The sequence below is a fragment of the Vipera ursinii genome (genome assembly GCF_947247035.1).
Source record: "Vipera ursinii genome assembly, chromosome: 8".
Taxonomy (NCBI): Eukaryota; Metazoa; Chordata; class Lepidosauria; order Squamata; family Viperidae; genus Vipera; species Vipera ursinii.
The window spans coordinates 1,978,536-2,094,659 of NC_139519.1; the positions used below are offsets into that span (position 1 = coordinate 1,978,536).

Sequence of the window (116,124 nt, forward strand, 5' to 3'; positions counted from 1 at the left end):
TCTGTTTTTATTTTCCTTGATGATGCTGTTAAATACTTAAAGAAAAGCAGGCTTTCATGATCACAGCCTCTGGTGAACCTATTGCAGTACAGGGACTATCTCTGGTTCAGAAAGCCTCTCCTTCAACCTCCTTATGCAACTCATTCACACTCACACATGGTGCGTGGGGCCAAGCACAGCCAAAAAAGGAAGACACGACTGGACGGTCACGGCTGCCCAAGTCAGCTGAAAGAAAAGGTCTCCACTGAATCATCTTTCATGTTTCCATCAACCCTGTTTCTTCAAACTGAAGTGAGGAGTTTCGGTCCATTTTTACAGCTTTCAAATGATTGTCCTTTCAGTTTCATGAGCAGATCAATTAAAGCAGTGTTCAGATTAAAATATGTTAACAACCAGTTTTCTGTGTGGATGCCACTTCTGGAAGTCCATTCTGGGCCTGGGCAACAAAAAATTAGCTAACGAACTGGCTGAATCCCACCACTGAATTGGCACGGTTTCCATAGCAGCCTCAATTTCTGACCTAATTTGCTTAAACATAGTTACCCAGGACTTCTAGGTCTGCAAGAAAACAAGGTTCTCCCACCCACCCCCTTACAGCAAGGGGTCCCCATCTTCTTCTGGGGTGGGAGCACCCTTACGGTTTGGGTTAAGGTAAGATGAAAGGCAAGACTCTTTGTAAATACAGTTTGTTGTTTACTTACTACTCCTGACCATTAAATTCTATAACAAAGATGGCCAAAGCAATACAAAGCAACCTAACTTTAACCATTAAAAAAATCATCAAACAAATACATCTTCTGATACCCAATATTTCCTTTGTAGAATTCTCAACTAATAGTTAACTTCTGTTTTAATATAGCAGTAACTCAATAATAACAACTCAAGAAGCTTGGGAAAATATGATCATAAAAGCCCAGTCCAGCACTTAAAAAGAAAAACAAGAAATCCTAGAAGAAACCAGTATGATTGCACAAATATCTCTCTGATAAACTGAAAGATAAAAAGGGCAAGTATAAAAAATGGAAAGAGGCGGAATACCAGCATATAGCCTGCAAAGATGATCAGGAAAACTAAGGCTCAGAATGAGCTAAGACTAGCAACAAATTTCAAAAATATTTGTTAAAAAGTTTCTTTCAACATTAAAAAATAAGAAAAAAGTCAAGGAAACGATCAATCTGCTAATGGAAGATGGCAAGAAGGTGACGGACAGGGAGAAATGTGTTGAAATTTCAAATGTGTTGAAATTAGCTCTCTTAAAGTCTATTTTGATTTTGTTCTATTCGTTGTCTTCATTATATTGAATTCCAATATGACACGGTCACTCTCCCACAAAGTTTCTGTAACTTCAACTCCTTTTATCACTTCTCTGCTAGTAAGAATTAGGGCCAGTATATCTGACCCTCTAGTTCCCTCCTTTAACTTTTGGATCACAAAGCTGTCAACTAGGCTCACCTTGATCTCCCTCTAGCTGCAAAGTTTGTCTTACAGTTGATATCAGGGTAGTTTTATTTATTTTATAACAGAATAATGGAGTTGGATAGAACCTTGAGGTTTTCTAGTCCAACCCCCTGCACAAGTAGGAAACCCCGTGCCATTCTGGACAATTGACTGCCTAGTCTCCTCTTAAAGGCCTCCAGCCACGGAGCATCCACAGCTTCTGGAGAAAAACTGTTCCACCAGTTAATTGCTCCCACTGTCAGGAAGTTCCTCCTTAGTTCCAGGCTGCTTCTCTCCTTGATTAGGTCCCGTTGCTTCTTGTCCAGCCTTCTGGTGCTTTGGCTGAATCCCTCTTCGTGGCAGCCCCTCAAATATTGGGAGACGTCTAGCACGTTCCCCGGTCTTTCTCTTCGTCGGACTACGCAGCCCGCGGAGCGGAACGTTCGGAGGGCACGAGGGCGCTTCGCGGGGCTAACCCGGGGGAGTTGGGGTGCCCGCGCCTGGGAGGTTGGCCACCCAAGGCGGCCAAGAGAGCGGGGGGACACGCGGCCGATGCCGCCGCTCTCCCGGCCGTTCGGTCCCCGCGTGGACCGCAGAGAACACCAGAAGGGCGGCGGCTCTGGCGGGCGCGAAAGGAAAGCGGCAATCCGCGCCCGCTTTGCGGCAGGCGCGACCTCCCGGCCGCTCGCGCGCTCCCGCCTCCGCCCCCCGCCGCCCCCCCTCCCCGAAACGCGGCCGCCGCGCAGACCTCGCCGGCTGCGGGGGAAGCTTCTCTGCAGGCCGGCGGCTGCCCACCGGTCCCCTCAGCCGCCGCCGCGCCGCTGCAGGTGGGGCGCGGCGGGCGTGCTGCGGGGGGCGGCGCCTGGTCGGGGGCGGCGCGGGGAGGGCCGAGGCGCGCGTCCACTGGGGCCCTGAACCGCCCCCGCCCTCCCAGCCAGGGGCCGCCCGTTTCGGAGCCCGCGGCCAATGACAGGCGGCGGCGGGGGCTCGGGCACAGGTTGCCGGGGACGACGGGGAGGCGGCGGCGGCGGCTCGGGCGCGTAGGTGACGGGCGCGGCGGCGGCGGCGAAGAGATGCTGGCCGCGGAGGGGATGGCGCCCCCAGGACGGAGCGTTCCGCCCGCCCGAGCCCCGCGGCTCCTGTGAAGGTAGGACTCGGAGGCGAGGGAGGCGGCGAGGGGCAGATCCCCTCCGGACGGACGGCGGGTTCCGGCGCTCGCCCAGGGCCGCTTGCCGAGAGCTCCCGGGTGCGGGGCGGGGGCCGGGCGAACGGGCCCGCGAGGGAGGCGCCCGGGGCGCGGGAAAGCCGTCCGCCTCCCGCGGGAGGAAACGGGCCTCGGAGCCGGCCTTCGCCGGGGGGAGGCGGCGTGAGGAGTTTATGCGGGGCTGCGGCCGGGGGAGCCGGGCTCGGGGCTGGCGAAAAGGGGCTGCGCTGGTCCTTGGCCAGCCCGACGCAGAACCGCCGGGCGAGCCCGCTGCCCGGCCCTCCCCTCCCTCGGCGCGCCCAGTCCTGCTTCGTCACGGCGCGCCTCGTCGCCCCTCGGCCCGCCCGCCCAGCCAGCCCAGCCGCGGAGCCGCGGGGGGCGGGCAGAGGGAGCGGCTCGGCCGGGCGCGCGTTTTGCCCGCTGCTCGGCGCGCCCCGTTCCCGCCTGGTCCTGCCGCGCTCGGCCGCCGCCGACTCCAGCGCCGCCGGTAAGTCGGGCCCCGCGCGGGTTGCGAAGGGGCGGGAGAAGGGCCGCGACACCTGCCGGCCTCGCTCGCCTCGCTTCTCGCGGCCAGGCCTTCCCGCGGGACAACCGACGGCCGACTGGCTGGTCTGCGGAGCCGCGCTCGGTGGGCTTCGGCGGAGCGCCTTCCCCGACGGAGTCCCTGCGGCGGCTCTCCGTTGTTCGGGCCGGGATGGCGGCGCCGGCCGGAGACTTCGCGCGACCTTTCCCCGCGTTCGCGCTGCGCTCTTCGGCCTTTCCCAGCCGGGCGAGGGCAGGGTGCCGGAGCAGGCGGCCCTGCAGGCCGAGAGGGCTGCTCTGGCCGACCTCGGAGACTCCCGTGGGCAGACCCGCCCTCGCTCGGCTGAAATGCCCTCGGCTGAGCCGTAACTGCCGCGAAGCAGCAGCGGGCCCGGCCCGGCCGCGCCTGCCCAGCGCTTCGGCGCGCTTAAAGCCGAGGGTAAGGTGGTGGGGGGAGCGCGCATGCGCCTGCCTTTGCGGCCGCGGGCAGCCGCCTGACCGGCTGCGTCGATCCGGTTCCCTGCTCTGCTCCGGCCACCCTCTCCGTTCTCCCCGCTGCTCCGCCGGCCTGTCACTGCCGGGCGCCGACTGCTCGCCACCGGGTCGGGAGGCAAGGCGCGCCGGCCCCTTCCGCGGTGAGCGCTACAACTGCCCAGGAGCGCGGCGCTGCTTTGGCTCGGCCGCCCCCAAACCCTCCCCCCCCCACACACACACGCAGAGGGGTGGAGGAAAGGCAGCCTCCGAGGGGGGCACGTTGCCGGGCTGCCCCAACGGCGCTGGTTCTGGGTCGTCCCCGCCCGCTTGGCTGCTGCCGTCTTTGGGCGGCTGGCCAGGTCCCCGTTGGCGCTGCTGCAGGGCTGGCTTTCTGCACTTGAAAAGCCTCCGCTGGCGTCTCTCTGGTTGTGCCAGTAAGGGAGGATGCTGGGCTGGCGCCCGATCAATTCCTGGGGCTGCATCCAACATTTTGACTTTTCTGTTTGATTGGTGGCAAGGGAAGCCCAAGGAGCTTTAGTGAAAATCTGTAACCGGAAAAATAAATCCACAATAGGTTATCCAAAGTATAGCCTGAAACTGGAAATATATTGTGGACTGTAGATGTAGACATTTCATGCAAAGCATTTAACAAAATATGGCACCACATGGGCTCAGCAAGTGAACTGTGAGCTGCTGGACATGAAGATGTTCAGCAAAATGCTGGTCAGTGGGTTCTCCACAAACTCGACCGGCACCTCTACATTAATATTAATGATTGATGGAGCGGGGGAAGGGATGCATATTAGATTTTGAGAGGAAACAAAATTGGATAATTTGAAGACAGCTAGACAGAAATAAACTGAAAACCATCTTGATAGGAGGGAAGTAATGAAATTGTGTTCAGTTAAATGAAAATACAGTACAGGATGGGGGGTACCTGGCTTGGTAACAGCTCCTTAAGTAGTTGGTTGACACTGATGTAGCTCTCTTAAAGAAATGTCAAACCTCCTTTCTCTTGTCCTAAAGTGAAAGATGCAGAATAGCACATTTATGTTACAGAATGATAGGCTGCAATGAAATGTCAGGAAAAAAGTGCATCCAAGAAAAAGAAAAGCCACTTTTCAGCAAAATCTACAAGACTAAGTGGTACAGAACCTTTGGAAATTGGGATTTTTGTAGTGATGTTTCTACCAAAATGACTTATTGCCACTGCACCCTTAGCGGCTTATCTGGAAACAGGTACAGGTTGTGTTGAGCCCTGGAGTCAAGCACAGAACCCCAAAATGGCCTCCTTCCCTACAGCCTCTTGGCTGGATCAAGAAAGAAAGATTCTTGCTGAAGGAGGACAGTTCCTATCACCTTTGCCATTGATCAGCTCTGGAGGTTCATGGGAATTGTTCCACCGAGGAGGAGGGAAGATTTGGGAGACAACATCATTGATCAATGCTAAATGATTAGAGTATGCAAGCTTGGGAGATGGCTAATATGCTTATGATTCTGGGTAATGATACAATAAAGAAGCCAGGATTGCAGGCCTAAAGAAATAATAGCTGATGTTCTTGTTTGCAAGAAGCTGGAGCAGACGGCCGCTTATCCCTACCAAGCAAAACCCACCCAATTCTCCTAGTAGTCAGGATGGAATTGCTGCCATTAAAAACTCCTTTAAGTAGGGAGGGGAAAAGTCTCTCTTCCCAAACCCCAATTGGGGGGAGATTTTCCACACTCCCTGAGCAAGTAACTGCCACAACAGGCTAGATGATTTAGCAAAAAATAAAACTAAGAAGGACCCAACCTGGGATTGACATGAAGATGCAAGGACGCTTCTTTTGGCACAGAGACATCACTGTTATGAATGCAGCATTTTCTTGGAGCCAGACAGAATCTTCTGATTTGGACAGGTATTTCAGGTAAGGCCTGCAGGCTGGTCTTCTCACGTTTGAACTCTTGCATCATAAGGCTTATGCCATGTTTCCATATACCCAACTGATGAAGCTGTCGAGGTGGCCAGACAGAAATACTATACTTTTTGTAATGCATTTTATTTTTATGCTTCATTCCATATTTAGCATCTAAACTCTAAAATAGTTTAGAATTACTGGTAATAAATTATTAGATACATGCTTACCCAGAGAAAATGTGTTTATACTCTAGCAGAGAAAATGTCTACCACAGGTCAAGAGTTTGGAGTTTTCACTTATCAGGATAGCTTCAGACAACTCAAGTGGACACGGAAGCTCCAAGACCCACAAAGATCACTTGGGGGTCAGGTAAGGAGAGGATTCACATGAAATTGCAGCATGTGGGGCTGCCTCAAAGCCCCCATGTGCTTCTGGGACCTCCCATCAGATACTTCTGCAGGAAGATACTCCTCACCATGGTCATCAACCCTCTTCAGATTATACACAGGCTCAATCCAATGGGGACTTGTTTACAGAATACCACCAAAGAAAAGAAAGTGTTTCAGTGGACTTCAGGGATGCAGGTGCCCCATGAAGCTTTGTCTGCTCCACTTCTCTGCCTTCTAATCCTGGTGCTCAGAGGGCTTAACGTGGGCCACTCACGCCTCTACTTTTCTTCCCCTTTGGCAGTTGCTGAATCATCGGCTGCACAGCCCAGCAGCAACAGCTCCCTGAAGTCACAGAGCCCAAGGCTCTCCCAGAGCAACGAGATTCAGCAACAGAAAGTGAATCCTTCACTGGTGACAGGGGAGCCGGCAAATAAGACACGAACAACCAACAGTTGTTTGTGGCCAACTAAATTTACATAACACTTGGGGAGAGGCATTCCAGGACTATGTGCAGTTGTATCATCTGCAGATTTAGTGGGTCACTAAAGCTTAGATCGCTGGAAATAGCTTTCTGGTTTCTACTCTGAGGCCTGGAATGGCCTCTTCCGGACATTATCCCTAGGTTTAAAATTGTGCAAAATAATGCCGTTGCAAGGAATGCAGCTCAAATCCTTGAGGTACAACAAGCAAGAAGAGGCTGGGGAGAGCATCCTGGGATGAAAATGTCTGGCATGTGCAGCCGAGTGGGGGGACGGCTGGCCAGAGTGTCATTCGTGGACTGTTCAGGCCTGACTTGCCCTCTGCCTGGAGAAGCCCTCCTTCCCACCTGCGGCAGCTCCTCCTCGTCTGCCTGCAGGGCAGCTTCCGGGGTGCAACTGCAGAGGCTCTCATTGACTCAAGTGGACTTGACTGAAGAAGAGGAGAGGAGGCAGCAGCTGCTCGCCCAGCAAGAAATCCATGCTGCGGACTTAAGCTGAAATCAATGCACAGATACAGCCTTTTAAAACAGAATGTATTTAAGCTACAATCTTTTAACAGAGATGACTGTTCCGAATTGCTTACACTGATTAAGCAAAGTCATTCTTCTATTCATACTACACACTGAGGAAGAACTACATCTTTTCGGCTGGAGTCTTTTCCTGCCTGGAAGCCCTCAGTTTTAAAGCTGCCTTTGGAAGAACTCTCTGGTTGGGACTTGGCCCCTTGCTGGAGGCCTGGTGGGTGGCTGGATCCCCCCCTATGGGAAGAGAAGTCTCCCCGTTTCCTCCCCCTGGATGGTGAGGCAGATGCTCCAGAACCTCCCTCCTTTGATGCAATCAGAAATTCATGCTCCCCTTATTTATACATGGATTGTTTCTGTATTTATAACTGAAGTGAAAACAGGCTGTCCACAACATAGTTGTTTTCTGACAACAACAGCTGGACAGGTATAGATGATGGTTTAAATCTTTAATAAGTCAATGGTGATGGACATTTAAGCTGTTTCAAGTCTTTGGTCATCCCAAATGGAGTGGGGGACAATCTCCTCACAGGAAAGACTGGAGGTTCGCAGTCCAAGAAAATCTTTTACAGTTGCTCGATCGGTTTGTCGGTTGTTGGAATTCCTTGTTTCTTTGTACTGTCCCTTGTGAACATTTCCCTGAAGGGGATGCTTCCACTGGGGCAAAAGAGGAGGAGGAAGAGAAGGGAAGGAGAAAGGGGGGCTTGGCTTATGGACAGAAGCCTACTCTCACTTTTCCCTGCAGCTTTGGGATGATAACCGCTACACTGGGGGCTCTCTTGGAAAGCTGTGGGCGCAGGCAGGCTTTGTAATCACCATCCTGGCATAGAAAAACCATTATGTTTAGAATAAAAATGGGGGCAGGACAGCTGCTCAGCATGTTTTAAAGATAACGTGGGAACGCTGAGTGGCAGGAAGGGAGGGAGGGGGCCAGGAAGGGAATGAGCCTGCGCAGCCCCAGCTGCATTTGGCCCGCTGCCGAACGCCCTCGCTCTTCTGCCGGCTTCGTTCCCCCCGCCCGCCCGCCCAGGTTTCTCCTGTCTGGGCAGCGGGAGGCATTCGGCCGACGCGTGAACTGCCACGGCCCGCGACAGGCAGCTTCGCCCGGCGGCTCGCCGGAGGTGGCCCCGCTTCTTCCGCGCCCAGCGGGCGGGCGGGCGGGCTCCGGAGCCGTGCTACTCGCCCGCCGGGGCTCCTGGGAGGCGGGCCAGGCGGAGGAGCGCGGCCCCGGCGAGACCGGCCCCTGAAGGCAGCGGCCCCCCTTATCTGCGCGCCCCACGCAGGCCGGATCGGAGGAGCTGCTGCCGGCGGCTGATACGGGCGGGGCCCCTGCTGGGCGGCCCCGATAAGTGCGCCGGAGAAGGACTCGCTTCGCCCAGAGGCAGCGCCCCCCCCGGAGCTTTCCCGAGGAGGCGCTCCGAAGCGGGCCTGGCTCGTCTGCCTCCCAGCCGGCCGGGAGCCTCGTCCGAGCAGCCTCCGTTCGGGGGAAGGGGGTCTCCCGAGGCTGTGCCGGCCGCGTCTGCTCGGGGTCTCCGCTCGGGGCGGGGCGGGGGCTCCGGCCAAGCGTCTTGGGGGGCGCCGCCTTGCGCGGCTTCGCTCCCGGGCAGAGGGAAGCGGAGGGGGGGCCGGGCCGGGCCGCGGCTCCGGGCTAGTGACGGGAAGCTGCTCCTGGTTATGTCAGGGCGGCGTTCGCAGCGGCAACGAGCCGCGGTTCGGGTTTGGGCCGTCTTCTCCCAGCTGACCTTCCAGAACAGCCCCGTGGGAAGAGCTCGGGAGGAGCCCCTGCGCCGAGTGGCAGCGTTTTCCTGTGGTGGTTCCAGCAATATGGGAGCTGCCCTTTGAGGCCTTCCTGACAGAATCCAGAGCTGAATTGTTCCAAGTCTCATCTTGCAGAATACGGAATTACAGTTGGAGGGAGCTTGGAGGTCTTCTAGTCCAACCCCCTGCTAGACCATTCCAGACAAATGGCTGTCTGTATCTTCTTGAATCACCCACAACATCTGAAGGCAACCCATTCCAATGATTAATTGTTCTCACTGTCAGGAAATTTCTCCTTAGTTCTAATCTAGGCTACTTCTTTCCTTGATTAGTTTCCATCCATTGCTTTTTGTTCTGCCTTCAAGAGAATAACAACCCCATCTTGTCTGTGGCAGCCCCTCATATTTGAATGTTGATATCATGTCACTTCTAGTCCTAGACTAGACCTATTTCTGCAACCCTTCTTCATATGCGTTGTCCTCCAGTCCCCAATCGTCTCCGACGCTGTTCTCTGCACTCTTTCCAGAGTCTCAACATCTTTTTTGTATCACGATCAGAACTGGATGCAGTATTCCAAATGTCATCTTATCAAAGCAGTATATAGCAGTATTAGTACTTCATGTGATCTTGATGCTGTCCTAGGATTGCATTGGCTTTTGGCAGCTGCAGCACACTTAAGTGATTGTCACTAGGACTCTGATTCCTCTCAAGTTGCTGCTGTTGCATCTTTTTAGTGTTGGCAGATTTCCATTTGATGGGGGGAGTATAGTGACATTGGTGGTTATTTGTCTTTAGCTTGCACGTTTTGATTTTTTTTTACAAGCCACCATGACTCTGCAGGAAGTTGGCAGCATAGAAATTTAATAAATAACCTGGCACCACATTTACAAAGCCACAGAAATAAGAGCTAGGCATAAACCTTAAAAGATCACCCTGATTTTAAGGTTCTTAGTTGATATGTTCAAAAGGCGGCTTGATCTGCTCTGGTACTCCTGGGGCTTTGGCTAAGCCTTGTGCTAAGGTGAGTAGTGCAACAAGAAAATGCCCCCCTCCTCATTGTACTCGTGGGTACAGTATGTGCTCTGCCTCCAAGGGCATGTTCAAGCTGGAGAAGGCCGCGGGGGAATTAGGTGTCTAAGCAGAGAATGTACATGGTATCCAAGTATCTAAGCACACAGTTTGGGCTCCAGCATCCCCTACCTCCTCCGAGCACAAGACATTTGATGCGAAAGCAAACCCTGTTTGTTTTGGGTTGCAAATGCAGGGTGAATAGTGAGAGACGAGGCCCACCTCCCTGGCAGAAGGCCAAGCCCCCCTCTCCTCCAGCCATTGGCACATCAATGCCGGTGCTCACAGGGCGCTCTGAGAGGGACCAGGTCAACTTGCACAGGCTGCCTTGGAGCCCTGGGCAGCTGCTCGGAAGGCTGTTGGACTTCAGCATTGCCCACACCTCCCTTTGGCTGCATCTCCAGACACCGAAGTTCAAGGTTAAGGGCCTTCCTGTGTGAACGGGAGCACCAACACAGGAAGGATGGAAACTCACCATGATTTGATTAGATCTTTTTCCAGCTTTGGGTACAGTCTTACTCCAGATGCCAAAATTAGTGCCCCAGTGGCCTGCCATTTTGAAGCAAAAGCAATCCTCTTGGTGTGATGCAACCCCCCAAAAAACCCCTCCTGCAGCAATGGGGGGGGGGGTCTGCCCCACCTAATTAATCCCACAAGCTAGTTTATTTGGATCATTGCCATGCCCTTCTACCAAAGGGCAAACACATTTCTAGCTTTAAAGTATTGTATTTATATAATTAAGCATATTTTTAAAGCTACTTGTCTCCAGATGACCCTGGGTGGCTATTAAAAATAAGAGGATCAAAGAAAACAAGCCTGTCCGCTAAAGATTAACTTGGTTAACTCAGTCTCCTCAAGGAGGCTGGTGCAGAGAGCAACCCTTTGAGTGGCGCTGACCAGGCACACTGACCAGTTCACACTGACCCAGCAAAGGGAGTTTTGTAGCTGCAACACCTGCTGGTCCAGAAGAGGGAACATCTAAATGACCGCCTGTTGCCCCTGGGAAGGAACTAGCTGGTGTTGCCACTTGAGACCTCTGCAGAGCCCCCATATGAGGCAGTGGCTGCTGGCCAAACCCTCTGGGGAACAAAGGGTGGTCCTCCTCACAGGCCAGCAGCCCACCCGGCTGTGCTATGGAAAGGCAAGCTCAGCTGCCAGATGCCCGGTCAGGCAATGCCGCCTTACCTGGTGCTCTTCATATTCCCTACTGCCTGTGGACCAGGCTTTGGGGGAGGAGCAGTGCCCCCCTCTGTTCGGTGTGGGCTTCAGCTGCACCCCAAAGACAGACCCATGGCACCCCAACTGCAGCAGGGTGAGAGGGGCAAAGTCCCTCTTCGTCCTTCTTCTGCCTTTGCTCCTACAAGGGCTCAGCAACAGGCTGGTTGTGGGATCCGGCTTGGGGAAGCCTTTTCACCCGGATCAGCCAGGCTTTGGAGCAAGGCTCCCTTCCTCTCCCCAGGCAACGCTCCTGGCTTCCTTGTTCAGCCTCAGCAAGTACAGAGATGGACCCGATCCCTGATGCACGGGCTGCGATCCAGAAAACGTACAGGGTTGTTCAGCACCCAAACACTTTTCTTGATTCTACTACTTTGATGCTAATTTCTTATAATTCTTGAAGGATTACAGGTGGTCGCTTGCTGTCAGAGGTCAAAAATTCTGAATTTACATCTAGGGCGAAATAGGGAAGATGGGAGCAAAGCTTGAGGGCTACTTTAAAGAACTCTGCAGGCTCCATCTGCTCATAGAAAAGGACTGTTGGGGGGGCACCCTTTAGCTTTCTCCTTCCGGAGTCCGCGCCCCGCTTGCTCTGTTCCAAAGAATCCCGAAGGGATAAGCGACTCCACCTAACAGCGCTGCCAGCTTTATTATTTTTCGCAAGTGGCGCCGCCTTAAGTCAACAACCCGGCATCAGACAGGCGGCACCCGGGGAGGAGGATCGGCGCTTCTCCCTCGGCGTTTCGCTTCGGTGGAAGCAGCAAGATTAGGGCGGGGGGGGGGGCGGAGAGAAAGCAAGAGCTGATCGAGGAAGGCGAGGCCGGGAGCCCTGCTCCGTGCGCGGGGGGGGGGGGGTTCCCAGAGGGAGAGATCCATTGCTCGGGAGCGCTTTGTGGCAACGGCCCCGACGCCTCCCCCTCGGGGCTGCCGCAGCGCCGTCCCTTTGCAGGAGCCGCAGCTGCTCCGTTGCCAGGATTGCCTCCGGAGCCCTCCCCGGCCTGCGCCGCGTCCCGCAAAGGTCACTTAACCCTTTGCAGCAGGAGCCAAGCAGCCCAGCCAATCGGCGGGGGGGGGACCACAGGCCCCATCAGCCGTGTGCCGGGGGGGGCTGCCGAGCTCCCGGTGGGGTCTGGGGGAAGAGCAGCAGCCGCTGGGCCAGGCTGAGGAGAAGGCGCTCAGAGCTGGGGTTTCCTGCTCGTGTGCTGAGTTGTCAGCACAGCCTGGGAAACATTTGTCCCTTCCCCGTTTCTCTCCCCCTTTCCCTCCAGGAAGGGAATCTCTGCCCTCCAACACAGACAAGTTCTCCAGCCGCAGAAGCCATGGAGGGCAGGCCGAGAGAGAGGCTGAAGGGCTGCGGAGACCCTGGGAACCGGCTGATGTACAAGGTCTCCCTGCTTCTCCCCGGAGTGGTTCTCTTTCATTGTTAAAACTGGGAACCCCCCCCCCCGCCCCCTTGCCCACCTCCCCAGCCTCCCATCAGCTCATCCCCCCAGGCGCAAGGCTCCGGGAGGGTTGCGGGGTCTCCCAGCTGGGCCTGGCTGAGGAGTTGCCCTCCGGAGGGTCGGTGGGAAGTGGGGCCCTGAGCAGGCCCCGTGCGCCTCTAGGGATGCCTTTTCCTTTAGTGTGCATGCACAATGCCTTCTGAGTTCTGGATCGTGCTGTATGTGAGAATATTTCACTGGCTGAGGAGAGATTTCCTGTTGTCTTCCTTGGTCACGCTCTGGAGAATTACCAGTGATTGACTGGGGGTGGGGGCAGATCCTGCTGGCCCTTTCAAGTGCGCTGGGGAAAACTAACTTCTATCTTATTTTCTTAGTTCCGCATTTTGACCTGGCTCTCCAAGGAAGGGTTCAAACACAGAGAGCTTGTAGCTTGAAACCCCAGGCAAGTTGAGTGGGGGCTGGGGGGGCATTCTGGTTCTGAGTGGATAGAAAAGATTCTTTATTGGCCAAGTGTGGTTGGATACACAAGAAATTTGTCTGATGTGCATAAGCTCTCAGTGTAGATACAAGTAATAAATAAATAAATAAATAAATAAATAAATAAATAAATAAATAAATAAATCATAAACAACAAAAATACATTCATCATAAATCAGACATGTCAAACACAAGGCCCGGGGGCCGGATCCAGCCCGCAAAGTGGTTTCATGTGGCCCGCAAAGCCATCCTGGAAACAGTGAAGGAACGGCCCCCACTGCCTTGGCCCTGGCCCAGAGACCCTCCTTCTGCCAGAGACCCTCAGATCTGTCCCACTCCTGCCCAGGCCCCCCCATTGGCACCCTTGATGCCAACGATGTAGAGCTGGCCACACCCACCCAGTAGGCCATACGCACTCTAGCCACGCCCACCCAGTAGGCCACACCCACCCAGCCCCTTGAGGGCAACTGCAATGCTGATCTGGCCCTCAATGAAATTGAGTTTGACACCCCTGTCATAAATCATAAGATGCAACACAGTGATAGTTATAGAATACTGAATAAGCAATCAGCATAAATCATACTATGATACTAAATAAAACAATATAAATCATAAGATACAAGCAACAAACATAGTCATAAGAAGATAAGGAGATAGGTAACAAGAAAGATGGGTAGAATAATAGTAATACAGACTTACTAGGTAGTTCAACCATGTTTTGGGGAATTAGTTTTTTAGCAGAGTGATGGTTCGGGAGGAGGGGGGGAACTGTCCTTGTGTCTGGTGGTTTTGGCGTGCAATGCCCTATAGCGGCGTCCTGAGGGGACGAATTGAAGCAGTCCATGTCCAGGATGTGAGGGGTCTGCAGATATTTTCACAGCCCTCTTTCTGACTCCTGCAGCATGCAGGTCCTCGATGGAAGGCAGGGCGGTAGCAATTGTTTTTTCTGCAGTTCTAACTATCCGTTGAAGTCTGTGTCTGTCTTGCTTGGTCGCTGTGCCAAACCAGACAGTTATAGAGGAGCAAATGACAGGCCCAGTAATTCCTCTGTCCAACTGTCTCAGCAGCTCCTTGGGATGAATGAAGTGCAGAGCCATATTAACAGCATCATCTGCCAATCTATTTGCTCAGTAGGCAAATTGCAAGGGGGTGTAACAGCAGATCCGTGATGGTTTTCAGGTGGGCCAGCGCTAACCTTTCAAGGGTTTTCATAACTACAGATGTCAGAGCAACCGGTGGGCAGTCATTCAGTTCTTTGATGGAGGGTTTCTTTGGCACTGGGATGATAAGTAGAGCACTTGAAGCAACAAGCAGCATAGCCCATCTCTAGTGATTTATTAAAGATGCGGGTGGAGACGGGGGAGGGCAATTGGTGTCAGCACAAGCTTTCAATCAAGAAGGGGTTACCTTGTCTGGGCCTGGTACTTTTCCAGGCTTTTGTCTGTGAAATAGACCTTGCACATCATTTTCTGTGATCACCAGAGGTGGGGGGAGGGGAGGGGGAGGGGGTCAGTTGCAGGAGGTTTGGCTGTTGTATCTGAGGTGGGGGAGGTGGGGGAGAGAGGTGACAGTGGTTTCCTCTCAAACCTACAGTAAAATACATTCAGGTTATCTGCCAGTTGTTGATTCCCTTCGGCACGGAGAGGAGGTTTGCTGTAACCAGTGATATTTTTGAGAGTTTTCCACATATTTTCTGGTTCATTTGTTGAGAGCCGATTCCTTAGCTTTTCAGAGCAGCTTCTTTTTTCCTGCTCCGCTCCCCCTTGTTAATACACTCCTGGCCCGATTGTACCGCATTCTGTCTCCTTTCCTGTAGGCTTCCTCTTTGGCACGAGGTAGCTGCTTGAGTTTAGCTGTGAACCAAGGCTTGTTGTTACTGTATATTTGCAGGTTTCTGGTTGGCACACATCGGTCTTCACAAAAGCTAACATATGATGTTACGGCATCTGTGAGCTCATCCAAGTCTGCAGAGGTCTCTTCGAAAACATTCCAACCTGTGCAATCACGGCAAGCCTGGAGCTTTAGCTTTGCCTCCTCAGTCCAAGACTTCACTCATTTAATTGTTGGTTTTGTGGTTTTAACCCTTCGTCTATAAACTGGTACATGGTACGATGATCAGAGTGTCCCACAGCTGCTTGTGGCAAAGAGCAGTAAGCATTTTTTAGTGTTGTGTAGCAGTGGTCTAAAGTATTCTTGCCTCTAGTGAGACAGTTGATGTGCTGGAAGTATCTTGCTAGCTCTTGGTTTAGGTTAGCACAGTTGAAATCTCCTAACACAATGAGGAGTGAATCTGGGTATTTTTCTCCAGCCCACGTAATCTGGTCAGCTAGAGTTCGTAATGCATTGTTTATGCAAGCTTTTGGCGAAACATACACTGCAAATAGGAGGAATGAGGAGAATTCTTGTGGAGAATAAAATGGTTTGCAGTTGATAATTAATGACTCTAAGTCCACATCACAGAATTTCTTTAGTGTAATTACATTTTTGCACCATCGGCTGTTGATATAAAAGCAGGGACCCCCTCCTTTTTACCAGATGTTAAATAAGGGCTCCTTGTGAAGATGCTGCATTGTGAAGATGTTCCATTGCACAAGTGGGAAAAGGCTCCCCCCTCCCCCCGGATTACAGCCGCAGCCTGGCCCAGGTGGAGGGCCCTTTCCGGGGCTGCAATCTGCCAACACACACACACACACACACCCCTCTCCTCTGAGCATCCCTCTGTTAAACTCACTGTCTCCTTTTTTCCCCTTCAGAATTCGCCGAGTGAGCTGAGGCTGCCAACGTGGAGGCTGAATGGAAAAGTTGAAGAAGGTGACTTCTCGGGGGTGGGGGGATTGTTTGTTCAGCAGTTTGGAAAACGTGTCCAGTATTTCTTTCTGAAGGTCCTTGGTGCTCTCTGAGTTTGGTGGGTTTTTTGCAAACATTTCATTATCAAACTAGGCAACATCATTAGTCCTAGTAGGGGGCACTCATGAGCAAACCCCACTCCCTTCTAGGTAGCACTGATGTTACTTTATTTGAGTAATAAAACGTCTGAAAGGAAACAACCCAGCTCAGAGAACCACCAGGGAGCCTGAGCTACAAACATTCTCCTTTATGGCTACTCCTTTCTGCCCAGAGTTATTTGTAGCAATGCAGCCAAGGGGTCCACAGGAAGCAGAGGAGGCACTAGCACCACCAGTAAGTGGCTGTTGCAAGATTTCCATCTTCCTCACAGCTCAGACAGAAACGAAAAGGGACGTGATAGCAGTCTTTCAGTACTTCAGAATATAGAGCTGGAAGGGACCTTGGAGGTCTTCTAGTCCAGCCCCCAGCTTGAGCAGGAGAACCTATACCATTTCAGACAAGTGACTGACTAGTCTCTTCTTAAAAACCTCCAGTGATGGAGCACCCACGATTTCTGAAGGCAAGCTTGTTCCAGTGGTTAATTGTCCTCGCTGTCAGGAAGTTTCTCCTTAATTCCAGGTTGCTTCTCTCTTTGATCAGTTTCCAACCATTGTATCTTGTCCTGCCTTCAGGTGCTTTGCAGAATAGTTTGACCCCCTCCTCTTTGTGGCAGCCCCTGAGATATTGGAACACTGCTATCATGTCACCCGTTTCTTCTTTTCTTTAGACTAGCCAGACCCAAGTCCCGCAGCCGTTCTCCAGGCCTTTGGTCATTTTAGTTGCTCTCCTTTCTCTCTCTCACAAAGAGGGGATTGGGTTATTCTCTAAGGCACATGAAGGCAAGACATGAAGCTTGTTAACAAGAGAGCCAGCGAGAGAAGTAAAGAGAAATGTTCCAACAGTAAGAGCAATCCATGAGTCGGACAGTTTACCTCTGGAAGTTGAGGGTGCTCCATTGCCGAAAGTTTCCAAGAACAGAGTGAACAGCCATTTGGCTGGAATGGAATAAGGTCTCCTGCCTTGAGCAGGGAGTTGGACTAGAAGACCTCTGAGGTCCCTTCTATGGCCTGTGTTCTTCTTTCGTCTTTTTCTGTGTCTGCCTCCCCATCATAGCCCACATGGGCTACAAAATGCTGTCAGATGCAGAGCTCTGCTTTAATAAAGTATGCTCAAAACATATTTTATTGTAAGCTTGCCAAGAGATATTTCTCGTGAGATGGGCGATTATATAAATTTAATAGCTAAATAAACAAACCACAGACCTGAAACACACAGACCTTCATCTAAGCAGATACTCACCAATCCCCATTTAGATTTGTTCTTGGAGCGCTCTGATCATCCCCCAGGTTCATTCAGGATGCCCAATACCCCCTGCCCCACCGCTTGCTTTCCTGATCTCTGGAAGGTCCTGTCTCTGGATCAGCCATCCTGGGTCTGGCTCAGCAGGTCACTGGAGTGCGGCACAGTACACCCGTTCGGGCACCAAACTCCTCGGCAGCCATCTCTGGCCTGAGGTAGCAGGACCAACTGGGCCCTCCCTCCTTTTCTGCTTCTTTGGGGAGATAACGCAAATGGGGGCACGAAGAGAGAGAGAGAGAGAGAGACTCACCATCCTAGATATGTTCAGGTGGCGTCCTCCCCTTGCCTGCTGCAAGCCTGAAAGGGACAGTAGCAAAACCTGAACAGGAGCAACAGCTCCATCCAGCAGGGTTAAATGGGCACAATTGAGGCAGGAGGAAGATTCCCAGTTGGAGCAATGCGATTGGCAGTGAAAGGTGCATAAGTGCTCCCCAGGTGTCTGAGATGGGCAGCACCACTGGGGAAATGAGATTTCCGGTCTGACCAGCGCCAGGGCACTGGGCCATTTGAACGGCCAGCCATTTGGCTTCCATCAGCTTCCTCAGAAAATAGGTTCACCACAATCGTCTTTTTTCTCCTTGGCCCACCCCAAAATGTGTCCCTTTTCTAGAGGAACCTTTGAGTTTATTTATTTATTTATTTGGATTTATATACCGCCCCTCTCCGAAGGGACTCGGGGCGGTGTACAAGGTAATTAAAACACTATAAACAACACATAATGTATAAAAAATAAAATGAGATTAAATCAGATAGCCCTAAACAATAAACACATGCTAAAATTTAAAATTTTTAAAATTTAAGATCTAAAATCCCAGTCCCTCAGTCCAGGCAGGCAAGTTCAAATAGCCAAGTCTTCAGGTTGCGGCGAAACGAGCGAAGGTCGGGAGCCATCCGGAGCTCAACCGGAAGCTGATTCCAGAGGGCAGGTGCGCCCACAGAGAATGCTCTCCCCCTGGGGGCTGCCAGTCGACATTCCCTGACCGATGGCACCCTGAGGAGGCCCTCTTTGTGGGAGCGCATGGGACGATGGGAAGTTAACACCGGTAAAAGGTGCTCCCATGCCATTTAGGGCCTTATAGGTCATCACCAGCACCTTGAATCTCACCCGGAAGACAACTGGAAGCCAATGCAGCTCGCGGAGCAGAAGAGACCCCCATCACAACTCGTGTGGCCGCATTCTGCACCAGCTGAAGCCTCCGAGTGGTCCTCAAGGGCAGCCCCATGTAGAGAGCGTTGCAGTAGTCCAAACGGGAGGTCACGAGCGCATGAGTGACTGTGCGTAGGGCATCTCGGTCCAGATAGGGTTGCAACTGGCGCACCAGGCGAACCTGGGCAAAAGCCCCCCTGGTCACAGCTCCTATATGATCTTCAAAATTGAGCTGTGAATCGAGGACACCCAAGTTGCGAGCCCTATCAACGGGGGGGGGGTAACACCTCACCCCCTATAGATAAAGATGGAGTTCAGGAGGCTGCACCCCCAGATTGCACTGCAAACATGTCGGCAAAGAAATCCAGGTGTTTGATTGGGGGGTGGGGGAGGAAATAAAGGATGGGGCGAATATGTGCATCCTGTAAGCAGCTCTCCCCCCCTCACAAAAGAGTACAGGGCACTTTGACCTCCCACCAAGGGGGCTGATTGCCCTCAGGCCTGCTCCTGAAGGAGGCCAAAGGCAGCGAGAGGCCTGCTTGAGCCTTCCTGATTAGCCGCCTCCTTTTTCCTTGCAGCATCTGACTTCCCCAAGGAGCATCGTTGTCTCGGCTCGGGGCTCAGCGGTCCCCGGATCTCCCTCCAGCATCGTGGTGAGAGCCTGCAGATGCCTTGAGTCCACTTCTCCTGCTTTGAGCAAACTATGGCCAGCTTAAAAACAGAACTAGGAGAGCAGAGGGCGAAGGAAGGGGCTCTGTGGAGGGAGCAGAGAAAATGGCTTTTTCTTACCAAAGTTTGAGGGAAGAAAGCTGCTCTTGGAGGGAGGGATGAGCCAGGAAGGGCCCGTGCCCCAGATACAGCGGCTCTGAGGGAGGGGCAAAAGAGCATGGGGGAGCCAGAGGGGATACTGGGACCTTCGGATAAAGGAAGCCGGGGGGGGGGGGAGTTGAAGCACAGGAGTCCAATGAGGCTCGGGTGCTTCAGCATCTCACAGACTCATCTGGCCCTCAAGGCATATTCCAGTCCTTCTGAAAGCTTTTGCTTCTCAAGGAGGAAATTTGGTGTCTTTGTGAGGAGTTGGGATCCCAGGACTGGCTTTGTGCCCATGGTAGGTCTCGAACTCGTTTCCCTGCTTTCCTTAGCCACTTGATCAAACCGGGACTCCCAACGTTGGGGAGGTGCTATACAGTCTTGGCTCTGGCTTGTGCTCCCTAAGTCCCAACAGAATGGGGGCAGCTTCCCGGGGTGTGTGTGTCCCAATCTAGGCACCTTGCTTTTCTCTCTTTCTGCCATCTTCATAAGATGGCCGCTCCCCCCGGCCACTTCTCTTCCCAGGCCAAAATGGATGACGAAGTCCTTGCCTACAAGGACTTGGCAGCCATCCCCCGGGACAAGGCAATCCTGGACATCGAGCGTCCTGACCTGATGATCTATGAGCCCCACTTCACCTACTCCCTCCTCGACCACGTGGACCGGCCAAGGAGCCGAGAGGTGAGGCCTGCAGTCGGTGGGGCTGGCCTTGGAAAGGGAAGCCTCCTTCCAGCCAGGTCAGAGGCAGGGATGTTTTTTGGGCTGAGGTCCTCGTCCACCACGTGGCCGTCCATCCTCTTGGGAGAGTGGAGAACGGCCAGGCTGTTGCGCTGCTCCCAAACGAGTTTCCTATAGTGATCGCAGCAGCAGTTTGGCAATGTTAGGACAACCATGAGGGGCATTAGCAGAGTAACTTTAGGTCGAGTAACGTCCGCCTTTCCCGGCTGTTCTTCTTGCAGCCTTCGCTCTCGCCCACATCTCTCTCTCCTCCCCCATCGCCAGAAGTAAGTGCTCCTCCGATGGGCGGTTGGACGGGCAGGGGGTTGCTGGCACTTGGGGGGTGGGTGGGCTCAGACTGGGTCTGCTTATATTGTGGATTTGCTGTCCTTGGCAAGGAAGCTTTGAAGGATGGAGTCGCTCTCGGGAGGAGGGGATACAAAGCCCAGCAGCCAGCAGGGCCTTCTCCTTGGTGTCCCTCTGTTGATTCGCTCTCTGCTTTCAGGTCAGCCATGACTGGGCAGAGGCCAAATCCCCAGGAAGTGTTGACAAGGCCTCTGGGCGCCGGGCAGGCAGCAGAAACCGCTCTGGAGTCCAGCACTTCCATCATCCTGGTATGGCCTTTCTCGGGGCCAGTGAGGCCCTCCTGCTCCAATGCCAGGGCTTCTGCAGCGCAACTTTCTGATGCTGGTCCAGGAGCTCAGGAGCATTTCCCTACCTGGAGCTGCAGAGAGGCTCAGCAAGCCATTTCCCTGGCATTTAGGGCCACTTCTGAAGGGGTCACCCATTTGCCTCTTCGAGCCCCCCGCGTCCAAGACCAGCCTTTTGGTTTTCCTCCTCTGGGTGTTTGCAAGTGGTCTATCATGCACCATAAGCTGCTGGTTTTATTCCAGCCTCTGGGTCACCAGGGTGCATCCCCCCCAAAAAAGTGGAGTTACTCTGCAAATACACCAGCGACGGAGGGAGAGAGTACAGGGTGGACCTGGGCACCTTCTTTGCATGGAGAGCTCACCCATTTCTGTTCCTTCCCCAGAGACCAACACAACAGAGATGAACATCTACAAGAAGCCACCCATCTACAAGCAGAGGGGTAGGAGCTGCTCCGGGGAGGGGCGGAGGGGGCGGAGGGGTGGTATGTTATCTGGGACTCAGGACTCTTGACTTCTTCCAGAGGCTGGGCTGGCACCAACTCCCGAGAGCAAACGGCTGATTGAGGGCCTGATTATCGAATCCTCCAAATTCCCGGCTGCTCAGCCACCAGATCCCAGCCAGCCAGCCAAGATTGAGACCGACTACTGGCCCTGCCCGCCCTCCCTGGCCGTCATGGGTAGGTACTCTTCACCAGGCAGCCCTCGCTGTAGATCTGCTGCTCTGAGCAGCAACCAAACCGCTCAGGAGGCTCCAGGGGATGTTCTCCTCCTCTGTCTTCCCTCGGGGTCCTTTCGCTTTAGAGAAGAAAGACAATTATCGGTGTTGATCCACAGAAAAAATGGAAAAGCCACAGTTGGTTTTATCAGGCTGAATCAGAAGGCTCCCCAAGAAGAAGCCGGGCGATCGGAAAGGCAGTGGAGACGTGGATGCCACCTGGAATGAGCCCGGCTTCTCTTCTCTCAGGGAGCCCCTGCCCCCTGCACAGGGACCACTCTGCCTCTCCTTAACAGAACAGAAGGGACCTTGGAGGTCTTCTAGTCCAACCCCCTGCTCAAGTAGGAGACTCTATATCTTCCTCAAAGCCGAGTCTGATGGATTCCCCAGATTCTGAAGGGGCTCTGAAGCCCTCCAGGGTTGCTTAATGAAGCACAAAGGTCCCAGTTCCAGACCGAGTTCCCTCTTAAAGGATCTGCTCCTTCTAGTATTGCAAGACAAAAACCTTTGGTTTCCAGGCCTTCTGTGGGTGCACACGCACGCACGCACGCACACACACACACAAAACACACAACTGCAGTTAATAAATCCTGGTTGCACCCTCCCAGAGACTGAGTGGCGGAGGCAAAAGGCATCCAGGAGAGGTGAGGATGTGGATGAGGACTCAGAAGAGATGAAAAGTCTCCACGAGCTGCAGGAACAGGAGCTGAGCAAGGTAGGGGGAAGCACCTGGCGAGGGGGGGAGGGTCACTGGGGGGGTCCTTTCAGCACTCTTTCTTCTCACCACCTTAGGTGGCCTCCAATCTGGGCAAACTCATTCTGAAGGAGGAGATGGAGAAATCTCTCCCGATCCGGAGGAAGACCCGCTCGCTTCCAGACCGAACTCCTTTCCATGCCTGTGAGTGATGCCCCCCCGTCAGTGCTGAGGGGGGCTGTTTGCGTAGAGTCCTAGAATGCAAGCCTTGGAAGGGACCTTGGAGATGATCTAATCCACCCCCTGATAGAGCAGGAATCTGCACCAACAGATGAGTGGGCTCTAAAAGGTCTATTTACATAGCTGCATCCAAGAAGAATGCACTGGCCCATACTAGGGGGACATTCATCCTGATGGCCAACCAAATCTGCTTTCTTGTGATTAAAACCCAGTGTTTCTTGTCCTGTCTTTGAGCTCCCACCCCATATGGTGGCTTTGGGGTGCTTGAGTGTCATCATCATCCGCCCTCGACCTGGCTGCTCTCCTCTAGAAATGTCTGTCAAGCTCTCCCTCAGTGTCCATGCAGGATGACCGGCGCAGTGCAGGGGACTCCTGATCTTGGGGTGGTCCTTCCGTTAACATGGTCTAGCACGGCCTTTCGCTTCTTGTGCAGCTGCATGACTCTCTTGCACCGACAGCCTGAGTGTGGCGGTTGTCTCTTCACTAAACTGGAGATGGCCAAGGGGCCGTTGTTCTGGAGGGCGAGGCTGCCCTTTGGCACGAACACTGATGGATCACCATTAAGGGCACCCCCATTTTAGAGGGCAGTTGTGGCTGGTGCTGCCATGAATTGGCATTTCCGCCCTGAGAGCCCGTGGACCCTGCTGCATATCTGCCCTTTGCCAGGAGAGAAGGAAGCGGCCTTCAGGACAGAGTGATGGAAAAAGTCTACACTAGAACTGTGATTCATTCAGTTCCCAAAAAGAGGCTAGAAAGACTGGGCAGTTTGGGTTTGTAAAACCTTTAATCCCAATCCTGGCTGTTCATAATTTAGAAATTAACCACAGAAGAGTTTGGGCACTTCCTGTCCTTGTGCTGCTCCTTAAGAGCAGGAATAAATGAAGTGGTGGGTTCTGAAGTTTTGAAGCTAATGGGCTCCCATCTGCTGCTTGGCTCCCCACCCCACCCATTGGCCAGATCTGCTTGTCACAGCAAAAGGTGGTCCTGCTCCACACACACACCCCCGACCAATCCATCCTCTGGAGTATTGTCCCACATTGACCAGCTTCTTCTCTTCCAGCTTTGCATGGAGGGAGCTCAAAATCAGCCACACTTCCTGCCTCTGGGAGAAATACGCTTGCCAGGGTAAGGGGAGACCCTCTGGAGCAAGGTGGGGCCCGGGGCACTCGGAAGGCAAACAAGCAAGGAAGGGAAAGGGGCAGGCAGGTTGCGGAAGACTTCCTTGCATGGGTGTAGCTGGATTTCCACTTTCAAATAGGTTCTTGCTCTTGATTGTTCGAAGATGGAAATGAAATGAAAAAGGGAAGGGAGGATGGGGGAGGATGGAAGGAAGGCCTCAGCATTCAGAGAACAGAGCATGTTCTGGGTCCCCCCCCTTCAAATTGCCCTGCCCTCCCTCTCGTCAGCCATCCCTCCTGCCCCAATTCCTCCAGCTAGGTTTGCATTGAGCAAGCCCGGGGGGTGCCTGTCCTGCCATGCCTGCCTCACCCGGACATCTGGGTTGTGTGCTTCAAGGCCCAGCCCTGCCTGGACAGCAGCATTTTCACAGCTGCTCAAGCCTTGCCTTGTTCTAGTCAACCTTGCCCCGTGGATGACGCTGCTCTGCTACTCTCTTTCCCTAGCTGCAGTCGACCGAGTTTGGAACTGGCAGCAGTGAGAAAGGCAGTCCAGGTGAGAGAAACTCCTGTCCCTTGCAGGCTTGGAGCAGAGGCAGACCCCCCACCCGCTTTGGGCCCTTGAGTCTTTCTGCTCCTCTCCAATCATGGCCCGGCCACCTTCTCCCTTCTGTCTTGCAGGTCTGCAGGTGAGCAGGCACCCTGACGGGGGAGGAGAGCAGCACTGAGGCCGCCCACGCTGACGCCTGCCCAACACCCTCAGGCTCGGCAGGGGCAGGCCTGAGGAGGGGGCAGGGGCCGCCCACCCTGGTCCCATGGGATGGATGGGAAGCCCTGCCTTCAGCTGAGGGCCGCTTGTGCCTCTTCCCCTGCAGAATGGCCAGAGAAGCCGCATGGACAGAGGCAGCTCCCTCCCCAGCATGCTGGAGCAACAGGTGAGAGCCCACCGGAGGGGGGGACAGGGTGGCCACAAAGCAAGGCCTTCCTCCGCAGGCCAGGCCTGATGACCGGTTGGCTGTTTGTTTCTCCCTCGTCAAAGATTTATCCCTATGAGATGCTGATGGTGACCAACCGAGGGCGAGTCAAACTGCCCCCAGGAGTGGACCGAACGCGACTTGAGGTATGGTGCCTACCCTCCTGCCCCTCCGGCACAGGCAGGCAAGGACAGACCTGGCTTAGCAGCCGTGGGCTGGGCCCAGCGGAGCCCTTCAAAGCAGCGTCCTCTTTCTCTCCCCTCAGCGGCACCTGTCGCCCGAGGACTTCCAGCGGGTCTTTGAAATGCCCCCGGAGGACTTCTGCCGACTGGCCCTGTGGAAGCGGAATGAGCTGAAGAAGAAAGCCTGCCTCTTCTGAGTCCCTCGCAGCCTCCCTGCCCAGCGTGAGCTCCGCGTGTGTCGTGCATCGCAGAGGCTTTAGGGCACCTCTTGAGCAGGCGCCAAGGAACACTCCCCCCCTCCCAGCCACGAGGAAGCCGGCGGGCCCGTCGGGCAGGGGAAAAGGAGATGAGCCAGAACCTGGAATAGTTGGGTGGGAAAGTGGGGCACCTCTGCGGCGCCTCCTCAACTGCCATCCAGCAGGAGGGACGTCGTCACTGCCTTGGTTGTCCCCGTGGCCAAATGGCAAGCTTTGTGGAGCAGGCACCCCAAAACAGAGGCACCTCAAAAGGGCCAGTCTCCCCCCCCCCAGCTGCCTTCATTCTCCTCCCCAGGCAGTTGGGACCTTGCCCCAGCTTGCCCTCCTCTTGTGAGTCGATGGACTGTTGGGCCTTCTTAGTGCACAGACTCAGGCTGGGCTTCCAGGTGGGGCTCTGGGCAGCGGTGTAGCTGCCCATGCAGGTCTCTCCCCTGGCTGCAGCTGGCTTCCCACTGTCCTGACCCTGGAGAGTGGAGGATTGCTCCCCCAGAAACGGGGAGGTGCGTGAGGCCCCACGGCACTCATTCTGCATCCCCTTCCCCCAAAACACACCTCTTAAGATTGCCCTGCAACTTCACTGTATCTGGGACAGTTTAAGTCCTTCAGAGGACGGGTCTGATGATGAACCTTCTCACACAGCAGAGGCAAGAGTATGCAGAGACCCTGTTCCCTCCATCGCCCACCAAGCAGGCATCCGATTGTGTAGAGGTGGACACAGGCATAATGGCTGCTGCTGGGCCACGAGAGCTGGGTGGCAGGAGGGCCTGTTGGAGCGCCACCCTGACAGCTGCTGGCTGGAGGGGGGGCAGTGATGGGGATCAGGAGGCACCTCCTCATTCCAGTTACGCTGACGGGCACAAGAGCAACGGAAGAGTCCTGCCCAGTCCTTTTGCAAATAGGAACTCTGAGCTATGCAGATCCAATGGGGGGGGGGAGCTCTCCAACCATCGTGGCAAACAATCTCCCAGGGATGTCATGCTCAGCAGAAGGGAGGTGGGTGCCCGATTGGCTCGAGGAACCTGGCACTCTAGGACAAGCCGTGAAGAAAGCGGCAGCTTCTTTTGCATTCCAACACCCCAAAGTGGCACATCCTGATGTGGGACGAGTGCCCCACCTGAAATGCAGCTGCCTGAGAACAAAGCTGTGCCAGATTGGTGAGAACTGCCTTCCGAGGCTCTGCCGCGAGAGCCTGGAACTCAGCTCACCCACTTTCCTGCAGTTTCAGCCCACCATGCCATTCCCTTCCGTCATTCCACTCTGTGCAAACGTAGAGCGCTACTTATGTGGTTGTTGTTAAATGTGGGCCTCTTACTGTAGTTCAGTCCCACCAACCTACTTTTGCTGATGTCAGAATCTGTGACAATTTCCCCCTTTTTAATTAAATGTGAAGCAGCTTTATTCAAAAAGCTTTGTTTTGGGCTGGTGTTTCCTTGGAAGTGGGGTGGGTAGGTGGCTCAATTCACCTAGGTGGTAGAATTCTAAAGCAGGGGTTCCTAATCCCCGGACCGTGGCCCACCTCCAGGCCTTGAGCTATTCAGAACCAGGTTGCAGAAGTGGCGGGCGAGCGTGCACATCCCCACTTGTGCAAACAGCAGGCGAGCATGTGCGCATGCTTGCCCGCCACTTGTGTGGAACCATTCCCTCTCACCCTCCACCAGTCCTCAAAGCCGAAAAGGTTGGGGAACTCTTACATTCAAGCTAATCGGGGTGTTTCTGAGACTTTATTTACTGCAAATGGCTGTGGAGGCCTGTCCCAAAGACAGCACCTCTGCTCTGGAGCTCCGTGTGGAGCAGAAGTGGCCTTCTGCTAACCGAGCAGAGCCGAGACTTCTGCTGTTTCCCGGAGAGGAATGTGCTGCCTTGGACAAGCAGGCATATCACTTTGGGAAAGAAAAGTTGTGTCTGCAGGGCCTTCTGATGGAAATAAAGCATGGGGGCTAAGACAAGAGATACGGACAAAAACTATGTTGAGGGACTTCATGTTTTCAGCCAGGGACATAGGAAGCTCCAGGTTGGACTAGATGCCGTTTTATTCAGCAAGCTTGCCACAGTGTCCCTTCTTTGCCTTAGTGGGATTCTGCTCAGAAGAATATTGATTGAACGTGGACAACTTCCTTTTTGTTGGCTCGTTCTTCCAGCTGAAGACCTGCCACCTTTGCTAAAGATGTCACCTATTTACAGCTGGCGGCTTAACAGGTGCTTCATCATCCTTCTGTGGCCAACTTCATTCTTCCAAAGAAATGGGCTATTTTAGCCAGATCCACTTGTCTCCCACATCAGCATTGTAACCCGGTGCAAACATGCGTCCAGGAAGCTACAAGGAAAGGAAAGGAAACATTTGCTTCTGCTACGATTCTCTGAGCAGGTCCATCCCATATCCTTGATCCAATGATCTTTCTCCTCAGGAAGTCCTGGGAACTGACACTTGGCAGGAAAGTATCCGCATTCTTCCAAGTGGATGTTTCCAGGGCTTTGAGAAGAAGAACTGGTCCAGCATCAGTTGATTTAAAATTTCAAATAATTGTTAAATAAAATAATCAGAATAATTTATTAATAAAATGTATTTCCTCTCTATCAGTCTAAGATCAAGTAGCAAAACAAATCAGTGACCTTCAAACAGGAGTACTTGACTGGCAGAAGGTTGTGGTCCGCCAAAGCGGCCGATGGCCAGTCTCTTCACAGGCAGCCAAAGATCTTCTTGACTGAGGCCTTAGTCAATGGCCACACAGATTTTCTCCAGAGAACGTCCTCTTACCTCCCTGTAACTGTGGTAGATTGCGTCAGCATCAAGGCCTCCCACTGTGACTTCAGGAATGTAGTCGGGAACCGCCAGAGGACTCAATATTTTTGCTTTGTCATTAACGCTGAAAGGAAAAGAAAGCTCGTTACGGTGACTGACCCAAAGAAATCAAGAAGCAGCTAGGAGAAACAGACATACTATGAAGCTAGCCAAGTATGAATTGTGGACTTCCTCATTCTTATCACAGCTCAGCAAAGTATCTTGAGGTCAGACTTTGGGTTGGCGGATAGAGAAAGCAGTCTCTTCCTCTAACTCAGGGGTCGGCAACCTTGGCTCTTTTATGACTCGCGGACTTCAACTCCCAGAATTCCTGAGCCAGCTATGCTGGCTCAGGAATTCTGGGAGTTGAAGTCCGCGAGTCATAAAAGAGCCAAGGTTGCCGACCCCTGCTCTAACTAAAGGGATGGAGCGCATCTCCATGACTTCTCCACCATCCCACAGAAAGGAAGCAACAACCCACCTGGGCAGTCACTCTCAGCCTGGAAGATTTTGCAGTTTTATAACTTGCACAAAGGCAGAAAGAAATAATAAAACGAGTTAAATGAGGCAATTATCTCTGATGATAAAATGAAGCCTGCACTGGGTAGAAGCAGACCAATTCCTGAGGACTAGGTGCTGGGGACAAATGATGGCTGGCTTTGCTGGATATAACTTGAAAAAGCATAAGAGAAACCGTTGCTGCTGTGAGCCAGCATGGAGATTCTTAACAGAAAGCACGGGAGGACCCGGCCTGCCCCTTTCCTGCACAGAGGCCTCCTGGCGTCTCCATCGGTGCTGTAGGATTTGCACGGGAAAGGAAGTTTCTCACTTCCCTGCTGGGAAAGAAATGGCAGAGTGGATCTGCCCCCCCCATCCAGAGCCCCAAAGGAGACAAGCACTGCAGGGCCACCGAATCACCCAGCGCTTTCCACAAAGGGGGGCAGGCAGGCTTCCTCTATTCCGATTGTACCTCTTCAAGCTTTACAGTAAATCCCGACACATTTTTTTCTATCACATATCACATAGCTTCTAGCATTTATAAACCGATCCACATATGTACTGTCAACCCTGGAAATTGTTTTAATCATTCTGACAGCCATAATTTCCAAATTTTGTGCTGAGGTTAGAGAGGTGTAGATACTGTATGTAAAATGAAATATGTAAATAGTTTTCGAAGCCCAGAGTAAGATGCTCATGGAAATCCTTGAGCCTCTTCTAGGATTTGCCTCCTACCTCAGCTTCACCTTTGGTACAAAATCCCTCTGGAGTCAAAGCTCTGGATTACACCAGTCAGACTAAACACCACAAATGCTTCTTGGGAAGAAGGCCACTTTCCTACGGGCTGCTTCCTGTCTTAAATTCCAAAAATCAGCATGTCTCTCAATCGTGAGTGCTGAACTTACCAACACCTCAGGTAATGCAAGGTAAGATCATCTTGTACAAGCCAAGGTCCTTTATCAAATTTCAGCATTTCAATGTCTTCAATAATCTGTAAATTAAAAGATGGGAATCAATTCCTATAACCCTACAAACTGAAATCTTTTAATTGGTGAGGGAAGAGTTGACCCCAATTCCTTCATGGTACAAAGTTCCCACCTGTCCAACTTTCTCAACATAAAAAGTGGAAAAATTCTGCTTCTGTCTTTTGCAAGTTTAATCTGATCTCAAAGAAAATATATATATACTCTACTGTTGCTTCTCACATTGTTAAATGGTTGCACCACTTTTTACCTTCACAACATTCCATCTTTTATTTGTTTAAATGCTAGTTCCTTCAACTTTTTTTTTAAAAAAATCCCTGCTTTCGCTTAGCATAACTGTACTTCTTTCGGCCTGTTTTAGTCTGATTTCTTTGTGACTTAAAACCAGCAAATGATGTCTAGTATATTACTAAAAAGCCTTCTACACAAGTATTGGCCCCTACCACTTACTCTCTCCATGCTGTCAAGTTCACTGGCTGTATATTGTAAGATCTCCGAGGTCTCACTAGAAAGAAAAGAGTAGCAATAAGCCGTTTGATTTAGAAAATACAAGAACACTAAATCTAAAATGAGTGAGAGATCATTATTGCTCCTGGAACTATGCGTCTCTGGATGGAAGAAGACATGGAATATTTGGCAGAGAACAATTACAATGTTATTTTTATTTATTCAAATTTTATCCTGTGTTTATTACCTTATTCAAGACAGTGAACATAACTTTTTTTTTATTTTTTATTATCCCATTTATATCCTGCCCTTCTCCGAAGACTCAGGGCGGCTTACAATCTAAGAAGCACAAACCAATGTGCTTAGCAATAGCCTTCATTCGATGTATATGCCTGCTTATTAGGGCTTTTGCCCCCCCCCCCCAAGCGGCATTATTACAAAGTCAGCTTATTGCCCCCAACAATCTGGGTCCTCATTTTACCTACCTTGGAAGGATGGAAGGCTGAGTCAACCTTGAGCCTGGTGGGATGCGAACCTGCACTAATTGCAGGCAGTTGGTGTTACTTAAGAGGCATTAGCCCACTGCTCCACCAAGGCTCCTACTCCTTCCTGCTCCTATTTTCCCCATAACAACAACCCTGTGAGGTGGGTTGAGACAGAGAGAGAGAGAAAGGAGGAGAGTGACATGGTGGACTTGCCATCCTTGGGCATGGAGTTGAGAGCAATTTGAGAGTTCATGCCTGCCTGACCCAGGGTTACTGTGGCTCTGACAGCTAGACCTGACTTTTGTCTTGGGACAGTGGCAACATCATCTGGAATTGCGAGTAGGAAGAGAGCTTTTAGTCTACAACAGATGACTAAAACACTTTCTCCGCTCTTAACGCTTTTTTAACGTGAGACTTATTGATCATATTTTTATCATCTGAGCCCATGAAAACGAGTCTCTGGCCAAGTTCCATCATGAGTTGAACAATTTCCATTGTACCATCAACCTCAGCTTTGATCTATCTACAGGGCAAGTCTAGTTCCTTAATTTCCCTGTAAAACTGCATAAAGGATACGTTAACATGTTATACAAGACACCTATAGAGCACCTCTCCCCCATCAGGCCTGCAGAGAGGGCATGCTGCAGGTCCCATTTGCCAGGGACAGGTATCCCAGGTGTTTGGCAGGTATCCCAGGTGTTGGACTTTCTCTGCCACGGTACCTGCCTTATGGAGCATACCACCACCCCCGACATTAGGTTAGCTCCATCCCCCCTTGAGGTTCCGAATGTTATGCTGTGGCAGCATCTCTTCCTCCAATCTCCCAGGTCATTCGCACATACCGTTACCCCAGATCAGTTCCCAGGGAGGATCTGCTCAAAGACAGGCCACAAAAGCAGCCCACCCCCGAGGGGTCACCTTTAGCACAAGCTGTTCAAATGCAATGACTAATCAAACAAGTGGTAAGGAAGTAGGGGGACTAAGAAACCACACAGGTTGTGTAGAAAGTAAACACAGAGACAGTCATAAAGGACTCAAATGTCTATATAACAATGCACAGAATATGAGGAATAAATAGGTGTATTAGACATTCAAATAAATGAGGGCAGATACGATATTGTTGCCATTAAGGAAACTTGGTGGGATGAAACCCATTAATGGAAGATGCAGCTAGAGGGATTTACATTATTTAAAAGTAACAGACGGAATAAAAGAGGAGGTGGAGTTGCACTATATACAAGAAATAACTACATCTCTACAGAAATAGAGCACAGCAATGATGAAAACTGTCTTGAATGCATTTGGGTCAATATAAAAGGGGGGGGAATGACATTGCCACAGGTGTATACTATAGGCCACCGAACCAAACAGAGGAAATAGATGCCTTTTTGCTAGTCATTTAACTAATGTATGTAGGAAGCACATCACAATAGTAATGGGGGACTTTAACTAGCCTGACATCAACTGGGAGACAAACGCTGCACCAAGTGGAAGATCAAACAGGTTCCTGACAAACCTAGCAGACAACCTTGTCTCCCAAAAAGCAGAGAAGGGAACTAGGGGATCAGCCACATTGGACCTAATTCTCCCTAAAAGGGATGAAATGATAGAAGGGGTTGAAGTTACAGGAAATTTGGGGGATGGGGGGAGTGATCATCCAATATTGGAATTCAACATGATGGAAGCATAAGCAATAGAACAAAGTCAAACTAGAGTCTTGGACTTTTAAGAGAGCTAATTTCAATAAACTTAGGGAGTGCTTTGGAAGGATTCAAGGGGAAAACAACTCAGGAAGCTTGGGAAATTTTGAAAAGTGATATTATAAAAGCCCAGTCTAGCACAATACCAATGAAGGAGAAAAATAACAGTTCTCAAAAGAAACCAGCATGGCGACATAAAGAACTCTCTGATAATTTGAAAGACAAAAAGGACAAGTATAAAAAGTGGAAAGAGGGGCACATAACTAAGGCAGAATATCAGCAAATAGTCCAAGCCTGCAAAGATGGAGTGAGGAAAGCTAAGGCTCGAACTAAGGCTTACGACAAAAGAAGCTTCTTTCAACATGTAAAAAACAAGAAAAAAGTCAAGGAAATGATAGGCCCATTAGTGGAAGAAAGTGGCAAGCAGGTGAAAAGCAATAGGGAGAAAGCAGAACTACTTAACTCGCTTTTTGCATCCGTCTTTACACAAAGGGAAAAAACAGTCCAAGCTATCAAAAACAGTACCATAAAAAACAGATTAGGAACACAAGTTAACACAGGCAAGAAAATGGTAAAGTGAGCACCTGTCCAACCAAGATGAGTTCAGATAACCAGGACCAGATGGATTACACCCCCAAGATTCTGAAGGAACTCGCAGACGTGATCTCAGAACCACTGAACTATATCTTTCAAAGATCCTGGAGCACTGGAGAACTAGCAAAGGACTGGAAAAGAGTTAATGTAGTTCCCATCTTCAAAAAAGGGGAAAAAATAGATCCAGAAAACTACAGACCTATCAGCCTAACCTCAATACCTGGGAAGATTCTGGAAAAGACAAGCAATGGATCTGTGATTAACTAGAGGCAACAAAGTCATAACCGAAAGCCAACATGCGTTTGTCAAAAACAGATCAAATAAATCTTATTGACAAAGTGACAAAATTAGTGGACCAGAGGAATGCTGTGGAATGTTTCAGTAAGGCATTTGATCAAGCAGACTTATCATCCTACTTGATAAGATAGAACAATGTGGGTTAGACAGAATTACCAGCAGATGGATTTGTAACTGGACTCAACGTGTAGTCCTAGGCTACATTAACAGAGGGATAAAATCAAGATCACGTGAAGTGTTAATACCACTTTATAATGCCTTGGTAAGGCCACACTTGGAATACTGCATCCAGTTTTGGTCACCACGATGTAAAAAAGACGTTGAGACTCTAGAAAGAGTGCAGAGAAGAGCAACAAAGATGATCAGGGGACTGGAGGCTAAAATATATTAAGAATGACTACTGGAATTGGGTGTGTCTAGTTTAATGAAAAGAAGGTAGGGGTGACACAAGAGCAGTGTTCCAATATTTCAAGGGTGGCCCAAAGAAGAGGGGGTCAAGCTATTCTCCAAAGCACCTATCAGACAGATAAAAAGAATATTCTAGAATTTGGAATCTTGGATTTGGCTGAGTAGGTGCCATGGAGGTATTATCTGGGATCAGTTTGAACCTGTTGGTCCTGATGAAATGAATCAAATACATATTGAAAAAAATTTTCAATTTATTTTTGGCATTAGTTGCCGTTCTGGGCCTTAGCTTTTCTGATTCCCTCCTTGCAGATTCAGGCTATTTGCTGGTATTCTGTTTAGTTATGTGCTCCTCTTTCCATTTTTTATATTTGACCTTTTTGTCCCTCAATTTGACTGAGACCTCTTTGGTCAACCATGCTGATCTCATTTGATGTCTTTTGTTTATCTTTCTTTGTGGCATTTAGATTCAATGAACTTAAGTGATCAAGATCAGGTAAACTGCTATTTCCAATAATCTGCTTGTCAATGGTTAATTTAGAATTTGGAGAACGGATATCAAAGAACCCCAAAGGAGATGCCAGGACTGAGTCAAGAAACAGCTTCCTCAAAACTTCCACGCCTCTTAACAAGTAGCAACTCACTTTGAGGAAATGTATCAATCTAGTGTCCCTGAATATACTCAAAGTGCCGCCAAGGGGCCTTTATTCAAGAAGCCCCAGACAGTCTGAGAGGCGAGAAAAGGAAAGTCAGGGAGTTTGACTCAGGACAGGCCTATCGGTCCTTCACCCCCCACTCCCCTGCCCGATGACCATGTACTCTGGGGCAATATAATTCACCAGAAGGAAATTTATGTTTGTCTACACAGAGTGAAGAGGAAAAGAACGAAAAAGGGGACACAAGCGTACAAGGTGGAATTCACACTGACAGGAATGTGACAGGGCAGCTATTTGCATCCCAGAGAAAAGGCAGAAGAGAAGGCCGAACTGGAAAGCAGAGTTAATATGTCATCACTTGGGAGTCATTGCATTGCCACAAGAGACCCAAGTCCAGCCCTCATGAATTCCACTGACCTTTATCTAGCACCAATTTAGCTTTAACCATTAGTTGACTAGATTCTTGTGTACAGGCAGCGATAATAAACGCTGTGCTTTGAACTCAGTGAATGCTTCTAGTTATTTGTGCCTGACAGAAAAGATGCTCAGGAAGAGATACCCTCTTTATCTCTTTTACTTTGAGAGGTGAAAAAGAAACTATTCAAGAATGGGACAGTTGCTTCCCAAACATTTTCCTAAGGAAACTGTTGAGGGTCAAAAGAAACTTTATGTATTATTTTGGGTGCCTCTGGGTTGAAAGAATTTGCTTGCCCAGGGGACACCCAATTGCCAAAGTAATGCAATCTTCAGGGAGGCTCCTTTCATGTCCTCCTCCTCCTCCCTCCTCATAACTCTGGACCACACACTTACCTTTAAGAACCACTGTTTTAATACCAAACAGAAAATATTTGCTAGGAACAACATTCTGAGAAAGATAGCAGGCATTAGATGGGGTACCCAACCACACCCATCAAGAACTCCTGCATTAGCTCTATGCTACCGTTAGAGAATACGCCAGCTCTGTTTGGTACATGCAAAATAGGTGGACATGGCCCTAAACAAAGCAGTGAGACCAACCCTCATACAAAAGGTGCACTATCTAGCTGTTTCCTCCTTCAAAGTTCTGCTGGGAAAGCGCTGCAAAGAAAATGTGGGTTAAAGTGACCTCTGCAGAAACACACCTATTATACGGCCAACAACCTGCAAGGTTAAGACTGAAATCAAGGAAGAGCTTCTTCAAAACTTCCACTCCTTCTAACAAGTAGTTGCCACAAAACGCCCTGGAATTATGGAAGGTGAGTCAGAAGCCATTAGGCAACTGGCCACAACCACACGACCGCCTTCCGCCAAAGACAACAACAACCTTGGCCTGTATGGAAACTGCTAAATAGACTGTGTGGGGTAGGAAGATCAAAGGACAATCTAAGAAAATGGGGCTTCTCTACAGAAGATGCTCTGTGTGAATGTGCAGAAGAACAATCCGTCTCACACATTTTACGGTGCACACAATGTCCTTCAAATGTACGGAGGAAGACCTCATGCAAGCAAGAGAAAGTGTTGCCGATGTGGCCTGAGACTGGGCGAATGTCATCTATCTTTAATTCTATTTATTTTATATACTTTTTATATGTGCTCTACCTCTATGATCTATTTTATACTTATTTTATTTTACCTGTTCAGTGTTGAATGTTATATGTCTATAATTTGAAGGTGCTCTGGCACAAATAAAGAAAGAAATCCTAAAGGGTTAATGAAGAGATAGAAGGATCCAACAAAGTTCAGATCGCCACTGTTTGGCCCTGGGGAGACTGGAGCACAGATAACAAAGAGATCAGTCTACCACCTGCTTGAAGACCAAATGTAATAATCAGACCTCAGCATGAATTTATCTAAAACAAATCTTGCCAGAATCACTTGGTAGTCTTTTGTCAGAATGCTATACATCCCCCCCCCACAAACACACTTCATTAGAAGTAACTGAGTGGTACACAACAAATATAAAGCAATACAAGTAAAACAACAGTCATTATTATAATCTGATTAAAAAACTCAGTGTATTCCACAGAATTCTGACCATTTAAAACAAGCATGTCCCACATTCCACTTACCTCATCTGTGGCAGGAAAGATTTCTTATAGACATCTTCAATGCTTTGAAGATATGCTGTTGATACGTTTTTTTCGTAGGGCTAAAAACAAAATGCAATTCATGAGAATTCTGTTACCTGATTTGATCAGATTATATTTGTACGACTTTACACTTTAGCCCTTGAATTTAAAATATTTATGGAAAAACCAAGCATCTTTGAGCAAACCTCTTTCCTCCCCACCCCTTCCCTCCATGTACCCACCTCCTCAATCCTGGTGGATTCTAGGAGGTTCATCACCAGCTGACCACTCCCTTCAGGTGAGATCAGCTGGATCTGAAAGGGATCTATTTACTACATGGAGGGAGCTTCTTCCTCAGAGAAAGTAGGAATCAATCCACTCAGAGCTGCTGGATTAAAAAAAAGGAGCAATAGATATTGGAAGACTTAGCCTATATTTAAAGTTAATTTGTCCCTGCCAAATAGCTTCAACTTCAGCTTTAAGCAACAGAGAAACAGCCAAAGCCCCAATACAACAAATTGTTCTGGTCACAAATTGAGACACAAATGCAACTTTACCTCGCCTATCTTGTCAATCCTTTTCTTAACTTCTGAGACAGGAACATCAATATAAAGGACCAGGTGAGGAGGCAAAACCTCACAAATACTAAGATGCTTCATCCTATAGTAGTGTTTCACACCTACAAAAAAAGCAGCATACATATGCAAATGATTTATTCACCTAACCATGCAATGTCTTTCAAGGAAAGCAAGCAGAAGCATTAGGCTTCCTTACTTAGAATAAGAGGTCTTCTAAGTCCAACTCCCTACTCGAGCAGGAGATCCTATACCATGGATGTCAAACTCGATCACCTCACGTGACATATCGTGATATATCATGACAGTTTTTGCCTTTGCGGTGCCGGGGGTGTGTGGCCTGCACGTGACACGTTCGGCCCACAGGCTGCTAGGTTGACACCTGTGTCCTATACCATTCCAGATAAATAGTTGCCCAATCTCTTCTTAAAAACCTTCAGTGATGGAGCAGCCACAACTTCTGGAAGCAATCAGTTCTACTGATTAATTGTTCTCACGGTCAGGACATGTCTCCTTACATCCAGGCTGGATCTCCTGTTACTTCTTGTCTGGCCCCCATGTTTCCCTCATTCTTCCTTCCATGTAGAAGTAATACCATTGAGGACTACATGTTGAGTGCAGTTGGTCAGCCAACTGCGGATCCATCTGGTGGTGATGCTGTCTATCCCACATTGTTCTATCTTACCAACAAATGCTTTGTCAAATGCCTAGTGAAGTCTAAGTAAGTTATGTCCACAGCATTATCCTTATCCACTAATTTAATCACTGTCAAAAAAGCAATAAGCTTTGACTTCTGGTTTTGACATTGCAATAAGATGGACGCAGGGAAGCAGGGCTCTGCCTCCCACGCCCAATTTCTTCCTGCTGGGCCCCCAAAAAGGGCCTGAAGTTGCCCTGGAGAGGTGACAAAGCAAGAGGGGACCCTTCTAGATTGTGGGGAGATGGCAGCCGACCCGCTTGTTTATTTATTTATTTTATTTTAATCCCATTTATATCCCGCCCTTCTCCGAAGACTCAGGGCGGCTTACACTCTAAGCACAAATCAATGTGCTTAGCAAGCCCTCAAAACCGACAGGAGAAAGACTGGCCAAACCTATGCAGCCAGTCAGAAGCTGCTGACCTTGAGAGAAAAAAACGGCATCTAACAAGCATAAGGAACATATTTGAATCTGGGTGAGATTATTTTCCTTCCTCTATGATTTAAAAACTTGTTCTTGGGAAAAAGGAAACTCCCAAAACTAAAGTGAGGGGGGAGGTTTCCTTTTTTTACCCCTTCTCCCAGAATAAAAGTGGTGGTTTAAGCTTTCTTGGGGGAAAATAGAGAAGACTATAAAATTAACTTGGACACAGCACAGAGAAAAAAGTTTGGGGAGTTATATTTTACAAATTTTTTTACCTTCCTTGGTATCGGAGTAAGCTTTAAGAAAAAAAATCCTGGCTGTAAAGTTACAAAACAAACACCTAATGACATCTAGTGGTGAAAAAAAGAACTACACTAAATTCTGTTTATATTTTGTCTCTGGAGTGAGGGAACCTGGCCTGAAGCCCAGACACAGATAACAGACTAAATCCTTTGATGTCTCTGAACCTCGTAGCTTTGTAGATTGCATCTAGGAAAAGAGAAAAACCTCTTGGGCTGTCTTTTCTGCAGGATGGATTACAACTAAAACTGCAAACTATTTTGAACCCATCTGGCTTCTTTGGATTACAAATACTGCTTGACCTGTAATTTTACAAACCATTCAGAGACAGAGTGAATGGTAAGGAACTATCAACAGTAAGACATTTTGGATTATAACCTTGGTAGATTGGCAACTCTGGATTTTGGGACAATTGGTTAGAGTTGGTGTCGGAAGATAGATGTGGATTATAAACTTTTTTCCCTCTCTCCCCATTTTTTTCCCTTTTCTTTTTTTTTTCTTGTTGCCTGGGGAGCCTATTGGATTATAGATTTTTAATCTCAGAACTATTTAAGGACAGTGGAAGCTCAACTGCGTTTTAACGCCCGGTTGGAGCAGGGCGCAGTTTTTTGGGGGTTTTTTTGGGAACGGTGGTCCCCCCTTTCCACAGCAGAAGCAGCGAGGTGACAACAGCGGCCTGGAGTTCGGCTGTGGACGTGGTCTCGGAACTATAGCTGCTCATCGTTAATTTTATGCCGATTATTTAATTCCCTGTAAACCGCCCTGAGTCCTCAGGGAAAGGGCGGTATATAAATATAATAAAATAAATAAATAAATAAATATTTGGATATGGTTTATGCCCCTGCTCCTTTGACTTCCCTACTGATAGTCCGAAATGGACCTGGGACCTGACCACGGTGAGAGGGCGGTTCTGGATTGGTCATCAACCACCCCACTGGTGTGAAAGACCAGTTGGGGTAGGTTTATCCCAGTAGCCTGTACTCTGCCCACCCGAGGTTGGATGCCCAGCTGTAGTGAGAGGGCGGTTGGGCTTTCTTTGCCTGGTTCCGGCTCAGGTGAGAGCGGAGCCGCATTGGTGGACCTGAGGTACTTTCCGGACTCAATATCAATGTCATCTTGATATTATTTTAATACCATCTGAGTACCCATTTGTTAACAACTGCCCTCCATGTAGGAGCTTTGCCCTCCAGGTTTCTGTGTGTTACATCGGCCACAGGCTCAGGGCAGGGGCGGCGGTAGTTATACGGGAGACCGTATGTCCGCGGGAGACCACTATTGTACAGATAGGCGGGAGTGAATCCCTCCTCCTGAGGTGTGGCCCTGGGGCTCAGTTGGGCTTGTTGCTAATATACCTGGCGCCCAGCTGTGTAGCAACGGCCCTGCCCGAGCTTCTCGACGCCCTCTCAGGGTTGACGGTTGAGTTTCCCAGACTTATAATTCTGGGCGACTTTAACCTGCCTTCTCTGGGAGGGTCGTCTGAGTTGGCCCGGGAGTTCATGGCCTCCATGACAGCCATGGACCTGACCCAAGTAATTCAGGGTCCAACTCAAGGGGGAAAACACACTCTCGACCTAGTTTTCTTATCTGGGCAGTGGATTGATGATCTGGGAGGGGGCTCGCCAACTATTGCCCCCCTGTCATGGTCCGATCATCACCTCCTGCGGTTGGTCTTCCGCTATGCCACCCCCTGCTGCTGGGCTGCGGAACCGACCAGGTGGTTCCGCCCCAGGCGCCTAATGGATCCAGAATGGTTCCAGACGGCGCTTGGGTCTATACCTATCCCCCTCGCTTACAGCCCGGCTGACGCCTTGGTGGATGCCTGGGAAAGGGCTGCCACCGAGGTGCTCGACCATGCTGTACCCTTGCGACCCCTGACCCGGCGCAGATCCCGGTGGGCTCCATGGTTTTCTGTGGAGCTCCAGGAGATGAAGCGTCGGAGATGAGGTCTAGAGAGCTGTTGGAGATCCAGCCAGTCTGAGTCTGACCGATTGCGGTTAGGAACCTTTACGAGGTCTTATCTCGCGGCGATGAGGACAGCAAAGTCTAATTACTTCGCTGCCCTCATCGCGTCCGCAGATAATCGCCTGGCCGCCCTGTTTAGGGTGACTCGCTCCCTCCTTAATCAGGAGGTGAGGAAGGAGCCCTTGCAGGGGCGGGCTGAGGAGTTTAGCTATCACCTGACGGACAAAATCGCTCAGATTCAAGCCGGTTTGGATTCTGACTGGGCAGAGACTGACGGGGAGGAATCGAGCGGTCTAGAGAATGTTACCTGGAGTGAATTTGATCCTGTGACCCCAGATGAGGTGGACAGGATCATGAGGAGACTGAGTTCCACCACGTGTTTATTGGACCCGTGCCCCTCCTGGCTGGTATATGCAGCCCGGGAGGAGACACGAGGCTGGTTCCAGGCAGTAATAATTGCTTCCTTGAAGGAGGTGGTGGTGAGGCCCCTCCTCAAGAAACCTGCCCTGGACCCGGCTATTTTGAACAACTATCGTCCGGTCTCCAACCTTCGCTTTCTTGCGAAGGTGGTTGAGAGCGTGGTGGCACTTCAGCTCCCTCTGTTCCTGGAGGAAACTGATTATCTGGACCCGTACCAATCGGGCTTCAGGACCGGGTACAGCACGGAGACGGCATTGGTTGCGCTGGTGAATGATCTCTGCCGGGCTCGGGACAGGGGTTGTTCCTCTGTCCTAGTCCTATTAGACCTCTCAGCGGCTTTTGATACCATTGACCATGGTATCCTACTGCGGCGTCTCAGGGGGTTGGGAGTGGGGGGCACTGTTTTACAGTGGTTCTCCTCCTACCTCCTGGGCCGCTCGCAGTCAGTGTTGACGGGAGGGCAGAGGTCCGCCCCGAGGCCTCTCATCTGTGGAGTTCCTCAGGGGTCAGTCCTCTCTCCCCTCTTGTTCAACATCTATATGAAGCCGCTGGGCGAGCTCATTCATGGTTTCAGGGTGGGGTATCATCAGTATGCTGATACCCAGCTTTTTCTTTCCACCCTGAACCAACCCAGTGATGCCCTCGACGTGATGTCCCGTTGCCTGGAGGCGGTTCGGGTTTGGATGGGGAGAAACAGGCTTCGTCTCAATCCTGCCAAGACTGAGTGGCTGTGCATACCGGCATCTCAGACTAACCAATCTTTTCCATCGTTAACTATGGGGGGTGAGGTGTTACCCCGTTGATAGGGCCCGCAACTTGGGTGTCCTCCTGGATTCACAGCTCAGTTTGGAAGATCATATAGGAGCCGGGGCCAGGGGGGCTTTTGCCCAGGTTCGCCTGGTGTGCCAGTTATCTGGACCGAGATGCTCTACGTACAGTCACCCATGCACTCGTTACCTCCCATATAGATTACTGCAATGCTCTCTACATGGGGATGCCCTTGAAGACCACCTGGAGGCTCCAGCTGGTGCAGAATGCAGCCGCACGAGTTGTGATGGGAGTCTCCCGATACTCCCATGTAACACCTTTTCTCTGCGAGCTGCATTGGCTTCCAGTTGCCCTCCGGATGAGATTCAAGGTGCTGGTGATGACCTATAAAGTCCTAAATGGCATGGGCCCGGATTATCTGAGGGAGCACCTGCTGCCAGCGTCAATTTCCCATCGTCCTGTGCACTCCCACAGGGAGGGCCTCCTCAGGGTACCGCCGGTCAAGGATTGCCGACGGGTGATCCCCAGGGGGAAGGCGTTCTCTGTGGGCGCGCCTTCCCTATCAAATCAACTGCCAACGGAACTCCGGACTGCCCCCGACTTTCGTTCATTTCGCTGGGACCTAAAAACCTGGCTCTTTGAGCTATCTGGTCTGGACTGAGGGGTTTTAATGTTTTTAAATTGTGATTTTAATTTTTTGGGGCTAAACTTAATTTAATTTTATTTTAATTTTATATTGTATTGTTTTTAAATTTTGCCTTGTAAACCGCCCTGAGTCCTTCAGGAGTAGGGCGGTATATAAACCGAATTAATAATAATAATAATTAATAACTGTTGGTGATTTCCCTTGGAGAAGGCCCTGTGGACTATTAACTTTGAATAGTAGGACCTCGCGGATTATAAATTCTGACTGAGCGATAACCTTGGATTTTGGACAACTGCTCCGGAAGTGAGTCTCACAAACAGAAGTGAATTACAATTTTTTTTCTTTGTGCTCCTTTTCTTTCAGGGAGTGTAGTAGATTACAGAGACTACAGACAAGAACTATAAGTTATTGAAGACAAATTTAAATGATATATTATGGTATTGAATAGAAGATTAATGGTTTTGTTTAAGGTGGGCATTTGGGAAAAGTATTAGAGCTGATAAAAGATTTGGGGGGTGGAAACAAAAACGATTGTTTAGAATTTAGCTAAAACAGGCAAGAAAATGCCTTCAGCCCCGTTCTCCACCTTTGCAAGCCCTGTGTATCAGAGATCAATTGAATCAATGCTTCAACAAGAAAAATCTAACAATTTTCAGAAGGAAATGCAAGTGGCATTACAAGCAATCTAAGAGGCAATCTCCTCTCACAAAGAAGATACAAGGAAAAATAATGAGGAGACAAAAGATAACTTTGATAAAATGAATCAAAAATTAATAACACAAATTCTCAACTAGAAACCCTCCAGCAGATAGTTACAAAGAAGAACAAAGAATTCAGAAAATAGAAGACAAGTCAGTACAGATTGATCAGAAGATGGAAGAAATAAAAGATGAAAATCAGAGGCTGATGAAGGCAAATAGGGAATTGGTAGATTCAATGGCAGTTTTTGAAATGGAAAAGGGAACTTTTCTGCTCCAACCTCCGAACCACAGCCTTGGTGCATGTGAGAAAAATTCTCTTGAAGATAATCCAGCCACGTTTGAATCCACCCACCCACAGGGAAGTCTTGTACAAGCAGGATTTCAGAAAGGAAGAAGAGCGTGCGATGATATTGCCATTCTCGGTTGGATGATGGAAAAAGCAAAGGAATACCAAAAAGACCTCTACGTGTGCTTCACTGACTACACAAAAGCCTTTGACTGTGTTGACCATGACAAGCTCTGGAGCTGCCTCAAAGAACTGGGAATATTCGCACGCCGCATCCAGCTCATTCACTCACTGTACTCTGATCAGGCAGCCACTGTAAGAACAGCATGGGGACACAAAATGGCTCAGAACTGGAAAAGGCGCTCGGCAAGGCTGCATCCTGTCACTTATACTATTCAACGTGTACACAGAAATAGTTATGAGAAATGCCCATTTGGAGGAATCTGCCATTGGGGTTAAAAAATCGGTGGTGGGAATATCAACAACCTCTTATATGCAGATGACACAACATTACTCGCAGAAATCAAGGAAGATCTGGAGCGGTTACTCCTGAGAATCAAAACATGAAAGTGAAAAATTTGGACTGCACCGTAACATCAAGAAAAGAAAGATAATGACCACTGCAGAGAACACCCAGGTCAGAGTGCAAAATGGCAGTGAGGCCATCGAAACAGCAAAGCAATTCATCTTTAAAAATCGACTCAGGTGGTGACTGCAGCCCTGAGATCAGAAGGCATATAACACTTGGAAGAACTGCAAAGTCTGGCATGAATAACATCTAGAAGAATAAAGGCAGCAGCCTCACAACCAAATGCAGATTGGTTAAGGCCATATTTTTTCCAATTGCTACTAATGGCTGTCAAATATGGACTCTGAAAAAGGCAGATAGGAGAAGAGTGGACTCCTTTGAGCTGTTACGCATCCCATGGACTGCAGAAATCACAAAGACCGAACCTCACCAAAAATATCACCTGAAGCCAAAATTGCCAGAGAGAAACCGTCATACTTTGGTCATGTCATGAGAGCTGACTCACTCAAAAAGCCAATCGTTCTGGGCGTGATCAGTGGAAAAAGGAGAAGGGGCTGCCTTAGTATCTGCTGGCTGGACGCTATAAAGGATGACACCGGGATGACCATGGTGGATCTGAAGGACGCAGTGCGAGACACGAGAGGCATGGAGAGTGCTGATCCATAGAATGGCTGAGGGTCGGACATGACTGGCTGGTGACGATGATGATGCTTAGATATATGACATACTATCTTTTCTAAGGCCCACCATCTTTTCTTTCTAGTCTTGTATCTAGTCTTGTTGTATTTTTTGTTGTTTGTTCTGCAGGGAGCTTTGTTATTTGTATTGTTTCAATGTGAACTTCCAAGAGTCATTATGATTGCAGCAGCATACGAGTATGATTCATAAGTAAGGCAACACTTATGAAATAGAAATGATGGTTTTTCTAACTAAAGAATCCTGTTTTAAATATTTTGTTATTTCTACATATTCTTTCTTTTTTAATCCCATTTATATCCCGCCCTTCTCCGAAGACTCAGGGCGGCTTACAATCTAAAGCACAAATCAATGTGCTTAGCAATAGCCTTCATTCTATGTATATGCCTGCTTATTAGGGCTTTCGCCCCCCCGCCCACGCGGCATTATTACAAAGTCAGCTTATTGCCCCCAACAATCTGGGTCCTCATTTTACCTACCTCGGAAGGATGGAAGGCTGAGTCAACCTTGAGCCTGGTGGGACTCAAACCTGCACTAATTGCAGGCAGCTGGTGTTACTTAAGGAGGTATTAGCCCACCGCTCCACCAAGGCTCATATTCATCAGGTTTAGGTCAGCTTTGCACTAAAGTTACAACAAGAATGCAAACTCACAATTTTTTCTTGCACTGAGGATCCAGTTGCATCACCCCAACCTAACATCCATGACAAAAAGCTACTACACAATTTTGTCACTGACCATAAAATAAATCTCAGTGGAAATTTCAGTGGGAATAGAAATACAGCTCTGAGAATGGGATGGGGAATTTGAATGTAGAATTGTAAAAATTTGGGGGAATAGAAGGTTAAGAAGACCACCAGCAATCATCACTTCTTAATCAAAGAGAGCATTACTTACACCTTGGGTGAATGTAGTCTTGCTTTGACATGGCCTCCAAGAAAACGAAGTCACTGTAGGGGGAGCGTTCCAGCACGACTCCTTGTCCTGAAATGAAGGGAGCATCACAGCCATAAAACTTACTAGAGGGCATTTCAGCCTGGACCAGTTTCGTGTTTTAAACATTTTGCACTCCCTAGTTTGCTGAGGTGGCTCATTTACCTCTCTGTACATTTCTTTCATTTCCCAGTTTCTTTTTAGGAAAATCCGCTTTTAGAAAAGCAGGTTTCCTAAGCTGTCGATCTCAACAAGTAACTCTGACTGGTGAACAATATAAAAATAAAATAACAAAAATTAAAACACAATAATAATTAATCATCAGTATAACCAGGAAACCAGCGCCTGAGACCTAGGCTCAGAATCAGATCTTTGGGGCTCTGAGAAAGGCCAGCAGGAGGGGTTAACCTAATCTCCAAATAAGCAGTTTCATCCAGAGTTCACTGAAGCTGCAGTCTGGCCATTTCTCTACACCTGCCCTGAAAGGGGAAGGATGAAAATTGTCCAGGCAAGAGGCCTACCACTTCCTCCTTAAGAGGAATAAACCATCGCCCAAACTGAATCATAAGTCCCTTCTCGGGCAGCCTGAGCCAGCCAGGAGAACCATGGAGCTACTACAGAGGGGGCCAAGCTGAGGTAGCCCCCAAAGCATTAAACTCTCCACAAATAACTATGCAAGATCTAGCTCTGGCAGCCTCCACTGAACCTGCTTCAAGGCTGGAGTCCCAATGCAGAGCAAATCCAAGTGGGTTTCATCTGTCAGGTGCCCAGCATATTCCTCACAACAACCACACAGCTGAACTCCAGAACTACTACTTCTTCCTAAGATGGTCTGGGTTACCCGAATGAAGGTGTAAGATGGTAATCTATGGATGAAGAAAGAGTGCAGAGATGCATATATTTTGCCTCTCTTAGTATCAAGACGCAGGTTCTAAAAGCAGCTTTAGCCTGCATTGGTCCACTCCTTGTTGTCTGCCAGCAGAGCTCTAGGCATCTGTTCACCTGCTTCATCTCCCTCTGCTCTTCTGTAAACTAGCCTCCATGGCTGCAGAGAGGCTGCTCAGGTGCAATCCAGTTCAAAGTCATAAGTAGCCACCAGAGTTTCGTCAGACCGTGCAGCATGTCCACAGGTATGACCATGCCCAGACCAACTGCAAGCTCCCTCTGAAACTCACTGAGTCCTGAGGTGGACCAACCTAACCAGTCTAGCCTCCCTACAGCAGGGGTTGATTCCAGAGAACCACAAGCTTGCTAAGGAATAGTCTGACCATGATAGGGGAGAAATACTATCCATGATCAGCATCTGGATGATCTGGGACAGTCTCATGACTGTCCTGGTGGCCATGAACTCCAGAGCTATGACCCCATTCCCAGAGAGGGCAGGTTCAAATCCCCTGGGACCATAAGCTTGGAGAACTCCATCACCAATCTGGCCACCCACTGAGGAGCTCAGGCAGTGACATTGCTGCACAGCAATCCCAATTGTTATTTGTTTCACTTGTTTACATTAATAAAATGTTGCTAATCACCTGTACTCAAGAGATGGTTGAGAGCATCTGCATACTGCAGAAAGCGGGAACAGTACATCCAAGCTTGAAGCCGATAAGAGTTTCCATTTGGATGCTTAGGTTCATTGTAAAATGTCTCCAGACAGCAATTGCCATTATATTTTAAATCCAGTTTTTTTCCATCTCCCGTGAGACTGTCTAACAAATGGATATCGGCTTCTGGGAAATATCGCAAACCTGCAAATGACATTAAAAAGGCCAAATATTTTCTGATGCAGAAAATTACATTCTTCCCAGATTCTGGTGAAATTTTCTTTTTTCAAGACAGTCCTCTTCTTGTACAGAGGAAGAAAAACCTCTTCTGAAAAAAAGTAGATAGTCCTCGACTTACAACAGTTCATTTAGTGATCGTTCAAACTTACATCACTGGAAAAAGTGACTTATGACTGATTTTCACACTTATGTCCATTGCACACCCACCACCACCAGGGTCACATGATCAAAATTCAGATGCTGGGCAACTGGTTCATATTTACAATGGTCACAGAGTCCTGGGGTCATGTGATCACCTTCTGCAACTTTTTGACCAGCAAGTCAATGGGGAAACTACATTCACTTAACAACAGTGTTATTAATTTAACAACAGCAGTGATTCACTTGACAACTTGTTAAGAAAGGTCATAAAATTGAGCAAAATTCACTTAACAATCACTTAGCAAAAGATTTTTTTTGGCTCAATTGTGGTCGTAAGTTAAGCGCTACCTGTACTCATCGTGATGCATTTATGCATCAGCTAAACAGAAGTAGAATTTATGTCCTTGCATTTACACACACAAACTCAACAAAATGACAATGTGCACAAGCAATAATTATTCCATTTTGAAAGCAATAGCCAGGTGTATGTGTATATGTTTGTGTGTGTGTGCGCGTATATGTGTATATACACACACACGTACAATTTTCTTTCTTCTCAATTCTAAATATAACAGGCTTGCATGAGCTACTTGGGAGCCTTAGGCAACTGCTCTCTCTTATTCACCAAAGAATTGCCTCAAAGTGAGATTTGCAGCTGACCCGAAGCTAACACAGTAACAAGAAATTAAAACAGGTATCATTTTGTTGGCAGCATTCTTATTTGTATCTCTTATAATAGCGCCACATTCTTGATATTCAGTGACTATACTGCACAATTTAGCAATATACAACGGCCCATTACATACCCAATATTTCTGCCACTTGTTGGGCAAGTTTTGCTGTGCCAGCATGCAGATTACCATCCACTGTGAAGACTTTGCTGTATTCAGTGAACTTTGCACTAGCTTTATCTCCCAATATATATGCTGTCCAGCCATACTGAAGGTTCCTGTGGGAACTGACATGAAGCTTTCCCTGGTGAGAGAATATCAGTCAAACACACATCTAAGTTCTATAGAGTTATTTACAATATTCCCCAGACATTTTGGAGACAGGGAAATTATCTATCAAGCAGAGGTTTACATATAATGGTTTAATCAAAAACATAAACAGAAGGAGCATAACAATCCATAAAAGGTGAGAGTGATTTGACACCCTGAATGATAAAAAGATAGTCACCAGACTTCTGTCTTCAAATACAAAATAGTCTACAATAGTGGTGAATATCTGTAGCTCGGGTGTAGGACAAGGGTGAAGATTCATCCTCCGAGCTTGTGGGTTGGTTTCCGAATGTTGCAGAAACTCCACTGAAGATGTTACCTAGCCTGGTAACGAAACGCTGGGAAAACCATCCATAAGCTCGGAGAACGAAACTTCACCCTCACAAAACAGTTTCACATTATAAGCATTTAAAATAAATGGCCTGATCAATTTAAAATGCCATCACACTGGGAGGAATAAAGATCAGTAGCTGCCAACATAATTCTCACTAATACTCTGAAATGACACAGCATTTCAAACTAATTACCAAGTTTTTAAATAGAATTTAGAAATCTGTTTCTAAACAATTATATTGCAATTTACTAAGATGCACCCTTAGTATCAACTGCTAATGATGGCAAGGCTGGAAATTCTTCTGTAACAACTGACTGACCAAAGGATTAATAGGGACCATTCAGAAAGAGGGTAACCTAGATCTAAGAAAGCTCTCTTAGAGGGTGGTGAGGACAGCAGAGTAAGATTACTGCAAGTTCACTTTCTTCTATCTAGGACGTGGCATGTAAGCGCTGCTTGATCAGAGTCTGCAGGATTGTCAGGGATGCTACACATCCTCTCCATGTCCTGTTTTCTTTTGTTACCTTCTGGGAGGAGGAGGCGGCGGCTTTGTGGTAGCCGAAGCAGAACAACCAGATTCTGTAATAGCTTTGTACCATAGAGTATCAATCTCGTTAACTCTCAAGACTCTTTTATTCAAAATGGACTGTGATTAATATATGCGTAGGTATCTGTATGAATGTGTGTATATACACACACACATACGTGCAGCACATGTATATGTATGTCTGGATATGGCTGTGTATACACACACACACACTTTTGAGAGCGGACATTGGAATTTCATTTTTAATGCGTGCCAGTACACACACAGAAAAAGTGACAATAAAGGCTATTTTATCTCACCTATCCCCATGTTCTACTCAGATGCTAATCAAATATCATCTCTTTCTCAAAATCTTCAAATTAGCTACCTCTGTTGATTCTTTTTCTTGGAAGTTGGTGTTTTTTCTAAATGGGATTGGGATTTATGTTATGGTTGCTGATCTGGGTTCAAATCCAGGATGATGTTGATGACCTTTAAAGTCCTGCATTGTTTGGTGTTGAGTGGCTATAGGGCTATCTTTTCAGCCAAGAGGCAGTACTTCTTAAGGGGAAGTTCAATGAGAATTACTACCCTCATGAAATAACAAGAATCCATTAATAAATCATCTCTGTGGCTGCACCCTGTTTGGAACATCCTTAAGGATGTTTGGTCCATACAGCGTAAGTCAAGTCTTTACTTTCCCACAAGGCGTTTGTGTTGATTTAGGACAGCATTATATTTTGAATGTTGCTTCCATGAGTTGACTACATCAGTTTTGTTTATAAACCACCTTGAGACTTAGGCATTCTATTAAAAATATACAAAAATCAATGCTGATTTCTATTGTTTATTTAATTTTGGTTTCTATTTCATTCTATTAGTTTTGTTTTAAAGTGTTATGACCTACACCAAATGTATTTATTAGATTTTTATCCTGCCTTTATTAATTTCTAAGTAAGGTGGTGGTACATTCCTAATACTCTGTCCTCCTGCCATTTTCCCCACAACCCTGTGAGGAGAGCTGGGCTGAGAGAGTGACATCTTTGTCAGTTTTTAGGATCTAAGCATGTGCTTGAATCTTCAGATACAAAAAAGCCCTTATTGTGCCTGTCAAAGGCAAGCAATTATGGTACAGGGCACGAACCTTACTCTCTGGCATAAGAGCGGCTGGCTACCAGGGATGTGGAGGCTGAGGAGGTAACAGAGGGCCATGGTGGCAGAATTGGCAGGGGTGCTGGACTTTGAGGGAGGGAGACATTGCACTGGGTCTACGGGGACCAAGACTGGACAGGGCTACTCTTAAGTCCTGCCACTTCAAGACCAACCCCTGTGGTGCTGTTGAAGTGGCAAACTGGGTGGTCTGGTTTCTCACTCATCACAACATTAGAGGGAATGGGGAGGCAGTGGCTGGGTGGGTCTATGGAGTGGGGTCCCCTTGACCCTTTCACCCTTGTAAAGCGGCCCCCAGGAGTGTCTTAAGGACGGGGCTGTGGGAAGAAGCGCTGAGATCTCCCCTGCTGGGGCCTGAAACTGCCCAAGACCCCCACATGCTTGGCAGGTTCTCCTGGGAGCCACCTGGGGGGCTGAGCCCCGAGGGGAACAGCATGGCCGGACTACTACAGTGCCTCCTGCAGAGGACCGCACTTTAAACCCCCAAACCTCCACCAAGAGCCTTGGTGGAGCAGTGGGCTAATGCCTCCTTAAGTAACACCAGCTGCCTGCAATTAGTGCAGGTTCGAGTCCCACCAGGCTCAAGGTTGACTCAGCCTTCCATCCTTCCCAGGTAGGTAAAATGAGGACCCAGATTGTTGGGGGCAATTAAGCTGACTTTGTAATAATACCGCTTGGGGGGGCCCGAAAGCCCTAATAAGCAGGCATATACATAGAATGAAGGCTATTGCTAAGCTTGTAAGCCGCCCTGAGTCTTCGGAGAAGGGCGGGATATAAATGGAATTAAAATAATAATAAAAAAACCGTTCCAGGATGGGTCAGCTGGGCAGGGCCTGTCTCGGCCTCCCCTCCCTGCTCCCCATACCTCGGATTAAACAAGGCCGCCGAGGAAGCCCCCCCTCCCTCGGACGATGCTCGGCGGTCGGCCTTTCTTCCCCCCTTTTCAGCGGGTCAAAGCCGCCCAGGGCCGCCGGGACGCGAAGAGCCCCAGGACCCGAAGGGCCGCGAGGGGCTTCCGGCCGCTCCTGCGACGCGGCCCAGGCCCTCCAGGGTCCGCCGAGCCCAGCCGCGCGGCCCCGCCTCCCCCGCGGCCCCCTCCTCACCAGCAGCCCCCCGGCGGGGAGGCGCCCCCGGGCGCGGGCCGCGCGCAGCAGCGCAGCCAAGGACATGGCAGCCGGGCAGCGGGGACCAGACTCCGCCCCGCGCCCCGTCGCGCGCCGATGACGTGGCGGGCGCGGGCGGGGCGGCCATGGCGCTGCTGGGCCGGCTGGGCGACCTGCTGCGGCGGGCCGTGGAGGCGGTGGGTGGCTCTGCGGGGCGGGGCGGGGGCCGGGGGGGCGAGGGGCGGCGGGGGTCGCCTGACGGGGCCTTCTCGCCGCTGCAGGAGGAGCCGCGCCTCGATCTACCGGCCGCCTTTACGGAGCACTGGAAGGGCGTCACCCACCATTACCTGGAGGCCGCAGGTGGGAGGTTCCGGCGCCGGCCCCGCGGCTCCCTTGCGGGCGGGAAGGCGGGAGGGCGAGGGGCTCCGTTGCCGAGTATTTGGCGGCGGAGGGGAAAGCCTTTCGCGGTGATTTTTAAGGACGGCCACATCTGCTGCCGCTGCCGGTGCTGATGTTCCGTCTTTTCCCAAGATGAAAACAAGTCGGCGAAGCAGACGGATATTCCCTGGCGCTTAAAACAGATGCTGGACATCCTGGTCTACGAGGAGAAGCAACAGCAGGACGGGGAGACGGGACCCTGCCTGGAATACTTGCTGCGGCACAAAGTCCTGGAGACGCTCAGCACTCTGGGGAAAGCAGAGGTGGTTCCTCTTGTGGTGCCTCCCTTTTGTCAGGAATGCCAGCGGCGCAATTTGGGGGTTTCTTTCCTGAGGACTTTTCCAGTCATAACTCAGACATTCCTTTACCTAATTGGAAATCCCCCTTTCTTATTCTGGCCTCTTTGGCATAATTTCCAAACTCATTTCTCTAGAGATTCTATACCTAAATATAGGTCATTCTTCTTCCAAATAAATATTTTACTGTGGCTTCATTTGCATTTTTGTCTGTTTGCTTTAAAAAGTCTTATTTGTACTAATTTCATTTATCAAAGTAAGATAATGTCAGGTCTGCCATCTTCAGCTTCTTTGTTTCATTGGCATCCTTTGAGTTAACTTAACTTTAGTAAAAGAACCTATCACTTCAACCAAATGGAGTTGAGGTCTTTCTTAAAAGTCTTAAATTGGAGCAGGTCTTACAATTCACATTTGTGCAAGATGTCCCCTAAATCATATATTGGGAAACAGACAAGAATACTTCAGAACCATAGGACTGACAACAATTATTCTGCAATAGATTATACTTGACCTGTACCTACATCCTGATGCTTGTTTTTCAGTTTAACGTTCAGACTATCACTGTGTTCCATTAGCATTCAAGATAGTCAAGTAATGTAGTCTTTGATGGACATTTTTAATGGAAATCTTTAAGGAACTTTTCCTAATGTGAGCCTTGTTTCTCTGCTTCCTACAGTATCCTCCGGGAATGAGGTCACAGGTGCTTCTCTTTTTCAGTCGCCTGCTGGGGCAGATGCAGAGCCCGCTCTTGCATTACTTCAATGTTTACCGGCCTGTTCAGGTGAGGGCCTTTTTAAGGAACTCAGCAATTTGCATCCATTTTGAAGATAAAGCAAAATCACCATTCTTTCAAGGGAGCTACTTCTTAGTGACTTGAAAATGTGTCCAGTTTAACAGTCTTAAGATATTTCTAAAGCATCTCTGTATTTACTGATTTTGGCCCACCTTTCAATCTTTTTGCAGAAACTTCTTCAACTTCAGGGTGATGCATTAGGCCCTAACCCTGAGCCCGAGAAGGAAGTGCTGCAGTTTGTTGGTGTTCTATGTGCCAAAATCAGGCAGGAACCTGCTCTCCTACCATACGTCCTAGAGGTAAGGGATTGTTGGGTGTGCTGATCCTTTTCACACTGTATCAGCCAGGCTAGGTCAGGAAACAAACATCACAAGAAATAACTAGAATTGTATTTTATTGAAACAGGTTGTAACAACTGAACTTAGAATTCCCGACAGCATTTCCTCTTCCCTCGTTCTTATACCAAAGAGAGTCAAGGCAAAACATTTGTTTCTTTCTCACTCTTGTCCTGTCTTTCTAATTCCCTGTTTTGCTAATGGCCTCCAGGTACAGCCCCCACAATCATTTCTCTGTTCCTCTGTAGGGGCAGACAGTGCAGGACTTGGTTGCCTGTAGGTTTGCATGCGGAGAAGAAGATTGTGCCAAGTGAACATTAGCTGCTGCTATAGCTCCTCCTGTTCCTGCAGCCGCAGCCTTAGGCAGGCCAAATTATGCACTTCAGAGGGCATAACAGCTGTGCAACTGAGAATGGGATTAGAAGGGCTTCTTAATTGTTGCTGCCTGCTTTCTGAAAAGTTCTGAAAAGACTTTTACTGGATTTTTGTGTCCCCTGACTCTTCTGTGCAGGAATGACTAGATGTTTTCTCAGCCATATGCATTCTGGCTTGAATTGCCTGATATTTTTTTTCCCTTTCGTTGTAGGGATTCAAGATTACTGGGTGATTTGCCTTAGGAAATAGAACTGGTCCATTTTGTTTGTTATGTCCAATTATTCTTGCAAAACCAGGATGATATATCTTGCTGAGCTTATTTGTATTCATTTATTTATTAAATGTATATGACATTCATCTCACTGTTAAGGCGACTCTGGCTTATTAGTGTTAAAAAGTTAAATATAAAAACAACTATAAGAGTTATATAAAATTAGAACCAATATTGATTTATTAATAGAAATTGATCTGACCTGAACTCTCCTTCCTCTCCCCTTTGCTTTCAAGGGCCAGAATGTTGCTTCACTGGGATTGGCAGCTAAGCCAAGCATGACCTCTGGCCAGGCCCCGCCCTCCTCTGAAGAGCAGGGTGGAGGGCTGTGTCCAGAGAAACCGCTCGGGGACCCTGCTGCCTCCATGCTGAATTTGGTGACTGCTCTCATTGGCTTATGTAAGAGCAAGGTATGAAATAATCGGTGCTGAGAGCCCTGGGGCCTGTGAAGAGCAGATGGGATGAGCTTGTCTCTGCCTGAGTCTTCGCTTCCACACACAGAGTCTAGGAGGAGGACATTTGGCAGGAACTGTATTATTTTTCCTCCTTGCAGAACAAGAAGGTTGTGCTAAAAGCCCAAGAGAACCTACTGCTTCTTACCAGTGTGGACCATCCAACCGCTGCCCAGGCCTTGGCCCAAGACAGCATGCTGTGCCTTCTGCTATCCGACTATCTCTGCTCCCTGTACAATGCCATCCCTGTTACCATCAAGCCTGCCGATGTTACCATCCCATGCAGGTACAAAGTTGTTGACCTGTTGAGCCCACAATCTCTGCTCCTGAGATTTTCACACTTCTGCTGCTCACTCAGCCCTCCCAACCTCTCGTCGCACCTGTTGTACACCCCACAAATCCTCCTCGACCCAAACCCTCCCTGTGTGTTCCCCAATCCACCCTTCACTCTCACACCTTCTCCCCAGTTCGCACCACCTTGCATCCTCTTGATTCCTGCCTGATCTGTGTGACACCCTCTTTACCTCCTTGCACACCCTTCCCAATTCATGCTGCATCCTGACATAACCCTGTGCACCCTCCGTGACCCATGTTGCACCTCTTGCACACTCACACCCTCTCCAGCCGGTGCCCCACCTTTCAGTTATTGCTTCCCTGATCCTCGCTGCACAGTCGCCTACTCTCCTTGACCCTCACTCTGACTCTTGCAGACTCGCCCTGGCGACGCCTCCCCAGGCTCTGTCCCTAACCCAGCAGCAACCACTTACCTCTGTGCCTGCCTGGGACTTGCAACTTCCTGCCATGTTCCCCACTGACTGTGGTTGTGGGAAGCTGGCAAGAAGTTGCCCCATCTGAGTGTGGAATTCCGTTAATGACAGCAACCAAGAGTGCAGGGATTGGTGCTGCCAAGTGAGGTGTTTGCATTTTATGACTGCATCGGTAAGCAACAGAAATTCTGGTGCCAATTGCTGCCATAAGTTGAAGACTACCTTTATATATGCTAGTTGGCTCTATTAAATAATAACTGACCCGATTGGTTTTTGTTTTTTTCTGTTAAGAGGTGGGATAACAAGTAGATTCACGCTGCTTACAAAGATCTGCAGCATTACATTGGGAGACAGATTACACTGTCACCCACTCAAGGTGTTCCCATCTTTCTGGTTTGCATCTTGTTCTTCAGCAGCTTATCCCTGTTGCAAATCTACTTGGACCAATTGTGTAAAGTAGTGATTTGAGATCAGACAAGGAGTGCAAAGATATCCTAGCAGAATGACTGAGGCTTAGCCACACAAATGCACCTATAGGGAGGAATCTATTGGCAAGCATGGTAATAGGAGTAGGAAAACCCACTTCTCTGAGTTTGGTTCCTCTTCTCCCCTTCACAGCAAAAGGATGCCAGTGTGAGCAGGTGTCCTTGGGTTGAGCCTCCTCTCTTTTGAACTTGCAGGCTCCAGAATGAGGCCTCAGTTGAGGAAAGCTCCTTCCCAGGAAAACACAGCCTAGAGGCTTTCTTTGATTGGCTGGATTTTTGTGACCGCCTCGTGAAACAGGCTCATCCCGTAAGAAACCTTTTCCCCTCTTCTCCCCGTGCCCTTTTCCTCTCCCTCTTGGTCCCAAGGCCAGGGATGCCTAGCTGGGGTGTGGTGGAATGGGAGGAGTGATTAATGGTGGCTGTGCACCCCATCAGGTTGTCGGAGATGCCCTGAGCACGACTGTGGGGCGGAGGCTCTTCCTGGAAACCTTGCAGCCTCAACTCTTGGAGATGTGAGTGTGGGCTGAGCGGGCCCTTGACTGCACGTGTCGCACCGCCAGGGAGCTCCGACGAGAAGCACCGCCAAGCACAGGCCTCTTTTGCTCAGTGGGTCCTTTCTTGGCAGGTCAGACTCTGGGATTCTCTTTTCAGTGGCCATCCTGACGGGCCTGGTGAGACGGATTCATGCTCCTGCCCTCCTCCAGCAGCTGGCTGGGTTTCTGCTGGGAGCAGAAATGGATCCTGCCAGGCCCAGCAATTCAGCCTGGCGGCCACAGAGCCCCAGCCTCTGCTCACGACTGATTGAGAACTGCAGCCATCCGTCCGATGAGGTGAGCCTCCTGCCAATCCCGTGTCCCTTCCGCAAGAGCTGCAGCGTAAGCCGTCAATACTTTGAATGCCTGGAATTAGCTCTGCCCACAAGTACCTGACGGCATCTGCAAAGCAGCCTTTCCTCCTCACTGAGGCCCTGATGCTTTGGAATGGGAGCTTTCCATTCGAGTTCTGTGGCAGCTTCAAAGATCAGCAAGGAAATGGAAGCCCTTCTGTGCTTTGGTCTTAACCATAGTCTGCTGTGCCTTTTGCTTGAGAATTGGGAACTTTGGGGAGTTGTTGCCTAACTCTAGGCTCCAGTTTCCCCCAGTAGCCCAGATCTTGCTAGTGACTTAAACTGTAGCAGGGCATGGGGAGACAGCTAGCTAAAAGCTGGCTTTCCTCTGTGGTGTCTGTGGCCTGAGTGTCTTGGCTCGCTTGTTGGAAGCCATCAGGGCATTTTCACCAAGTCCAGCTGTTCACATTCTCCTCCTTGCTGCAGATCAGCGTTGCCACCCTACAGTTGTTTGAGGAGCTGCTTTGGCTTCCTGACCAGCGCATCTTGCAGAGCCTGGTGCTGTGCCATCTGGAGGAACGCAGCTACGTCTTGAGAAGTCCACTTGGCCAGGAAGATCTTGCCGTCCCTGAGCAAGAGTTTTGTGAGGAGGGGCTGTAAGTGACTCGGGGAAGGAGCTGATGGCACTTGGTGGCCTCTGCGTTCGCAAGTGATGAGGAAAAGTCTCTTCTTAGCACCAGGCTGACCCTTTTTATTAAGATGAGCCGCTTTTGATGGCTTGAAATCATTTTTGGTTCCTGTGATACAGTGTTGTTTGCAGTCCCCCACAAGAAGCGCAGAGCCTTCCCTCTAGCTTACAGACTAAGGCAGTGGTGCAGGGGGGAAAGAGGGGAGAAGGGAGGACCTGGATTGGGATGATCTCATCATCTTTGTGCTCAAGCAGCAGCTGATGAGCCTGGATCCCAGGGCTGATTCACAAACCAGCGTGTTACCTGTCTGTTCCCCTTTTCTGAGACGAGCAGTGTTGAAGCTGGTCTTTGTCATTAAATATCGTGTTTTTGCTCATTTAAGTGAAAGTATAGCCTGTCACTTTGAAAACATGGTCAAGGCTGGCCTGTTCCTATCTCTGCAGAGACCTAGAAGAAGATCCTTACTTTGCAGATGGACTCCCAGCAGCCGAGCCCCAGAGGCCAAGCCAACCAGCTACCTTGGTTCCAAAGGAAGGACCTGGCCAGCCAGCGGGGCCTGTGGATGTGAAGGAGGCAGTCAGCAGGTACGGCTTTTGTAGAGCAGCGGCAGGGAGTAGCAGTTGCTTGCATCCCTATTTGTGTTATGAAGATGCAAGGCCACTATGTACAAGATGGTTGCGATGTACTGCTTAAGTTACTGGGTTTGGGGCTCTGCCTCTATGAACATCGGAAGGGTGTTGTGTAAGAGTGTATTATGCAGAAGTTTGTGAAAGAGCCAGTTTGTCTACAGGTAGTTCAACCTATGTCTGGTTGTATAACAACAGTCATGGACCTGGTGCCCATAAAATACTTCTGGGTATTGTAAAATATTGCACTGCCCTCCCCGTGGTCACACGATCAGTAGCCAGGTGCCCTGCGGCCATGTGATTGCCACTTGTCCATTTTTTTCTGCTGGTTTCTCCAGCGAGTCAGTGGGGAAGACTTGAAATCTGTCTGAACTGCTAGCGAAGCCAGAATTCAAGAAGGCTCTGAGCCTCTGCACCTCCCAATGCTGCAACTCGGAGCCTTTTCCTCTCCAGAGGAGAATATGCTAGTGAAGGGGAGGGGGGGGGGGAACAGAGGCAAGGTCTGTGCATCAGTGTGCTGAGGTGGCCAACTCCCCCTGACCCATGGCAGATTTCCACATGCTGGTGGATTGTGGGCCTCTCACACCCCCATGTGGTAATTTAACAACCACAACAGAGAAAGCTCAGATTGCAATCATTGAACAAGGCAGTCGTGGACATTTTGCTTAACAACTGTAACAACTTACAACCAAAATTCCATGCTCAGTTTTGGTCATATGTCAAAGAATATCTGTAGTGGTTAACGCACCAGGCTACACTCGGGAGACTGTGAGTTCTAGGCCTGCCTTAGGCTTGAAGGCCGACTGGTTGGGCCATTCACACACACTCCACGCAATTTACCTCACAGGGTTGTTGTGGGGAAAATAGGAGGATGAAGGAATGTTAGGTATGTTCTCCATTTGAGTTATTTATAAAAAAGGATTAAAAAAAATTAAACTGTCTCCATGTATATGTTGATTTTAGTTTCCATCTTCTACTTCAGGGATTCAGTTGGATTTTCCCAAATCCTGGAACACTCAAGTCAAAGTATATATAAAAATGTGAAGGAATAAGAGATGGCAAAGCAAAAAAAGCACACTTGCTTGAAGCCAACATTTCTCTTTTTTAATTTGAATAGAATAGAATAGAATAATAATTAGAATGGAATGGAATGGAATAGAGCAGGGCTGGAAGGGACCTTGGAGGTCTTCTAGTCCAGCCCCCTGCTCAAGCAGGAGAACCTATACCATTTCAGAAAAGTGACTGTCTAGTCTCTTCTTAAAAGCCTCCAGTGATGGGGCTCCCACAATTTCTGGTGGCAAGCAGTTCCACTGGTTAATTGTCCTCACTGTTAGGAAGTTTCTCCGTGATTCCAGGTTGCTTCTCTCCTTGATCAGTTTCCAACCGTTGTTTCTCGTCCTGCCCTCTGGTGCTTTGGAGAATAATTTGATGCCCTCACATACTGGAGTACTGCTGTCATGTCTCCCCTATTTCTTCTTTTTTTTAGACTGGCCAAACCCAAGTCCTGCAGCCGTTCTTCGTATGTTTCAGTCTCCAGGCCTTGGGTCATCTTAGTTATTCATTTATAACATAAAATATGAAAATACAAAAGCAGATAGTATGGGACAACAGTAAGGAAAGGGAAAATGAAAAATTGTGGAGAAGGGGAGGGAAAGAAAAGGAGTTAATTTCCGATTCTTGTGCCAGTAAAATAAGTCATTAAGATCGAATCTCAACTTTTTACATTTCTTTAGTAGTATGGACTAGCCATTTCTATACCAACAAATTAGTCTAATCAGTAATACCCGATATAATAGTATTATTTTTTTCAACCTTAAGCACAAAGTCCAGAAGTGGTTTCCAAGTAGAAACAAAAGTACTTACATTCTTTTCTTTTATCAAAGCAGTCACGTTAGCCATCTCTGCTAACTCCATCAGCTTTTGTAACCCTTTGTCGAAGGCAGCGTTTCTCAAATTCTGGGTCGGCTCCCTGGGGGTTTGCAAGCAACTCTGAGGAGGGCACTTGCAAATTGCTTGGCAGCCAAAAGGACTGAAGGCAGAGGACAGGCAGAAAACCCAGCCTCTTCTGTAGAGCTGACTTGGGGATGCTGGAAGGCAAAACACCTGTGGCACGCGTGGCACGTGGCTTGGTTGTCATTCAGCCTGGGGATTTTATCCAGGGGGATATGAACAGAGGTAGCCCAAAGCAAGCCACCTGCAGGGCATGGTGTGAATGTAGCTCAGGTCAAAACAGGCTTCTCTACTTGTCTAGAAAGGATGAAGGGCGACCAGGCAGAAAACACAATTCTGCAGAGCTCTGACCACCATCTTCTTTGTGTGTGTTTTTTTTACCCAGCTTCCTTTGCCTAGTACCAAGTGAGGTGAAGACCTCACCTTATCTGGAGGAGGCAGGATATGACACTTACGTCCATGATGCTAAAGTACTGGTGAGTCCTTTGATTCGCTCCTATGCTGCATCCTAAATAAGCAGTTGGTTTGTTTTTCTGAACTCCAGTGGTCCAGTGTTAATTGTAATGATGATGATGATGATGACAACAACTTTATTGTCACTTTGAAAGTACACCAATTGGCATACATCAAAATGAAATTTTGTTGTGTACAGCTCTCAAAGGGTCACCACCTCCAATATACACTCCTTGTTCGTGGCCAGCTCAAGCAACAGATCTTCCATTTTAGTCTCTAGGGAGTGAACGATGGCAAACAGGACAGATGGAAACAGAGCTCCATGTGGATTAGCCCTCAAATTAGCTTGTATTCCTGCACGACAACCTCGCCTCCTTTCCTTTTTTCTGATCCTGTCTCTTCCACCTTTTTCTTAAAGAGGCCTCGCTTCTTTTTGCCCCTGGAGCACGCTGCTACCACCACCATCAACTCCTCCAAAAGCCCCTCTCTCTTCCTCTGGGCCTTCTGACAGCCTCATCCAGTTCCTTTGCTCCATAAGCCCCAGGACCTCTCCTCCTCTGCCTCCTTTGGAAACAGCCCTTATTTGCAATAGAATTGGTTGCTGGGCCAGCAGTCAGATCTTGCTGCTGGCAGAAGAATTTCAAACAGCGCCAACGACTTTTAATGGTCTCACCAACAGTTCCAAAACAGCTAGAAACTCGCAAAGATTGTCGGTCATATGCCATGTTACCTTAGTTGCACCACATTGCTCAAACATAATATCACTCCCAAATTGTTTCACCTTTGAGAGCCAATGCAGCTGCAGCCGATCCAGATGCCGCCATCTTAGAACTTGGGGTCCTTTCCAATGATGACTGAAATGCACTGTGTCTCTTGGTCCCTTTCTTGTACCTGTTTCTTTTTTAAATGGTGCAGCAACCTTTGAAAAAGGGAGGATGTGTGTGCTCTACCAGGTGGGGGCTCTAACGGAAGTGAACTTCCTAGATCCTTTCAGGCCTGAGCATGAGACAGAAATCTAAGTGGTTATTGTCTTGGTTGGCCTTTGGAGGGCAGGTGTCCCCTGATGGCAGTCACAGTCCCTCTGACCTCTGAGGAAGACCTGCAAAGGTTGGGCAGTAAGGCACAATCTTAACAGCAGCTCTGCTTTTTCTTAGCAGGCAGCTCTTGTCATATATGTCTCTTGTTATGTTTTAGTCTAGCTGATCTGGGGTGCTGCAGCCTCAGTCTTCCCCCTGTGCCATTTTATGTCTATGCAAAACCTCTGGGAGAGATTACCTGTTGGGCGTGAGGTGTACTTGGTATGCTAACGACACTCACCCAAGTATTGTCATTCCAGGTTTTTCCCCAATCATTTTATTAAGAGTTGATAAAATTGAACAATAATAATACAGAAGCCTAATACAGAACTATTACACATATACTGTACATATAATTTTTTAAAACCACAGAACCTCATAAAACTATATGCATTAAAAACCAGAAGAAGAAACTCTCCCTTCCCATTTCCAGCAAGTGTAGTTAATATTAACATCTCCAGTCCAGTAAGGGTTAATAGAAAAACATACTTAAATATATATCATATATATCATTTCCATTTAAGCAAATTCTTCCAATCTCTCTTCAAATAATCAAAGCTCAATCCCAAGTAAAAATTTAAGCATTGTAAAGGATAACATTACAAATTAATCAATGACACCCAATTAAACATTTCCAGAAGGACTATATCATCCAATCTCAGTCAAAACCATTATCGCCAGAGATAAATCATTATATCATCAAATAAACCAATTTTGTATTTTTTCTTTTTGTGAGCAAACTTTAAGTCCCACTAATAACTCTTCAATATTTTTTCTCATATTCTTCGTTTCTTTTGTCAGAATTCTTGTCACCTTTATCAAAGTCATTTTGTAATTCCAGTAAAGTAGCTCCAGTAAATCCCTTAGTTATAAGTTGTTTAAAACTGCTCTAATTTTACATGCTCGGCTTTCGTTTCAGTGTAGATTAATATGTCATCTAGCTACACCAAACCCCCTTTGTATAGATGCTCGTGGAGCACCTCGTTAATAAGGTACATAAATACTGCAGGTGGGGCACCAAACGGAAGTACTTTGAACTGGAAGCACCCCAGGGGGCGGTTGAAAGCGGTCTTCCACTCGGCCCACTCCTTGATTCTGACCCGGTAATAAGCCTCTCACAATTCTAACTTGGAGAAAATATCTTGGGAGACATTATTACTAGCATGTCTTTCATGAGCGGTAAGGGGTAGACATTGTCCATGCACACAGCATTCAAGTATCTATAATCTACGCAGAGACGAAGAGACCCATCCTTCTTTTCTCAAAATAGCACTGGGGTGCCATTTTCGATCTGGCCAATTGAATGAAACTGCATGCCAAATTCTTATCTATGAATTTGCGTAGTTCCTCTAGGTCTTCGGGGGGGGGGGTCATCGAGTAGAGCTTGGGTTTCACCAGCTTAGCTCCAGGGACAATCTCAATGGCACAGTCTGTGGGATGGGGGGCAGGGAGTGTAATTCACCAGATTCCTTCTCACTAAAAAAACTCACCCAGGTCCTGGTACTTTCTGGGTATGTCTCCCAATTCCTGATCATTGATAACTGCCACCACTTCATGCTCGCGCTTCCCTTTGGGGCTGCGGTGGCTATTGGACAAGTGGGGTTTCCCTTTTGGAAATCTCAAATCTCCTGTCCTCCAGTTCATCCACGGGTTCCATTTTTTAACCATGCCAGTCCTCGGATTAGGGGCCATTCCATGCTGAGGGTCGCTATAAAAGTCAAAGTCTCAGTGTGATCCCCCATGGTCAAATTTATGAGCATCGTGGAAAGGATGCCTGGGATGCCCCCTGCGATAGATCCATCTAACTGACCAAACGAAATTGGCTTCTTCAGCCTCCTCACAGGAATCCCCAGATTTCCCATCAGGATTGGGCTTATTAAACATCTGGTGCACCCTGAGTCCAGTAAAGCCTTTAGGGCCACCTTCTCCTCCATCTCTGGGATTAGCAGTTCTATGGGCCTGGTAATGGGTGCAGTGGGCCCACTTACCAAGGGTTCATCATCAGAGTCACTGTCGGATGTCTCTAGGCCCTTCTCCAGTGGGGTCGGAGTTCCCCCTCCCGATTTTTGGGAGGGTTGGAACTCCACACGGTCTCCTTTTCTCACCACAGTCTTCGAACAGCACTCAGCAGCTCAATGGCCTCTTTCTTTAAGGGGAAAACAATTCAAGAAGCTTGGGAAATTTTGAAAAGTGAGATAATAAAAACCCTGTCTAGCACAATACCAACAAAGAAGAAAAAGAACAGCTCTTAAAAGAAGCCAGCATGGCTGCATAAATAACTCATAAATTGAAAGACAAAAAAGACAAGTATAACAAGTGGAAAGTGGGGCACATAAGTAAGGCAGAATATCAGCAAATAGCCTGAGCCTGCAAATAGCCTGATCAAATGAGGAAAGCTAAGGCTCAAAATGAACTAAGGCTTGCAGCAAAATTCAAAAATAACAAAAAAAGCTTGTAAAAAACAAGAAAAAAGTCAAGGAAATGATTGGCCCATTAGTGGGAGAAAGTGCAAGAAGGTGACAAGCAAAAGGGAGAAAACAGAACTATTTAACTTGTTTTTTGCATCCGTATTTACACAAAGGGAAAAAACAGACCAACCTATTAAAAACACTACTCTAAAAAACAATTAGAAACACAAGTTAAGATTAGCTTCAAATTCTTTTTTTAAAATCATATCCAATGAATTCTCAATCTGCTTTAAAAAACATTCTAACCTCAACACAACAATCCTTTTGCTGCATAAATCAGAAAAGACTTAAAAATCTGCATTATAAAAATTTCTTTCTAGAGGGATTGAAGTAAAACAACAAAAATCAAACTTGCAGTTCTGAAGGTTTTGCAGTCTTTATTTAACAGTAAAAATAAAAAATAAACTCCAAAGAGATTAAAAAGGACTTTTGTATTGGCTGTTGTTGATTCTGAGTCTCCCAAAAAGGCTACATTAAGAGGTCAGGGTTTGAGGGAATCCCACAGTCCCAGATGATCGCAAGTGACTCATCACTCCTCATTCCTTGCCCAGAGAGCACGTGAGGAAGCTTGAGATCTCTCGTACGGGGAGAATTTTCTGCAGTCCTGATCCAATATCAATTTCAGCAATAATGTCTCCCACGATGCACAGTCTGCAGAATGTCTGTTTGCCATTCTGGCCGGAAGTCGAGGCAGACGTGCTGCGGAAGACCTGGTGCCCGAAGGTTATCCAAACGAGGACAGGGTAAACCCTTGCAAGTCAGTTCTGGCTCCACCCCAGCTCCAGCATGAAGCCCTCGAGCTACAAGGTTTCATTGCAGGAAGCACCTCTGCAAAGGCTGGGCTAAATCAGAGGGTGGGGACTCTTGGATCAGGGACCCTTGACTGCTGCAACGCACGATGGACGGGGCTGCCTATGAAGAAGGGACACCCACCGCCCAACTGCAGGTGGGAGGTTTAGCCACGTAACGCTCAATATTGCAGTCTGTCATATTCCGACAGATGAAGCTCTTCAAAGAACTTTGAGGTATTGTTTACCTTAAAGAATCTTTATTCAAGAAGCATAGCATCGGCACGTACATGGTGGAAGCCAAAATCTGAATTCCCCTCCCCTGAACACATAGTATCAAAGCACAATTCCCTCCTCTAATTAACAGTCATAAATCACATTCTCCAATTAGTTTGAAATGCAGACTTTCCCTCCAGTTCTCCAACCTGCCATTTCTTACCATCTCTTATTTCAAACCTTGAATCATACGCTACTACAATATTGTTATGTCTAACTAATTCCCATACACATTCTTCTCCCCCCCCAAGTATCATCTAATTCTAACTCTAAGAGTAACACACAAGTTAAAGAAAAAGGTTGCATCTCCATAAGTTGTCAAAGCAAGAACATCCGATGTTAGCAGCATTGACACACTCGTTGAGCCAGTTGCTCATTAGTCCCCAGGTCTGGTTCGAACTATTGGATCTTGAATTTCGGTAGGACTCTTTCAAGTCATAAAGAAATGGGCAAAATATAAAACTTTGTGAGAAAAGAATGAGGATCCAGACCATCCAAAACCTAACCAATTCTGTCTCCTTGCAGTTTCAAGAATGCTGTGCGAATGTTGCGTGCTGGACGTGGCCCCAGACTCAACTGCCTCAGAAGAGCAACCCAGCGGGACCCCGCTTTTATGAGGGTCCTTTCCTGCAGGTGCTCTTTGATCGGCTGGCCCAGATCTTACACCAGGTGGGATCCTGAGGGAAGCAGCCTAGGAGAGCATCCTTGGTCCCCAATACGGAGGATGCTCTGGTGACAGCAAGGTGGGAAGAGGTCCCCGTCGGTTGCAGGGAGGTAGCTTCAAGGGGTCCTGCTTTTCCTAGTTGTGGAACCTGGTGCAGTGCAGCCCTTGTACTGGGCATGTATCGCAGGCAGCAGCTTCTTCCTGCTCCCTTGTGGGCGGTTGATGGAACCGGCTACCAGTAGCAGATTGTGAATGAAACACTGCATTTTACTCTCTCTCTCTCCCTCTCCCTCTCCCTCTCCCTCTCTCCTTCCCTCCCCACGGCAGCCCTATGCAGTGAATCTGCAGGTGACGTCGGTACTGTCTCGCTTGGCCCTCTTCCCTCACCCTCACCTCCACGAGTACCTTCTGGACCCCTACCTCCCATTGGCCCCTGGCTGCAGGACTCTCTTCTCGGTGCTAATTAGGGTAACATTTGGGTTGGTGCCAAGCCCAGGGTGGGAAACTCAGGGTGCTGTGAGCTTCTGCAGCTGATTCAAGGTGTGCCCAGCTGCTGCAGCCAAGAAGCTCTGCTCCCTCTGCCAGCCTCTTGACCCGTTCTCTCTTGCCAGGTGATCAGCAGCCTGGTGCACAAAGCCCATCGGATCACAGACTTCTCCACCAACGTGCTGCTGGTCCGGAAAAAGCTAATGGGGCTGGTGCCAGATGACCCCCCGTAAGTGGGACAGAGAGGACGGGGCGGTTCTTCCTTTGGTTCATGTCAGAGCTCAGCTTTGGCTGGAGCATTTTCAGGCCCCTCCAGGCACTTGCCTGCACAACTTCCAAAGTTGATGGCAATGTGCCCAAGGCAAAGCTGCCCCACCCGCATGCTGCACAGAGACCGTTACAACCACTGTGGCCCAGAGAAGATGAGCTTATTTTTTTGATCTCGATGGCAGCAGTTGTGATCAAACAGCAGTGACCTGCCTTGGAGAAAGCATGCACAGCCCGAGGCCTCTAGTGCACATGCAAGAGCAGTAATGGGCCTATCTTAAGATGGGCCTTAAGCCTGCTCTCCTGCCCAGAGGTCTTTGTAAGCGTCACCTAGAATCAGCCATGGGAGGGAAAGGCAGCTGATAAGAAGAGGAAAACCCCTTTTTTGTCTTGCATGCAATCTCTTTATAGGATTGGCCACCAGATGTTCTTGGAGGGGGTGATCGTGTTGGAGGAATTCTGCAAAGAACTGGCTGCCATCGTCTTTGTCAAGTCTGCCCTTAAGGGCCCTCTTGGGCAGAGTCAGCAGTGCGCTCCTTCACCCAGCTGAAAGGTCTGGGTCTCTGGCACGTTGGCTCCCCTGCCTCTTTGAGGCCTTCAGTAGTTGAGAGCAACACCATGGCTGACTTCCTGTGTGTAGAGAAAAGCAGCAGCAGCAGCTTCTTCTTGGTACAAAAGTGGCTTCAAATAAGGATGGACGGTTGGGGTGAGAAGCATTGTTTGCCTGACACAGGTCTCCGGAGGAATGTGTGTTCCTTGATTGCGCTGGGACTTTGTTGAGCCTGCTGCCTGCCTTCTGGCGCCTGACCCAGCTTGCCAACCGGAGCTTTGTCCTTTGTCTTGGCCTAATGCCAAGAAGAAAAAGAGCCAGATAAAGCATCTGGATTTTATCTTCTAAAAAATACTAGCGAATAGGGCTGCTTTCAGCTTATTTTAGCCATTGGGATTAAATCAGAGGTCCTTGTAAAAGAGGAGTTTTCTGTGGTGCATGAATTTGGGAATCTGTTGCTATAACGTTGCCTCCTTTTATGTTTGCTACTCTTATTTCAGTCATGATCATCGCTAAGTGCAGCCCAGGCCAAACGACGAAAGGCTCCTGTCCAGAGCCCTCCTGTATTCTCTCTGTGGGGCTGTCTGGCTGAGTGACCCTCTTCTTGCCCACTTTTCTTGGCATATGTGCTCAGCTGAAGGTTCTGTGCCAGGACTTATTTTTTGCAATACTTTCCATCAGTCTAAAGATTAATCCTGCCATGCTACTTTATCCCTGGTTTTCTTTTGTACCCAGAGCTTGCTATGGTGAGATAATGGAAGCCTCTCCTACCTTCTCATTCCTAGGACTCTTGCAAAGTTCTCCTAGTCTATAAATTGTTTGGGGAAGGAGGTCTGGAGGTGCTGTGCTGTCTGGGCACATTGCCTAGCTGTCTGCAGCAAGCTGATCTTTGGCCCAAAATGAAGATGGAAGAAAGAGAAACCTGCCCTGCTGAGGAGAGCCGGTGGCAACACCGGTTTGAGCCCCTGGAGGAATGACGGCTTGTGCATCTAACAAATGAATGTCTGGGAACCTTTTCTGATCTTACATTCTTCCTTCAAGAAACACAGCAGAGCCACAATGAAATAAATGTATTTATTAATTCAGCTGTGCATTTAGCTGTAAACGTACCAAAGGCTGCCAGGACTGCTTGGTCTTCCTTGCCCACCTTCCTTTCGGCAGGCGTGGGTAGAATAGCATCCTTTGGAAAAGAGGCATCCCAGGCCTGCTGTGCGTCTGGTGACCTCGGGGCGTTTCTATCCCAGCCAGAACTCCGGGCGGCTTCCATTTCCGGCGCAGCCCTCAGCTGGGAGAAGCTAACTGTAAATGGGGAGAAAGGAAGCGGTGCGAAGCCTTTGGAGCAGCTGGTTCTTCAGGGCCGCCTCTTCCACTTCCCACCAGGTGAAAGCCGGCTCCTGCAATGCCGGTGGGGCCGGCTCCTGCGAGCAGTCGCTTCCGACCGTGGCCACCACGTTGAAGCAGATGCCGTCGCTTTGCCCTGGATCCTTGCCAAGATGCTGCAGGCCGAGCAGGCCCTGGAGGCGGACGGCCACCTCGGGCCGGGCCGTGCATTTCCGGAGCAGCGGCTGCACGGCTGCCAGGAGCCTCTTGCCCGGCTTCGAGGGAGACGGGCTGCTGATTGCCACGGGCAGGTGCGGCACCCCGCCCGTTTCCAGGAGCACCCACAAGGAGTCGTCGCCGCCGGCGAAGACGAGCAAGAACCTCTGGCAAACCGACGCGCAGGGCAGCTCCACCGGCAGGACGGGAGGATGGCGGGGGCTGGCGCGGTACTGCAGGGCCAGCTCCATTAAGGGCAGGATGTCCCGCGAGCGGAGCGGCAGGGCGGGGCTCTCCCGGTCCCACCACAGCGCCTGCAGGGACTCCGCGTCTGCCTGCCGCAGGCTCTTCAGCGTCCCGCCTAGAGAAAGGGAGATCAGCGCTAGGGAGCTGCGCCCGGCCGGGCTCGGCTTAAGGGCCGCGGCGGGAGGTCGACGCCAGGGCGGGCGAGCAAAGCAGAAACCGGCGAGAGGAGGCGCGCCAAGCTTTAGGAAGCCTTTTGCGAGCCCGCGGACTGGAAGGAGGCGCCGCCTGCCAGGGCTCCAGCCGGGGGAAGAACGCTCGCTTGGGAACAGCCGATAACTCCATCCAGGGGCTTCAAGCCTCCCACCCGCCAGTCGGGGGGGGGCAGCCCGTACGTTCGCTCCAGCCGGCGGATCGCCCCCCCCGCGGAGCCCCTCCAGCAGAGCCGGCGAGCCCGCCCCCTCGCGCATCCCCGGGCCGGGCCCCACCGGTGGGCCGGGCGAGAAAGACGAAGCGGATCCAGCAGGGGCCGCGCTCCTCCACCGCCAGCAGCGTGAGCGGCCGGCACTGCAGCCCCGTCTCCTCCTGCACCTCCCGCCGCACGGCCTCCACCACGGTCTCGCGGGGCTCCATCCGGCCGGCCGGCAGGTACCAGCTCCCGTAGCACTCGCGCTTGGCCTCCTGCATCACCAGCACCTCGTCCTGCGCCGGGCGACGGGGGGGGGAGAGAGAAGGGGTCGTTAACGGGCGGCCCGCGGGCGCCGCGCGGGGCGAGGGGCGGGGGCCGACTCCGCGGACCTTCTCGTTGAGCAGCACCGCCAGCACCACGTAGCAGACGTTGCCCCGCAGGCGCGCCGGCTCGGGGGCGCCCGGGTCGCTGCCGCCCGCCTCGGGCATCGGCCAGCCCTCCCCGCCGAGCAGCGCCCGCAGCTCCTCGTCCGCCATCCCGCCGCCCGGAGGCCGTTGCGTCGCCCGCGCGGCAGCCCCGCCCCCCGCAAGAGACGCGCCGAGGCTGCGCGGGCGGGGAAAAGGCCTTTATTGGAAGGCTGAAAGGGGCGGCGGCCCCGAGGAAGCTTCGCTTGGTGGCTCCGGCCGAGGATGGCGCGCGCGGACGAGCCGGGCAAGCGCGGCGGCGGCTCTTCCTCGTTCCGCGCCCCGCCGGCCGGGCGGCTCTGGGCGTGGGGAAACGACGAAGAGCTGGCGGGGCCCTGACCCAGCTGGAGGCCTTGCCCGCCGCGCCTCCGGGAGAGCCTAGGGCTCTTGGTCCGGCCTCTGCTTCCGGGAACGGCTTCGGAGCCCCCGAGAAGAACTCTGCGAAAAGAAGGCGGCCAGCAGCGTTTAGGGGGGGGCGAGGCCAGGACTCCATCCCCCCCCCCGCTCCGAGCCAGAGCAAGCCCGGGGTTCCCCGCCGCCTGGCCCAGCCTGCCGCCTGACCTCTTTCGCTGGCGGCCGCTTCTTCACCTGCCGGGAGCTTTGGCTTCTGGCCAAGGGCTTGGGAAGGGCGGGGTCCTTGCAGCGGCCTCTGGAGGGGGCAGAGACTTCAGAGTCTGTCCAGCAGTCCTCCTCCTCCTCCTCGCTATCGGAGCCCGGCTGCTGCCTGCGCCCTAGGCAAATACAGGCCGAAGGAAGACTCAGAGCAGCAACCTGTGAACCTCTGGATGTCTGTCCAGAGTGAAGCTGGATGCAAGGCGCCCCTAACTTGATAAAAGGAATGTCTGGCCTCCCCATGAATGAAACTGAGATTCGCCATACCCTCTTTACTTTCAACCAGATCCCTGCATTGACTGATCACATGCGCAAACTAGTATCTCCAACTGTCGAGAACATTTTTTAAAAAATCTGGCTTGATTGACATTTAAGATCTCTCATCCCTTTTGATTGGAAAAAGGAACTACAAAATTTATGTTGGATTCTTGATTAAAAGCAAAGCACTTGGTGCAGAGTTTGCTACCCCACCCTTTAAGGAACTCAACTCGGTCTCAAAAGAACCCTCAGAAATCAGTCTGGGCTGAAGGAATGATAATCCCCAGGTTGTGTACCACACTCCTGGAGAAATGATCCCACCTAGGAGTAAAGAGGGAAGATATGCAGACCTAGGGGACCTCAACGTCCACAGCCACTCAGCCTTGGTAGGGCTGAATTCGAGTCAATTTGCCTCCCTGGTAAACTATGCACACACAGGTGTGTACCTCATCTCAAGATATGCACAGCAGAAATGTCAAACTTACAGTAAGATTCCTGTTGCAGATGTATTCCCTCCCTCATCTGAAGTCTTAATCCTGCATTGCTTGTATGGCCCTTAGACACCATTAAAGTGGCTATAACATTTGACCACCCCACCTTATGTTTTGGAAATAACTCAAGAGGGGGAATAACATATCTAACTCATTCCTCCTATTTTCCCAACAATCACTACCCCATGAGATGTGCTGAAAGTGAATGGCTGACCCAGGGTCACCCAGCTGGTTTTTCATGGCTATGCGGGGACTGGAACTCAGATTCCTGGTTCCAAGTTTGGCGTCTTAACCACTAAGCCAAACTTGCTCCAATAGGCTGGGTTCACCCAAAAGGGATTGCCCCACAGTAAAACTGGTGGCATAACCAGTGATAACTGAACAAACATCCATAGCGTGGTTTAACTTGATCTAGAGAAGATACTAAGACTCAAAATGTGGACTTCCGGTTTGCCATCGCAGCCACTGGAGGGTGAGCTCCATCTTCCACGTTCAATTTTGCATCTCTGGGAGACCCTGGAAAGGGTCGAAAGTTGTCCTGTAGGGGCAACAAGCAAGGAGGGGATCCTTGCTTGATCACGGGAGGGTGGTAGCCCTTCCTCTTGATCCGGGGCAGACCTCCAAACCGGCAGACAAAACACCAGCCATAGAAATATGGCCCATCACTAGACTGCAGGTAGGTAAAGGTTCCCCCGCACATGCGTGCTAGTCATTTCCGACTAGGGGCTGGTGCTCATCTCCGTTTCAAAGCTGAAGAGCCAGCACTTGTCCGAGGACGTCTCTGGTCATGTGGCCGGCATGACTAGACGCCAAAGGCGCACAGAACACTTACCTTCCCACAGTAGTGGTCCCTATTTTTCTACTTGCCTTTTTATGTGCTTTCGAACTGCTAGGTTGGCAGAAGCTGGGACAAGTAACAGGCGCTCACTCTGTTACGCGGCACTCAGGATTCGACCCACCAAACTGCCGACCTTCTGATCGACAATCTCAGCGTCCTAACCCACTGAGCCACCACGTCCCATAGACTGCAGATAGCCGAAGTCAAACTTACCACCAGGCCCTTCTAAAGCAGTACAGATGAGACGGTGAGATCTGAACGTCTCTTGAAGCCTAATTATCTTTTTTACCTGTATAAGCTGCCCAAAGTATTTTCCCCCCTGTGGAGAGAGGGAAGAGAAATCCTATCCCACCCTCTAAAAGCAGTGGTGACTGACTATCCAGGGGAGTTAACGCTGAAAGAATCACCTTATTTTAACTGGATTTATATGCTTCTAAAATTTGGGGATCAAAAGATTTCTTATCCCTATTGAACATTTGGGTTTTTACTTACCAAAAAGAAGTAAAATTGGAAAAAGAAATATAAAAATTTATTTAAAAACCTTAAACGGCATTGGTTACATCTTGTGGCTAAATCTGATATTACAACCTGTTATTGTCTAAGAGAGACTTGGCTTGAAGCCCAGACTATAGATAAGACTTTTTCTACCTTGGCAGATATCAGCTGTGAGAAGCTCAGCTGTGTTCTATACCCAGTGATAAAATTATTTTCATCCCTTGATTGTAAAGCTTTTAATCTAATACACCACTAAGAGAATATGGATGAAGATCAGGAACAGATTCTTTCTGTCAAAAGCAATTCATGAAACTATTATTACAGCCTCCAATGAAATAAGACACAAGAACAAGATGTCAGCCTAAATGTTCAAACCCTAACTTTGACTACAATTAAAGAAGCAACTACACAGAACACAATAGAAGAAGTGGAACAATCAAACACTATGATAGAGGATTCAATGGACAACAAACACAGTTAATGGAAAACCCACAAAAGGGACTGATAACACTGAAAATGGAAAAGACTTTCTATATAAACCAGAAGAAATTTGAGGAGCAAGAAGAACAGGCCAAAGGGAAGATAAACATTCCAGGACAACTACGGGGAGATAGAATAATAGACAATTTGTTAGTCCTTCCAAAAAAATGGTGATTGGATGGGCTCTTATTTCAAATAATATATACAATAACAAAGGGAGATCTATTTGATGATTTAAAAGCACAGACATGGAAGGCGAGTTGGCAAAGAAAGAAAGCTAGAATAAGGGTCAAGAAAATAGGGGTTTGGATTTATTAATGAGGATGTTATGTTATCAATTAGAATACACACACAAACAAGATGTGTAGTTTGAATACTAGATTATGCTATGAATTGAGATAAAGAAAACTGGTCATTTAAAACTCAGAAGTATAAATATCTAAAGTTAAATTTGAATATTGATGAGAAATTAAAAATTGGGAGAAACAAATAGGATATTGTCTATAAAGATTGAATGTAAAATTAAGATACATATAAGTTTAAAAAAATGATAAATGTAATAAGCACCTTTACGTAGTTGACAAAATAAGAACTGTGTTTAAATATGAGATAGTAGATATTAAGAGAAAAAGAGATGAAGTATTTGATGTTGAAATAAGGGGAATTTTGGCCATTAAATTTAAGACATTTAAAAATTAATAGAAAATAAGAATGTTATACTGTATTATCAATTAGATTATGTAAGATGGTGAGAAATACAATATTTCAAATCGATAGGACATGTATCTTGAATATTAGATTTTGTGATGAATTGTGGTAAATGAAACTTTGGTTACCTAAAACTTGGAAATTATAAATATTAAATGTTAAATATTGACGGGAAACTAAAAATTGGGGAAAAAATTACAGGACAACGATTGTCTATAAAGATTGAATGTTAAAGCAATTAGGATATGTATAAGCTAAAAACTATTGATAAATGTAACAATATTTTTACTTAATTGATATAAGAATTGTATTAGCTTAAACATGAGACAGTAAATAGTAGGAGAAAAAGAGAGGAAATATTTAATGTGGTAATTTTAGATTTGTATTAAAGACACTTGTATGTTATTTAATTATTAATCTAGCCATGTTACTTTTTAAATACTTAAATGTAAAACTAGAAAGTCAATAAAAATTTTTTTTAAAAAAAGGAAACAAAATGCTGAACTACAAAAGTGACCGAATGCCATGTTAAGGTAGTCATCTTGAACCTAGCCTTGGAGGAGTTTAAAAACACTGGATAGTTTTGTATCTTGCTCTACAATGAAGGTTTCCTTACCAACTGGTTGCCGGCATAGTTCCTGTTCCTCCAGATAGAGGGGATCTGAATAATGCACCATGGCTGTTTCTGGGATGGAGCGCAAATCCTGCATACTGAAGCTGCGTAAACGACCTGCCAGAGCACCCTGGCCCTAACCGGGAGACAAGAGAGTTAAAGGGAATTATTTGGGAATCGACAAAGGGGTTGCTTCAGAAATGGGAAATAGTATTTCAGAAGAGAAAGATCCACAGTTCCTGATACTTAACCCAAAGTACATATATGAGAAGCCTTTATAGAAACATAGGAGGTGGTAGTAGTAGGTGAGGAAGGAAATTAGTTACCCATGTGATACAAGCTGAAAATGGCATAGAATTAGGGGGGAAAGCAGCCCAATACCGCCTAGTTACCAAAGATGATTTGGGGGTGAGAAACCTGCTTCTACAGGAAGGAATACCAATGGCAGTACCTCCCCTCCCCTTCGTTCCGCAAGGCCCAAGCTTGCCAATCCCGCCAAGAGACCAGAGCAAAGGAAACATCAGAGGTTACTTTTGCAGCCACCTGGATAGCTGCTGTGGCTGCCACATTGATGCTCTTCTTCCCAAAGCTCACAAGACTCTCATAGCCACGCTCTTTGGCTTGGCAGATGAAGTGGTCAATCTCCTGCAGGAATTCACATACAATTGACAGGTTCAGAAGAAGGGCATCCCCCAAAAAATCCCCTCCAGGTTTTCCCCATGCATCTCCTGCCACAGGATAAGGAAGTGCTCCTGCCACTCAACTGCAGGAAAGGAAGGGGGGCAAGGAGTGGAGGTCTGGCACCCAAAAAGCCTTTTACCTTTCCCTCCCATTTATTGCCATGGGTGGCAAGGAGGCAGCTATTTCGGTACAAGTGGTGTGATCATTACAGAGACCCCAATCTTCTGCTGCCTGTACCCATTTCCCAAAGGCTGCCTCCAGCTCTGACTCCTTGTTTTGCCTTGCTGAAGCACATTCTAAGTTGGCATAATTTCATGCAGGCTCAGCGCCTTTAAAGGTGCAGTCAGGAAATGCTCTGCATTATTTTCATTGAGAAAAAGGGGGAAAACAGGACAATGGGCACTGCTGTCCACTCACCAACAACAGTGGCCTGGGCTAGGAAGAGCATTACCTTTTCTTTGCTGGACAGCGTAGGATGCACAAGCTTGCGGTACAACAGGCTGGCCCCCTTTGTGTAAGGAGACAGGAGCCATACCACAAAGGCCATTTTGATCTCATAGTAGAAGGGAAACCTGCAACCAAAAAGATACCCATGGAGCCAGCAGTGCCCAACAGATTGCTGACTTTGTTCTGTGGAGGAAATTGTCCACACAAAATACAATGCAAAACAGAGAATTAGTCGCTGGCAATACCAACAGAACATGATCCCATGAAGTACTTTGCAAAGGTTGCCTTCAGCAACCAGCACCGCCCACATACATTCCCCTTTTGTAATTCAGTCCTCAAGGTGTGGCTTCTCAATGCCTCCTCCGGAGTCGCCCCATTGCCTCTCTCTGGCTTACTCTCCTAGCCTCTTTGTTTGCGGGCGTCTCTCATTTCCTCCTACCCAGCCTCCCCACCCAGCTACGTCTCATCCTGAGCACGAGCAGAAGGGCCAGGTTCCTCACTGGAATGTAAGTCTTGGAGCTCATCAGAGCCTTCCTCCGACTCTGCTGGCTCCCCAAACCCCTCCTCCTCCTCCTCAGATTCCCCGGACTCAGCTGGCACGGAATCACAACAGACTTCAGCAATGGCTATCCTGGCAAATGGGCTACTTTCAGAACTAAGGAGGGTTAGAAGAAGCCTTTCCAGAAAACCCAGAGATGATTAGGGAACTAAAGGAATCCCAGCACTCGTTTGCTACCTCCGAGAACAGAGCCATTTCAGTTACTGTAGGTAGTTCTCTACCTACAACCATTTGTTCAATGACCAGTTATGATGGCACTGAATGAATGGTGGTTACAACTGGCCTTTGGAGTCCTGGCAGTCCCAGCAATCTCCCCAGCCCCCCAGGCATGTGATCGTGATCTGGGCACTTGGCAACTGGTTCACACTTATGACTGGTTGCAGCATCCTACGTTCATGTGACCGCCTTTTGCCCCTTGGCAACAATCAACTAGCAATTAAAGCTACTGTTTTGACTCTGGCCCAATCACATGATCTCTCCCAAACAAGAAAAGCCAGAGCAAGACGATAAACCACATCCGTGTGATGGGTTGGCTGTGAAGGCCACCCCAACTGAATCTTCCTAACAAGAAGGGCTGGATCCAATTTTCCTCTATACGTGCTCAGAGCCAGTTAAAACAGACGTGTCAAACCCAAGGCCCGGGGGCCAGATCCAGCCCGCGAAGTGGTTTCATGCGGCCCGTGAAGCCATCCTGGAAACAGTGAGGGAACGGCCCCCACTGCCTTGGCCCTGGCCCAGAGACCCTCCTTCTGCCAGAGACCCCCAGATCTGTCCCAGTCCTGCCCAGGACCCCATAGGCACCCTTGATACGAACGATGTAGAGCTGGCCATGCCCACCCAGGAGGCCATACGCACTCTAGCCACGGCCACCCAGTAGGCCACACCCACCCTGGCTATACCCACCCGGCCCCCTGAGGGCAACCGCAATGCTGATGCGGCCCTCAATGAAATTGAGTTTGACACCCGAGGTAAAATGTTTCAGCTCTGCCCAGCAAACTCATTGGCTGCATTAAGCAGTAAAATGTCAACTTAGGATTTAAGGGTGGTAACCCAACCGTGGCTTATTTAAATCATGCTGACATTTTTTTCCTGTCTCATTTACTCGAAAAGCTTACCGCAAGTATAAATTGGGAAAACCGTGAAAGGGGAGCAACAAATATAATGAGATAAAGAGGTGAACTTAGTTCGGATAGTAGGTCAAGCAAAACAGGAAGAACAGAATACTAACAACCATTCTGAGTCACGGACAGATGTGAAAAAAGGGCAAGCCACTGGTTGGGAAAACGGAGTGGGGGGCAAAGCCCCTCCCCAATGCAGAAGGTGGTTAATGGCCAAGGATGGGGAGGGGGGAGCTTTAAGTGCTCCTTTTTGCTGTAGAATTCCAACTGCTGCACAGCCCTTCGCAGCGGGCGTTTCTGCAGGCGCAGGCAGCCGGGTCCGGCTAAAGCCTCGACTTGTTCCGCCTCGTCCCGCCTGGCAAGGAGCGACCCACCAGGAAAAGAAGGCGTCCGTGACGGTCTCCGTGGCCATGAAGAGCGCGAAGACGATCCAGTACATCATCCAGCGCACCTGGGGAGCCAGGAGGTGAGTCGGACCGCTGCCGCCGCCCCCCGCCCGGTCCCCGAGGAAGAGGGGCGCGGAGACCCGGCGGGCTCTCACTCACGTACTCCCGGACGTCCTTGTTCCTCACGGCCTTGTACGAGGCGTAGGCCGGGTACAGCGTCCCCAGCAGGAGCCTGTAACGCAAGGGCGGCGTCAGGCAGGCCGGCCAGCCTCGGTAGGCGCCCGCCAGCAGAGCCAGCCAGGCCCGCCGCCCGCAGCGCAGCGCGGCGGCCTTCAGGGCGCCCAGCACCGTGGCCGGCGGAGGGCGAGCGGGTTTCTCCGGGAGCCGCCGCCGCCGCTCCCTCCCCGCCCGGGATCCGCCCCGCCGCCCCCGGCCCGGGACTCACTGCACGGCGCGGCTCAGCGCCCAGGCCACCATCGCCGCTCCAACCGCCCGCGCGCGCTGCCATTGGCCGCCTTTATCCCCGCCCCCGCCGCGGCCGGCCAATCGAGGCGGGGCCGCGAGCAGCCCTCGGTCTGGTTTCCGTTGTTTGGATCTGGCGGCTGCTGGATTGGGCGGAGTTTCTCCTGCGAGTCCCCCTGCCCCCGCCTCTCCTCCATCACGTGCCAGACTCCGGCTTGGTCTGCGCTTCCAGTCCAACTTCAACTTCGGGGAGTCTCGCGAGAGCGCCGAATGGGAGCCGGGGGCGGGGCTTTCGGGAGGATGTTTCGTGGCGGCTTCTGTCAGCCGCGCGTTTGCTGTGCGTTTGTTCCTCTCCGAGGGGCCGTTTCTGTCATCCGAGGCCCTTGAATGCTCAGTCTGAAAGCCCAGCTGGTCCCAAGAGTGGAGGCTGCTACTGAGGAAGTCCCTATTTATCACGTTCATGTTATTTATTATATAGTTGGTTATTATTTTATTTTCCTGGGCTCCAAGATCACTGCAGACGGGGACTGTAGCCAGGAAATTAAAAGACGCTTGCTCCTGGGGAGGAAAGCCATGGCAAATCTAGACAGCACACTAAAAAGTAGAGACGTCACCCTGTCCACAAAAGTGCGTATAGTCAAGGCTGTGGTCTTCCCATTTGCAATGTATGGCTGCGAAAGGGGGACCATAAGAAAGGCTGAGCGCCAAAGAATTGAGGCCTTTGAACTCTGGTGCTGGAGAAGACTCCTGCGAGTCCCTTGGACTGCGAGGCGATCAAACCGGTCAGTCCTAGAGGAGATCAATCCTGACTGCTCTTTAGAAGGCCAGATCCTGAAGCTAAAACTCAAGTACTTTGGCCACCTAATGAGAAGGAAGGACTCCCTGGAGAAGAGCCTAATGCTGGGAAAGATCAAGGGCAATAAAAGAAGGGGACGACAGAGAATGAGGTGGCTGGATGGAGTCACTGAAGCAGGAGGCGTGAGCTTAAATGGACTCCAGAAGATGGTAGAGGACAGGAAGGCCTGGAGGAACGTTGTCCATAGGGTCGCGATGGGTCGGACATGACTTCGCCACTAACAACACACTAAAGAGAGAAGATGGCAAGGAAGTAACAGGCAATCAGTGTTCACAAAAAAATGATAGGCAAACACACAAAAAACATAACTGCAAAAGATACTAGAAACAAAAATTAAAATAAGCAAGAAAATGGTAAGGGAACACCTATTCGACCTTGACAAATATATATCACCAGGACCCGACAGATTACATCCCAGAGTTCTGAACATCATATCTTTCAAGAATCCTGGATTACCCAGGAAGTACTTGAGGATTGGGAAAAGGAAAAAAACAGACCCAGGAAACTACAGACCAATCAGTTTAACATCAATACCTGGGAAGATCCTGGAAAAGATAATAAAAAAAACAGATCTGCAAACAATTAAAAAGGTAAAGGTTCCCCCGCACATGCGTGCTAGTTGTTTCCAACTAGGGGCCGGTGCTCATCTCCGTTTCAAAGCCGAAGAGCCAGTGTTTGTCCGAGGACGTCTCCGTGGTCATGTGGCCGGCATGACTGGACGCCAAAGGCGCACAGAACACTGTTACCTTCCCACCGTAGTGGTCCCTATTTTTCTACTTGCATTTTTACGTGCTTTCAAACTGCTAGGTTGGCAGAAGCTGGGATGAGTAAAAGCAAACAAAGTTATAACCGGTAGCTAGCACGGGTTTCTCAAAAACAGATCATGCCAAACCAATCTTATTTCATTCTTTGATAAAGTGACCAAATTAGTAGAGCAGTGAAACGCTGTGGACGTAGTATAGTTAGATTTCAATAAGGCATTTGACAAAATAGACCACAACCTACTGCTAGATAAGCTAGAAAAAGGTGGAATAGACCAGGGCTTTTCAACCTTTTCACTGATTGTACCACTTTTAGGATATGGCAATAGTCAAGTATCACCAGTCGCCCAACAAGGTGTCAAAAATCTGCTGACCAAAAAAAAGGGGGAAAAATGATAAAGTACAGGTAGCCCTTGACTTACAACAATTCGCTTAGTGACTGTTCGAAGTTACAGCGGCACTGAAAAAAGTGACTTATGACCATTTTTCTCACATGTCTTTTGCAGCATCCCTAGGGTCATGTGATTTACATTCGGATGCTTGGCAACTGATTCATACTTATGACGGTCACAGTGTCCCAGGGTCATGTGATCACCTTTTGCAACTTTTTGACAAGCAAAGTCAATGGCCGGGGGGGCATGGCCAGGTCATCACTCAGGTTGTATTCTCACCACGCAGAGCGGCCAGGCAAAGCAAACCAGTGACATGCCGAACCTGTCTGTGCATGCGCAAAGGCTGAGGCGCATGCGGTCTCCTCTGTGCGCGCACAGGCAGGTTCGGCATGTTGACAGTTCGCCTTGCCCAGCCGCTCCATGTGGTGAGAAGATCGCATGGCTGCCTGCCGAAACCTGGCTGGGGTCTGGGCGGCATAGTGAAGGTAATGTGGACTTTCATGCCGCTCGCAGCATCCCCTCCCCAATAGTCCACAGGTGTGTGAAGAGGGTGAGGGCCATTTGGTGGTCTCTTTCAGGGGATGCCTGTTTTTCTCCCTCGTTACGAATATCTTCCTGCCACTTTGCTCTTAACGCTGTGCGGCTCTTGTCCAGCAATTTATAGTGGCCTTTCAAGCCATGATCACTGGCAGCACAGCCACCAACCACGCTGGCAGCCGGTCCCCCTCTCCTTGTCCCTTCCTGGGCACAGAGGGAGGGAGGCAAGGAAGGGACAAAAAGGAAAGGAAGGAAGGAAGGAAGGGACAATGAGAGGGAGGGAAGGAAGGACTCTCATGCCGCAACCCTTCCCCAGCTGCGTTTCTTACCTGTTTGTTGCTGCCACCTGTGTGCACACCTGGCCTGTTTTTAGTCCTCTCGCCCCTCCTCCTCCTTTTACCTTCGGTGCAGCTCCAGCTGACTCTTCTTCCTCCTCCCAAGGCTGAATATATATTTTTTCTCCCCCCCCCCCAACTGCCTCCTTTTATAGCCTCTCCTGTCTCTGCCCCCTCCTCCTCCTTTCTCTTCTGGGTGTGCCGGAAGTGCCAATCCTGCAGCTCCTGAGGATTCTCTCAAGGCAAGTCCTGCGCTGCGTCACTTTGGCTTGGTCCCTCCCCCGCTACCCTGGGCCACGTACCACTTGCCACGTGCCAATGTACCACAGGTGGTACACGTACCACCAGTTAAAAAGCCCTAGAATAGACAACATCACCACCAGATGGATTTCTAACTAGCTGACAAGCCAAGCTCAAGTGGTCATCAAGTTTTGGATACCTTGCTAGGCAACTGGTACTCAAATATTGCCGTATCCTAAAAGTGGAACAATCAGTGAAAAGGTTGAAAAGCCCTGGACTAGATGACCTCCAGGTCCCTTCCAGCTCTATTCTGATTCTGATTTACATGTCACAGTAATTACATGACTCACCTAGAAAGAAATTGTGTTAAAAGATTCAGTTTGTTTTTACTGTGAAAGATAGCTTGAATTCTCATGATAGTGATATTTTTGAGTTTATCCCAAATTCTCTGAGGAATCAAAACGTCCAGTTGGAACCAAAGGACTATCTAAATCAGCTTCCTGGATCTTGCAATAACCAATAGATACCTCAAAGAATTATCTCAAATAAGGATTAATGCAAGAAATATCCCCCTTTTTGTCACTTCTGTCCTGTAATGTAAGTTTTCCAGAAATTGGCTTAATGTATTCTGGAAAATTTGCTTGATTTGTTTGATGTGGGACTTCGAGACAAGATGGCTCAGTAGCAGACTGTGACCACCTCCTATTATTTATATCTCCACAACTGTTTCTTTGCTATGGTAATTGCTAAAAAACAGGTGATTATGAATGATTATTTGATCCTTGGTGAGGATCCTCCCCCACTAAAGTGACAATGTCAGCAGCTGCTATGAAAGATCTGCTGGTTGGTCTCCAGCGCTGAAGCACCCACAACTTCTGGAGGCAAGCCATTCCACTGATTATTTATTTATTTTATTTTTTATTTTAATTCCATTTATATCCTGCCCTTCTCCGAAGACTCAGGGCGGCTTACAAGCTTAGCAGTAGCCTTCATTCTATGTATATGCCTGCTTATTAGGGCTTTCACACACACCCCAAGCGGCATTATTACAAAGTCAGCTTATTGCCCCCAACAATCTGAGTCCTCATTTTACCTACCTCGGAAGGATGGAAGGCTGAGTCAACCTTGAGCCTGGTGGGATGCGAACCTGCACTAATTGCAGGCAGCTGGTGTTACTTGAGGCATTAGCCCACTGCTCCACCAAGGCTCTTAATTGTTCTCACTACCAGGAAATTTCTCCTTAGTTTTAATAATAATAATAAGTTGGAAGGGACCTTGGAGGTCATCTAGTCCAACCCCCTGCTAAGGCAGGAAACCCTATACCATTTCAGACAAATGGCTGTCCAGTCTTTTCTTAAAAACATCCAGTGTTGGAGCATTCACCACTTCTGGAGGCAGGTTGTTCCACCGGTTAATTGTTCTAACTGTCAGGAAGTTTCTCCTTAGTTCTAGGTTGCTTCTCTCCTTGACTAGTTTCCATCCATTGCTTCTTGTCCTGCTTTCTGGTGCTTTGGAGAATAGCTTGACTCCCTCTTCTTTGTGGCAGCCCCTGAGATAGTTTTAAGTTGGATATCTCTTTAATAATCTTCTAAACTCATCCTGCGCTCTGGTGCTTTGATGGATAGGTTGTCTCCCTCTTCTTTGTGACAGCGTCTCAAATTTTGGAAGAGTTGTAGCCTGTCACTTCTAGTCTTTCGCTTCATTAGACTAGACTTTTCCAGTTCCTGCAATCGTTCATTATATGTTTTAGTCTCCAGACCTCTAATCATCTTTGTTGCTCTTCTCTGAACTCCTTCTAAAGTCTCAAAAAAAATTGTATCATGATGACCAGAACAGGATACAGTATTCCAAGTGTGATCTTGGCAGTATATAGTGGTACTAATACTTCATGTGATCTTGAAACTATCACTCTGTTAATGCAGCCTAGAACTGCATTGACTTTTTTGGTGGCTGCAGCACACTGCTGGCTCATCTTTAAGTGATTGTCCACTAAAGGATATCGTGGTCAATAGTATCAAAAACTGCAAGGAGGTCAAGGGCAGCAAGGTTGGATGCATTACCCCATCCTGCTTTGACATTTATAAGCACGACCAATGCCGTTTCTGTCCCATAATTGGACCTGAAGCCCAACTGAAAGGGGTCCATATGAACCATTTCACCCAGGACCCTCTAAAGCTGCCACATAATGACCATTTCCACCTTTCCTAAAAAGGGAAGGTAAAAAACTGGATGAAAATTGTTCAGGCGGGTGGAGGTGCAGGGATGGTTTCTTAAAGAGGGGGTGGACCAAGACAAATGTGCCAGGAATACCCCCCCCCCCAGCTGCAGTGAAGTGTTAATCATTACCTGGACCCACCTGAAGTCACCGTCCTGGAAGCTTTCACTCGCCAGGAGGGACACAGATGTAATAGTTGCACTAATAGACCTTGTCCACTTCCTTGGGGCCAACAAGGTCAAACTCTCCAGGCATCTCTAATGGACCTGCTCTACCCTTGGATTCCAACTGTGAACAGATCCAAGCAATTTTATCCGTCACGTCTTCCATGAATTCCTCTGCAGAATCCTGAAGATGTTTCTTCAAAAATTTCATTCAAAACCCTTAAAAGATGAAGAATCAGTCAAACGGTGAAAAAGATTTTTAAATTTAATTGATTGCAAGTTGCATATAACTCAGCAATCCTTAGAATGCCAATTACAAGGTGTGACTTGAGCTGCACAGTGTAGGTGGCCCTCGTTACCAACCACTTGTTCAGCAATCTAATTTATGTCGCCTTTAAGCAAGTGGTACTTATGGCGGATCCTGGCTGCTGCAATGCCCCTGCACTCATGTGATTGCGATTCGGGTACTTGGCAAGCGGCTTGCACTTCTGATGGGTGCAGTGACCTGCATTCACATGATCTCCATTTGTGACCCTCCCTGCCAGCTTCTCACAAGCAATGGGGACCAGCAAGAAAGGTGACAAGTCACTGTGATAAATCCCGCTGGCCTTCCTGCACTCATGCCCCACTGAGCCGCCCAACCTTTGGCCTCCCTGCACTTGTGTGTAGCCGGTGCTGGGCCTTGCTAAGCAATGTAGTCACTGTATCACTTAACAAGGACAGTCCCAGTCCCAATTGCCATCACAACCCGAAGACCACCTGTTCAGTTAAATGCAAGTACATTGATGTAACTAAATGCTTAAAAACTAAGCCTTTGTCTCACAATTTCTCCCCACCCTTGGCATTTTTTCCTGTGTTGTTTGTGTCTGGAGTATCCCTATGCGTGAAGTCTTGCTTTTCTTTTTGCTTCACAACTATTTTGGAAAAGAAAAATCTGGAAGGTAAAGAAGAGGGTTATGTGTGAGGAGAGGAGAAAGGCCTCTCTTCCTCTAGTACCCCCACTTCTCTCGAGGAGGACCCTCTCCTCGCTCATTCCTTGAACTGGTCTGTTCAGAAGTGGTTTGCTCAGTTGCATCATCCCACTTCAAGGGGACTTAGCCCATTTCAAGAGTTGCCTCACTACTTAATGAAGAGGGAGGCCAGGCCCAACACACCCACCTGACCGAAAAGCAATCAATCCTGCCACAAAAAGCCATCCTGAGGGGGAAGCAGATCCTCCTCGGCCCCCAACCAGACAGCCTGGACCTTTCATGAGGTGCATCGCCCACAAAATGAAGGTCCAGCCATGCCTCCCCTTGGTCAGGAGGGGCCTTGGGAGCCCCTCATTCCCCTAGCAAATGTCAGATTTCCAGCTAGCGAATCCAAAAAAGGAACTCCTGGGATATTGTTCTTCCCAAAAGTAATACTTTCGTTGAATACACTATACTGGCACAAAAGAAACTGCAGCAGGATTTCAGAAAATTATTTTTTTCTACATTGTAGTGAATACACTATTAAAATTACATTTATTTTAACAAAATTGCATTAATAACATTGACTACATGTAAATAGAGGAACAGTGGTAGTTTTCAATAAAAGTTTTCAGTTCTGTGGAAAGGCAAAGGGGGGGGTCTCCTACCAAGGGGCCCCAGCTGAGCCATGGCACGTGCACTAAGTGACCAGGTGCGTGTGTGACACCCCCGAGACCACAACATGGGGAAGGGACAAGGGCGACACGCTCAGCTGAGGGAGAGCCAGGCCAGCACCTGCCAGTTCCCCTCATCAGGTTCCTGAGGGGTGAATGTGCTCCCTTGCTGTCGAAGCACAGGGGCTGAAAGGGAGCGCCCATCCCAAGTTGCAAAACCCACGTCCTCTGAAGACGCCTAATCTTGAGGGCCTGGCAGCCGCCCTCCTGGGGGAGTCCCGCAGGGCTGGGAATGAATTGGGATGTGCCAAGCAGGTGATGCTTCTCCATCAGCCTCTCCATTGGCTGCCTTTGCTCGCTCAGTGAAGAATAAAAAGGGCTCTGTCTGAGACCTGGCATGCATGCCGGACAGCTCGCCATGTGGCCCCTGCTCCTGCTCAGCCTGCTCTCCGGAGGCCTGGGTAAGTAACGGGGGTGGGGCATTGAGTGGGGAGAACCACCATAGCCCCCCCACAGGCCTGCCACCATCTGGGCAGGCTGCTTAATAAGATACCCCAAAATGGAGGAAAAGGCTTCTCGGCCTGGGGAAGTCCTGGCCCTTTGAAGCCACCCGGGTGACATTTGGGCCGTCCCTCCCTCTCCAGCCGACCACCTCAAAGGGGCTGTTGGGGTGGGGAAACAGGAGGAGGAGGAAGGGGGCTATGTTCCTGCCTTGAGTTACTTACAAAGCAATACAGGGGCGGGGTGTGTGTGTGTGTGTGTAATTAATCAGGATACCCTGATGGGCCTCAGGAAAGATTGAGAGGCAGTGGGGTGAGTGACGTTTGTTTTAAATTACCCCCAACATTTTCTAATCCGTGACCCTTCAGTAGAAGACTTAATTCAGGAGAGCAATTGGATGATTTTCTGACTTCTGACACACCCCAAGAGGCCAGCCAGGGGAAAGGCAGAAGGGCCTCCAGAGCCCATAGCAATTTGGCCCATTTCTGGCCAAAGATAACGGGATGCTTCCTGCCTCCTCTCCATCACCAGCTTTTGCCTTCACCATTTTACCCAGCAGCCATCAGGTTTTCTAGATCAGGGCCTTTCAACTTTTTCACACATTGTACCACTTTTATGATATGACAGTATTTGAGTAGCACCAGTGCTTAGCAAGGTGTCAAAAATTTGATGACTAAAAAAAGGAGGGGGGATTTGGGGATTTACTGATTAGACTCATCTGTTGTTATAGAAATGGCTAGTTTATAATATTATGGAAAAGTTAAAAGTTGAGGTTCAATGTTAATGCTTCCTTCTACTGCAACAAGGGAAGTCTGTTCTTTTTTCCTTCTCCCTCTCACTTTTTCCCCCTTTTTCCTCCCCACTGTGTCCTACTATTTTTTTGTATTTTATTCTATAATCTAATAAAATATTACAAACTGCAGAAAGAAAGGAAAAAAGTACCAGTTTTAATTTCTTCAGTGGCTGTTCCTTTGCTGAATCACTTTCCCTTTGCACTGACAAGTGTATGATGAATTTATCCATGTTTATTAATATGCACCAGTACCAGCTAGCTCAGGAATCTTCAAACTTGGCACTTTTAAGACTTGTGGACTTCAACTCCCAGAATTCCTCAGCAATCATAGCTGGTTGAGGAATTCTGGGAATTGAGTTTGTATACCCCTGAGCTAGCTGGTCAGCCCTTCTTCCTCTTTCCCTTCTGAGCATTCCTTCCACAGTGTAGTAAGAATGCACCCCAGATCCCTTCTCTGTATCCTTAAAGACACAGGAATCAAGTGCAAATCAAGAAAAGCTCACAAAATAAAGAAACACATAAACTCTGGTTTTTTTCTTTAAGCTGCCTCAGGTGTCACGTGTCACAATGTTGCAATTCAAGACTGAAAGGCTCCAGCAATTGCGAAAAGCTTTAACTTTAAATTTAGCCTTTTTACCTTCAAAGAAAACTTTCTATTCATAAAAATGAATATAAATAAAGAAAAGAAAAGAAAACTTTCTAAAAGCCACAGACAGACTCAAGATAAGGGGTAAAACTAATTACTTTTGTTTAAAGGGATTAAACCTAAGTCAATACTTTGGATTCATTGCTAGCCTAAAATACAGACTTTTGTTGTTAGTTGCGAAATCATGTCCTACCCATCGCGACCCCATGGACAACGTTCCTCCAGGCCTTCCTGTCCTCTACCATCTTCTGGAGTCCATTTAAGCTCACGCCTACTGCTTCAGTGACTCCATCCAGCCACCTCATTCTCTGTCGTCCCCTTTTTCTATTGCCCTCAATCTTTCCCAAAAATACAGACTAAAATATTCCAATAACCAAAGCACACAAAGGAGCCTCTGAATTACAAAACGCTGTAAAAACTGTACAAAAATCCTTATGGTAACCCAATCAAACTGCCAGCTGATCCAGAACTAAATAAATCCACCTCCTCTCCAACATGCTCGTCTCCCAGCTTTTCATTTTCATCAGCACTGATTGCATTCTCCTGGCTGGAGAAAACAAACCAGGGGACCTTTTCTTCCAGCAACAGCTGCTGCTTCTTCACTGTCCCTGTTTCTTTCCTGACTGCTGAATCCTCTTTCCCTGTTGCCTTTTTTTCCCTTTCCCATCCAAACCACCTCCTTTTATAGCCTCGCCTCTCCTCCCCCCCTTTTCTTCAATTCACCTCCAGCTCCACTTAGCAAGCGTCAATCAGCTGAAGCCAATCAGATGGAGCCCTGCCGGCTCCTGGGGCTTCTGCTAAGCCCAGACAGTCCTGCATCTGCAGCTGCCTCTCCCTCAGGCTTGGGTCGGTTTTGCTCGTTCCCCTCCCCCACTACACTTCTCTAGGACAGTCACCTACCACCTGCCACATAGCAAAGTACCACAGGTGGTATGCGTACCACCAGTTGAAAAATCCTGCACTAGACCATGGAAAACAAAGCTATTTTTCTCAATTTCATTCAGATCTAGGGACTGTGTTGGACTAGACAAACTACAGTCTGAATTGGAGAGATTCTGACATTCTGAACCTAACTTTCTAAGCAGAGTGCCTTCCCTCCACTGTCTTAACATGGTTCACCCTGAACTTTAAGACGAGCAGCACATCAGAGATTCCTTAGCAGAATAACAAAGTTGGAAGGGACCTTCTAGTCCAACCCCCTGCACAAGCAGGAGATCCTAAACCATTTTGGACAATTGGCTGTCCAATCTTTTCTTAAAAACCTTCAGGGATGAACCACCCACAATGTCTGGAGGCAAGCTGTTCCAATGATTAATTGTTCTAACTGTTAGGACATTTCTCCTTAGTTCTAGGTTGCTTCTCTCCTTGATTAGTTTCCACCATTGCCTAGAGTCTCAACATCTTTTCTGTATCATAGTAACCAGAACGGGACACAGTATTCCAAGTGTAGTTTTACCAAAGCAGTATATAGTGGTACTTCACGTGATCTTCATTCTGTTCTTCGGTTGATGCAGCCTAGAATTACATGGGCTTTTTGGCAGCTACAGCACACTGCATTTGCATTTATACACTTCAAATAAATAACCGTAAGTCAACTTGGTGTTTTTGGCTGCCAGTTGGTTTGTATTTTAAATATTGAGCTAACCTGAGCAAACAATTTGAGTGGGAACATTACATACAACCATTTTTTTCAAAAGCTTTGCTTCCTTAAAAACATTTGGTGGTTATGATAGACCGTTTCAAACTGAACACAAACATAATTTCAGAACTACTGTATCACCTATGAACATTGAGATTTATGAAACCAACTTTTAATGACTAGAATGTATTGAATCACATAATGTTTATGACATGCTGCATCAGCTGAACAGAGCTACGAATGTCTTGTTGCTGGGCTTTGTTTGTACTCAGTGTCCAACACATCTTGCTGCAGTGTCCGAAATAGTCAGCCAGCATCAGTGGATTCCAGTTGCCCCGATAAAATCCTGATAAAAAATTTCACCATGTTCATCATTAACTGTACTTAGACTTTCAGGAAAATAGCATGAATGCAGAAAATGAACCTGTTGCATTTTGTGGTCTTGTATACTGTAAGAAGTCTGTCAACCAGCTAAGTGTAGTTTGGTGCTCTGTAGTTACCAAGAAAATCCTCAACAACATCCTTGAATTCTTTCCAGACAATTTCTCTGACCCCACTAAAAGATCTTCAAACTGCTTGTCATTGATGGCATATCAGTTCTGCGGACCAACAAAAATGTCTTCCTTAATCTTGGCATGAGTTATTCTTGGAAACATGTATCTTAGAATAGAATAGAGCTGGAAGGGACCTTGGAAGTCTTCTAGTCCAGCCCTCTGCTCAGGCAGGAGAACCTATACTATCTCAAATAATGAAAACCTTTAACTTCCTTGTTCATCACTGTCCCAAAAATTTTCATTAGTCAGAGTTTTATGTGAAGCAAAGGCAAAAATATCTTTATCAGTTCAACAAGCGGTTAAAGTGCCACCTTGTTCTGTCCTGGAACCAAATTCTATTATAGAGGCAATTTATTTTTAATGTAATGTGACCTTCTTCCATATATCCGAGTTGCATTTCAAGCAGCAGAGCCATTACTTTTAGATGTCCACAGATATTCCAGTTGTACTTGGTGTACTGGACTGTTCCATGTTTTTATATGTTTCTTTCATGTATGCAGCACAACCAACATGTACAGTGCCAAAACAGAATATTTCTATAAAACAGTATGTGATAGGTTGTGACAAATTATTTTCCTAATTAGCAGCCCAAAACCTATAAGATAGATCCCAAAGTAATCAGGAAGCAAAAGAAAAAAAGGCATGTGATTCATTGCTCAAGGGAACTAAACCAGCGACTTGTAGAACAGACAATCAGACTAGGGTGGGTAGCTGTCTCCGAGGAGCAATTATCAAAGAGATAATTAAAGGGCTTACAAAATAATTAACCTCACAGATTATTATCCCTTTCTCCTCTTTTATGTGGGGACAAATGATACGACAAAGTCACTGACAACAATATCAAGAGACTGCAAGTAGCTAGGCATGGAAGCCAAAGAGATGAGGGTACAGGTGTTTGTTTTCTCCTAGACTCTCCATGAAAGGTAGGCATCCAATGAAGGAATGAAGAACCATGGAAGCAAATCCCTGGCTCGGGATGGTGCCATCGAGAGAACTTTGGAGTCTTAGACCATGGCCACAATGCCTGCATGGGAGAGCCCTTGGCAGGGGATGGGTTACACCTCAGAAGAACCAGGAAGAACGTCTTTGGAAACTAGCTGGCTCACCTTATCTGAAGAACTTTAAACAAAAATTGGAGGGGGAGGGAGACAAAGTATTGAAAGCTAATTCTACTCACAGACCTCAGGGCAATCAAACAAGTGGTAAGAACAAAACAGGTGGTGTGGAAAGCAAACACAGGGTCATCAAAAAGGACTTAAATGCCTATACACCAATGCTCAAAGTACAAGAAACAAACAGGGCCATCTTTAATTCCAAGTACATGAAGGCAGGTATGATATTGTTGCCATTACAGAAACTTGTTGGGATGAAACCCATAAATGGAAAACGCAGCTAGAGGAATTTAAATTGTTTAAAAGAAACAGACCAAACAAAAGAGGAGGAGGAGTTGCACTATTTATATAAGAAATAACTACATCTCTACAGAAATAGAGCACAACAATGATGAAAACCATCTCGAATGTATTTGGGTCAATATAAAAGGAAAATGGACTATTCTGCATTTAGTTGCCAGGCTGATACCCTTGCTTTTCCACCAAAAAAATGATTTTTGCCATCACTAACATAAACATAACCTCTATTTACACCATGTAGTCTTTGACTTACTTATTTGCTCAGTGAGCATGTGAAGTCACAGCATGTTCTTTCCCAACCTCCCTGGGCTTTTGCCCTCCTGCAGCACCTTCCCCAATTCATGCAGCCTGTGCAGGGACTGTCGGGATCTCCCCCCCCCGCCCCCCCCCCCCTGTAGCATCCCTGCACTCCTTACCTGGGACTCCCTTCACTTCCACTTAATGGCCTCCCTGCCTGAAGTCACAGTGGCAACTGGGGCTGATGGAATTGCCTTTGCTAACCAGTGTGGTCACGTGGTGTCCTGCTTTATGACTGTAATGCTTAGCAATGGACAGTGGTGCCAATTTTGGCCGTATTTTGAGGACCAACTGCAGTACTATTTTGGCAAGCCACAGCAGAAAGACACGAACAAATGCTATACCTCATTGGTGGGAAATGACTCAAGTGTAACAGCTTAGTCTCCTATGAAATGAACTGGACAACCTTGAGCCAATCAACATCTTTATACTTAACCTATTTTAGAGAAGTGTTATGTAAAGAATATATATTTGCCCTGAACAGAAGGGCAGGCTAAAATGGTTTTTAATGCATTCTGTTTTTTCTGTCCTCACTGCATACAACCAGTAACAACCTGACCTTCTCCTTCCCTTTCCAGTCCTAACCAGCAAGATCCAGAATGAATGTGCCAAGGGGGCAGCGTACTGGTGCAGCAACTTAATAGCAGCTATCAAGTGTGGTGCTTTGGATCACTGTGTCCAGACTGGGTGGAATCAAGCCAGCAATGAGAGTCTCTGGAACAGAATCAGCAATGTAGGTATTGTGATGTTACTGTTAGCCATAAATATCAGCAGATCTGCTAGCCCAGTGGGCCTTTGCCCAAATGGCACCTGAGCCGGAAATGCAGACAAAAACGTATTTGTTATGTAAACAAGTAAAGAGAGTCACTTCACCCAAAAGAGGAAAGATGGAGAATCGCTTTATATTCAGTTCAAATAGTTGGGTTTGTAATGAGTTCTTTCACTGCATGATGTTGTGATTCAGGGTCAGCCTGTGGGTTCGGCAGTTGGGTCGGACGATTCAGAGGAGGAGGAGGGGGGTGTTGGAGAGGTTGCTGAGGGTGTTGGAGACCTTGCTGAAGAGAGCCCTCAGCCAGGCCCCTCCCACCTGGTTATGATGCAGACCCAGCTGTGTGAGCCTGACAGCGTGGATGAAGATGACCCACAGCTGGCCCTGTTCAAAGACGCCCGACGCAGGAGGCAGTCAATCAGGAGTAAACAGAGGAAGGCAATGGGGCACCTCGGAAGGAGGCAGAGAGAAGCCACGCCCTGAACTGTATAAAAGGGGAATGCGTGGGAGGACTGGTTTGCTGAAGGCAACCATTTGAATAGCTCCTGTTTCATGGTTCGTGTTTGCTCTCTTTGCTCTGTTTGCTCTGTTTATGTTTTTATGTTAATAAATTTGGCAGGCTTAGTTCCAGCCTCTTGCCTTCTTGTAAAAGGGGTTGTCCCTGCCTTTTCTGCAGGGCCGGTAGCAGGCTGGTACAGAACACATGATATCATTTGACCCATCAGTGATGTAGCATGAATGGTCAATAGCTTTAGTAGGTAGCATGTGACATTTCATAGTATGCCTTAATATTCTTAGTATGATCTTGTTAAGGCTCATCCTCGTATTGAGGAGGCGTATTTCCCACATTATAATGAATTTGCAAGTTACTACACTTCAAGTCTATATACAATAAAGGAGATTCCTTGTTCTTGGCAATTTGAACCAGTTCTTATCAGACTTTACATTCCTCACGGTGAGCTTGTTTGTTACTTCGAAGACATCTAGTAATGTTACTCAAAGAAATGTCTAGTTACTGAAAACATTAATCAAAGAGCTCCTCCCTCCTTCTGCTGTTGCCATCAATATGTAGGAAGGACCATGGGAGACTGGCGGAAGATCTGCAGCCATGGTCTGATGCAAGGCAGCTCTGTCCAGAGGTGGGGGGGGGGCACGAGACCCATCCTGAAGGGATCCTCCCTAATTTTTCAGAGACTAAAAAGAGAGGAGGGCAGCAATAGTCTCGGTCTTGAAAGATTCTGCTAATGGAATCTTACAATAACTCTATGGTTGGTGGTTCTTAACTGGATTACCTCAAATGAATAAAGGTATCTGTGGACCCCTTGACTGCCAGGGCTCAGAAGTCAACACGCTGAAGCCTAGAGAAGAGGAAATACTTCGGGATGGGTGAGTGAAGGCTTTGTGGAAGAGGTTCTCAGAGGGTGAATTATCTTTTCTTCCAGGAGGACATGTGTGCAGACTGCAAACAACTTATCTCCATCCTTGTGCGCATGGCCAAGGAATCAACCTTTAAGGTAACAAAGCAATTCATTAATTTACCAGCTCTCAGAGTAGAATCTAACAACATTATTTGAGTGCCTGCTATTCTTCTTAAGTTTTTCCAAACTCAGATGTGCAGTTTATTTGTTCTTCTTTCCTCCAGAAGTTACAGAATGGGACAACTTGCCACAGCCAGCCCACTGTGGGACAACTTACTGTGGGACAATTTAATAATTCTATTTAATTATTTAAAATAAATAAAAAATATTTTAATTTTTGCAATTCACATTTGATTTTGTCCGTCCTTTTGCATCCTTTCTTTAATGATTCTGTTCCACTATTTCTTTGATATTAGTGTAATTCTTGTCCCACAGCGAATTGTCCTGAAGCGAGCTGGCTGTGGCAAGTTGTCTGGCAATGAATTGGCCGTGGCGAGTTGGCCGTGGCAATTTGTCACAGACTCCAGAAGATATGGGTGTTGAGCAGCCCTTTGTCTAGAATAGTATAGAGCCTCCTGCTTGAGCAGGAGATTGGAGTAGAAGACTTCCCTTCCAGCTCTGTCGTTATTCTGCTATTCCGTTGCATGGATGTTTTTCTAACTTTGAGGCTGTGGGCAGGGCCAAGTGGTCTGAGCAGCTCCCAGCTGAAGTGGAAGGCCGTCTTGTCCCAACCCATCTTGCGTAATCCTCTTCATATAATCATCTCTCAACAGAAAACTCTCCAGAAGTATTTAGAGCATGAATGTACCAATTTGCCACTTCAAACACTTATCCCACAGTGCCAGGCCTTGGTAAAGGACTACTATGCTCGTTTAATTGCCAGCCTGGAGGAACAGTTTGTAAGTAGTTACTTCCTATGAATGGGGAGATGTCTTCATCACAACCTCTTCTTCCAATCTCACCGGGAAAACAGTCTCTGAGCTGGGGAGGATGGATGGCGTATCTCAAGATATGTACGGATTAGGTTGGGAGTTCCCGGAATGGCTGGGCAGCATCCAACAGCCACTTGGGCTGCCCTGGGAAGGCTTTCTGCACAAGACCTTTGCACCGCTCCTGAATCCAGTGGAGCTTATGAAAGGGACCTCCTCTAGGTTCTGCCTCTGCTGGCCACTACATAGGTCATGCTCTTTCTCCCCATCAGGACCCCCACGTCATTTGTGCCCGGTTGGGTGCCTGTCCAGCTGACCTTCCAGGAAGCAAGGATGGCTTGATGCAGCTGCTCACAGGGCTAGAGCAGCTCCTTCCACAGCTGCAAGGCCAGACACCCATCCTGCCCAGTGGCCACACTCAGGTAAAGGCAGCTTCAGAGTGCCCACAGCTCCACGGTAAGGGCTTGTGGAACCCCTCCTTTCTCAGCAATGTAGCGGAGGGGGAGGGGGAGGGGAGGCCTGGAAAAGGGGAAGGGCAAGATGCCCTTCTACTCCTCAAGCACCTTTGTCTTCCACACTCCAAATGTCTTTTAAAACCTTTACGAAGACCAAGAGGCAGGTGAGAGGATCTGGGTTCCACCATGGGGTCTATGTGGTGAGGAACTGGGAGTAACAGGCTCTTCTTTTGCTAGGAGGCCCCCCGGGAACTGCTGCCCATCCCCCTGCCTCTCTGCTGGTTGTGCAGGACGTTTATTGGCAAGGCTGAGTCTGTCATCCCCAAGGTACGGCATCACCGGGTCCGCCTCGTTAGCGGCTGCACCCTTGAGCAATCGGCTGCAAAATTCAGCACCAGGGGTGGAGGGTGTGTATTGACGCTCACAGAGCCTGCAGGGAAAGGGACTAATCGGAGCGGTGGGTTCATGAACGTTGTCTATACGGACATGAATGGCTGCGGTGGCTTTTTTGTAAGGGCAAATCAAACAGGGGTGGTGTGGTCCCTGGATAAGGGAAGAGGTCCTCTTTGTAGGATCTGCTTTTGGTCTAGAGAGCCAGCGAGGCTGTTCCTGACCTGTATAACTAAAGCAACTGTCCTGCTCTGAAACTGGAGGTTTTCAGGAAGAGACTGGATAGCCATTTGTCCGGAATGGTCTAGGGCCTCCTGCCTGAGTAGGGGGTTGGACTAGAAGACCCACAAGGTCCCTTCCAGCTTTCTTATCCTGTCTTGTTGCCTCTTAGCAGCTGAGCTTGAGTCGGAGGGATCTAATGCAAAGAAAATTCAGAGCACATCACAGGAAGTGTACTTTGCACAACTCACCATGAATTGCTTGCAGTGGTCAAGAGCTTAAGTCATTTTATTTGTTTGTTTATATCCTGCCTTTATTATGTTTACATCTAATCCTTCTCCCTCCTCCTACTTTCCCCACAACAACCACCCTGCTGAGGTGGGCTGGGCTGAGAGAGTCATCCAGCTGACTTTCATGGCTAAGGTGGGACTTGAACTCTCTTGCCTTAACCACTAGGTGAAACTAAAGAGGGTTGGAAAAGAGGTGGGAGGAGGGAGACAGTGGTCAGTAGCAGAGCTAAAAGTCCCCTCAGAGGAAGGAGTGCCATCACAATGTCTCTCAGCCCCTGGGGAAGCCAAGCAGAAATTCTCTATTTGGGGATTCTATTTATGCAGCTCAGGAGGTAATTCATACATTTTATGATAAAACTTTGTTCATTCCATGAACAAACATTGTGAAGAAGTTGGGTAATATCTCTAGAATCTCTTTCTCCTAGAGTTTAGAAGCTTTCAATTAAGCCCCACCAGATTTCTTGAAAGGGAGATGTTCATGTAACCATCTTTCCTCAGGCCGCTATAGGCAAAGCCTTCTCCAAACTCTGCTACATTCTGCCAGCTGTTGTGGCTGGCATGTGCCAGTGTCTGATGGAGAAATATACGGTGATCATTGTGGACACAATTGTGAGCAAGCTGGGGCCACGCCTGATCTGTGGAATGATGTTCATGTGTGCCTCAGAGGAAAACTGTGGTCCAGGTACAAAAGTCTCTACGAGGCTCTTTCCTTTTCTCTTTTTCCCAGGCCAGGTAATGACACACCAGGTGACCAAGAAGCAACGGGCATGTGGGGAATAGAATAGGTCAACTCCAGTGCAGAAGAGGCTGTGGCCAAACACAGGGTGGGAGGAGAGGGGGACACACGCTGTGTCTCCAGCAAGGGAAGGCTGTTCAAAAGGGAGATGCTGTCAATATTTTAATGGCACGAGAAAGATTCACTGGTCTCCAGCAACGGCAGTCCTCAGTATCAAAATGAAGACATGCTAGGCGGCCAATGCTAGAACATCCTGACATTCTTTGAGGTCTGTTCCCATGAAGTCTGTTTTTGGCTGCGGAAGAACTCTCACGCAGGAGACAGTTTTGAGGACTTGCTGCTACAGTCAATACCCCTCCAGGGAAAGCAGAGGCTGAAAAGGGCTTCCTTGGGGTGCCCCCTCCCCCCATCTAATTTCAGCAGCGCTTTGTGCTTCTCCTCTGCAGACATACTGTTGCCGGCTACAGCCGAGGGATGTCAGACGTGTCTTATGATCAGTGACCAAGTGAAGGCATCGCTAAGAGCAAATCGCACCAGGAGGGCAGTGCAGGCAGCCTTGTCCACAGCCTGCAGCCGTTCCTTTTCTTTCTGGCCTCAGGTGAGGATCCTGGGGCAGGGATGCGGCTGTGCTCTAAGCATTCCAGCTGTCCTGGGAGAGCAGAATGCTACTTTTTGTAGATGTGACACAGGCAGACATGATGGGATACTGAATAGCACATGGGACTTAGTTTATGCTAAGGCAAGGTGTCCCCAAATCACTAATACTCTGCTGTTAGTCACTAGGTCTGCATAAAAACCAGAACCTCCATTTTTAATGATAGCTGCGTCTTTTTCAAAAATATTTTCAGAACTGTAACAATATACTGTTTTTTGAAAATATTTTCAAAACAGAAGAATTTCAGCAACATATCATATGTGGATACTACCTTCACCAGGATAAGGTTTAAATCTATCAGTCTGCAAGGAAATTGTGCATCTTATTCATGTTTAATGTAGTTAATTGAGAAATGTGACACAGGAAAAAAAATCCTAAATAGTTAAATTTAATGCATATACAGACATAGTGGGTGTGGTGACTCGGTTGGTTAAAGATGCTGAGCTTCTCAGCTGGAAAGCTGGCAGCCGGTTTGAGAGCCAAGTGCCCTGTGACAGGGTGAGCTCCCATTATTTGCTCCAGCTCCTGCTCACCCAGTCCGCCACAGCAACTGGGGAGGGGAACGGGGTGGCTTGAGGTAAAACATACTAGTAAGTCTCCGGTGTTTATTTTAATCAAAATAAACATTATTTTAATGTCTAGACAATCCATGGCCCGTTGGGTCATTTCAGAGATATTTCCTTCACAGATCCTCAATACCTTCTGCAATGGCAGAGCTTCCAATGTTTTGGAAAAGTTCTTAAAAATTCAGGAAGATATTCAGACCATCCGGAGAGGGCCATTCTTTGGCCTTGGTCCTTATCCCTTTCGCCTGCAGTCCCCCTGCTGAGGTTGGGGGTTTGGGGATGTGCATTCCGGTGGCCCAGAAGCTATGTTTCTGTCTCTCCACAGTGCAACCACTTCATTTATCAGCACCAGCCAAAGCTGTCTGCACTATTGATGAAGCCATGGGACTCCCAAACTACCTGCCAGGTAGGAAGAGCTCAGAAACTTTTCAAGCACAGTCAACTGATGTGCGCCGTTCTGACTAATCCTAAGAGTGGAACAATTGGAGACAAAACACAGGCCATGCACCTCGGGAAGACACAGGTGTTTACAATCCAAGCCACATAATCTGGACTGGGGGAGCAAAGAGAGAGGAAAAGGGCAGATACAAGAGGCGTATTTGGAAAGACTTTGTTGAATCTTTGTTGAATCTTTGTTGAATACGTGAGGAAAAAGAAGCCAAGCATGAAAGGGATAAAGGCCGGTCTGTTCTGGTTAAAAGGGATCTTGCAAGCATTGCTATTATGGGGATCTGTTTTTCCAGGTTTTAAAAGAAACAGGCATTTACTCTGAGCGCTACTGCTCTCTTTTCTGCTTCTCCAGATTAATGAAGCAGAACTGACCCACTTGCAGAGAGCTGCCTGCAAATGGGTCAGTCTAAGGGGTAGTGTGGACACCTGGACTTCACGAGAAGGGTTGGCCAGTGAAGTCAGACTGTCCCCCCTTCCTCTTGTGATGAGGGAAGAAGAGGCGGTCCTCCTATCCACTTACCCAAACAGGGCCTCTGTTTCCTCTTGTCCCTCCACAGGAACTGGGGGCCTGCAGAGGCGAGCAGCTTTTGCCAAGCGCCGCTCCCTGTGCCCAGGGACCCACTTACTGGTGCTCCAGCCTGAGTGCAGCCAAGCAATGCCAGGTGAGGACTGGGCCTTCCTTCTCAGGCGTCCCTCAGACCTGGCCAGTCTGCACTGCCAGCGGCTGCCAGCTTGGCGGGGCTGTTTTAGTCCTAGCAATTCAATGAGGACACAATTGGGAACCAGTGTAAACCCAAAAGGATGGATCTCTAATTAATTTAGGAGCTATGACCCTCCTCCTCCTCGGCTCATCCCAGAAAGTTGCAGGGGGTCACAAGGATGGGGATCCCTTGTTTGGGACCAGGATCTAATTTCTCGCTCTCCCATCCTCTTCTAGGCTGTACAGCATTGCCAGAATCACGCATGGTTGTAAACGAGCAAGGAGGGCCCTACTTAAGGCAGGACAGCTCTGCTTCTCTCACCTTGAGTACTGATGAAGAAAATATTCTCAACTATTAAAATTAACCTGCAGAGCACACTGACAAAGTGTTTTCCTTGTGCAAGCTAAGTTTGCATTTATAGATACATGTGATACAGTACAAGACAAATCCTGGGATTGAAGACTGTCCATACCTTACTTTTATCAGAGAATTCTTGAGGCTTTTTTACCCTAAGGAGACACCATTGAGAACTCAACCAAGGTATTAGAAATATTTTGGGAGGAAGTAAATGGTATGGCCATGCAGTGGCTTGGAATGAATTTGGAACATGCAGTAATATGAGCCAAGCACCGTCTGGCTCATTAAAAGAGCTGTGTCACTTTCTAGGATTGCATAGCTACTGCAAGACAAATACTGCCTTCATGCTCCAGTATTGTCAAGCCCTGAACATCCAAGCAAACGGTCTCATTAATTAGATTGTCAAGAAAAAGGGATTACTGAACCTTGGAAACTAATCAAGAGACCATATTTATTAGTAATAAAAATATGAATTTCTCTGAGGTGCCCCAATGTAAGGCTGAACTGTGCATCTGCTCATCTCCCAACCCTTGCCTTAGAAAGCAGAATGATTAAACATCATTTATTTAATTTATAGCCATCACCTTCTCCCAAGGGCTGGTCAAATCAACTAGAAAATGCTGCCACCAGCGGGGTTCTTCCAGTTGGTGTGTATTACTTTTCTGGTAGGCCAAGGAGGGTCATGTTTTACAATTGGAGGCCTCCTTCCCCTGGTGAAAAGATGGGTAGAGAAGAGGGCTGTCCACTGATGTCCAGCGAGCATCAGGGTCTTCTTAATCTGAGCAGGATTTCTGAATCTTTCTTTTCTGATCTCGTTGACATTTTGTGTGTGAAAACCAGTTGTTGTACAGTACAGGCATGATGGTGGGAAAGAGGGGTTTCATCAGAACTGCTGCCAATGACAGATTCAGAGGTTTATGTAATATTCCAGAATTTCTGGGCAGAAAGCCAAGGTCTTCAAAGCAATTTAACTCTCCTGGCTGTGAGGACGACAGCAGATGCCACTCAGACAACAATGCAGCCGGGACTTTGAAAGGTCATCCATCCTGTGCATCTCCATCTGAGGATTCTCATTTCCCCTTGTCAATGCCTGAACTCCCTCTCTCAACCCCTCCCTCCCTCCCTGTGTGTGTGAGAGAGAGAGAGAGAAAGAGAGAGGGAGGGAGGAATGTCATTAAGAACACATGGAGTTCTTTTTAGATTGCTAACTAATCCATTATGGTGCTGTTTAGATTTTTTTTTGTTTCCGTGTATCTTCAAAGAATCTGTTCCCATTGAGTGCTTGTTCCCTCATAACCAAAAGCAGCATCTAAACAATGTGAAAGTATCTAACACAAACCCATTGTGGATGGGATGCCTTGTTTGAATCACATGTTCCCTGGGAGGATGGAGTGAAGGAGAGCAGGAAAACAGCAGGGTTAGGGGGAAAAACAAGCATGCATGTTTAATGCACAGAGAGGAGCAGAAATGCCCATCTCTCTGCAAGGTCTTCTCCAAACGAAGGATGAAACAGGCTTGTGAATTCTGTGCCCAGAGAAGTGGAGACGAGCCACATGCTGGTGCTGCATCAGGACCAAAGTGCCAGCAAGCTCGTCCCCTGATGCAGAAAAAAACTTGAAAACCAGGAGAGGCTTCCCCACGCGACCCAGGCAAACGGTCTTTGCAGCAATGTTCCAGCCTCCAGCCGGGCCTGTTCCACACACAGTTCACGTTCCTTGTTGGTGGCTCTCTTCTTGGCTATCTCTCCTTTTCCAGATCTACCGAAATAAAGTAAACTCATATTAAAAAGAATGTGCACTCCTAGTCCTGTGGCTTTCAGTGGGCAGCAGAAGAAATGCCAAGCACTCACCTGGATGTAAGCCTCAGACAGCGTGATCATCTGGGGAAGGATATCGGTCACCTGCAAGTCCTGCAGCTCATACCACTTCCCTGTGCCCTGCAAGAGTCCCGTCCAAGTCAGAGGTCATCACCCACAGCCTGGCCTCAAGAACAAGAGGGAGACCCTGGAGTGCCCAGGGCTGAAGGCTGGCAGGGAAGCCAAAAACTCACGTGATGCAACACATGAATCCGGTAGGCTCCTTCCGTAGGTTTGCCATCATGCACAATGTTTGCGATGAGATCGTAGACGGTGTTCTTGTGCACTGCCTGCACTTCCTCGGAGAGGTATTCCCGGAGATCTACGTTCCTACAGCAGGAAAGTCACCATCAAGGCTCTGTGGGCCGGATCCCTCACCACCTGCGAAGGCTCACAGAGGGATTCTCTTCTCTTACGGCTCTCCAGAGAAGTGGAATTGGCTTCAGGGGCCAAACGCTTCTGCCATGCTGACGCTAAGCCAACATGAATCTCTCTGCCACTGAGCCTTCCATCGTGGCTCACAAAAGCTCTTTGCTGTTTGTGATTTCTCACAGCTACAACAAAATGCAAGACTAAAACCCAGAAATAAATTCCATTTCCCCTCTGAAATGCTTAGAGGCAGCACTGCTCACTGGCCTCCTTTTCAAAGGGCCCACAAAGTCCCTAGGAAGCACTGAGACCTTGCTGGCGCTTGTCACGCCTCTCGGCCATCGGATCACTCTGGAAGGCCTGATGGTTCCTCCCCTGGCTCAGAGTCTCACAGCCTCAGGCCTTTCAAATCCCAACACCGGCCTTTGGCATCTGCCAAGGCAGAGCTGTTTCTTCTGCAGAAGGGTCATACATACGTGATGGGAAAGTTGACAATGGTGGGATTCTTTTCCACAAAGAAGTTGTTCTTGGTGAACCTCTTGATACAGAAAATGAGGTAAGGAGGCAGCTTGGTGAGCTGGAAGCGCTTCAGGAAGTTCTCTTTGTATGTCTTGTATTCCTGAGGGGGGAAAAAAAATTCTTTCCCAGGGAAGCCAAGACACCTTTGGTTAAAGCACAACTTTAGACACCCTTTCTCTGGAACTATTTTCCTTAGTTTACGTATGCCCAGCAAGCATCAGGGGCTAGCTGCCAACAGTAAGCTCCAGCTTATGACTCTTCTAAAAACACAGCCGTTTATTGTCCGGTATCACAGGGACACATAAACGCAGCCATGTACTGTAAAGAGGGGACAGGGGAGCGGCACAGACTGGGGTACCTCTAGGGCCACGCTCACCAGTGTCAAAAAGGGAGGTCTAGACAGGAGCCACGTGCAGCAGTGCACAGGAGAGGGAGCAGCCAGTACGGCCCAGGAGCCAGTCCATCTATCTCTCTCTCTCTCTCTCTCAGAGGAGGAGAGACACCTCGATCCAGCAAAGAGACTGAAGCCTTCTGGATAAAGAACCGCTGGCCTCCCTGCTTGCATGGAGAAGGCCTGCTCTCTCTGGACGAGGCGCTTCCCTTCCCACACGACAAGGACGCTGGCGACACTGGCTCCAGGGAAGGGCCTGCGCTTGTGGAACTGAGCCCACTGGGGCTGCCGGCCCTGCAGGCGCTCCGTCCAAGCTGGGGCCTTGGGAGCCTGTAACGCTCCCAGCAGAGGGCAAAGCGGAGGAGTTACCTTTTCCATAAGCCCATTGAACTTGGCCAATATGTTGAAGAGTGGAACTTGAGGGATGATGAGCTGCTCCTTCTCATCCTTGTAGAGGGGAGCGGTGGGGAGGTCCAGGCTCAGGTACATGAAAGTGGACTCCACCATTTTCTCTTGATACTCTTCATTCCGGAGCAGCTGTTCCTTTTCTTCAGCAGGCTGAAGCAGAGCAACACCGTGAGCTGAGCAGGCACGCAGAGGAGGAGGAGATCAGGAGGTTGTGGGCTGGGGTGGCTGGACCAGCCCGAGGGCCTCTTAGTGCTCAAGTGCCCAAGCACTGGACTCAGCTTCCGAAATGCCTGTGGAGAGCTGAGGGTCTCACTTAACTACCCTAGCGAAGGCAAGCCTTCATCCTCCCCGCCTTTGCTCAACTCACCAGATCAGGGTGAGGCAACTTCTTGGTGAATATCCGCATGGAGCCTTGGAAGACGTCGGTTACAATGGCTGCAAGCAAGAGGGGAGAGAACAAAAGAAAACACAATTTATTCAGGCCTATATTCCATGATTTTAATCAGCAGATTTCCAAAGTTTTCTACACTGATTACAGAATATTTTTTAAAAGTGTGTTGCTTCTGGCCTGCCTGTCCTCCTGCCAGAAAACCTCCTGGCACCGTCTGCAGCAACTGCCTGTCTGTAGCCGTCGGAAAAGAAGAGGCAATGTCGGGCGGGTCACAAGTGGATAAGAGAGAATAATTGACCAGAGCCCTGAATTGATTCAAAACCTGATGCTTGACGTAGGGTTCCGTAACTTACAAGAGGTATCGACACCTTTCACTTACTCTTTTTCTTCTTCTTTGTCCCCCCAAGAGCAGAGTGCAAGGCATTCAGGAACCAAGAAAGAAAGTCAACTCCATCACCTGCAGAGAGAGAAGGTAGAGGCAATGAAAGGAAGGGCTCATCTGAACCCCTCACGCTGGGCTCCATGATCTCCTCCTCCTGAAGTGGATCATTCCAGCTTTAAAATTTCCCAAGAGGGGATCATGCATGGAGAAGTGTTGTCCCCCCTTAATGACGGCCTCAGTAGCCCTTTGCTGCCCTTCGTATATCTAGAGATTCAAATGGGGAACATTCCAGATTTGGATGCCTAGCAGTAATGTGCTCACTATGACCAGACGGCCAGATCCAAGATTCCACCGAACAGCCATCGTGGATTTCCCTGGAGTCATCTCTGGCACCAGGATTCCTCCAGCCTCTTACCTTGCTTGGTGATCTGGAAGGTCTTCTTACTGCACAGGACCACGGCCTGCAGCATCTCATGGGGGGAGACGTGAGCTTTGAAGTTCCGTGGATTCCACAGCTTCCTCATGAGCTCTCCAAACCTCTGAACCAGCAGGAACATGATATCCCCCGGAGGACGCCTGATGTGCTTGTAATTCTCTTCCTCCAGGAAGTAATTCCGCAGGGGCGGGACATTTGACAATGCCTACACGACATCCGCAAATACGAAACAAGGAAGCCTGAAAACCTGGCTCTGCTGCTGCTTGGCCTGCGCATTCAACGTACCTGTGTGTGTGTGTGTGTGTGTCCCCACGCTGGAGATGACTGCTGGCTCCAGGGTGGACTCCCCCTCCCCTTCTACTCCCCCTCCACTCATCTTTTGTTATCATGTTGATGTGTGTGTGCATGTGTGCATTGTGTTCCTTTTTCGCTATTTATTTTATAGTTCTATTATTTTACTTCTGTTCTCTTTAAACTTCTTTCACTTCCTTTTTATTCTTGCAAGCCGTCTGGAGTAGCCCCACGGATAGATGGGTGGCAAATAAATTGAACAAATAAATAAATACAGTCAGTGGCAAAATACACACTTACTTACTTACTTACTTAAATGTTCAGCTTCTCCCTCTCCAAATATCTACTGGTTGCTCTCAGGTTAGAAACCAAAATTAAAGCAATGCAATTCTTGAACATGAGAGCAGATTTTGTGTAGGATATCACTATTTGTTTTTCATTGCAAGAATAAATATCTGTGGATGTTTAGCAACCGCAACTGGGACCAGCAATTTGGTTGTTAGCCTTGATAAGGCCACACTTGCAATATTGCATCCAGTTTTGGTCACCATGATATAAAAAAAGATATTGAGACTCTTGAAAGAGTGCAGAGAAGAGCAACCAAGATGGTTATGGGGCTGGAGACTATGAAAAAGAGTTGCAGGAATTGGGCATGTCTAGTCTAGTGAGAAGAAGGACCAGATGAATATTTGAGGGGCTGCCACAGAGTGGAGGTCAACCTATTCTCCAAAGCACCTGAAGGCAAGACAAGAAGCAACGGAACAAGCAACCTGGAAACAAGGAGAACCTGTCTGGCAGTTACAAAAATTAGCCAGTGGAACTGCTTGCCTCCAGAAGTTGTGGGTGCTCCATCACTGGATGTTTTTAAGAGGAGACTGGACAGCCGTTTAGGCAGAATGGTATAAAGTCTCCTGCTTGAGTAGGGGGTTGGACTACAAGACCTCCAAGGTCCCTCCCAACTTTGTTAAGCAAAGTGGTTGCTAAGTAAAACCACAACTGTGTTTATGACCTTCCTTCAGCTTCCCTTTGTTTTCCAGGCCTGTCAAGGTCATAAATATAAGGACTGGTCGTAAAGTTGCTTTTTCATCACTGCCTTAACTGTGAATGGTCATTAAATGAGGCAGTTGCTACACAAGGCCTACCTGTTATTGTATTGCATTGTATTTGTGCTGTGCTGTATTGTATTGGTGAAGGGGAGGGGATTTCCTACCCTTTTCCACTTCACAGATGGCACGGTACCTGGAGAACTGCATTGGCGTAGTCGTTGGCTTTGATATTATTCAATCCCACGATGCCTGGCAGGTATGTGGTGCCATCATAGGCACGTGAGAGTTTAGCCTGCTTATCCAAACTGGTGATGTGCTGCTTGGCGAAGGTCGGCTTCAGAACATACTGGAAAACGGGAGAGAATAAGCAAGAGAGGAGATATTCCGCTGGGAATTTTAGCCAGGCCATCCCAAGAGACCAGTCAGCTCCTATCAGTTTGGCCTGGCAAGAAGCTTTCCACTTCAAGCTTTTAGAGGGTCAATCAAGATATAAATAAATTAAGCTTAATAATTCATATAAATGCAGCATTATTACAGGTTAGGATGGCAACTGGGACTGCGGCCAGGCAGTCCACATTGTCCTCCTAACCAAAGAGGGAAGCAGGGAGAGTTCGGGTGAGGACAGGCAGGCAGGGAAGGCCCCGCACAGCTCACGTGCAAGTTTGTAGGTGCTGCAGCGTGGCCTGAACTTGGCACATAGCCAGGGAAAGGGGAGAGCAGGGTGGGTGAAGGTGTGCACGAGAGCCCACGGAGGCTGGAAAAAGGGGTGGGTGGGTGAGTGGGGCAATGGCAGGAGGGCCCAGGGGGCATCCACGGGTGCAAGAAAGCGAAGGGAGGAACCTGCAGAGGGTGTGGACAAAGGCCAAGGGGAGAGAGTTTGTTCGGTGCCATTTATAACTTCAAAGAGTCGCTGAACAAATGATTGTAACTGGAGGACTATTGCTTTCTCTGTGAATGAAACTGGACAGGAAAAAGACATTTCCAGGTTCAATTGAACACAGAAAGAAAGAAAGCTGAAAGGATGGGTATAACTGACTTGTTTACATCTTACAACGTAGAAATACAGACTACAATCCTGGACATAAGCACTAAATTTGGAGGGTGCTTAAAAACCTCCCCTCTGCTGCGCTTCCGTAGCAACAGATGGGGGGAGAAAGTCTGAGAAGGAACATTTTAACTATTGTGAGTTGGGTTGAGCTGGGTGTCCCACCTCTCCCCTCCCCCCAAAAGCCACCTACAGTGATGTCCTCAAGAGAAGAGTCAATGATCTCATAGTTGTCCGGCAGGCAATAAAACTTCAAGGTGTGAAGGTTGAGGAACACATGATGGCTGAACTGGACACTGTGAATGTAAGCATGGGACTTCAAGCCACGGCCTGTGGAGAAGATGGAGGCAGAGCAGCCCCGTGAGCAAGAACTGTGTGCTACCTGCATTACAAGCAGGAAGGGAGGGAGGGAGTCACGTGTTGGAGGGGGTATTAATTGCTGCTGATAGGCCCACAACATTATGACCTGTCAACCCTTATGGAAAAGGATGGGAGAGGCTGCATTTCAAGAGCCGATCTCTCATTCATACATATTATGTCAGAGATCAGCTGTAATACCTGCTCAAGATTAAGCTCACCAAGATGAGGCAAGACCCCTCCTCCCAGGTATTACGCACAAAAATTTTCTACTAGGTTGATCAAGAACCACATGCACATTCCTATGTCAACTATCAAAAAAGAGGCAGAAGGGACTAAATCAGGCTTACCCTGGAAATATTTCCCACACACCAAACAAGCATAGACATTGATATGTGAGAGTGAGATTGAACACAGCTTCTCAAAGTCAAAATCCAGGACGCTCCTGCAGAGGTACAAAATGAATTCTCAACAACACACAACTATCAATATCACCCCAGTAATGCATTATAGGGAAACTCTAGGACCTGATAGTAGATGCAGAGGAACAAAATAAAACCCCTACCAACACCTCATTGTGGCGGGTCCACTACTTTTAAATTAGGGATGACCCTTCCTCTCTCATTATTTCATACAGTAAAACAATGTTTTTCTGCTAAAGACTTAGGAGGAAAGATTTAAAGCTGTGAGACAAAAACTAGAGATTTTTCTCCCAAGGACCTTTTTCCTTAAAACAAAACCTGGAAATATTATTAGGTTCCATATATAATCCTGGTATACTATAAAGTTGTGCCAGTCTCTAGGACTCTTGCCTACTTCAGATTCTTTGATTCTGCATAAGAAAGGGACCTTTGTTTACTAGTAGCATTTAAGAGAAGAAGTTGTTTCCATTTACACAAGCATTTGATTTTCTGAAATCTGGGAAGGTGGAAATAAAACGCTCAGCCTCTGATGTCAGCCCAGCAGCAGACTCCCTGGAGGAAGGCAGAACGTCTCAGAACGGGCCTTCCTTGCAGGAGGCTGCCACAGCCTTATTAGGATCCTCTCTCTAGCAAAGAGAGCCTCTCCCCAGTTCTGGAGCGACAGGCCAGGGAGGAGGAAGGGAAATGGGGGAGGGGGGGAACCACAGGCAACTAACTGAAAATACTGGGTGGCGGGGGGGGGGGGAGAACCAGATGTTTCCCTCATTTCTTGAGTAGGTTCTGCCACAGAAAAGGAAACATCCCAGGGATGGGCCAAGGCATTCCACTGGGGGAGGGGGAGAACCCAGGAGTGTTTTTTCTGGATCATGCATCATCAGGTGCTTCACAGGAATTGTTTTCTGGGGGACCCTCTTGCCAAAGGAGGCTTCAGATGGGACACCAACGACCAACTGACCATCCTGCAGTCTCCTAATGTTTGTTCAGTCTCTGCATTGACTCACTTTTTCTACAATTATTCACTCACTGATTTCCCCCCCCCCCCGCCACACACACATACAATTTCATTTTGACACTGACTTGTTTATGGTATCCAGGTATGGACAATGCCTGCTCCGGCGATCTTCTGGATCAAATCGACCATACTTTACTGAAAAAAGAAATAAATCAGAAACCTTTAGTATGAAAATTGAAATAAATATGTTAGATAGCAAGTTGCTGGAATCTAATGTCCTTAGTGGAATGAATTGTTTACTTTCATTTGTTAAATGTTTATGTTGCCATTTCCCCAACAGGACAACTCACATTGATACACTGATTTTTTAAAAACTAGCTTTTTCCTTGCAGATTAAAGTTCAAGTAAGTTTTAAGAAATCCCATAAAACAAATAAGAGACCCTGTAGATACACCGACAATGGATACAGTACGGTTCCAGCTACTAGAATGCTGGAAATAAACAGAAGGGACATACAGTAGGTTCAAATCTTGAAAAGACTATAGTGATTTTTTTTTACTAGATAGATCATATTCAGGACAGGACATTCACGATCCCCTAAAATTCCAGGCAATTGTTATAATTTGTACAATGACATCAATACACAGCACTTTATTGATTTGTTCTATTTGCATAACGTCATTACATAACATAGCACATTACCACAGAAATTGCTCAAATGACTCTCCTTCCTTGGATCCATTAAATGGACAATTCACTGACCTGGGTTCCTGGGATGACTATGAGCCAGTCACATATAAAACATAGGATTAATTTGGTTTTTCCTTAGCACATTTTTGGATTTCTGCATTGTGGTTTATAAGCCAGAATCTACAATTTAGTCTGATGTGTGAAATTCAGATCTATTTCTCATCCTACCTTACTGCCTACAAATGCCTACATACCCATGACAATTATTTCATAAAAAGCCCCATTCCACGCTCTCAAAATTCCAAATATTCTTTCCCACCCAACCAAAAGCTGTCTCTACCAAGAGCCCCTCTCACTGGGCAGGGAAGAAGGTTGTTGGGTTGTACCCGACCTGCATATAGAAGCAGAGGTAACAGTAAGTTGCCCTGAAGATTGAAAGGCAAACATAAATGTTTTAATTATTGTTTTAAGCTTCCTTTTCAGTTAAAGGTTGGGGGGGGGGAAGAAGGAAGACTAGTACAGGTCAGTTGAGGGACAAGGCATCTCAGCAAACCACTTCTGCCTGTATTTGATATTAAATGGTGTGTCTGCGGCAAGTGAGACACACTTGCTGAAGGCCAAACTCCTACTTGTGACAGACGCATGGTTGGATGAATCCTTGGCCAGAAATGGTTAATTTGAAACCAGCTGTTAAAAAGGTGTCTATTTAACACTCCCTTTCACTGGAATGTACTCCCTTGTCCTCCTTCACATACCCTGCACCGGGTAGAGTATCTCCCTCATAAGGACACGTTGTAGCCCAGACTGGTCCAAGCACCCTGGCTCAAGCGGAATGATCCCCAACCCTGAATCCAAAGAGGACCGGCAGGGGATGGTGGGGCTTGGGTGAGGCTCTGCCTGCAAAAGACATTTCTCCCGAAGAAGCTCAATGTAGTTTGGGGATGTTCTCTAACCCTGTTTGAATCTTTAGGTCAGCACGGTGGGCTAGCACTGCCGGTTCCCAGGGGCCTAGGATCTCTCCGTGGCACCCCTTCCTGGAGAAGTCGGCCCCAACCCTCCACACGGACCCCCTGAAGGGAAACCGCAAAGGGGAGCGGGCCAAGAACAGGCAAGCGGGCTTTTTGCCCAGCGTTTCTCCGTGGAAACTACGAGGCCGCTCCGTCTCCGGGGAATCGCAGCCGCCGCCAAGAGGGGAGACCTCGCGGGCTTCAGGGCTGCTTCACTGGGGGGAACTTTCTCCCGGCCGGGACCGCCGCCAGAGGGCGAGGAGGTCTCCCGCCAGCGCAGCGGCCCTCCCGGGCAGGAGAATCGCACCTCTGGGCTCCGCGTCGCCGCCCTCCGCCGCCTCCGCCTCCTCCTCGGGCTCCCGCTTGACGGCGACCTCCTCGGCCGGCTCCCGCTTCACCCGCCCCCAGCCGGCCGCTCCGCGAGGCGCGCCCGCCGGGCAGCCCGGCCACGGCCCCGGGCTGCGAGGCTCCCGCTTGACGCGCGCCGCCATCTCCGTGCGGAGAGCCGCGCGGCGCGCCCTGATGCCGTCACGAGGGCCGCGCGCCCCCGCCGGCGGGACGCGGGGTTGCAGCCCCGGCCGGGCCCGGCCCTGCAGGCGCGGAGGGGCCGATGGACGCGGGGCGCGGCTCCCCGGGCGGCCGCCTGGACCTGAGCCACGGCTTCGTGCGGCACATCCGGCGCAACCAGATCGCCAGGTGGGGCTCGGGGGGGGCGGGGGGGGCTGGGCGGCCCCCGGAAGCCCCCGGGCTGCTCCCACCGGCCCTTCCTTCCGCGCAGGGACGCCTACGACCGCCAGGTGAGGCAGGCCAAGGAGCAGCTGCGGCGGAGGCTCACCCCCGCGCCCGCCCGGCCTCGCAGGCCCGACCAGCAGGTCTACCGCGCCGGCCGCAGCAGTGAGAGCCCCCCGCCCCTCGGAGGGAGGGAGGGGGAGGGAGGGGGGAGGGGCGCCGCGAGCCCCCCTGGCGCGCTCTCTCTCTCTCTCCGCCTTGCAGGTGCGGCCGGGGGCCCCCCGGGCGGCGGCGGCGGCGGCGGCGGCGGCGGCGAGTCGGCGGCGTCCAGCGAGAGCAGCTCCAGCAGCCGCGAGCGGCGCCCCCGCGGCCCGGCCCTCTTCTGCCTGGAGTACGAGGCCGACGGCGGGCAGGTCACCTCGGTGGTGGTCCACCAGGTAGGCGCTGCGGCTTCGGCGCTGCCCGGCTCCCCTGGAATGGCCGGGCCCGGAGCGCTCCGGGCCTGCCCCGGCCTCCCCCCCTGCTCCTCCGGGGATGCTGCGGGGCTGCCCGCTTGTCTCTACCCTTCGGCGCGCTGACCGGGCCCGTCGGAGAATGTTTCCCTCGGGAGGGCTGGCCCCGCTATCTAATTTAGAACGAGCAGGCCTGTTTCGAGTCCAGTTGGCTTTTGATCGTTTTATTGCATTGTTATTGCTTCTAATTGCGCTAAAAAGCAAATAGCTCGAATGACGGAAAGGCTGCTCTCTTGTCAAAACTCAGAGAAGTCAGTAGTAGAACACGAATTAAAGTTTTATTTTCATAGCCGCTTTGTGTTTTCAAGGCTGCGTTGTCTGGAACACCCCTATCCTCAGTGGCATTATGGGCGTACTATTCAAGCACGTTTTACAAAAATGGGCAATATTAAACAATTAAACGGTTAAATATAAAGGTTGTTCTTCTTGGCCAGTTTAGCGGTCAATGTGCAACTTACACAGAGCAATGACATGATGGATAAAGAAGAATATTTGTACTCGGGGTTGAACCGTGGCTTTCGAGAGTCACAGATTAAGGCTGGATTATGGTGGTACAGTTGTGGGGCAGCCCTTGAACACAGCAGTGTGATAACGTGGAACTCCTGGGGTTCTGCGTGCCCAGGTAATTTCACAGGTCGTGATCAGTCTTCCAAATCAAATTCAGGATTTCATTCATGATGGTGAAAAAATGTTGCACATTCAAGAGAGTGATATAGGGTTGTACTTCCAGTTCTTAGACTGGCTGCTTCTGTGGGCCTCTCCTGCATGCATTTGACATAGCAAGCCCTTTACTACATTTTAAGAGAAGCATTAAAACACTACTTTCCCTTTTAAAGGCCACTGCCACGTGTCTTGATTTTTAAAGGGAGTAATATTTTTACTGTGTTGTTTCAGCCATCAAGAGAATCGAACGTCCATTTTCTAAATTAATATTTTGGAACCAGCTTCCTTTGCATGTACCTCACGCGTCTGGTTTGACACCATTGCTGAACATATGTCTGTCTCTTGGGAGTAGAGTCATTTTAAAAATGGCAGTTTTCAGACTCTTAGCTAAGAACTAGTTGTTTTAAGAAACATTTGGACAAAACTGATTTATTTAGCTCCATGGCTGCTGTGTATATATTTCCTGACAGTAAATGGTGTTTTTTTTTACTGTTCATCAAGCATTTATTATTCTACTGCTATATTTGGTTTTTTGCTTTTTAAATTATTCTTACTTTTAAAAACAGCAAGCTGGCAGTAAAGCAACTGAATTGTATCCCCCTTTTTGTAACTAATACAACCTGAAGTTTATACCAGTGAGGTTTATACCATCCATTTTCACTGTTTACTTCTAAAAAGACTGAAAAGTATGTATTGAGCTCCTAGAGCAGGGGTGTCAAACTGGCAACCCACGGGCCGCATGTGTCACATGCAAGCCACGCCCACCCTGGCTCTGCAAAGGCAAAAAATGTTGCGATACGTCACGTGACACAACTGAGTTTGACACCAGTGTCTAGAAGCTTTATGAAACTGTCCTTTATCATCCCAAAAGAGTTGCTTAGGAGCATTTTCTGCGCACGCTTTGTCATCTGAGCAGGGTGAGAGAGATGTTGGGCACTTACAGCTTATCACCTTTTCCTTCTTGGTACAGGATAATGACCCTGAAGAAGTGGTGGAGAAGGTCAGTGCCCAGAATGAGCTGGAGCCAGCTCTGCACGAAGCCCTTCGGCAACGAGTGCGAGAGGAATTGGAGAAGCGGCGAGTGAAGCGCTGAGAGCCATTGCAGGGATTGGGAAATACTATACGGGAAACGGTGCTGGACCCTGCTTGGGGGATCCCCTTACGCTGCTCAAGGGTACCATCAGGAGCGGTGGCAGAAGGAAGCAAATCCCTGCAGCTCTGCCCAGAAAGTAAGCCAGCCAGATTACTGCAGCCCAGACTTGCCTGCTGGCCCTGTATCTTAGCGGTCTGCCTCTCCCTCCCCCTCTGGTGAATATCCAAGCCGAGCTTGCTGTATGCTTGGAGACCAGACCCAGGTGGAGGTAGCAGGATGTTACCAGCTGCCTCATCCAACTGTTCAGGGCGTTGGATTATGCTGAGGGTAGAGACAGTTGCTGGTGAATTGGTTCTTGAAGGGAGCTGCTCCCTAGATTTTGCAGCTTTTTGGTAGATCAGCCAGAAAGTGCAGAAAATAGACCGCTGGGCTGACCGAGGGGTTGTGGTGGGGAGTGTGGGAAGAAGCAGGGCTCAGTCTAGCTCACTTGGAAGCCATTGCCTTGCCCTCTTCCTGGCAGCAATGGTTTTCAGAAATGTAGCACAGGGTTGTAGATAAAGTCCTGGAACCTCCATAATAGTTCTTTGGTGCAGGAATTTGTTCTGAATGCTTGCATGGTTTTGTGAAAACCTACCTGACCCTTTTGTTGACTAAACATCGTTGGTAAATAAGAAGGCACTGTTGTCCCTGTTCTTCCCGTTCACATGTATAAGAGGCTCTTGGACAATTAACAACGCAGGGAGTAGAACGAAGATCCAAAATTGAACTCTGCTTCTATGAAAAGGACTTGCATTTTACATTTTTTTAACCAGCTTTTTCCCAGATTGTTTCTGGGAAACAATCCTATTCAGGAGGAGCACACAACGCATCAAGCTACAAAAAGGTAACCTCCCAGACTACTAGAGCTTAAAAGGCAAGTGCCATTCTCCAAGGAACAGTTACAAGGCTGGGCTCCCCTGGGGCAAATGGAACGCTGTGCCCCCTGGAGAGCATCCCTGTCTCCATGCACACCTGCCATTTGGGAACACGGGCACTGAAAAGTAGCTGTAGTGGTGCACATACAAGTGGATGTCAAGGATCGGGTCCTGTAGCCCCCTCAGGCGGGTCTCAACAGCTCTACCCAGAACCTGCTGCGTTGCCCCGTCCCGTTCAGTAATCAGTACTACCAGCTGCTTCCCTGAAAGCAGAAACACTTGGGTTAGATTCCTTTCCAGAATAGTCACTGATTCATTAGGAATTCATCTTCATCCATCAAGGTTAAAAAAGAAGTCTAAGGGGCTTCTGTGATCTACTCCAGAAAGGTAGAATTTGGCCAAAGCCGTTCAACTCAAATCAGTTCAGGAAATCGGACAAAATGCTCTCTGGGTCAGGACTGTTCCTCAGCTTCAGCCAGGCCCAGGGCTTGTTCCGGGGGAACCTGGAGCAAAGTGGAGTTATGAGGGTTTTTTAAAAAAAAGCTCATCCAAGGTCATTGGTTTATTTCATTTTTATTTATTTACATAAAGGCATAAGCTCTCACCTTTTAATAAACGATTTTGGAAAAAGTGCTACCAGATTCCCGTTTGATTTTTTGTTTGTTTGGGCTTTTATTTCTGGGCATCTGAAGCAAAAGAATGTAAGGCCCATATTAAGAATCGATTTGGGTGGTGTCAATGTCTTACTCTTCCTTGCTCATTTCTGGAATTTTGGAAAAGTCCAATAACTTGCTTTTTCTTTTTTTTTCTATCCATTCAAATCACTTGATAGAATTTTGCACAATTTTTCCCAAACCTTTTAGTGGGTTTTGTTTTTCTTTTCTTTTTTTTTGTAAAAGGTTTTATTGATTTTCTAATTTTACATTTACCGTAAGTATTTGAAAAGCAACGTGGCAGCTGGGTTAACGAATAATTCAGTGACATACAGATATCTTTAATACAAATCTCAAAATACCACATTAAATATTTCCTTTCTTTTTGTCTTAGTATTTATTGTCTCATGTTTAAACTAATACAATTCTTATTATATCAGTTAAAAAAATAACATTCTTACATTTATCAATAATGTTTAGCTTATGCATATCCTAGTTATTTTAACATTCAGTCTTTATGGACAATCAATGTCCTAATTAGTTTTCCCAATTTTTAGTTTCCATTAATATTTGAATTTAACATTTGTTTATAATTTCCAAATTTTGAGTAACCAAAATTCCCTTTATCAAATTCATCACAAAGTCTAATATTCAGAATACACATCTATTCAAACGTGTTCTATTTCTCACCATCTTACATCATCTAATTAATAATACAGCATTCTTATTTTCTATTAATTTCCAAATATCTCAACCTTAGTAATCAGAATTTCTCATTTCAACATCAAATACTTACTCTCTTTTTCTCTTAATGTCTACTATCATATTTAGGCTAGTACAATTCTTATTATATCAGCTAAGTAGAGACATGTTTATTACATTTATCCATAGATTTTTAGCTTATATATATATCTTAATTACTTCTACATTCAGTCTTTGTAGACAAATCAATATTCAATTTTAACTTAATATTTATACCTCCAGGTTTTAAATAATCAAAATTTTCTTCATCTCAGTTCATAACAAAATTTAGTATTCAAAGTATACATCTTATCTGAATATATTCTCTTTTAATCTTCACTAATAAGTCAAAACCCCAATTTTCTTCAGCCTTATTCTAGCTTTCTTTCTTTGCCATCTCGCCTTCCATTTCCATGCTTTTAAATCATCAAATGAATCCCTGTTATACATGTTATTTGAAATAAAAGATGGCATCCAATCGGCATTTTTTGACAGTGTTAACCATCTCTTTTTCCGTCTCGATGTAGTTGTCCTGAAATATTTATCTTCCCTTCAGTCTGTTTTTCTTCTTGGTCCTCAGGCTTCTGGTTTGTGTAGAAAATCCTTTCCATTTTCAATATTATCAGTCTCTTTTCTGGGTTTTCCTATTTGTTGGTCAATTAAATCTTCTGTAATTGTATTTAATTGTTCCACTTCTATTATATTCTGTGTAGTTGGTTCTTTAGTTGTAGTCAAAGTTTGCATTTGTATATTTTGGCTGACATCTTGTTCTCTTATTTCATCAGTAGCTGTAATAATAGTTTTAAGAATTGCTTTCATCATAAAAAGGATCTGTTCCTGATCTTCAGCCATATTTTCTTAATAGTGTGTTAAATTAAAAGCTTTACAATAAAAAAATAAGAGTAATTTTGTCACTGGTGTGTAACACAGCTGAGCTTCTCACAGCTGATACCTGCCAAGGTTACAGAAATCTTATCTATAGTCTGGGCTGCAAGCCAAGTCTATTAGGCAATAACAGGCTGCAACATCAGGTTTAGCCACAAGGTGTCACCCATACCATTTAGGATTTTTCTTATTAAGTTCATTAAATCCTTTTCCTGATTTTACTTCTTTTTGTAGATATTTATTTATGTCACTGTTCACCGCCCTGAGTCCTTAGGGAGAAGGGTGGTATACAAATCAAATAAATAAATAAATAAATAAATAAAAACCCAAATCTTCAATAAAAATAAGGAATCTTTTAGTCCTCAAGGTTTAGAAAGGTAAAAGTCCAGTTAGAATCAGGTTATTCTTCTAATGTTTTAAATTCCCCTGGATAATCAGTCGCTGCTGTTTTAGAGGGTGGGATAGTGTTTCCCTCTCTCCACAGAGGGGAAAATACTCTTTGGGCAGCTTTATACAGGTAGAAAAAAGAATTAGGATTGAAGAGAGGTTCAGATCTCACCCAGTCTCATCTGCGCTGCTTTGTAGGTAAGTGTGACTTTGGCTGCAGCCTAGTGATGAGCTATATTGCTATGGCCGGTCTTTTGTCCGCCAGTTTGCAGGGCTGTGACGGATGGAGTGGAAGAGCTAGCGCTTTCCCGCAATCCAGCGGGGATACCCTCCTTGCTGGTTGCCCCTACAGGGTGACTTTCAACCCTTTCCACACAAAATCAGACGTGGAAGACAAGTTTGCCTTCCAAGCATCCACAACGGCTGCGTCGGCAAACTGGAAGTCCTCGGTTTTGGTTTTCATTATCATCTTTTACTAGATTGCACCCACAACCACCTAGAATGCACAATTTTGCTCTTCTTTAAAAACCCTTTTGTTCACAATTAGACCTCCCCATTCATTTCCATGCATGTTTTCCTCACTTTCACTCCACAAGATCTTACAGATCTAGTACATCTTTTATGTCTCATATCCACTGCCTTCCCTTGTCACTTCATGCTCTTTGCCACAACATTTTACATACAAAGATGCAGTGCTTTTTTTGGAAAAGAAAAAAGGTGCCGGAACTCACATGTCATACAACCCACGTTGCCTACCCTACAAGGTTCCATCCAAAAAAAGGTGCCGGAACTCCGTTCTGAGCGTTCTATGAGAAAAAAAGCCCTGCAAAGATGCAACCTGCCATATGCCATGAGAGCTAAAAGATTGGCCCACAAGCATTAACTCCCTTGCCTGTTGTTGCTTTGATCAGCCAAGGCTTTTACATCAGGGTTTTTAGTAAAATAAAAGTTACTTATGTATCATTTCCCACTAATGTTAAGGAAACAACTTGATTGTAATGGCTACTTGAGGGCCAGTCTTTTTCCAAGAATTTCTATCTGTCCAATGTGATCCAACAGATTGGCCAGGTTGCAGATCCCACCGGCCAACGGGTGGAAACCAGAGGAAAAGAGCTTTTTCTGCTGTGGCCCCTGCCTTATGTAATATCTCCCCCTGATCCTGTTGGCCTTTCCCAAGGCTTTCGAAACCTGGCTCTGTAGCCGGGCAGTTATTTCTCTGCACTATTAATTGGTTAATCATCAGGGCTGGGATTTATAATTTTTTTATTCCCATTTATATCCCGCCCTTCTCTGAAGACTCAGGGTGGCTTACAATCTAAAGCACAAATCAATGTGCTTAGCAGTACCCTTCATTCTATGTATATGCCTGCTTATTAGGGCTTTCACACACACACCCCAAGCGGCATTATTACAAAGTCAGCTTATTGCCCCCAACAATCT

General features: G+C 48.3%; 8 protein-coding genes across 22 annotated transcripts; 4 read left to right on the forward strand and 4 right to left on the reverse strand.

Annotated features, from left to right (window-relative positions):
- Positions 1-2,417: 2,417 nt before the first annotated feature.
- On the forward strand, positions 2,418-26,036 carry DMTN (dematin actin binding protein). Of its 2 annotated transcripts, XM_083368303.1 has the most exons (15): positions 2,423-2,584; positions 15,638-15,695; positions 18,855-18,929; positions 19,612-19,767; positions 20,046-20,090; positions 20,309-20,417; positions 20,837-20,893; positions 20,975-21,130; positions 21,777-21,883; positions 21,961-22,066; positions 23,163-23,227; positions 23,725-23,775; positions 24,087-24,152; positions 24,257-24,337; positions 24,457-26,036. In XM_083368303.1, exons 2-15 carry the CDS (start codon positions 15,678-15,680, stop codon positions 24,568-24,570), a joined length of 1,206 nt encoding a protein of 401 aa, XP_083224429.1. In that variant the 5' UTR covers positions 2,423-2,584; positions 15,638-15,677; the 3' UTR covers positions 24,571-26,036. The 2 variants fall into 2 exon arrangements, with proteins under 2 accessions (XP_083224430.1, XP_083224429.1); XM_083368304.1 differs by lacking the exons at positions 24,087-24,152; positions 24,257-24,337; positions 24,457-26,036 and adding an exon at positions 23,899-24,080 and having other exon boundaries at positions 2,418-2,584; positions 23,725-23,773.
- NDUFA10 (NADH:ubiquinone oxidoreductase subunit A10) lies at positions 25,566-50,614 on the reverse strand. The gene is made up of 10 exons (XM_083368305.1): positions 50,515-50,614; positions 47,187-47,355; positions 45,988-46,203; positions 44,423-44,509; positions 36,080-36,201; positions 35,523-35,602; positions 29,341-29,395; positions 28,813-28,898; positions 27,386-27,494; positions 25,566-26,944 (listed from the first exon to the last, which is right to left on the reverse strand). Exons 1-10 carry the CDS (start codon positions 50,578-50,580, stop codon positions 26,876-26,878), a joined length of 1,059 nt encoding a protein of 352 aa, XP_083224431.1. The 5' UTR covers positions 50,581-50,614; the 3' UTR covers positions 25,566-26,875.
- A 27-nt stretch (positions 50,615-50,641) lies between these two features.
- On the forward strand, positions 50,642-66,930 carry FHIP2B (FHF complex subunit HOOK interacting protein 2B). Of its 8 annotated transcripts, none has more exons than XR_014493140.1 (18): positions 50,642-50,711; positions 50,796-50,874; positions 51,046-51,215; positions 51,925-52,029; positions 52,212-52,340; positions 53,259-53,432; positions 53,576-53,760; positions 54,922-55,033; positions 55,162-55,238; positions 55,352-55,556; positions 56,039-56,208; positions 56,685-56,825; positions 59,203-59,293; positions 64,404-64,547; positions 64,870-65,010; positions 65,154-65,257; positions 65,707-66,001; positions 66,346-66,930. XR_014493140.1 is itself a non-coding variant. In XM_083368306.1 (17 exons), exons 1-17 carry the CDS (start codon positions 50,661-50,663, stop codon positions 65,843-65,845), a joined length of 2,217 nt encoding a protein of 738 aa, XP_083224432.1. In that variant the 5' UTR covers positions 50,642-50,660; the 3' UTR covers positions 65,846-66,930. The 8 variants fall into 8 exon arrangements, 3 of the variants coding, with proteins under 3 accessions (XP_083224432.1, XP_083224433.1, XP_083224434.1); XR_014493141.1 differs by having other exon boundaries at positions 66,631-66,930; XR_014493142.1 differs by having other exon boundaries at positions 65,707-65,964.
- A 146-nt stretch (positions 66,931-67,076) lies between these two features.
- Positions 67,077-68,611, reverse strand: NUDT18 (nudix hydrolase 18). Of its 2 annotated transcripts, XM_083368316.1 has the most exons (3): positions 68,423-68,611; positions 68,113-68,326; positions 67,077-67,742 (listed from the first exon to the last, which is right to left on the reverse strand). In XM_083368316.1, exons 1-3 carry the CDS (start codon positions 68,567-68,569, stop codon positions 67,141-67,143), a joined length of 963 nt encoding a protein of 320 aa, XP_083224442.1. In that variant the 5' UTR covers positions 68,570-68,611; the 3' UTR covers positions 67,077-67,140. The 2 variants fall into 2 exon arrangements, with proteins under 2 accessions (XP_083224442.1, XP_083224441.1); XM_083368315.1 differs by having other exon boundaries at positions 68,113-68,611.
- A 14-nt stretch (positions 68,612-68,625) lies between these two features.
- On the reverse strand, positions 68,626-77,002 carry REEP4 (receptor accessory protein 4). 4 transcript variants are annotated; one of them, XR_014493145.1, is made up of 9 exons: positions 76,629-77,002; positions 76,347-76,415; positions 76,172-76,248; positions 74,125-74,245; positions 73,524-73,637; positions 72,996-73,128; positions 69,598-69,688; positions 69,059-69,228; positions 68,626-68,935 (listed from the first exon to the last, which is right to left on the reverse strand). XR_014493145.1 is itself a non-coding variant. In XM_083368317.1 (8 exons), the coding sequence occupies exons 1-8, from the start codon at positions 76,689-76,691 to the stop codon at positions 68,876-68,878; spliced, it is 807 nt and encodes a 268-aa protein (XP_083224443.1). In that variant the 5' UTR covers positions 76,692-77,002; the 3' UTR covers positions 68,626-68,875. The 4 variants fall into 4 exon arrangements, 3 of the variants coding, with proteins under 3 accessions (XP_083224443.1, XP_083224445.1, XP_083224444.1); XM_083368317.1 differs by lacking the exon at positions 69,598-69,688; XM_083368319.1 differs by lacking the exon at positions 69,598-69,688 and having other exon boundaries at positions 76,343-76,415.
- Positions 77,003-78,849: 1,847 nt separating this feature from the next.
- Positions 78,850-97,366, forward strand: SFTPB (surfactant protein B). Its single transcript, XM_083368138.1, has 10 exons — positions 78,850-79,139; positions 90,190-90,344; positions 91,823-91,894; positions 92,572-92,697; positions 93,000-93,149; positions 93,420-93,509; positions 94,580-94,763; positions 95,264-95,415; positions 96,364-96,444; positions 97,046-97,366. The coding sequence occupies exons 1-10, from the start codon at positions 78,887-78,889 to the stop codon at positions 97,253-97,255; spliced, it is 1,473 nt and encodes a 490-aa protein (XP_083224264.1). The 5' UTR covers positions 78,850-78,886; the 3' UTR covers positions 97,256-97,366.
- Positions 97,367-98,964: 1,598 nt separating this feature from the next.
- USP39 (ubiquitin specific peptidase 39) lies at positions 98,965-108,598 on the reverse strand (the record flags this gene model as incomplete). Its single annotated transcript, XM_083368650.1, has 13 exons — positions 98,965-99,303; positions 99,396-99,482; positions 99,596-99,731; positions 100,247-100,389; positions 101,050-101,238; positions 101,456-101,523; positions 101,859-101,936; positions 102,277-102,502; positions 103,828-103,980; positions 104,873-105,009; positions 105,387-105,481; positions 106,536-106,605; positions 108,415-108,598. 13 exons carry the CDS (start codon positions 108,596-108,598, stop codon positions 99,253-99,255), a joined length of 1,617 nt encoding a protein of 538 aa, XP_083224776.1. The 3' UTR covers positions 98,965-99,252.
- A 9-nt stretch (positions 108,599-108,607) lies between these two features.
- Positions 108,608-112,651, forward strand: LOC310643949 (UPF0561 protein C2orf68 homolog). Of its 3 annotated transcripts, none has more exons than XR_014493195.1 (5): positions 108,608-108,803; positions 108,886-109,001; positions 109,101-109,273; positions 109,783-109,970; positions 110,982-111,105. XR_014493195.1 is itself a non-coding variant. In XM_083368651.1 (4 exons), the coding sequence occupies exons 1-4, from the start codon at positions 108,718-108,720 to the stop codon at positions 111,102-111,104; spliced, it is 498 nt and encodes a 165-aa protein (XP_083224777.1). In that variant the 5' UTR covers positions 108,650-108,717; the 3' UTR covers positions 111,105-112,651. The 3 variants fall into 3 exon arrangements, 1 of the variants encoding a protein (XP_083224777.1); XR_014493196.1 differs by lacking the exon at positions 109,783-109,970 and adding an exon at positions 111,917-112,651 and having other exon boundaries at positions 108,650-108,803; positions 110,982-111,240; XM_083368651.1 differs by lacking the exon at positions 109,783-109,970 and having other exon boundaries at positions 108,650-108,803; positions 110,982-112,651.
- The last annotated feature ends 3,473 nt before the right edge of the window (positions 112,652-116,124 follow it).

Bases quoted from the DNA above. Each gene is read 5' to 3' on its own strand.
- DMTN (XM_083368303.1), top strand. The intron at 19,768-20,045 runs GTGAGGCCTGCA...TTCTTCTTGCAG, and splicing joins ACCGGCCAAGGAGCCGAGAG to CCTTCGCTCTCGCCCACATC. The intron at 24,153-24,256 runs GTGAGAGCCCAC...CCCTCGTCAAAG, and splicing joins CCAGCATGCTGGAGCAACAG to ATTTATCCCTATGAGATGCT.
- NDUFA10 (XM_083368305.1), bottom strand. From the start codon at position 50,580: ATGTCCTTGGCTGCGCTGCTGCGCGCGGCCCGCGCCCGGGGGCGCCTC. The intron at 44,510-45,987 runs GTGATTAGCAAC...CCTTCATTTCAG, and splicing joins CAACCATCTCTTGAGTACAG to GACAAGGAGTCGTGCTGGAA. The intron at 26,945-27,385 runs GTAAGAGGACGT...CTTTCCTTGTAG, and splicing joins TCTACCACAGTTACAGGGAG to CTTCCTGGACGCATGTTTGC.
- FHIP2B (XM_083368306.1), top strand. From the start codon at position 50,661: ATGGCGCTGCTGGGCCGGCTGGGCGACCTGCTGCGGCGGGCCGTGGAG. The intron at 50,875-51,045 runs GTGGGAGGTTCC...TCTTTTCCCAAG, and splicing joins CCATTACCTGGAGGCCGCAG to ATGAAAACAAGTCGGCGAAG. The intron at 52,030-52,211 runs GTGAGGGCCTTT...ATCTTTTTGCAG, and splicing joins ATGTTTACCGGCCTGTTCAG to AAACTTCTTCAACTTCAGGG.
- NUDT18 (XM_083368315.1), bottom strand. From the start codon at position 68,569: ATGGCGGACGAGGAGCTGCGGGCGCTGCTCGGCGGGGAGGGCTGGCCG. The intron at 67,743-68,112 runs GTGGGGCCCGGC...CCCTTTCTCTAG, and splicing joins CTTTCTCGCCCGGCCCACCG to GCGGGACGCTGAAGAGCCTG.
- REEP4 (XM_083368317.1), bottom strand. From the start codon at position 76,691: ATGGCAGCGCGCGCGGGCGGTTGGAGCGGCGATGGTGGCCTGGGCGCT. The intron at 76,249-76,346 runs GTACGTGAGTGA...CTGGCTCCCCAG, and splicing joins AGGAACAAGGACGTCCGGGA to GTGCGCTGGATGATGTACTG. The intron at 73,638-74,124 runs GTAATGCTCTTC...GAATTCCTGCAG, and splicing joins CGCTGTCCAGCAAAGAAAAG to GAGATTGACCACTTCATCTG.
- SFTPB (XM_083368138.1), top strand. From the start codon at position 78,887: ATGGCCGGGGGGGCATGGCCAGGTCATCACTCAGGTTGTATTCTCACC. The intron at 95,416-96,363 runs GTGAGGATCCTG...GTCTCTCCACAG, and splicing joins CCTTTTCTTTCTGGCCTCAG to TGCAACCACTTCATTTATCA. The intron at 96,445-97,045 runs GTAGGAAGAGCT...GTCCCTCCACAG, and splicing joins ACTCCCAAACTACCTGCCAG to GAACTGGGGGCCTGCAGAGG.
- LOC310643949 (XM_083368651.1), top strand. From the start codon at position 108,718: ATGGACGCGGGGCGCGGCTCCCCGGGCGGCCGCCTGGACCTGAGCCAC. The intron at 108,804-108,885 runs GTGGGGCTCGGG...CCTTCCGCGCAG, and splicing joins CGGCGCAACCAGATCGCCAG to GGACGCCTACGACCGCCAGG. The intron at 109,274-110,981 runs GTAGGCGCTGCG...TTCTTGGTACAG, and splicing joins CCTCGGTGGTGGTCCACCAG to GATAATGACCCTGAAGAAGT.